Source organism: Mus musculus, chromosome 4, assembly GCF_000001635.26.
Source record: "Mus musculus strain C57BL/6J chromosome 4, GRCm38.p6 C57BL/6J".
NCBI lineage: Eukaryota > Metazoa > Chordata > Mammalia > Rodentia > Muridae > Mus > Mus musculus.
In genome coordinates, this window is record NC_000070.6 from 43,598,341 (window position 1) to 43,702,631 (window position 104,291).

A 104,291-nucleotide genomic window follows, 5' to 3' on the forward strand; every position below is an offset into this window, starting at 1 on the left:
TGTTCCTTGTTGGCTGAGTGTGAGCCCAAATCCATCCTGGATCTGATCAACACGAGTCATCATGCGCTGTACAGTAGTGAGATTAGCTAGGGCAGGCCTTGTGCACATTAGACAAGTGCTTTATCACTGACCTCCACCCCCAGCTTCACATATGCAATGTGTGGTGTTTATTCAAATGTGCTAAGAAGATAGGAAATATGCCAGATCTGATGGTACATGACCATAATCCCAGAACACAAAAGGCGGAGGCAGCATGCTCTAAATAAGGAGACTATGATCCAGCTAAGGCTACCTAGCAAGACCTTGTCTCAACCCCCAACTGAGCAAATGGATATCACGGCTCATAAAAGGCTGCATAACAATCTGTATAAATGACCCTACCTATACCAAACTACACGCATTTCCAGACACAAGAATGAGGCAAAATTATCTGGAAGAGAACACATGAAACTGAATACAGATATTAACTCTGAAGAGAGAAAATATGGGAGTGGCAGATAAAGGAAGAAGAACTGGGAGTATTTTATTAGTGTCACTGCGTGTGAGGTGGCACATGTCATTTATAGGAGAGGGTTGTATGCCACAGAGTACCATGTGGAGTTGGTTTCAGGAGTGGAACCTGGGTGGCCAGGCTTGCAGGGCAAGCAGAACAAGTGTCTTTACCTGCTGGGCATCTCTCAGGACCCTCAAGTTGTCATCTTTCCAGGCTACAAGTTGAGCCCAGTGCCAGGGAAGCACTCCACCTTTGAGCCATGTTCCCAGCCCTAAAGTATTTATGATACTGCCTTAAAGCATGAAAGAGGGTACCTAAGGAGCCAGGCACAGAACTGACGGGGAGGTTGGACAGCAGGACTTAGTGGCCTGCCAGGCTCCAGCCACTGTTGACTTTTGCCTGGATTTTTCTATCAGGGGAAAACCTGAAATGTCAGTGGGTAATTTGGTTAGGTGCCACCCCTGTGGGAGGGCTGGCTTAGTGGTGAAGATGTGCTGCTGCTGTTACGGAGTTCCCAGCACCCACGTCTGGCAGCTCGGACCATCTGGCAGCTGCTCACATCTGCCTGCAGCTCTAGCTCCTGCTCCTGCTCCTGCTCCTGCTCCTGCTCCTGCTCCTGCTCCTGCTCCTGCTCCTGCTCCTGCTCCTGCTCCTGCTCCTGCTCCTGCTCCTGCTCCTGCTCCTGCTCCTGCTCCTGCTCCTGCTCCTGCTCCTGCTCCTGCTCCTGCTCCTGCTCCTGCTCCTGCTCCAGCTCCAGCTCCAGCTCCAGCTCCAGCTCCAGCTCCAGCTCCAGCTCCAGCTCCAGCTCCAGCTCCAGCTCCAGCTCCAGGGGATCCAACACCATCTTCCAGCATCCATGGTCACCAGCACACAAATACCTGTTCCCACCCCCCCCCCCGACACACACACACACACACACACACACACACACACTCATGCATGCACATGCACGCACGCACGCGTACCAGCAAATAAAATTACTAGATGTTTTTAAAAGTACGAACTGAAGGAGGAACCCTGGGAGTCCTCATGTTCCTATGGAGGGAGAGAGCTAAGGATTTTATTCTTCTAAGAAGGTCAGTACCTAGAAGGTGGAAAATATTGCTGGGGAGGACTTCAGAGTACACAGAGTACACAGAAAGGTGGCCTGTGTGTTGTGACACAAAATGACAGGTGGGTCCACTACACCGAATCCCATCAGCTCCCCTTTCTTATCTATATGCTTTGGACCTAGGCCTTTTCTAATTTAAGCCTTTGTCTCTCCAAAGCCCCCCTGTTGTGGTGGTAACACTGTGCTGAGGTGTGAGAGCAGCGAGGGAAGGGACTCCATGGAAGAGAGCCGTGGAAGGGAGCAGGCAGGGGAGTGAGTGGGTTTAACCTTGGTTTTTCCTTTTCGGGGTCTTTTCAGTGCCAGGTGGTCAAAGTTGGCTAAGTTACAAAGAAACCCGCATCCATCCAGCTCTTCTAACAACTGCATGTCCAATGGCAAACCGCTCTTCCCTGTGTCTTATTGATTGTGCAGAGAGTCAAGTTTGTCTGTTTCCTGCCGTTAACACCTAACAGACGGTTCTCTTAGAGGGTTCAGGATCCCGTGAGATTACACAGTCAAAATGCTCTGTTTTGCCATAATGGAGAGTCTTTATTTTGGCAGCATCAGCCTTCTGATGATGTCTTATTGCCACTCATCCAAGCTTGGAGATGGCTCTTAAGAAAGTGATATGATGGCTTAGGCCAGTGGTCCCAGCGTGGTCCCTGAAGCATGGGCTATGTGGGAAGTTCCAGGAAAGCCTGAAAATCTGTGAAACTCTGTCTAAATAAGTAAGTAGATTAATAAATAAGTTTAGGTTAACTCATGAGGGGGTGTACAACTCCCCTGACGTGTTGTTTGCACTGAACAGATAATGAAAGCAACAAGCTAACCATATTCTAATTACCTGATAAACCTTTGCCAGTGGTCTCTTTGGCCAGCCACAGTTGATAACAGCAATGACTTAAAAGTAACTCTTTAACTGCTTCAGAATAATTTTTTTAAAAACTGTATCGATACACAATTTACACTTTGCCAATTGTGGGAGGCTTGAGGCAAAGTCTCACTCTGTCATCCAGGCTGGCTGGAAACCCAGTGTATGCCTTGGCTAGTCTCCAACTCAGCAGCCCTTCCATCTTAGCCCACTCTGTGCTGGGATTGCAGGGATGAGCCGCCATGCCCAGTAGCACACCTATTTTAATGTATGATGTGACAAACTGACAGATGTACATGCCTATGTGCCTGTGTAGCAATCTAGCTCCCAGCAAAGGCACAGAATAGTCCTGTTCCTCCTCTTTCTTTTTCTTTTTCCCATTAAAAACATGAATGTTTAGTTCTTATTATTGACTGTTAAATGTTCTTTTTTCATTAATTTATCTATAAATTCATTTTACATCCTGATCACAGCCCCCCTTTTCCAGACCTACCCTCACATACTCTTTGCCCCACCTCCCCCTTCACTTCTCCTCAGAGAAGGGGAAGCCCCCCATGGGTACCAACCTGCTCTGACACATCAAGTCATAGCAGAATTAAGTACATCTTCTCCCACTGAGCCCAGACCAGGCATTCTAGGCAACCAAGTCAGAGACAGCACATGCTTCAGTTGTTGGGGACCCACATAAAGCCCAAACTGCACATCTGCTACAAATAGGTAGGGGGCCTTGGTCCAGCCCCTGCATGCCCATTTGGTTGGTGGTTTAGTCTCTGTGAGCCCCTACCGACCAGTTTAGTTGATTCTATATGTTTTCTTGTGGGGTCCTTGACCCCTCCAGCTCACTCAATACTATCCCCCACTCTTCCACAAGACTCCCCGAGCTCCACCTGATGTTGGACTGTGGGTCTCTGCATCTGTTTTCGTCAGCTGCTGGGTGAAGCCTCGTAGAAGACAGTTATGCTAGGCTCCTGTCTGCAAGCATAGCAGAGTCTTATTAATAATGTCAGGAGATGTCTCTCTCTAATTGGGATAAGTCCCAAGTTGGGCCAGTCATTGGTCAGCCATTTCCTCAATCTCTGCTCAGTCTTTATCCCTGCACATCTTATAGGGAGGACAAATTTTGGATCAAAGGTTTTATGAATGGGTTGGTATCCCCTTCCCTCCACTGAACTCCCTCCTGGCTACAGGATGTGGCCCCTTAAGTCTCTGTACCCCCGGCTGATCGGAGTCTCAGCTAGGGTCACCCCATAGACTAGCAGGAGACTCCCCTGTCCTATGTCTCCTGATGCTTCTTCCACCAATTTCCATTCCCTCTCCTGCTGCCCCCCCACCTGATCCCCATCTCTCCCTACCCCTCTCCCACATAGTTCCCTCCCTCCATCCACCCTCAGTATCTATTTTATATCCCCTTCTGAGTGAAATCTCATTTATGAATTGTTGATCTTACTGCCTGAGCTGATCGCTGGTGTTCTGTTCAGGAAGTTGTCTCCTGTGCCAATGTGTTCAAGGCGGTTCCCCCCTTTCTCTTCTATTAGATCAATGTATCTGGTTTTATGTTGAGGTCTTTGATCCACTTGGACTTGAATTTGTGTAGGGTGATAAATGTTCTACATGCTGACATCCAGTTAGACCAGCACCATTTGTTGAAGATGCTTTCCTTTTTCCATTGTATAGTTTTGGCTTCTTTGTCAAAAATCAAGTATCCATAGGTGTGTGGGTTTACTCCTATGTCTTCAGACCTATGCTGCCACTGTGAATGAGACCACCTGGGGTGGAGTCTTCCATTCTATTGCTCTGTCACCTGCGTGGCACCTGACCTGCTGAGAGGCTAAACCTGTCTTCCTGAGATATTCCTGAGATAGCTGACAACCTGTGGCATTGACAACCTAATGCTAACAGTTCTGGCAGACTAAGTGCTAACAACTTGGCAACAAAGCATCAAGAAGCCTGGCGTGGCAGGAGATGGGCCTCCCCCCTTTATAAGCACAGACACTTAGTAAACATTGGGTCTTGATCAGAAATCTGTCTTGGTCTCCTTTCTTCTCTCGCTGTTTCCTCCCTTACAGCTCCAGCCTCCCGCTCAGGAACCCAGTTCGTGTGGCCGCAGGCAGCTACAGATCAACCTGTCTGTTTTTGTGCCAATACCATACAGTTCTTCTTATATTGTTCTGTAGTACAGCTTGAAATCAGGGATGGTGATACCTCTAGGAGTTCTTTTATTATACAGGATTGTTTTAGATAACTTGGGGTTTTTGTTTTGCCATATGAAGATGGGAATTGCTCTTTCAAGTTATATAAAAAATTGTTTTGGAATTTTAATGGAAATTGGATTTAATCTGTAGATGGCTTTTGGTAAGATGGCCATTTTTACTATGTTAATCCTACCGATCCATGAGCACAGGAGATTTTTCCATCTTCTGATATCTTCCTTAATTTCTTTGGCAGCCTACAGAAAGGGGAAAGATATTCACCAACCCTAGTCCAACAGAGGACTAATATCTAAAATATATAAAGAACTCAAGAAATTAGACACCAACAAACCAAATAACCCAATTAAAAATGAGTTACATATCTAAACAGAATTCTCAACCGAGGAATCTCTAATGGCTGAGAAGCACTTAAAGAAATGTTCAATGTCCTTAGTCATCAGGAAAATGCAAATAAAACAACTCAGTGATTCCATCTTACACATGTCAGAATGGCTAAGATCAAAAATGTAAGTGACAGCACATGCTAGCAAGGATGTGGAGCAAGGGGAACACTCCTCCATTGCTGCTAGGAGTGTAAACTTGTACAACCACTTTGGAAATCAATTTGGTTGGTTTCTCAAAAAATTGGGAATAGTTCTACTTCAAGACCCAGCATACCACTCCTGGGCATACACCCAAAAAATGTTCTACCACACAATAAGGGACACTTGCTCGACTATGATAATAGCAGCTTTACTCAGAATAGCCAGAAATTGTAAACAACCCAGATGTCCTTCACCTGAAGAATGGATACAGAAAACGTGGTTCATTTACACAATGGCATACTATTCATTTGTTAAAAACAAGCACATCATGAATGGAACTAGAAAATATCATCCTGAGTGAAGTAACCCAGACTCAAAAAGACATGCGTGGTATGTACTCACTTATAAGTGGATATTAACCATAAAATATAGAATAACCATGCTACAATCCACACACCCAAAGGAGCTTAAAGGTCCTAAGGAAGGATGCTTTAATCTCCCTCAGAAGAGGATATAAAATAGACATTAGAGGTGGATAGAGGGAGGGAATGATGTGGGAGAGCAGGCTGTGTGGTGGTGGTGTAAACCTTTAATTCCAGCACTCAGAAGGCAGAGAGAGGTACAGGCAGGCTGATCTCAGTTCGAGGCCAGCCTGGTCTATAGAGTGAGTCCCAAGACAGCCAGGGCTACATAGAGAAACCCTGTTTGTACACCCTCTTCAAAAGAAAGAGAATATTTTCACAGCTTGTACTCACTTTTTTTTTTTTTTTTTTTTTTTTTGAGACAGAGCCCCCACGTGGTCTAGACTGGCCCCAGAATTCACTACCCGCCTGCTCCAGCCTCCTATGTTTTGGGATTGCAGGTGTGAGCCACCTTGCCCAGCTTTTAATTTTTTAAAAAAATATTTTTAATGACATCTTTTGAAGAGCCAAAGTTTTAAAATGCTGAAGTCTAATTTATTGCTTCCTTTGACGAGTTATTAAAATTGTTTATTTTTTTCTGACCCAAACAAAGTATGACACATCTGTAGCCCTTTTAGCCCAAGAACTTTAAAAACACACTCTGCTGACTTTTCTATGTCTGATTTATGTTTATTTGGTTGCTGTGTGGGGTGGGAGGGAATCTCTTCATCGATGCTGCTGTCAGCCTCTCCTCACACCCTCCGGGCAGCCTTTTCTCAGTGGAGTCTCACCATAAAGTCTAACCTTGTGTTGTATGGCTTTTTCTGGGGCCATGGGAACAAACATTGTTCAGCCCAGAGAAGACACCAAAAACAGAACAAAGGAAGGATTCCAGATAAGGGCAGCTAGACAAACGAGTGAGTTTCCTGGGGTTTCTTGGAGTCTAGGTGAGGGGTTAGTTACAGGAGTGCAGGTGAGTCAGAGTCCCACATCATCAAAATGTCTCGTCGTCTACCGTGATGACTCACGAAAGCTGCATCCTTTTGGCTCCTAGCACAACTTGCCAGCAACTCATCCACACTGTTGAGAGTCTCCTCTCTGCAGCAATTGTCACCATAAGCTCAGGGAGGGGCCTCTGGAAGCTTAAGGTTAAGCACTTGGTAAGCCTTGAAAGTCCCAGGACTTCTGAGTCCCAGAAGGCTGCCTGCCCCTTTCCTCCAGGAGGAAGTTGCTACACCACCTCATTGCAATTCAGCAATCTCAAAATACCTTATCTGTGTAGCAACAGCGGCAGTCTGTTCACACCCAGTGAAGCAAGTCATGGCGGGAGGTATGTGTAAGGTGACAGATGATACTGTGACTGTGAGTGAACTCACCAGGGAAGTAAGCCTGGGCACAAGGATGCAGAAAGCCAAGCACAGAGGCTTTGTGGGAGAAGCCCACACACATCGGAGGAGGAGGAAGCATTCTGTAGTGACAGAGAAGTTGGGCTTGGGGTGTGGAGGTGACCAGGGGTATGAGCTACTGGAAAAGCCATGATAAGAGTCTCAGGGAGGAAGTGACTATCAGCAAGGCCAAGGTGTCACCTACATACTGTCACCTGTAAGCTAACAACTCATAGAAGTCTTCACCTAGATCAGGGGTTCTCAACAGGTGGGTGGGTTGCGATCCCTTTCACAGGAGCCATCTAAGACCACCTGAAAATAGAGATATTAACATTATGGTTTATAGATATTAACATTATAGCTTATAGCAGTAACAAAGTTACTGTTATGAGGTAGCAACAAAAATAATTCTATGGTTGGGGGTCACTGAAACATGAGAAACTGTATTAAAGGGTCACAGCATTAGGAAGGTTGAGAACCACTGGACTAGATCATTTGTAAAAAATTTACATTAGGCAAACCAATCCTAGTCAAGTATTTACTCATTCATCTATTTTATTTTACATTTTTAAACAAGGTCTAACTCTGTAGCTTGGGCTGGCTTTGAACTTGTGGATAACCCTCCAGCCTTGGCCTTCCATGTGTTGAAATTACAAGCGTGAGCTGCCTGCCACACCTGCTCCTTCCAAACATTTTTTTTTTAATCTTGAGCTAGAATTTCATTGCCTAAGCTATCCCTATCCTCAACAAGAATCTACTGATTTAGTCTCAGCAGCGGTGGGATTCCATCGAAAGCCATGCAGTTGTACAGTAAAGCACTGTGTCTGTAAATAAGTATATGGATCTGGCCTTAAAAGAATCATCAGGGTTTTGCTGTTGTTTTATGTATATCTGAGGAAACTCACAGGGGTCAAGAATTAGATCTCTGTGAGTTCGAATCCAGCCTGTCTACACAGATGGAGTTACAAAGCAGTTGTGAACTGCTCCACATGGGTGCTGGGATCTGAACTCCAGGCCTCTGGAAGAGCATGGAGCACTTTTGATCACTACAACTCTCCATCCCCCGTATCAGTTTTTCTTTACTGGCAGATTTTAGTTCACTTTCTGCTGCTATAACGGAATGCCCGAGACTATGATGTTTATAAAGAGCAAGTTGCTACAGTTTCAGAAGCTAGGAAATCGGAGGTCAAAGGGTCAAGGGTCTAGCAAGAGCCTTGCTGCATCATCTCATGACAGAATAGCAGAAAGAAAAAGAAAGGCAGGGAAATAATAGGGAAGGAGGGAGAGAGGGAGGAGTAAAGGGATGGGGGGAGAGAGGGAGAGAGAGAGAGAGAGAGAGAGAGAGAGAGAGAGAGAGAGAGAGAGAGAGAGAGAGAGAGAGAGAATGAGCAGAGAACAGAGATAAGGCACCAAGCTTATGATTTTATCAGAATCCACCCAGCAGAAATAGTCTTGGATCCCGGGATCTCATTCATTATGGAGAGAACTTTTAGTCTTATTAACTTTTATTAAAGGTCCCCTTCCCCTTCCTCTTCCCCCCTTTCTTCAGACAGGGACTCACTATATAACCTTGGCTAACTTGGAACTTACTATGTAGACTACATTGCCTTTAAACTCAGAAGTCTGCCTCCTGAGTACCAAGCTCTGTGAGTACTGGGGATGGAACTACGCAAGTTTAAGCTCAAACTTTCCTTTCCCCCCTCTCCTTCCTTCCTTCCCTCTTCCCTCTCTCCCTTCCTTCCTCCTTTCTTTTTTCTTTTCTTTCTTATATTCTTGAGACAAGGTCTCACTATATAGCCACTAAGTAGCTATCAGAGGATGATGAATTTCTGGATTTCCTTGGAGTGTGTGTGTGTGTGTGTGTGTGTGTGTGTGTGTGTGGGGTGTTTCTTGCAATAGAGTCTTTCTTTGTAGTTTAGACTGGCCTAAGGTAACCCTGTAGAGACAATCTCTTGTGCACTGTGGAGAAGATCACCTGTCAATAAAAAGCTGATGGCTAATGAGCTGAGGCAGGATTAGAAGGTGGGATATCTGGCAGGCACGGGGGGGGGGGGGGTGGGGGGGTGGGGGGGCGGGGTGGGGGGGCGGGGCAGGGGATTCTGGGAAAGAGTCAAGCATGGGAGATTTTGCTCCAGACTCAGAGGAGATCAATGAATGAAACTGAGAAGAACTAGCTGTGTGACAGACAAGGACTAGAATAAATGGGTTACATGAGTTCCAAGCTAGTCAAAGAATGACCCAAAGCTTAAATGGCTTAGGCTTTTAGTCATAAATAATTAAGCTAAGAGTTATTATTCTGGGGACAAAGAGACCTGGTAGAAAAGCCCATGGCTCCACAACCCTCCTGCCTCAGCCTCTGGAGGGTCGGATTTACAGGCAGGAGCGATCATAGATAGCCAGCTTAAAAGATGGGAATCTTGAAAATGTTTAGACACTAACAGAAAAATATTAAAACTCTTTTCTTTTCAAGTGGTACTGAAGGCAGAAACCAGAGCCTCACACATATTGGGCAAGCACCTGAAAGTTATCCTTGGGTCAAAACATGAAAATCCTTAAAAGGAAATAAATAAGTAAGTATTCCTTTTATATAGATTTTGCCCTCAAGTGCGGATGGTAGTATCTACCTAACTTTATTACAAGGAAGACCCGTTATAGTTACCATGACTAGCTTTCAAATAATGGCCTTCAATATGTGTAGTGCTCATACACTTACTTTATTTAAGTAAATAGACTTCACTTTCTGGCTCCTGGGACCTCTACTTCATCTGTGTTAGCTTAATTTAAAAGCCTAGATTTGAAGGTAAAACATTGGGTTGCTGTCTTTTTTTTTTTTTTTTTTCTTTCTTTTTGGTTTTTTGAGACAGGGTTTCTCTGTGTTGCCCTGGCTGTCCCAGATCTTGGTCTGTAGAGCAGGTTGACCTTGAACTCACAGAGTCCTGCCTTTGCCTCCGGAGTGCTGGGATTAAAGGCTTGCGCCACTATCGCCCGGCAACACTGGAGTTTTCACTTGTATTTTGACTTCTGGTGACCAGTGGATTTTTTTTTTTTTTTTTTTTGTACTTTAGTTTCTCTCCTAGTTGGTGTGTGGTTGGTAAGAGAAGTTCTCAGCTGTCACTTGGTGGGAAAGGCAGCATCTCATGGCCACGCCCCTTTCACTCGTGGGCTCCAGCAGGTGCTGGGGTCCTGACTCTCCCCGGTGGGTTTTTCTTTTTACAGCCTCAGACATCGGACCTGTTGTTTCCACATCTCTTTTCCCATCTAAACACTTTTTATTTATTTATTTATTTATTTTTGCTTAAAGCAGTTTTGTTATTAGGTGATCATCTTAAGCATTCAGGACAGCCTACATCGGTCGGCTACACAGTTCATCTTCTCTGGTGTTTGATCCAGATGTGTTTTTATGGAAATAAAAGAATTAGATTTATTCTTGCATCAGAGATAACCTAACCAATCTTAGTGTTTTGTTTGTTTTGTTTTTGGGAGAGGGTTGCTGTTTTGTTTTATTTTAAATGCTCTGACAAGATTTATTTTTAAAACTAATTTTTAAAAAAGAAATTATTTTATGTTCTTGGGTGTTTTGCCCATAGAGGTCAGAAGAGGGTATCCAATTGTCTGGAGCTGGAGTTACAGACAGGTGTGAGCTGCCATGTGGGGGCTGGGATCAGAGCCAGACCCTCTAGAAGAGCAGTATGTGCTCTTAACTGCTGAGCCATCTTTCCAGCCCTGTTGTTATTCTGAGACAAAGCCTCACTATGCAGCCAAAGCTGGCCTGGAACTCACTCTGTAGACCAGGCTGGCCTCAAACTCATAGAAATCTACCCGTTTCTGCCTCTCAAGTTCTGGGATTAAAGATGTGCACCACAACACTTGGCTGCAGTCTTGTTTTTATGATATTATATATGAAACTGTGTAAACCATGTTTAGTTATTTGGGGATATCTATTTCATATGGAGTATTTTGGTCCTAATTTTTCTTTAGATCTACTGATTTTGGATTACACTCTCTGTGATGTTTCGTTAGTATCTTTGGCCCAAATGGTTAGTCTTCATAAAAGCCCCTTTAGTTTTGATATCACCCAAACCTATAAAGAGTCTAATCTCCCTGGCAGAGCTTTTGTTTCTGAACTAGGCTCATCTTGCCCACCACAGAGTGCCACACAGTATGCCAGTCACCGACAGATGAGAGGTGGTTCCTAAAGAACCAAACATAGACGTGTCCAGTCCACTTCTCTGCCCTTAGGTTTCTGTGGGATGGAGAAGTAGATCCTGCAAAGTGCAGAGAAAGGTGGTCAGAGGTCATGCAATTGTGGGACATGCATGCATAAGCAGGTTTTAGGGCTCATGTCCAGAAAATAGGGTCTTTAGTATGCTTTAAGAATAGCATATGCGCTGGATGTGGTGGTGCAACTAGGGAGACAGAGGCAGGCAGATTTTTGAGTTCGAGGCCAGCCTGGTCTACACAGTGAGTTCCAGGACAGCCAGGGCTACACAGAGAAACCCTGTCTCAAAAAAAAAAAAAAAAAAAAAAAAAAAAAAAAAAAAAAAAAAAAAGAATAGCATATGCTCTTCTGATGTCAAACACCTGAGATGACCCAAAAAAAAAAAAAATGGCCTTCAGGTCCCTGAAAAGTCAGCTAGGTCTTACAGGTAATCACTACCATGACCCACCTATGGAGGCAGGAAGGGAAATCCTTCCTGTGAGCCCAGTGCTTGGGAGGCAGGAGCAGGAGGATGAGAAGGTCAAGGCCAGCCTGGGCTACACAGTGATTTTAAGGCCAGCTTGGGGTGTGATGTGAGACCATATCTCCAAAACAAAATGCACATTTCAGAGCCATTTTTCAGGTATTGAGAAAACTGTATTTTTTTTTTTTTAATATAGGGTCTGTTGCTGCCCTAGAGTTTCCCAAGTAGATTGTTCTGGCTGCCCATCAGCCCTTCTCAGTACTGGGATTGCAAGTGTGTGAGTTCTATATGTGGGTTCTAAGGACTGGGTTCAGGACCTCATGCTCACTCACATATAGACATATAGCATGCATGCTACTGAAAGATCCTGACAGAATGTAAAAGGTCACAGAAGCCCTGAAATTGGCAAAATAGATTTCACTGTTAGCAGAACTAGCTTCACTGATTTAGAGAAAGAGGTGCACAACGCTCTGGCCGCTCCTTGAACCCGTGTGTCTACCAATGTTCTGACCGTGCCTTGAACCCAGGTGTGTGCCCACTGCTGCACCTCACTGCCAGGTGTTTGTGATATTGGTTGCTGGGATAGAGTCGGAAAATCTCCCCAGCAACCACAGCCGGGGCCAATCTGGAGTTACTGTACCTTCACTAGACGCTTTCCTGTTTCCCTCTCATACCCACTTCTTGAGAAATCAATCATTTTAGAATAGACATTGTTTAGATCTGGAAATTCCCTACTCCCTCCTTCTCCTTCCCCCCTGAGGGCCTATAAAAACTGGGACCCCTTTCCCCTCGGGGTCGACTCCTCTATCTCTACGTGGGATATGAGTTGCCCCCAGAGCTCTGGCTTTCCCTGAATAAAGCCTCGTGTGGTTTTCATCAAGTTTGGTCTCTTGTGAGTTCTTGGGGGTCCACTATTATCCCGAGACTTGAGTGAGGGTCTCCCTTTGGAGTTCTTTCAGTACCAACTGAGCTATTTCTCCAGGCTCTCTCTCTCTCTCTCTCTCTCTCTCCAGATGAATTTTCATGTAGCCCAAGCTGGATTTGAACTCCTGATCTCCCTGCCTCCACCTCATTAGTGCTGGAATTGAAGGTATGTGCCTTAGCTCTCAGCTAAAAATGATGATTAAAAAAAAATCAGAGCCAGGTAGTGGTGGCACACACCTTTAATCCCAGCACTTTGGAGGCAGAGGCAGGTGAATTTCTGAGTTCGAAGCCAGCCTGGACTACAGAGTGAGTTCCAGGACAGCCAGGGCTACAAGGAAAAACCCTGTCTCGAAAAACCAGAAAAAAAAAAAATCAGCAATGGCACCCAATCATGGTTAGTCCAAAGCCAGCTGGGTTCCTGGATTAAAGCAAAACAAAGCCAAGCACGGTGTCTTGTGTCTGTAAGCCCTGCATCTGGGGGGTTGACTTAGATAGACTCTGAATTTGAGGTCAGCTGAACTACATGGTTAGTTAGAGGCCAACTTGGGCTATAGAGAGAGACAGTCTCAAAAACAAAAACAAAGCAAAATTTACAAAAAGGATAGTGTGGAGTAGGGTGTAGTTCAGGAGCAGAGGTGCTACACTGCTGAACTATACCCTGCTGTGCTCTAGAGTTAGAAGAAAATGTGTCACTACTGTATTCTCCTTTGCTTGTTTTAGACTCCTCATTGAGATCAGGTGTGCTAGCGGGGCCTGTAATCCTGGCTAACCAAGAAGCAGAGGCAGAAGGTCACCAGTAAGTTACAGGCCAGGCAGGGCTGCATAATGTCTTAGAAGAAGAAGAGGAGGAGGAGGAGGAGGAGGAGGAAGAGGAGGAGGAGGAAGAAGGAGAAGGAGAAGCAGGAGCAGCAGCAGCAGAAGAAAAGAGGAATGGGTGGGGGTGGAGGGGTGGAGAGGGGATGGGAAGGGATGAGGGGGCAGGATGGGGTGGAGGGGTGGGGTGGGGTGATCAGCCTTTTCAACTTGTTTTCCACTTTGGCTCTTTTTCAGACCGTATCTTCTCTGCACTGGGTAAAGTTGCACGTTTATTTAATTATGGAAGAATAAGTATAAAGACTGTCTTATCACAGACCTTAAAAGTTGCCTTTGTCATAACTAATTTCACAGGTCTTTGTGTGTCTGTTTTTGGACACACTGGCCCGTTCGAAAGAAATGCCTCTCTTCTGCCATGGTCACCATACAGGAAACGAACAGCTTTAAGCTGCTGTAAGCCAGCCCTTAGCCCTGTCAGCCCCTTTCAACAATTCTTTGGCTATTCTTGCATATTTCTTTCCCATACGAATTTTGCAGTCAGTTGTCATATTTCATGAAAGGTGTACTGGGACCTTGTGGGTGATTGATCGGCTGGTTTGGGGTGGGACTTGATATCTTTACAAAAATCAAGTTTTCTCATGCGTGAACATTGTCCCTTTGTTAATACATGTCTTTGGCTTTGCTCTGATCACATGATTCTTTTTATATGTCAACAATGTGATTTACAGCAACATTTTTTTGTGTGTGAATTTTCTATTTCCTCCTTTTGTAGTTTATTCTCAAACTAATGATGATGGTCCTATTCCAGCCTTCCACCTGTTGAGTGGGGTAGGGGTGTCGTTGTACTGGTTGTCCTAGAACTTGCTGTGTAAAGCTGTTAACTTGCCATGATCCTTCGTCCTTAGCTTCCTCGGTGCGGGGATTATAGGTATGTGCCGTCACCGCCCAGGTCATGGTTTTTTTTGTTTTGTTTTGTTTTAAGGAATGATAAGGACTGTGTGACTGCAGTTCATTCTAGGCAGACCGTTTTGGGGAAGTATTCAGAAGCTCTGAAAGTGTGTTCGTTAAGATCGCCTTTACACACTCTTGGGCAAGGCTTTCTGTGTTATCTTTTCCCCCCACAAAGTTCCTGGAGGGGTTTGAGAGTCATTGTCTGAGAAGGCTGTAAGGGCAAGGGGTTCTGGGACGATTGGTGTTGGTTGGGAGCTCTTGGGCTTGCTGATTTAGTTACTTATTCTCTCTCTCTCTCTCTCTCTCTCTCTCTCCCTCTCCCTCTCCCTCTCCCTCTCCCTCTCCCTCTCTCTCTCTCTCTCTCTCTCTGTGTGTGTTTTGCTGTTGTAAGTTTGTTTTGTTTTGTTGCTTCTTTTAAAGGCAGGGTTTTGCTGCTAAAATCAATAGTTTGAAAAACAGCTTCCCTGGGGAATCATAGAAGGATTTTAAGCAGGGAAATAGCATAATTAGGTTTTGTTTTAAAGACTGCTTCCGAGTCTATACAGGAGGGAGTCACTTAGGCAGAGCACAGGCTTCCTGTGTTGCAGTCTCTGTGGCCCCGCCACCCACACTTCCTTCTTGCCCTGGGAAGGCTTTTGCTCTGGAAGCCCTGCCTGAAGCTGTCTTTAGCTCCCTTTTTCCCATCTTACAAATCTAAGCTGTTAAGCACATTGTTTCTTTCTTCAAGTTGTTTCTCTGGTTCTCTGGCTATTTTTATCTTGTCATCTACATTAGTTTTGGTTTTGTTTGTTCACTACAGGGTCTTGCTATGTAACCTTAGCTGCCTTGGAACTCACTGTGTAGACCAGGCTAACCTGACACTTGAGATGATCCTTCTCTTGTATGTCTCAAGCACCACCAGCTTGTGTGTCTCAAGCGCCACCATTGTCTTGCATCAGACACTTAGGATTCTCTCTCTCTCTCTCTTTAACTTTTTAAATTTTTTGGATATTTTCTTTATTTACATTTCAACTGGTATCCCCTTTTCTGGATTCCCTGCCTCCCAGAAACCCCCTATTCCATACCTTCTCCCCCTGCTTCTATGAGGGTGTTCCTCCACCCACCCACCCACTCCCACCTCTCCACCCTCGCTTCCCCTACACTGGGGCATCTATCACACCTTCATAGAACCAAGGACCTCTCCTCCCACTGATGTATGACAAGGCCATCCTCTGCTCCATATGCAGCTGGAGCCATGTGTACTCCTTGGTTGATGGATGAGTCCCTGGGAGATCTGGGGGCTCTGGTTGGTTGATATTGTTGTTCTTCCTATGGAGTTACAAACCCCTTCAGCTCCTTCAGTCCTTTCTCTAACTCCTCTATTGGGGACCCCAAGCTCAGTCCAATGGTTGGCTGCAAGCATCTGCCTCTGTATTTGTAAGGTTCTGGCAGGGACTCTCAGGAGACAGCTATAACAGGCTCCTGTCAGCATGCACTTCTTGGCATCCACAATAGTGTCTGGGTTTGGTAAATATATGGGATAAATCCCCAGGTGGGACCGTCTCTGGGTGGCCTTTCCTTCAGTCTCTGCTCTATACTTTATCTCCATATTTGCTCCTGTGAGTATTTTGTTTTCCTTATAAAAAGGACTGAAGCACCCACCCTTGGGTCTTCCTTCTTCTTGAGCTTCATGTGGTGTGTGAATTGTATCTTAAGCATTTGGAGCTTTTGGGTGAGTGCATACCATGTGTGTTCTTTTGTGACTGGGTTACCCCACACAGGATGATATTTTCTAGTTCCATCCATTTGCCTAGGAATTTCATGAATTCATCATTTTAAATAGCTGAGTAGTGCTCCATTGTGTAAATGTAACACATTTTCTGTATCCATTCCTCTCCTGAAGGACATCTGGGTTCTTTCCAGCTCCTGGCTATTATAAATAAGGTTGCTATGAACATAGTGGAGCATGTGTCCTTATTACATGTTGGAACATCTTCTGGGTATATGTCTAGGAGTGGTATAGCTGGGTCCTCATGTAGTATTATGTCCAATTTTCTGAGGAACCACCAAACTGATTTCCAGAGTGATTGTACCAGCTTGCATTCCCACCAGCAAGGAGTGTTCCTCTTTCTCCACATCCTCACCAGCATCTGCTGTCACCTGAGTTTTTTATTTTAGTCATTCTGACTGGTGTGAGGTGGAATCTCAGGGTTGTTTGATTTGCATTATCCTGATGACTAAGGATGTTGAACATTTCTTTAGGTGCTTCTTGGCCATTCGATATTCCTCAGTTGAAAATAGGGTTATTTGATTCTTGGGACTCTAATTTCTTGAGTTCTTTGTATATGCTGGATATCAGCCCTCTATCAGATGTAGGAATGGTAAAGATCTTTTCTCAATCTGTTGGTTGCCCTTTTGTCCTATTGACAGTGTCTTTTGCCTTACAGAAGCTTTGCAATTTTATGAAGTCCCATTTGTCGATTCTTGATCTTAGAGGACCCTTCACAATAGTCTCAAATAATATTACTCCGCTGTGCCCACATGTTCAAGGCTCTTCCCCACTTTCGCCTCTGTAAGTTTCAGTGTATCTAGTTTTATCTGAAAGTCCTTGATCCACTTAGACTTGAGCTTTGTAAAAGCAGATAAAAATGGGTCAATTTGCATTTTTCTACATGCTGACCACCAGTTGAACCAGCATCATTTGTTTAAAAAAAATCTGTCTTTTTTCCATTGGATGGTTTTAGTTTCTTTGTCAAATATCAAGTGACCATATGTGTGTGGGTTCATTTCTTGGTCTTCAATTCTATTCCACTGATCTTCCTGCCTGTCTCTGTACCAATACCATACAGTTTTTATCATTATTGCTTTGTAATACAGCTTGAGGTCAGGGATGGCTATTCCCCCATAAGTTCTTTTATTGTTGAGACTACTTTTCAGTACTCTGGGTTTTTTCTTGTTCCAAATGAATTTGCAAATTGTTCTTTCTAACTCTATGAAGAATTGATTTGGAATTTTGATGAGGATTGCATTGAATCTGTAGACTGCTTTCAGCAAGATAGCCATTTTTACTATATTAATCCTGCCAATCCATGAGCATGGGAGATCTTTCCATTTTCTGAGATCTTCTTCCATTTCTTTCTCCAGAGACTTGAAGTTCTTATCATACAGATCTTTCACTTGCTTGGTTAGAGTCACACCAAGGTATATAATATTATTTGAGACTATTGTGAAGGGTGTTGTTTCCCTAATTTCTTTCTCAGCCTGTTTATCCTTTGAGTAGAGGAAGGCTACTGATTTGTTTGAGTTAATTTTACATCTAGCCATTTTGCTGAAGTCGTTTATCAGCTTTAAGAGTTTTCTGGTGGAATTTTTGGGGTCACTTATATATACTATCATATCTGCAAATAGTGATATTTTTACTCCTTCCTTTCCAATTTATATTCCTTTGATCTCCTTTTGTTGTCAAATTGCTCTGGCTAGGCCTTCAAGCACTATATTGAATAGATAGGGAGAGAATGGGCAGTCTTTTCTAGTCTCTGATTTTAGTGGAATTGCTTCCAGTTTCTCACCATTTAGTTTGATGTTGGCTACTAGTTTGCTATATATTGCTTTTATTATATTTAGGTATGGGCCTTGAATTCCTGATCTTTCCAAGACTTTTATCATGAATGGGTGTTGGATTTTGTCAAATGCTTTCTCAGCATCTAATGAGATGATCATGTGGTTTTTGTCTTTGAGTTTGTTTATATAGTGGATTACATTGATGGATTTCCATATATTGAACCATCCTTGCATCCCTGGAATGAAGCCTGCTTGATCATGATGGATGACCGTTTTGATGTGTTCTTGGATTTGGTTATCAAGAATTTTACTGAGTATTTTTGCATCGATATTCATAAGGGAAATTGGTCTGAAGTTCTCTTTCTTTGTTGGGTCTGTGTGTGGTTTAGGTATCAGAGTAATTGTGGCTTCATAGAACGAATTGAGTAGAGTACCTTATGTTTCTATTTTGTGGAATAGTTTGAGGAGTATTGGAATTAGGTCTTCTTTGAAGGTCTGGTAGAACTCTGCACTAAACCCATCTGGTCCTGGTTTTTTTTTTTTTTTTTTTTTGTTGGGAGACTATTAATGACTGTTTCTATTTCCTTAGGGGATATGGGACTATTTAGATCATTAATCTGATCCTGATTTAACTTTGGTATTTGGTATCTGTCTAGAAAATTGTCCACTTCATCCAGGTTTTCCAGTTTTGTTGAGTATAGGCTTTTGTAGTAGGATCTGATGATTTTTTTCCTTAGATTCTGTTTTATGTATCCCTTTCCATTTCTGATTTTGTTAATTAGGATACTGTCCCTGTGCCCTCTAGTTAGTCTGGCTAAGAGTTATCTATCTTGTTGGTTTTCTCAAAGAACCAGCTCCTGGTTTGTTTGATTCTTTGTATAGTTCTTTTTTGTTTATATTTGGTTGACTTCAGCCCTGAGTTAGATTATTTCTTGCCATCTATTCCTCTTGGGTATATTTGCTTCTTTTTGTTCTAGAGCTTTCAAGTGTGCTGTCAAGCTGTTAGTGTAAGCTATCTCCAGTTTCTTTTTGGAGGCATTTAGAGCTATGAGTTTTCCTTTTAGCACTGCTTTCATCATGTCCCATAAGTTTTGGTATGATATGTCTTCATTTTCATTAAATTCTAAAAAATCTTTAATTTCTTTCTTTATTTCTTCCTTGACCAAGTTATCATTGAGTAGAGTGTTGTTCTGCTTCCATGTGTATGTGTGTTTTCTGTTGTTTTTGTTGGAATTTATGACCAGCTTTAGTCTATGGTGATCTGATAGGGTGCATGGGAATATTTCAAACTTCTTGTATCTATTGGGACCTGTTTTGTAACCAATTATATGGTCAGTTTTGGAGAAGGTACCATGAGGTGCTGAAAAGAAGGTGTATTCTTTTGCTTTAGGATGAAATGTTCTATAAATATCTATTAGATCCATTTGGTTCATAACTTCTGCTAATTTCACTGTGTCTCTGTTTAGTTTCTGTTTCCATGATCTGTCTATTGCTGAGAGTGGGGTGAAGTCTCCCACTCTATTATGTGGGCTTCAATGTGTGCTTTGAGCTTTAGTAAAATTTCTTTTATGAGTGTGGGTGCCCTTACATTTGGAACATAGATGTTCAGAATTGAGGGTTCATCTTGGTAGATTTTTCCTTTGACCCATATGAAGTATCCTTTCTTACCCTTTTTTGATAACTTTCGGTTGAAATTTGATTTCATTCGATATTAGAATGGCTACTCCAGCTTGTTTCTTGGGACCATTTGCTTGGAAAATTGTTTTCCAACCTTTTCCTCTGAGATAGTGTCTGTCTTGGTCACTGAGGTGCTTTTCTGTATGCAGCAAAATGCTGGGTCATGTTTACTTATCCAGTCTCTTAGTCTATGTCTTTTTATTGGGGGAATTGAGTCCTTAAGAGATATTAAGGAAAAGTGATTGTAACTTCCTTTTATTTTTGTTGTTAGAGGTAGAATTATGTTTGTGTGGCTATCTTTTTTGGGGGTTGTTGAAAGATTACTTTCTTGCTTTTTCTAGGGTGTAGTTTCCCTCCTTGTGTTGGCATTTTCCATCTATTATCCTTTGTAGGGCTGGATTTGTGAAAAGATATTGTGTAAATTTGGTTTTGACATTGGAATATCTTGGTTTCTCTGTCTATGGTAATTGAGAGTTTTGCTGGGTATAATAACCTGGGCTGGCATTTATGTTCTCTTAGGGTCTGTATGATGTCTACCCAGGATCTTCTGGCTTTTATAGTCTCTGGTGTGAAGTCTGGTGTAATTCTGATAGGTCTGCCTTTATATGTTAATGGACCTTTTCCCCTTAGTTCTTTTAATATTCTTTCCTTGTTTAGTGCATTTGGTGTTTTGATTATTATGTGACAGGAGGAATTTCTTTTCTGGTCTCATCTGTTTGGAGTTCTGTAGGCTTCTTGTATGTTCATGGGCATCTCTTTCTTTAGGTTAGGGAAGTTTTCTTCTATAATTTTGTTGAAGGTATTTACTGGCTCATTGAGTTGGGAATCTTTGCTCTCTTCTATACCTGTATTCTTTAGGTTTGGTCTTCTTATTGTGTCCTGGATTTCTTGGGTGTTTTGAGTTAGAAGCTTTTTGCTTTTTGCATTTTCTTTGACTGTTGTGTCAATATTTTCTATAGTATCTTTTGCCCCTGAGATGTTCTCTTCTATCTCTTGTATTCTGTTGGTGATTTTTGCATCTATGACTCCTGATCCATTTCCTAGATTTTCTATCTCCAGGGTTGTCTCCCTTTGTGATTTCTTTATTGTTTCTATTTCCATTTTTAGATCTTGGATGGTTTTGTTCATTTCCTTTCCCTGTTTGATTGTATTTTCCTGTGGGCTTGCAAAAGGCAGTCTGTGTTCTGGTCAAGTGAGGCTTACTCCGGGGACCCAGTAGAAAACTTTACAAGGGACAGAACAGTGAGCCACATTCCCAGACACAGGTCCCTGACACCATGAGTCCTCAACTCCATAATCCTATGACTATCCATTTTGTAGACAATGTCCCAAGCTCCTGTTATCCTCCTAGACTCCACCCCCACAGTTAACTTGGCAATAGCCAGGTATGCTTCTCCCCACAATTACCTGGCAACAGCAAGGTATTCCAGCCCACTGTAAAAGGGGCTGCTTGGCCCCTCCTCTCTCTCTTAAACCTTTGCTTCTCTTGCTTCTCTAGCTCTCTTGCTTACTCTTTGCTCCTCCCTTTTCCCCTCTCTCCACATGGCCGTGGCCACCCTCTGTCTCTTTACTCTTCTCTCTCTGCTTTTCTACAATAAAGCTCTAAGGTTTAGAACAATGGAATAGGTGTCTGATCTCCTCCTGGAAGGCCTCTCAGCATTTCCAGACACCAGACTGGACCAAAGACTCTTGCCCACTTGGGAACCACCCAGCACCTTCTCCCCCTGCCCTGTTCTCCCTTCCGCAGAGCTGCCCCCAGGGTCCTTACTTTGTTCTCAGCTCTTCCACAACATACAGTGGTGTCTGGGATGTCCAAGACTTTGGCCTCTGTAAGGCCCAGAAACCCTGGACTGCTCCCTCTCCACCCCACCATGGACTGGGGTTCGGTGGCTTCCCAGCCAGACGCCCACCTAGGTGGTGTGGAGAGTCCTCTATCACAGTCATGAAAAGTGATTTTAGATCCAAATCTTGTTTTTCCTGTGTGATGGGTGTATCCAGGACTTGCTATGGTGGGAGAACTGGGTTCTGAAGATGCCAGGTAAACTTGGTTTCTGCTGCTTATGTTCTTATTCTTGCCTCCAGCCATCTGATTATCTCTAGTGCTACCTGCCATCTCTATATCTGACTGGAGCCTGTCCTTCCTGTGATCCTGATTGTGTCAGAACTCCTCAGAGTCCAGCTGTCTCTGTGATCCTGTGATTCCAGGATCCTGTGATCCTGAGATCCTGGCTTTGTCCGAGCTCCTGGGAGTCAAGCTGCCTCTGGGACCCTGAGATCCTGGTGTGACCAAGATCCTGTGAGCCTGTGATTCTGTGATCCTGAGCAAGCTAGAGCACCTGGGAATGGAACTTCCTCTGGGTGTTGTGGTACTGGCTGAGGAGTTTGTGCTTAAGGTAAACCAGTGCAGACCAGAAGGAACTCAGGCCATGGTTCAGGTTGGGTTCCTACATCCCTGGATCCCCCTGGTTCCATATACTCCCAGTGGTGTTGGAACAGATGTTGTATCTTCCTCACCCTGATCCTATGACCCTAGGTATGTTAGAGTGCCTAGGAGTGGAGCTTCCTCTGGGTGCTGTGGGACTGACTGTGGAGTTTGTGCCCAAGGTAAACTGGCACAGACTGGAAGGAAGCCAAGTCACTGGTTGGGAAGGATTCCTGTGTCCCTGGATCCCGCTGTTCCCAGTTACTCCCGGTGGTGTTGCAACAGATGTTATGTCCTCCTCACCTCAGTCCTATCTCGGAGTCTCTTAACTTGCCGTCTGGCTTTGATGTGGCCCAACCAATCACCCATTGTCACCCCTAGCCACTTTGTTTTTCATGGAATATTGCAGCACAAGCTAGAGAGAAACTTTGTCCAATTTTTCTTCAGCTCTTTTTTCCTAGACCGAGTCTTTCTGTGACTTTAGAAAATTGTAAGTGGAACAGAAGGTTGAAATAGCTTCTGTTTTCTTTGCCTCTTTCTCTATGTACTGTTTGTTAACTTAGCATGGTTCAGCGTGAGGAAACTCCTTCTGCTTGGCGGTTACCACTTCTCAGGGAAAGACTTGTGTGAGGAAAGTGGAATTTTGAATGCTGTAGAGTAGACACTATAATAGAATCTTTTGTGTGAGACTTTCTGCTGTAAGCTGCTCACCAAGGGTAAGCACAGGTGATCAGTGTGTGGACCTGAGAGAAGGTAAGGAAAGTACGGGAGAGCCATGGAGGCCCCTGGGACCTTCCTGCACACTCACAGCAGTGTTTGTCAGGATAAATGTGAAATCTGACTCACTAAGAATATAAATGCAGCAGGACACTCAGGAGGCAGCAGCAGGGGGAATCTCTGTGAGTTCCAGGCCAGCCTGGTCTACAGAGTGAGTTCCAGGACAGCCAGGGCTACACAGAGAAACCCTGTCTCAAAAACAAAAACAAAAACAGGGCTGGAGAGATGGCTTAGAGGTTAAGAACACTGACTGCTATTCCAGAGGAAGAGTTCCTAGCAACCACATGGTGGCTTACAACCATCTGTAATGGAATCGGATGCCCTCTTCTGGTGCAATTGACAGCTACATTGTACTCATATAAATAAAATAAATAATAAAAAAAGAAAGCAGAAACAAAACAAAAGTGTCAATTGTAGCTTTTGTTACCCTGCCTAAACTCTGGGAATGGGTTGCACTACCAGCCCCCACCCAGATTCCTTTGAATCCATAGATAAAAAACACTACACCCACACCCACAACCACCCCCCCCACACCCCCCCCCCACACACCCCCACACACGCTAGGTCATCTTAAAATGCTTTTGCTAACTCAATGAATAAGCGCTGCTAAACCTTTCCTGCCACCCCAGACATAAATTGGATAGAGTGGCTACTGGCCACTCAAAACTGAAAACTCACAAGGCTGGGTGGCTTATCACCTGCAGCTCTAAGTGTCCTGCCCTGTCCTCAGTTATTGGTTGCTGGTGTCTTTATTGCTGGATCAAGAACGAATTGGGAAACAGGACTTTAACATCAGAACCTCATCATTTCTGTCCAATAAAAAAATTAAAAAAAAAAACCCTCCTCTCCCAGACATAACTTGAACAAAACGCTCATGTAAATTACAAAGTATAATATACAATTAACATCCAGTCTATCTTATTCATCAATTAGATAAAGTTCTTTACCATAATTCCTAACTTAAAGGATTATGATTTTATCCCTGGATTATGTTTAGATTTTAGCCGGTAACACCATCTGAAAACCATGTCTTCCACTCTATAACTTCTCTCTCAATGTTAAATAACTTGAGTTTGATTATGAGTCTATAATGAGTCTTTAACCCTGTCAGAAATCCGAGAATGACTTAAACATTACCTGGCTATATAGGAAGTACCCAACACAGATTCTCAAACTTAAACAATTGCAGAGACAGCTGACTACTTTGACAGCCCCTGTGGGAAGCCTTGCAGAGTGGCAGTTACAGAGTGGCAGTTGCAGAGTGGCAGTTGGCCACCACACATACATAGGCAGTAAAGGTTCTTTTGCCAAGATGAGAGAGAAGTTAACCAATCAGATGTAGGCATGCAAATGAGGTGATTAGCATAACCCAAGCACAACCAATCTGGGTGTGAGTCACGCCTCTCCTAGGCCTATATAAACAGCACCAGTTCTGGGCTTGGGGTCTCTTCACCTCTGCAATCAAGCTCTCCCAATAAACGTGTGCAGAAGGATCCTGTTGCAGCATCGTTCTTCCTGGCCAGTCGGGCGCGCAAGAAGCCCCCTAATTTCTTATAACATTGGAGCATCTGTCTTCAGCCTTTTGGCCCAGCATCAACTGACAGACCTTTGCAAAGCATGATTATGAAGGATGGTTTACCCTGTATTGGCAGAGCTATCAGTTGAGTATTCCCCATAGTGTGTCCTTTGCTTGGACAGTATTTTGTCTGTAGATGAAATAGGCAATTTCTGTTTGGTGGCTACCTTGCCACAATAAGCAACCTCGCCTGGAGGTAAAGATGCTCTTTTCTTTTTTGAACCAAGAAGGGGGTGCTGTCAGAAACAGATATGTTTCTAGTCAAATGATCTAATAATAATGAAGTGATTAAATGTTAGATTCTGTGGACTTCTGATGTTTTTTGAAGACTAACTATACATATAAGGTATATCTGAACTGTTAAACCTTGGCTACTCTTAGCTATTTCTATTGAATAATAATAAAAAAAAACCCACCTTCTTATAATTAAATCAGAATCTAACATAACCATAAGTTTGCTATCTGGCCCTTAACTTGTATTGCTTAATCATCATAAGCAGTTCATAAAGCAGCTATTAGAAGGACTGGGTCTAAGCCTCATATCTTAAATGAGTTGCATCAGCACAATGTCTCTCTAAGTGTAGCAATATTAATCTCCAATTTTATATCAGTATAAGAAATTCGGGCTGGTGAGATGGCTCAGTGGGTAAGAGCACCCGACTGCTCTTCTGAAAGTCAGGAGTTCAGATCCCAGCAACCACATGGTGGCTCACAACCATCCATAACAAGATCTGACTCCCTCTTCTGGAGTGTCTGAGGACAGCTACAGTGTATTTACATATAATAAATAAATAAATAAATAAATAAATAAATAAATAAAAAAAAAAGAAATTCACACCAATGAAAACCTTATCAAGATAAATTCTGTATCAATGTAAGAAATTATAACTTCAATTTTGCATCAATTATAAAAATTTCTACCAATTAAGATTATGGCTACACAATGCTTTGTTCAAGGATAAAATTTAGTAATCCATCCCACCTATTTTTTCCCTGTTCAAGATTATGATCATTTCCAAATTATCCCTCAATATTACAAATTATCTATAATTTGTAAAATAACTATAACTAGACATCCAAACCTAAGGAATTAGCCTGACAACTCTCCATAACTTCTTCCTGCTGAATAGAGGTGATGAAAAATAAAGGGGTAAAGAGGGATAGAAAAGTGAGTAAAATTGGTTAGACTTAAGAAAGCTAGCTTTAGTATCTGTTATCCAGTCTCTGTATGCTTAGAAGGCTTAGGGCTTGACTGAAGTTCTGACTAGATCCATCTGAACGATTGGATGAAGCAGGATGACCTGGAATCCGAGGCAATCCTTCAAAACTGTTTAGGGCAGCAACCGGAAGCAGGGATCCAAGCAAGTCAGTTCATCATCTCTGAGGATGAATCTTGCCAAAGCTGTAAATCCTGTAATATATGAATCTCACAACCAAAATTTTCGTACCACTAAGATTTTCACATGGATTGTGCAGGATGCACAGGTCAGTTAATGATGAAATTTTGCTCCTTATTTGAGCAGGTGAAAGACAGCTGTCTTTTATGAGTTATTTTTTATCAATAACCAATTATAATAAGTCTTCATTCATGTCATGTGAAGGGTGACACAATGACTCTTTACTTGTCCTGTTTGATTCTCTTGAATTTTTCTAGTTCTTCAGGGGGTCTCCCCTGTCATATATGATCCATATCACTCTGGAAGAGGACCAGAGACTATTCTCTGTTTTGTCAACACAAATGCAGAGACTTTCTTCCAAAATAACAAGTCTTTGGTCCAGTAACTAGAAATCACTAAACATTTAGCTTCACTTCTCTCCCAGAGGAATTTTAATATAACTACCAAACTCAAAACCACAATCATCTTGATAAATAAAACAAATCAAAGCAAATAAAGCTCTCTAAACAAATATTAACTAATGAAACATTGATTCTGCTGTGTCCTGACCTGACCTTCATGAGATCAAAGCCTAAATTGCTTAGTACCTCTGTCTACTTATTGTATGAACCTATTTCCAGGCTCTCTCTTTATATAATTCTCAAGGCCTAAATTTCTACTGTCTGAGATAGGCTAGCAACCTATCCCTGCCTTCAATCTATTTTTTTTTTTAAGATCAAATGCCTCAATATTTTATTATCTGTGTCTAGTTACTGTATAAGCCTATCTCCAGGCTCTATCTTTGTCTTACCAGACAAAGAAATCCCAGAAACCCCATGAGTAGACCATGTTCAAAGTTCCTGAGACATTGTCCTGGCAAGACTTTTTCAAATCTTCTCTAAAACATTTTTTTATTCATTCTCCCTAACTTCTCACTTCTGTGGAGCTTAATATTTGCTGCATCTACCAACTGTCTCTCTGTCTCTCATCTCATCTCTTTTTGTATCAGTACCAAACCTAGGAAGAAATCCCCATGTGGCTTGGGCAAAATCTGTATGCCCTTCTGTCTTTAAAAACCATTAAATCAAATTTTAAAAATCTATCTTTTGATTACCTTCTTGTAGGAAGCAGGCAGCTTTTACTATCTGGTTCTCTGTCTCAGAGCAGCCATCCTGTCTCTTCGCACAAAAGGGAATCCCAGTATCTCTGAGCTGAGGCTCTCCCTGTTTTCCTTTGTTCAAGTTTTCCCATGCACTGGAGCCACATGGCTCACTTAGCTCCACTTGCTGAGAAACCAATTCTCCCCTCTTCTTAGACTTTTATCACTCTGTGTGTGTGTGTGTGTGTGTGTGTGTGTGTGTGTAATCCATCTGAGAATTCCTAATTTAATAGTGGATTCTTGTCCCACGTTGGGCGCCATATATTGCATGTGGCTTTTGCTACCTGGCCTAAGCTCCAGGAAGGGGCCCACACTACCAGCCCCCACACAGATTCCCTTGAATCCACAGATAAAATGCACTCCCATGCCAGTTAATCTTAAAATGCTTTTGCTAACTCAGTGACTGAGCACTGCTTAACCTCCTCTGTCACCCTGACATCATCAGAGTGGTAATTGCCACTCAAAACCGAAAACTCTCATGGCTGGTTGGCTTTATCTCCTGCAGCTACTCCCAGCTTCTTCTTTCCTGCTCTCCTGATTCTCCCTGTGTTCTCCCTAGCAACTCTAAATGTTTCACCCTGTCCTCAGTTATTTGTCGCTGATGTCTTTATTGGTGGATCAAGAACCAATTGGGAAACAGCATCTTAGCATCAGAACCAACCTCTACAAAAAACAAACAAGCAAAAAGAATATAAATGTATGGTTACTGGTCTACAATTGTTTAAAATAACAATAATGATAATAATAATAATAATAATATGTGTGTATAGGCTCATGAATGTATAAATGTTATTACAATTTAAGGCAGAATCTGGCAAACATTTAATTTGAATATGCACACTCTAGAAAACTGAAAACACTGCCCCATTTGCTAGGTGCCCATCTACAGCACTTTAACAATGGTGAAACTTCTCAGGAGCTCTTTATTGTTGAAAAATAGCTATGCTCATAACTTTAACTTCTGAGTTTGAGTTGTTGGCTCAAGTTTTTTGTTTTTTTGTTTTTTTTTTTTTAATCTTCATATTTTGAGACTATTGCAACATCCATTACCTTTATTACTGCTGATGATCTACCTGACAAAAGCAGTTTAAAGAATTAAGTGTAGTGGGACATGCCTGTAATCCCAGCATTTGGGAGGCAGAGACCTGTGGATCTCTGCAAGTTCAAGGCCAACCTGTCTATATAGAGTGTGCTGGGACAGTCAGAGCTACACAGCGAGAGGCTGTCTCAACAAACAAACTAACAAACAACAAAAACTTTTAAGAAAGGATGGGTTTAATTTTGACCCACAGTTTAAGGGTGCAGTCCATTGTGGTGGGAAGGAATGGATCAGCCACACAAGGTAGTGGTCACAGTTTGCTTGCTCTTTTATTCAGTCCAGTGTAGAGGGTGGTTATGACGCTTTGATCAGCAATCTGTGTTTGAAAACTGACGGTCCTGTTCTACAGTGGGTCCTTGATCAATCAATAAGGATGCTAGCAGCCAATGAGCTGGGAGGAACAGACAGGACGTCCAGTTTTCCCATAGGCAGGCTAGCAGACACTAGAGAAAAAGATTTACCATGCTTCAGAGGGCGAAAGAGCCACCAGCTGTGTGAGATCTAGGGTGGAGTGGCCATTGGCCGCTTCCCTGATTGGACCTGGGGTAGCAGTCAAGCGATTAGAAATGAACTGAGCTGAGGGCAGATCTAGGGTACTGAGCTAGGACTAAAGGTAACTGAGCTAGGACTAAAGTTCAGGGCAGATTTAGGGTGCTGAGCTGGGAGTGAAAAGAAGGGTGTGATAGCTGAGGAAGGCTTAGAAGAGCTAAAGCATGCCAAAAGTAAGCTAGTGTGTGTGTGTGTGTGTGTGTGTGTGTGTGTGTGTGTGTGTTTAATCTGCGGATCCCAGGAACCTGGGTGGGGCTGGTAGCTCAGTCTGCCTGGAGTTTATAGCAGGGTAGCAGGAACTACATGCTGGATCCCACTTACTGAATGGTGTTATCTGACATTTAGGCTGGGTTTTCCCTCCTCAGTTAAACCTCTCTGGAAATCCCTCACATGCACTTCTTGGGTGTCCAAGTCTAGTAAAGTTGACAGCATAGATTAAGCACCACGGGGATTAGGGTGAGTGTGACTCTCGCTTGGTCTGCCTGGGCTTTGAGGCTTCTTTGACTGAGGGTGACTGGGGTTAGGATTTTTGTTTTGTTTTGTTTATTTTTTATTTTTTTTTATTTTTGCTTAGGAACATGGCTGCTTGGAACCCATAACTACTTCTAGCATCTAGCCAGACTGATGTTCTGAACTGATAGGATGGACTATCTGTGGAATAGTGGGAAACCATGGCAACAACAGGGGGGGACCCTTAGATCAGTTGAATCTGAGATTTCCCAGGTTTTGCATGCTTTGTAGCATGGCTACTACACACAGCCCAGATCTTACTGTCTACAGCAATAGCAGAAGCTTGGGTACTTTGAATATACAGATAACCAAAATTGTCATTTATGACTCTTTTTAAACATTCATGGTATTCTTCTCTCACATATTCCATCCTGACTGCAGTCTTCCCTTCCTCCCAACCTCCCCTCTTTCCCAGACCCACTCCTATTTCCCTTCAGATAACAACCAAACACAGCATAACAGTTTACAATAAGCCTAGGCACAAATCCCCATATCACAGCTGGATGAGGCAATCTTATAGGAAGAAAAGGGTCCCAAAAGCAGGCAAAAATGTCAGAGACAGCTCTACAACCATTTTGTGTGTGTGTGTGTGTGTGTGTGTGTGTGTGTTTGACCCAGGGCAGACCCATACAGGCTCCCTGATTGCTGATTCAGTCTCTGTGAGCCTCTACGAACCCTGGTTAGTTGATTCTGTGGATTTTCTTATGGTGTTTTTGACCCCTCTTGGCTCCTACAATCCTTCCTCCCCCTCCCTCTTCCACGGAATTCCCCAAGCTCTGCCTAATGTCTGCTGTGGGTCTTTGCATCTGCTTCCAGATGAATCTAGATGAAGCCTCTCTGGTGATGATTATGCTAGGCTCCAGTCTTCAACTGTAGCAGAGTATTGTTGACTTCTTTTTTAAAACTGGTAGGTCTTGTTTGGTTCTATCCCTGGTCTCTGGGCTATCCAGTTTCTGGTTCCTGACACTCCAGGCAGTGCCAGGGGTGGACCCCTCTCATGTTATGGGTCTCAAGTTTGACCAGTCATTGGTTGGCCACTTACACAAGTTATATGCCACCTTTACCCTAGCACACCTCGCAGACAGGACAAATTGCAGGTAGAAGGTTTTGTGGCTGGGTTGGAGTCCCAATGCCTTCACTGGAAGTCTTGCCTGGATACAAGAGATGGCCCATGTAGGTTCCATATCCCTTATTACTAGGAGTCTTGGCTAAGGTCACTCTTGTAGATGCCTTCGATGCCAGGCTAGCTCAGGCAGTAAAGCATGAGACTCTCAGTCATGATATGTTTAACCTTCCTTTCAAAATTACAGAAAAAACCTTTCACCGGATATTAAAAACCTTGTTAAGCTGGGCCTGGGAGACGGCTCAGTTCATAAGAACTTGCTGTACCCGAGTTTCAATTCAAGAACCCAGGCAAAAGCTGGTTATAGTGTGCAGTGTGTGCCTCTAATCCTCGCACTGAGAAGGTGGAAGCAGGATCACTTTGGATTGCTTGTCAGCTAGTGTGGCCGAATTGGTGAGCACCATATTTAGTCAGAGAGTCTATCTCAAAAATAATAAGGTGAAGAATGGTAGAGGAAAACACTGGGTGTGGACTGTTTTTTGGTTTTGGTTTTGGTTTTTTTTTTTTTTTTTTTGTACACATACATACATTGCACATACCTGTGGAAAACAAACCACATGTGTACACGATAAATAAATAAATAAATAAATAAATATCATTTAATTTTGCTGACTGGCCTCTTCTGTCTAGACACACCGCTAATTGGAAGGAAGAAAGCACACTGGATGGTGCTTGAAAGTTTAATCCTTAAGATAACGCCTAGTTCTAAACACCGAGAATAATGGACACAGCTGCACCTGTGCTTCCCGGGTAACTGTGGTGCCTGTCTCTCACTGGAATCCACAGGCGTCCCTGAAAGACTTGGCTGGGCCTTGGTGGCCGAGACACTGTGAGTCCATGAATCAGCAGAATTTCTACCAAGAGGCTCCTCACCTTAGGAATCAGGGAACCCGGTTTCCAGTTTCTGTTCCACCACTGAAAAGCCATTTCGGATTAGAGGGTCGGGGGTGGGGGCTGGGGGGTGGGGATCGCGACTGTGTGACCTGTCTCTTGGCGGCTGCTTTCGATTTCGATTATTTCTGGGCAGGTGGACTGGAACCATTCTACCTCTGCGCTCTGTGAGTTGGCAATGTTATGTTATTTTTGCCCTGCTCTGCTCTTCTCGCGAGAACAGTGATTTGGTTGACTGGTGTGGAGCTGGAGAACAGCATGTGGTGAGTGCCTGCCGCATCCTGGAGACTGAGGCGAGGAGCACTGGGAGTGGGAGAGCAGCATGAGCCATGCCCCCAGTACCTGTTTCTAAACAAGTAACTATAAACAAACGAATAAATAAATAAATAAAATAATATACATAAATAAGTAAATATAAATAAATAGAATAATATATAATATACATAAATAAGTAAATATTTATAAATAAGAGAGGAACCATTTTTTTTGAGACATTTGCTATTTAGCTCAGGCAGTCTCTGAACTCACTATGTAGCCCAGGCTACTCAAATTCACGGTCGTTCTACCTCAGTCTCCCAGTCCCAAGATGACAGGCCTGAGAGTCGTGTCTTTTTCATATTGTCCATCCCCTTTGTGACTGCTCTTCCTTTTATTGCCCAGACAGAGCATAATTCCTTTTCACCAACAGGATTGACAGCCTGGAGCAAGAATTCATTTCCCTCGGTGTTCTTTAAAGGGGGGAGGGGTACCCATAAGCTTCTATTTGGATAGAGCATCCAGCAGGGCCACTTGTCAATGTGGCTTTCTTATGACCTCTGTGTTCACTCCAGGGACCAGGGTTTTTAGCTGTGTGCCCCTCTAAGGCAAGAGCTGAAACAATTAGCTTCTTTCGTGTTCCAGCCTACAGCAGCCAGAACTCATGGCTCTGAATAAAAAGACTCGGTCCTTAATTTCTCCTCAAGCCACTAGGGGTCGCCTTCATCTCAGAGAAAGATTGTCCTCAGCCTGCAAGCTCTCAGTCTCTGCTGGGGAGCCTTTGGCTTCTTGGCACTGTGATTTCTGGAGAAGTGGCTTCAAGTGGGAGAGAAACTGGCTGTCGGCATGGAGGAGAATGTGTTTATGTGCATGTCCTTTTTGATAATTTGAGAACTCCCCAAGGTGCCATAGCTGTTCCCTTTGCAATGATGTCATCTCTCACAAGCTGTTCTTCCAGATGGGGTCAGCACTCCAGATAAGGGGTACCTGGATGAACTTTCTAGCCTGGAATTTTAGGAGTGAGGTGGATCCCTAGGTGGGGGTACAATGAACTTTAATTGCTGAGGCCTGTTAGGCTTAGTCAGTCCATAAGCTCCCACCAAGTGTGGCTCAGGAAGACAAAAGGACAAGGCCCTGGGAACAGATGGCTGATGGATCCAATAGGCATAAGAGCAGAACGACCGTGGAGACAGAAACAGAGTGGAGAGTTGAGTCCCCAGGAAGAGGAGGACTCGTGGACTCCATAAAGATCCGAGAAGAATGGAGTCCTTTGGTGCCATGAGGGTCTGACTTCCTCCTGCCTGAGGAAAAGCACTCTGGCGTTGAGGAGATGGGTAGAGTTTTCCCTACCCAGGAATAAATGGATACCCAGTGATTGGGGATTTCTGACAGTTTCCTGGAGACTGGAGCATCTGCGGAAATCTGATTGAGTGAATGGACTCTAAGAAAAGTGGGGTGTCAAGGGAAGAAGGCAGGCATGAGTGAGATGGGAGCAGTCCTGTGCACAAGGGGCTTGGGGGAAGCAGAGGAAGGCCCTTACAGTATGGGGACGCCCATGAACCTCGCTGGCCTAGAGGCCCGGGGTGCTGAGCCCCTGGGGCGCTCACCGGGTGGTTTGGGGACTGGGAGGTCCCTGGGCGCCAGGCAGGGGTGGGGGTGGCAGCAGCAGCCGGAGGGTGGGGCCGGGCGGGGAGGGGAGGGGGAGGGGCGGGGTCGGGCGGCCTGCCGGGGAAGTCACACTCGGCCGCCGCCGCGGGCGCAGCGAGCGGAGACGCGCCGGGCCGAGGCGACCTGACCTGGACGAGCGAGCGGCGCGCGCGGGGGCCCAGGCGGGGGGCGGGAGGCAGCGGCGGGCAGCGCAGGCCGCCGGGCCCGGGAGAAGCGGAGCGGAGAGGAGCGGGGGACACGGGCGGGGCCGCCGCAGCTCCGGATGGGACCAGCGCCCGGGCCCGTTAGTCCAGGCAGGAGCTTCGGGAGAAGCCGTCACTGGGAGAGTCACCCCTGCCTTTCCCTCCCCTCTGGCCCAGGCCTCGCTTCGCTCCCTGCCTGCCCATGTCCCAGTCCTTCCGCGGCGGGCGCCCTCCCACCTCAGCCCGGGGCTCTGGCTTCTCGCAGCTCTTTGCTCTCCCGGCCCGATCAGCTGTGAGGTGTCCCCGGGCCGTTTCTTTGTGCCAGCCTCCCCCAAGTCCCTACCCCATCCCAGGCTCAGATTCCTCCCTTCTCGGCTTGGAATTGTCAGGCTACTTCACCTCTCACTGTCCTCATCCCGGTCGCAGGCCCCCTTGGTCTCTTCTTCCTTCTGCCACCCTATCCTTAGTCCCTGGACCTGGCTGTGGGCTGGTAGCCCACTCCTTCCCGACCCAGGTTTCCCCCCATCCTCTTCTTGCGTGGTCCCCAGCACTTTCTGTATCCGGGCCGACTAAGCTTGCCCCCACTTCTCTTCCTGGCCCTCTTCCCCAGGCTCCAGGCTGGGTGGCGCTTGTGCCTGCCCAGTAGGCCAGAGCGGCCCCTGGTTCGGGGGACCGTGGGTCAGCTGCTCTATCCCCATGGCACTGCCATCCCTGCTGCTGGTGGTGGCAGCCCTGGCAGGTGGGGTGCGTCCTCCGGGGGCACGGAACCTGACGCTGGCGGTGGTGCTGCCAGAACACAACCTGAGCTATGCCTGGGCCTGGCCACGGGTGGGTCCTGCTGTGGCACTGGCTGTGGAGGCACTGGGCCGGGCACTGCCCGTGGACCTGCGGTTTGTCAGCTCCGAACTAGACGGCGCCTGCTCTGAGTACCTGGCACCACTGCGCGCTGTGGACCTCAAGCTGTACCATGACCCCGACCTTCTGTTGGGCCCCGGTTGTGTGTACCCCGCTGCCTCTGTGGCTCGCTTTGCCTCACACTGGCGCCTTCCCCTCCTGACTGCGGGGGCAGTGGCCTCTGGCTTTGCAGCTAAGAATGAGCATTATCGTACCCTGGTTCGCACTGGCCCCTCTGCGCCCAAGCTGGGTGAGTTTGTAGTGACATTGCACGGGCACTTCAATTGGACAGCTCGGGCTGCTTTGCTGTATCTGGATGCTCGCACAGATGACCGGCCCCACTACTTCACCATCGAGGGCGTCTTTGAGGCCCTGCAGGGCAGCAACCTCAGTGTGCAGCACCAGGTGTATGCCCGAGAGCCAGGTGGCCCTGAGCAAGCCACCCACTTCATCAGAGCCAACGGGCGCAGTAAGTGTGGCCCGGGCTGTTTTAGAAACAGGGGAGGTGGGCCGCTATGTCCCTGGAGCAGTGCAACACAGAGAAATAGGCAGAGATAGGAAGGGGAGAGTTCTATGTGATGGTTGGGATGGAGGAACTTTTGAGGACAGAGCTCCTGAGAGAACCTGGCATCAGTCAGAGGTCAGCAAGGCTGAGCCTGGGGCTGGGGTTTGAGTAGTGGATGTGGGTGATGTCTGATCTGAAATGTGCACCTGTCTGTGAGCAGAGACCCCTTAGATTGGAACACAAAGCCTCTTGGTAGCATAGAGATGACTCTATGGGTTCAGGTTTGATTGGGAAAGCAGGTAAGGCTCACACAAAAATTGTGAGCACAAGTGCTTGTGAGCCTAGGGAGAGGTAGGCAGGAGGGGACGTGGGGGCTGTGAAGTCTAGCAAACACAGCTTTGGGGGAAGGAGGGGCTTGGGTCATCACGCCAGTCTCTGGGGTCTGGAGTTGGGCTCTGACTTGGACCAGATGGTCCATGTGGCCCCAGGGCACTTGCGACATGAGCTCTAAGGGGAGGGATGGGAACATCTGTTGGGTGGTCGATGGGTAGGGCACTCTCTTGTAATGGGATGACTCAGAGAGGAGGGGGGACCTGGATGCTGTCTCAGGGTGCCCTTCTGTCCTGTGCACTCCCAGTTGTGTATATCTGCGGCCCCCTGGAAATGCTGCATGAGATCCTGCTTCAGGCCCAGAGGGAGAACCTGACCAATGGGGACTATGTCTTCTTTTACCTTGATGTCTTTGGGGAGAGTCTCCGAGCAGGCCCCACCCGTGCAACAGGCCGGCCATGGCAGGACAATCGAACCCAGGAACAGGCCCAGGCCCTCAGAGAGGCCTTTCAGGTACCTTTGGAACCCAAACTAAAGATGGGAAGACTCACTTGGTTGGAGGATCTGTTTCTCCCAAGACCCTCCTGAAGGCTCTGGAATAGGGCAGGTGTGGTGTGCTATGGAAGGGAAATGGTCAGAAATGTTCTGTGTCTGGTCTCACTCTTCCTTCCTGAGATTTGTGACTGTTACCTAGTGTGCTTGCCAAGACTGACCTTGGCCGCTACCAGAGATCTTAGGATGCTTTCCTAAGTGCCAGCAGTGAGCTGGAAGGCAGGAAGGGAAAGACCTGAGCCTTGTCCTGGGAAGGGCTGTCATCCTTATTGGAGAGGCAAGGTGAAACTATAATATAGTGTGTGAGGAAAGGAGACAGTTTTGTGCATGAAACAGGTCCCAAGAGACAGCGGTTCTGGAGAGGAATGGTGGATATAGGCTTTTGTAAAGGAAATGAATCTGTTGTAATTTTCATGGCACACGCCAGACCCACAGAGTGGTGAAACAGGGATCCAGAAGACTGTTCAGGGGACAGACAGTTTGCATGGTTGGCCTGGTAAGAAAGCTTGGTCCATGTTTTGAGACAGGGTCTCAGACTGGCCTTGAACAAGTACTGGGATTATAGATATGGGCTTTAAAAAGGGTTCACTTAAGGCCCATCTGGGAGACAAAGATGGACTTTAAGTGTTAAGGACTGGGATTTGAGTTTAGAGCTAGTGTCCTTGACTTTTTTTTTGTATGATAATACATGTATAGCGTAACTCAGGCTGCGTTAGAAGAGGCGGCCAACTCGTAGTTCAGCAAAGGGTGAGGTGATATGGCTTGAACTAAAGTGATAGATTAGGAAGAATGGGAGGAAATTAATCTATGAAAGAACTTGGAGAAGAAAGTCAGTGTTACTGTGCACGTCCTGCCTGTGGCCCAAGCTTTCAGTGACCTGTTCCCTGAAGAAGAAAATCCCAACTCTATATCAAGACATTTAAGACTTGGTAGTTAGCTCTCTGCCTGTAGCTTCAGCAGTACTTGCTGATGCCCTCAAGCTGAGCAGTCCAGCTCACTCACCCCTTGTAGCTCAGGCCTCCTTCCCTCCTGCCGGTGTGCACCTTTTGGTCCTTCAGCGTGCACCTTTTGGGCCTTTTGTGTGCATTTTCTTTTCTCTTCTTCCCTCATTTTAAACCTCCCTCTTGAGATCAGACCTTTGACTCTCCGCCTGGTTTCCACACCAGTCTCCACTGACCTGTGTATGTAAGTGTTTCCTATTTGTTTATCCGTGGCCCTCAAAAAGTATTTGAGGTGGCTTTTGGAATGAGGTAAGATCCTTCCCACTCCAAGATTCTTTGGTTCTAAGGAGAGTCTACACGGCCTGGACCTGGGTGGCCATTCTTCTCCAGTGAGTAAGGTTTTATGTGGCTGAGATTATATATTAGGTTGTGAATGGTGAGCGTGTCTGACTGTGAATGACGTATCTGTTTGCATGCCTGCCTACTAGTCTGTGACTGTCATACTTGGACATGGGGCAGTGATGGGGCAGGTTTTGTTTATGTTGTAACCTTTTCCTGAAACAACCAGCTCACCTGTGTCTATATAATGATTCTGTGTTCTGTAAGATCCCCAAGTCCCAGGCTGAGCTGGGTCCCTTACTCTGGTGCTTAACTCTGCTTACCAGAGAGCACATTATTCAGTTCATATTTGAGTCGCTCAGAGGCCAACTGTTCATATTTACTGAAAGCCTGTTATGGCCTCATCACCTTACTCGGTATGGATATGGACAGAGCACACTAGAAATAGTCTCCGTCTTTTTGGAGTTTACAGATAGTAGGCGAGACAGACAAGAAACAAGCGTACTCATTGCTGATAAGGGTCTCCAGAAGAAGAAAAACAGCTAAGTGGCATGGGAAGCAATGGGTGCTGAAGCTTGGCTAGTTCAGGCAAGGCATGTCTGCACCTTCCCTGGGACATAGGGCTCCATAGCTCTCTGGGTAGGAATTGTTTTGTTTTTTTCTCTACGTTCTGGAATTCAACCTAGGATCCTGTGCATGCCAGGCAGGTGCCCACCACTATGCTACATCCCCATTCCTGGGTTGTCATCTTTATGCAGAAGAAAAAAAAATCTCTTCCTTGTATGAGAGTCACCAGCAGGCAAGAGACCTCAGCACTTAGAATCGGGGAGAGAATGATCTAGTCAGCTAGTAGCTATACCAGTCAGTTAATTCTCGGTTCCTCCCCTCACTCAGATAGGAAAAAAGATGTTGTTGTTACAACTTAAGAGAAACAGGCAGTGAAGGATAAGCTGGAGGGAGGCTTTTGGTTGGTGGGAGTGAGGCATCGTTAGGAAAAACTTTTCTCCTCTGTTGCCAGGGCTGCTAGAGGGGAGGGCAGCATGGAGTTCCGAAGTCAGCACTGGCTAAGAACAAAAGAGCAGTGAGCCCTTCCTCCAGAGATGCTGGTCCCCTTAGGTCTCACACGAGGCCAACCCAAGGCAAGGAGGCCAGAGATGCCTAGAACCTTTGTAAAAAGAGGCTGTAACATCAAGTTAGGGTGCAGGCTGGCACTGGGTACCAACGACTGAGGGGGAGGGAAAGAGCTGCCATTGTAAGTGCATTGACAGGATTCTCCTTTCTTGTTCAGTTGTCGAGGAACAACACAGACAGTGTTCACCGTCGTATTCCTTGTGTCTCACATGTGGTAGATGTTTAACGTATATGCATTGAGTCAAATTAAAAGGAGCGTATGGGGGAGGGGGATAGACCTAGGAATGGTTTTAGAGAGCAGACCTTCCAGGCACCATAACCCAAGGTAAGCCCCTAGGACAGGGAAGAAATGTCAATACAGTGGATCGTCTTAGGAAAGCAGCCAGGCTGGGAGGTTTTGGGGTTTCAGTGAGCAACTGAGAAGTCAGGTTTGATATCCTGAGCCACTGGTGCTCACACTGGGAAACACTTGCCACGGGAATGGAGGAAAGGAGCTGTGTGTGCGCGTGTGCGTGCGTGCGTGTGTGTGTGTGTGTGTGTGTATGTGTGTGTGTGTGTGTGTTTGGGACACTTCTCTGTAATCTCAGCATTTGGGAGACTAAGGTAGGACGGTTGCTGAGAATTGGAGGCCAGCCTGGGCTACCTGGTAAGATCCCATCTCGAAAGAAACAGTAACAAGCCAGCAAATAGAAAGGAAGAAAGCACTAAGCTGAGGGCCCTGGAAGGCAGGCTGTGACTCTTCATGATTTCTTGGGGCCCTGGCTGGCGTCACCTTCTGTTATGCTCAGAGCAGGTCTCAAGGTGGGTGGCGCCCTCCTGGCCTGCCCCCCATTGAACCCCTTAGTTTTGGCAGTGTTGCTTGTTTGGTTTTCCACTTGGGGCCACTATGAGCTGGGACTCGTTAGCTACCTTTGCCTTCCTTTTAGTCTCTGAGTAAGCACAGAACTGTTCCGAGTTGTTTTTGTTTTGGGGTTGGCTTTTTTCTTTTTTCCTTTTTTTTTTTTTTTTTTAGTAGCTAGTTAGTAACCACAGCAAAACATTCTGGAATAGCCATTTCTTAAGCATGGCCGTGGGATCCCGGGGCTCCAGAAATTCTTTTAGGGGACTGTGAAGTGAAAGCTACTTAAAAATAATGTCAGGATGTTACTTGCCTTTGTCAAGGCTCTCCTATGATTGACAGTTGGATTTTCTAGAGGCTACAGTGCAGGGTGATGTCACCTCTCTGACAGCCATGGCAAACATGCTTGTGCATTTTTGCGTTTTCATAATTTATCAGGCTCAGAGTTTTTTTTTGGGGGGGGGGGTTTCGAGACAGGGTTTCTCTGTGTAGCCCTGGCTGTCCTGGAACTCATTCTGTAGACCAGGCTGACCTTGAACTCAGAAATCCGCCTGCCTCTGCCTCCCAAGTGCTGGGATTAAAGGCATGCGCCACCACTGCCCGGCTATCAGGCTCAGTTTTAATTTTAACTTCTAATTTGGAAACTATTGGTAGATATAAAATTTCTTTGGTGTTTTCAATAAGTTTTAAGAGGAGAAAAGGCTTATGCACAGTAAGCTTGTAATCACAGCACTTAGGGTCTGAAGCAGGAGGATTGGGAGTTTGAGGCTAACAACAAAACAAGAAGAAAAGGAAGAACAAAACAAGAGCTGGAGCGATGGCTCAGCGGTTAAGGGCATTCACTGCTCAGGCTGAGGACCCAAGTTCAATTCCCAGCACCCACATCAGGTGGCTTACAACCTCCTGTCACTCCAGCTCCAGGGGCATACAATGCCGAGGGCATGTACACACACACACACACACACACACACACACACCCTTGAAAAGGGATTCAGAGATTATGACAATTTTTGTTTTTAAGATAGGGCCTGTTGTATAGCCCAGTTTGGCTTTGAACTCTCTATTCCTCTGCCTTAGCCTCCAGAATGCTGGAACTGTAGGCATGTGTCACCATCCATGGTTTAAAAAAAAAAATGATTACTGCCAGCATAGGAGTAAATCTTCAACCTGGAGAGTTTTAGTGTCTAGAAAGTGTTCACGCCTACTATCAGCCTTTGTTGAAGTATAAATTGTGCTACTCCGATGTGTTTTCCAGCTCTCTGTGTGACTATGTGACCTGCCAACAGTACAGGTGCTAGGGAATGAACCCTCTTAGTCTGACCCTGAGGGCCACTTCCTGTCTTCCCCATCCCCTCCACAGCCTCCCTTTGCCTTTTCTCCCTTTCCTTCTCTTTCTCCTGCCTGAGTGTGAATATTAAAAGTATACAATCAAGCATGCAAGTCTCCCAGTAAGAAAACTCCAGTCTAATAACAACTGCATGTTAGAAACTGATTTCTCTCTCTTTTTTTTAATATTTAACTTTTGGGGTTATTTATTTATTTATTTTCGAGACCAGTTTCTCTGTCTAGCCCTGGCTGTCCTGGAACTCACTTTGTAGACCAGGCTGGCCTCAAACTCAGAAATCCACCTGCCTCTGCCTCCCAAGTGCTGGGATTAAAGGCGTGCGCCACCACTGCCTGGCAGAAACTGATTTCTTATCTGGAACAAATTGACACCTGTAGATCACGTGTGATATATTGAGTATGTCTGTGTAGTTCACATGTGCTTTCTGTGATGAAAATAAACAAGACTGGTAGAAATGGCCAGAATTTTGTTCGGATTTTGTTGTTATTTTGTGAGATGACGGCTCGCTATGTAGTCCTGATTAGTCTGGAACTCACTATGTAGACCAGGCTGGTCTTGATCTTATAGCATTCCTTCTGCCCAGCCTCCTGAGTGCTTGGATTACAGATGTGAGCCACCATACCCAGCTCGAAGTGGCTAGATTTTAATCTATCACTTTACATATAGTCACATTTCACACAGTATATTGAACTGACCTCTTACACTGGGTTACAAGACTAGTTTCCTGTGTGAGCAATCGTGTTTAGTTGTGTGGTCCAAGGCTGGGCAGCCCCACAGCGACAGAAGGGTATGTGAGACTCAGAGGACCTAGGTAGGCAGTTTAATGAGGAACAGAGACATGTTGATTCATGTCAGTAAAATGCACGCATGGCCGAGACCACGTGTGTTATTTGTTTGTCTGTGCAGTGTGTGTGGGCATGTGACTCACATGACACACATCTGCCTCTTAGTGAGCACACTGTCCATAGTAGATGTTTCCTGTGTGCACAGTAAATTAAATTCATGGTTTTCGCAGATGGAATTGCTGTCTTAAAGTGTTTCTCACAGGGTTTGAAATCTAATGCACTGAGAGAAGTCACTATGAACAGGTGACCCACTATGAAAAGTCAATTTTTAATGGATAACACTATCAGCATTTAATGCTGCTGGGACAACTATAGCCCTGGTTGGGATGGAACTCACAGATCTGGCCACCTCTGCCTCAATGGCACGTGTCACCATTACCTGGCCAAACAGTGGTGGTTGTTCTTGGTGGTGGCAGGTACTCAGAAAGTGTGGGACAGAGGAGCGCCCATAAGAGTGATGGCCTAGCAGAAGGCCTGATGGTGGAAGGGAGGCAGAGAGGTCCATGGGCTGAGTTTATAGATGGAGTTGATTTCGTCCTACAGACACCTTTCCAGAACCAGCCCTATCTGTCTTTCATAGAGGGGTGCCACTGCCCCTAATTTTCATACTCATCCCAGAGTTTAGTACACTCCAGCCTTCAGACACCCCTCCCCTGTGCATGCGTTGTACCACGTGTGTGTGTGTGTTCGTGCATGTGTGTGTGTGCGTGTGTGTGTGTGTGTGTGCGTGTGTGTGTGTGTGCGTGCGTGTGTGTGTGTGTGTGCATGTGTGTGTGCATGTGCGTGTGCGTGTGCGTGTGTGTGTGTGTGTGTGTGTGTGTGTGTGCGCGCATGTGTGTGCGTGTGTGTGTGCATGTGTGTGTGTTTACCCACTTTTCCTATGGTGGTCCTTCCCCTCCTGCTCACCCCGAGTCCTGTTTCCATGGTGCAGACTGTATTGGTGATCACATACCGAGAACCCCCAAATCCTGAGTATCAGGAGTTTCAGAATCGCCTGCTGATCAGAGCCCGGGAAGACTTTGGTGTGGAGCTGGCCCCATCCCTGGTGAGTAGATCTCTGAGGGTCAGAACAGGCTACGAGGAAGGGACTTCTCACAGAGTCCTTGATCATGGAGCAAGCCCCATTTCAGGCTGTGACTTCCATCCAGGCTACTACCCTTTGACCCCGGGACCGGGGGTGGGGGAGGGGATGGCATGATAGGGGTGGGGGGAGGGAGGAAGTAAGCCAAGAAAGTGGGGAGGCGTGGGGACACGCAGGGGTGGGAGAGTGAACCAGGAAGGGGACCTCAGGGGACATTTGGAGAGTGTTGCTGCTTGCTGTCTCCAGATGAACCTTATTGCTGGCTGCTTCTATGATGGGATCCTGCTCTATGCCCAAGTCCTGAATGAGACTATACAGGAAGGGGGTACCAGGGAAGATGGACTTCGAATTGTGGAGAAGATGCAGGGACGAAGATACCATGGTAATGAAGGGTGGGGGAGTGGAGGCCTGGGGGCTGACGCCAGGCTCAGGAGTGCAGTGGGCAGAAGACAGCTACTCCAGGCACTGCAAGGGAAGAGTCACTGGGGGTCAGGAACAGTCAGAGTGGACACACGTCACTGTGGGCAGAGACTCTGAGACAGTGAGATGGGGGGGGGGTACGGGGGACGACAGAAGGAGAGTGGCCAGGGTTAGATCTCAAAAGTGAGGGACACTCTTTTTTATCTTAGGTGTAACTGGACTGGTTGTCATGGACAAGAACAATGACCGCGAGACTGATTTCGTCCTGTGGGCCATGGGAGACTTGGATTCTGGGGACTTTCAGGTGATGGGGGAGAGGACAGGGAGGAGGGATTGGTCCTAAGATCCAGAGGGGACAGAATCCTTTGCTCTGGGGGGCAGGAGCTTACTCCCTGCTGGGCCTTCATCACGGTGGGGGCGCAGGGAGAAGGCTGCGCATGCGCACGTGGCAGGCCTGTGGGCCCAGCGTTCTGCTTCCTCACAGCCCGCAGCCCATTACTCTGGAGCAGAGAAGCAGATTTGGTGGACAGGCCGGCCAATTCCCTGGGTGAAGGGGGCCCCACCTTTGGACAATCCCCCCTGTGCCTTTGACTTGGACGACCCATCCTGTGATAAAAGTGGGTGTGTGCAGGGACTGGGAGCAGTCCCCCCTTTACCCTGCCCCTGCGCTCTGCCCCTACCTCACTGACACCCATTCCCACTCCTGGCTATGCCTTCTCTCTGTCTGCAGCTCTCTCTCTTTCCGTCAAGAACGCTCTGCACCTCCTGCGCCTGTGTCTCTCTGCCCTCAGCCACTCCAGTCTTTCTCAGGGCCTCTCTTCTCTCTTCCTCTCCTTCAGCTCCACTTTCCACTCTGGCAATCGTGGCCCTGGGCACGGGAGTCACCTTCATCATGTTTGGTGTTTCCAGTTTCCTAATTTTCCGGTGAGTTCTGGGTTTTCCTATCCTCATGGCGCCTCTTGCTGCATGGCCTCTGGCTGAGGCAGGGGTCCCTGTCGTGTGGCTGGCAAGTCTCCTAACCCGGTGTGGGTTTCTTGGACTGGCAGCTTTCTCTCTGGCCTTTGAATTTGGTCCCCCTTCATCCTAGGTATTTATCTTGCTTTTGTTTGTAACCTGGGTAGACTAGTTGTTGGTTTGGTTATTGTTGCTGTTGTTTTTTGTTTGTTTGTTTGTTTGTTTGTTTTGTGACAAAGTCTTGCTAAGTAGCCCAGACTGGCCTTGAACTCAAGAGTCTACTCCCTCACACTCCTGAGTATTGGGTTTACAGATGTGTGTCATGGAGCCTTATTTGAATACTGTTTTTGTGTTTGTGATAAGGTTTCGTTGTAGAGCTCTGGCCTGTCTGGAACCCACTATGTAGACTAGGCTGCCCTTTAACTTCTCAGGGTTTTGCCTACCTCTGCCTTTCAAGTGCTGGAATTAAAGACCTCCTCCACCATGCCTTATCTCTGAATAAGGATTTTTTAAAAAAGAAGTAGTTTTTATTTATATATCTCCTGTATGTCTGTGTAAATGTATACCACCACACACATGTGTAGGTGCCTATAGAGGCTAGAAGAGGCCATCGGATCCTCTGGAGCCTGAGTTACAGGTGGTTGTGAGCAGCGCAGGATGGGTGCTTGGAATTGAACTTGGGTCTTCTGGAAGAGCAGCAGGTGCTCCTAACCACTTAGGCTCATCTCCAGCCCTGGAGTACTGACTTTGGGTAGAGTTTGGGTCAAAGGTGAATTTCTATACACTGCTTGCCACCCCCCCCCCCCTCCTCACCTCATTCCCACTGAAGTGCAAACAAATTCTCACAGTTCTGGATAGGTGGGAGATCTGAGATCAAGTCTGCAACAGCTTCTGTGTCTGGTGAGGGTGCACGTTCTGATTTGTGGAAAGTAATGTTTCACTGTGTCTTCACAGAGTGGAAGACTGGCTGTCCTGACTTAGCTATAGGCTGGGGATGGAGCAGCACCCTGGTAGAGTATTTGCCTAGCATGTTCAAGGCCATAGATTTAATCTCTAGCCTGGAAGAGGGGAATGAAGAGAGAGGAGAGAGGAGGGAAGAAGGGGAGAGAGAGAGAGCGAGCAAGAGAGAGAGAGAGAGAACTAGAGTTGTGTGGTGGTATATATCTACAATCCCAACATTTGGAAGGCTGAAGCAGGAAGACCATCATTAGTTTAAGGCCTACCTGTGCTCTGTCTCAAAACCAAATGAAACCAAACCAACCAAACCAAACCACTTTGCCTGTGACACTGAGTGTTCATGTCCCAGTCCGGTGGCAGTTGCAGCTTCCTGGAAGCTTAGTGGGTGGCAGGACAGGGCTTGTCCGTCGGCTGAGATGTGCAGTCCTTACAGGAAGCTGATGCTGGAGAAGGAGCTGGCTAGCATGCTATGGCGCATTCGCTGGGAAGAACTGCAGTTTGGCAACTCGGATCGCTATCACAAGGGTGCAGGCAGTCGCCTGACGCTGTCGCTGGTGAGCCCTTGGCCCTCCGTCTTCCTCTGACTTCCTGTTCTCTCTTACCCTGGACCTTTCCCCCCCGCACACTGGCCTGTAATGATAGACCCTTGCACCACCACCACCACCATCTAATGTTCCTTTCATCCTTCCGCCTCCATGTTGCCCTTGGCCCCAGCGGGGATCCAGTTACGGCTCGCTCATGACAGCCCATGGGAAATACCAGATCTTTGCCAACACCGGTCACTTCAAGGTGAAGAGTCATCTGCTTGTTCTGGTTCCCGACCATTTCATTGTGTCTCATCCCCATCTGCCACCTCTGCCCCTGAACCTCTGCCCCCTCACAGTCCCCGCTGTCTTCCCAGCGAGGTTCTTGGGAGCTCTCAGTTCTCTAGCATCTCAGATACCCCTGAGGCTCAGGGTCTTTGTCTGTTTCCACCCCACCTTAGGGAAATGTTGTTGCCATCAAACACGTGAATAAGAAGCGCATCGAGCTGACCCGGCAAGTTCTGTTTGAACTCAAACACGTACGTACTTGGGTATGAGTGGGAGGTGAGGGTGGACAGGGAAGAGGAAATGAGGGGACCATGGTTCCCTGGCTAACGGGATAAGGGGCTTATTTATCACTGATTCCCAGTTGCAGGTGTATGTAAGAGAAATGTCATTGCTCACAGTGGTATTTCTGTATTTCCGTATTTATTTATTTAGAGACATAGTCTCTCTGTGTAACAGCTCTGGCTATCCTGGAACTTACTATGTAGACCAGGCTGGCCCTGAACTCACAGAGATCCTACTGCTTCTGCCTCCCCAGTGCTGGGGTTAAAGGTGTGCGCCACCATGTTTGGCCTCTGTATTTAAGCTTTAGGGCTGCCCATTCTCTTGTTTTGTTTGTTTGTTTGTTTGTTTGTTTTGTTTTGTTTTGGTAGATGAGAGATGTCCAGTTCAACCATCTTACTCGCTTCATCGGAGCCTGCATAGACCCTCCCAACATCTGCATTGTCACCGAGTATTGTCCTCGTGGGAGCTTACAAGTGAGGGACAGGGGTAGGAGACTGTGGTAGGGTGGGGGTGGAGGTTCCAAAGTCACCTTGTGTCAAAGGGTAGCCCGTGAGACTGGGGACAGACCCTGATCTCTAACGTGTCACTGTCAGGATATTCTAGAAAATGACAGCATCAATTTGGACTGGATGTTTCGCTACTCGCTCATCAATGACCTTGTGAAGGTAAGTCTTCCCCGCCATGTAAAATGTCTCAGTCCCTCAATCTTCGCTGCAGTTTCTCTCCTGGATCTCTAACAGCCAAGCTCTTTCCCAGCCCTCTCCTCCCGTGACTGGGTGATGCAGCGGTCCTATGTCCCGAGAGGTTCTTGTCCTCCTGTCCCAGATATCTTTAATGTTTCTCTAGTGTCTCTTTACCTCAAAGGGTTCCCCTGTAGTAGAATCCTATAGCTGGGCATGCCATCATATGGGAGGTTGAGGCAGGGGGCTGCTCTGACTTGGAGCTTGACCAAGGCTTCAGAGTGAGTTTCAGGCTAGTGTGGACTACATAACAAGATCCTATCCAGAAAAAGAAGACAATTAAACCAAACCGAACAGTGACGAGGCATCCCTTAGCTGGGTGTGGGTAGTGCACATGTGTAATCCCAGAACTCGCTGAGACAGGAGGATTGGGTGTTCGAGAACAGCCTGAGCATCAGTAAGAATCTGTCTCAAAACAAACAAATGAAGACGTCGAATGAGGTCTCCGTGCACTCGTCTCCTGTAATTTCATGCTTTAACCAATATTCCCCATGCCTGTAACTAACTGCGGAAGAGGTCTCTAGTCTTTAACATTTCTAAATTTAACTGCTTGTTTCTGGAGACTGGGTCTCTCTGTGTTGCCTTGGCTGACCTGGAAGTATCTCTCTGTGGACCAGGCTGACCTTGAACTCAAGAGATCTACCTGCCCCGGCTCCTCTGTACTGGGATTAATGGCAGGGGACAACACTTGTAGCTTTGATTTCTTTTAGAGACAGGGTTTCATGTTGCCTAGACAGGCCTCAAACTTACTATGTAGCCAGAAATTGCTTTGAACTCCTGACTTTCCCATCTCTACTTCCCCAATGCTAACATTGTAGGTGTGCACCACCATCGTACCTGGTCAGAGACTGAAACGTATTTGTATGTTAACCTAAGAGAGAGGAAGGAAACTTGCACTAAATCTGTTTCCATTCTAACGGCCAACCATTTTAAAATGACTCAGAGGCCTGCAGATGGCTGAAGCACACTGATGAATCTTGTATGGCTTAGACAGTGTTCAGAAGCAGGTCTCATCAGCCTACTCATGAGACCGCCTGACTGTGCCTGACACTGGCTCTGATTTTCTGCTAAGTTTTCAGAAAGTTTTTTTTAAAATTAATTTATGCATATGAAAGTTTGCCATCAAGTGAGAGAGGAAACTATTAGGGAAAGCCAATGTAGTTTTGGACAGGAGATGTGGGGATAAACATGAAACCCAGGGGTAAATTCACCAGCTTAGGCATTCCTTCCTAAAGGCCTCGAGCTGCTCAAAGCAATAAAGAGGAGGAACTCGAAGGCCTTGGACCTGTTCAAGGCCAGAGCTTAGCGGTTACACCCTTGTGATTCTGGTCCACAGCAGAGCCTTCTAGCCTCTGTCTGACCACCTGCACCGACTAGGGAGGGCTTCCAGAGTTTCTCTTTGGGGAAACACTGCCTTGCCCTCCCAAGACCGGCCTTTTCATCTCCTGGGGGCAGTGTTCTGACATCTCTGCCTCTAGGAAGCCATGCTTCCACGATGACTTGACTGTTGTTGCCCACCTCTGTCTATTTTTTTCAAACTTTGTCTTCACTACTGTGTGGTCTAGCATTCCTCTAATAGACCCCATTCTGCTCCCACCATGACCTGGATCCTATGCACAGCCATACACAAGAGTTACAAGTGGCTGGCTTTCTATGGAGCACCTAGAGCCTAGCCATGTCTTAAGTCGTGTCCTCCTAAACAGTAGCTAGGAGTGTGAAGTCGGTTCAGGTGCCGAGCTGGTTCTGGCTGCTCCCTTCACTGCTCAGCAAGCCGCCATTCTCAGGGAAACTACCGATGGCTCGCCTCATCCCTCTTCATAAGTATCTCCGCCTATCCCTTGTGCCTTGTAGTTCGATGCTGTTTACATGGGAAGTGATGGCTTTCCCATTCTGCCTGCTTCCTCCAGTCGAGGCTCTACAGGAGACATCATCTCAATTCAGCTTGTTTTTTCGGTCTTAAGATCCTTTAATCTCTAATGATTTGGGGTTGGTGGTCTGAATATCTTTATGAAGTTAGCTGGATCATGCCATGGACTGAGGTTGCCTAAGCCAGATACAATCCAGACACTTACTCTGTATCCTGCAGGGTATGGCCTTTCTCCACAACAGCATTATTTCATCTCATGGAAGCCTCAAGTCCTCCAACTGTGTGGTGGATAGTCGATTTGTGCTCAAAATAACAGATTACGGTCTGGCTAGTTTCCGATCAACTGCTGAACCGGACGACAGCCATGCCCTCTATGCCAGTGAGACTGCTCCCTGCACCCCCCTCCCCCCAAGCCATCCCCTCCCCCACACCTCCTCCCTCTGCCGCCTACCTTTTATGTCACCCTTCAAGCCTTGGTCGTTTCTTCCCGGGGAGGGGGTAAGAGGGAGACCAGTAGTAGCAACATGGGGCTGAGCCCAGGTGGCATCCAAGATGCTGTTTGGGGAACCTAGCCAGCCTGTTCACTCTTTGCAGAGAAGCTGTGGACTGCCCCAGAACTGCTTAGCGGGAACCCCTTGCCAACCACAGGCATGCAGAAAGCAGATGTCTACAGCTTTGCCATCATTCTACAGGAAATAGCACTTCGAAGTGGTCCTTTCTACTTGGAAGGCCTGGACCTCAGTCCCAAGGGTGAGCGAGTCCGTTGCTACACAGTCGCTTCTGCTAGGGAAACCTGAGTCTTCATCCAAACTTCCTGTCACCCTTAGAGATTGTCCAGAAGGTGCGGAATGGTCAGAGGCCGTATTTCCGGCCAAGCATTGACCGGACACAACTGAATGAAGAGTTAGTTTTGCTGATGGAGAGATGCTGGGCCCAGGACCCAACAGAACGTCCAGACTTTGGGCAAATCAAGGGCTTCATTCGCCGGTTTAACAAGTGAGAGGTCACCCAGGCTCAGAGGCTCCCGGGGGACAGAAACATTATCATTCTCAGTGGATGCGGCTGGTGTGCCTCAGGGGTGGGTTAGATAGGAAGCCTTGTCATTCTTGAGCACCTTGGAGCAGGTGTGATAGCCTGGCCTCCCTGCAGGGAAGGTGGTACCAGCATATTGGACAACCTCTTGCTGCGCATGGAACAGTATGCTAATAACCTGGAAAAGCTGGTGGAGGAACGCACACAGGCCTATCTAGAGGAGAAACGCAAAGCGGAGGCCCTGCTGTACCAAATTCTACCCCAGTAAGACCTTTGTCCCCCTTCTCCGAGAATTTCCTCACATTCTAGCTCATCCATCTTCTGAGAATTTGTTTGCCACCCTGGGAACCCTGGGTGACGTCTTGCCACAGTAAGCCCTCCTGGCTACAGGCAGAATGCTCTCACTTGGTCTCCATATGGGCTGTGCTGTCATCTTTCAGTTTCCAGTCCCTCCTTCTTGGGGCACTGTTCTTTCTCACCTTTGTCTGACCAAGTATATGCAGAACGATTTCAACTGGAACCACTTATCCCCACGGGAGTCCCCTCGCAGTGCCGGCCACTTTTGCACCCGGATGTGCACTGAGCTAGGTGACATCGTCTCAGCTGCTTTCCTTTTCTTCCACCAAAGCCAACTTCCATTCTAAGGCTTGGCTGTGCCACATACCCCACCCTCTCCCTCCTTCTCTCTCAGAGCGGGGCTGAGGGGACACTCTTGCTTCCTAGTTCTGTAGCAGAGCAGTTAAAGCGGGGAGAGACGGTTCAGGCGGAGGCCTTCGACAGCGTCACCATCTACTTCAGTGACATCGTGGGCTTCACAGCGCTGTCAGCTGAGAGCACCCCCATGCAGGTGAGAGCCGTGAGGGGAGCGGGCATGGGAGTGCTGGGAGAGCCTCGATGGACTAGTTTGCTCTAGAGCTCTTTTGTCTTTCAGCTTGAGAATTTTTTAGGAACTTGGGCACTAATTTCAGAGCCTCTGCTTTCCCGTCCTGTTAGGTGGTGACACTTCTTAATGACCTTTATACCTGCTTTGATGCCATTATCGACAACTTTGATGTCTACAAGGTGAGAGCTGGAGCTGACCTCCTTCTAAGACCCATTTCAAACCCAGTTTCCTGAACCCCACAGACCTTATCCACTCCACAGTCAGCGCTCCCTAAGTTTCTCCAGCGTCCTAGTGTTCTAATGGGTGTGAGTCTAGCAGGCGTGGACACTGGCACAACACCCGTGGCTCCCAGGCTTCCTGATCACGAGCTTTAGTCCCTTCCTCTCTGGGGTATTAGTGATACAGACGCCTGGTCTCTCCTTCCAGAACAGTCCGAGGATGCGGGCACAGCCTGACTATGGATGGGGTGGGGGAAATACATGTTACAAAGCTCTTTGTTAAAGTCATTGTCGGGTTATAAAGTCATTTGGTTAAGGGGCTAACTTGCCCTTGGGCGTAAATGTGCTGCATTTGCATATGGATTTTATAGCTAATTATGTGGCCTTAGGCAGGGTCAGGATTTCTCTGAGCTTTGGTTGTTGCAGCAATAGTTTAGTTATCATGCAAACTGATGGGCCAGCAAGAGGGCTTGGTGGGTAAGGGCGGCAAGCCTGGTGTCTTAGGCTCAGTGCCTGGAATCCCTATGATGGAAGGAGAGAAGTGATACCCACAGGTGTCCTCTGACTTCCACATTCATGTGCGTGTGGGCGTGCACGCACAAATAAATGTGAGACCTATTTTTTTTTAGATGTTCCTAACATGTAGTGTGGTTGTGGCAGGTAACAATATTGGGCATGGTGAGACCTGCCTGTCATCCCAGTATTTAGGAGCTGGGACAGACGGATCACGAGTTTAAGATTAGTCTTGGCTATACAACGGGACCCTACCTAAACATAAAAGAGGACCTTTTAAAGCTTACTTTACCCTTTCTGATGTTTCTCTAACAAAATTCCCATAAACCCTTTACTTAAATCCATCAATTATTTTTATTTCCTCCTACTTATTTTATACGTCTCCTTCCCTCTCTGGAACGTTTGGGAATCAAGCCTCCAGCTTTTCTCACGCTGCTCTGTTCTAATGCTGACTACATCCCTGGCCTTATTATTTTTTTTAAAATTCATATAAAAATTCATATATTCTGGAAAATTTGAGAGTAAGTTTTAGATAAAGTACCCCTTTATCCCTAAATTCTAAGTGTGGGCTCCCTCCAGACTTCACTGTGAGCCACAGGTTGGTACAGCCACCAGCGTCGGGAGCTGCTTCTTCCCTGACAGCCAGGCCATCTGGTCCATGCTACGGAGCATACGCTACTCTCTTTGTGCTTCTGGGTTCTTTGGACTGGGACTGGGATCCTGTCCACTTGTTCAGCAAATGCCACTGAGGACTCCCCAGGGGCTGGGGTCGCGAGGAAGAGTCAAGTATTCCCCTGTCTGGCCTCCTCTTACTCCCAGATTCTCAGGGCCATGGCATGTAGTCCCTCGTCTCTCTGGTCAGTCATGGTCTCCCAAGCTGTCAGGATGACCCCTGCTGTCCAGCTAACCTCCTTTCTCGCTCTCCCCGAGACAGCTGGAGATGACCTCTTAAAACTAGTTTTATTATTTTACTTATGTGTGTGTACCTATCTGAGTATGTGCCACATGGGTGCAGTTGCTGTGGAGGCCACAAGAGGGTGCCATATCCCCTAGAACTGGAGTTACAGGGAGTTTGAGCTGCTACATGGATGCTGGGAACTGAACTCAGGTCCTCTGGAGGAACAGTCAGTGTTCTAATGACTGAGACTACAGGTGACCTTCTAATCTCCCCTTTAAATCAGGTGGAAACCATTGGGGATGCCTACATGGTGGTATCTGGCCTTCCAGGCCGAAACGGTCAGCGCCATGCACCAGAAATTGCTCGAATGGCCCTAGCATTGCTAGATGCTGTCTCTTCCTTCCGCATCCGCCATCGACCCCATGACCAGCTGAGGTTACGCATAGGTGTCCATACTGGTAAGGCTGATTCTCACCTGGCCCTAGTGTCTACTTTTCCAGATCTTTCCCAACCAGTTTGTTTTTACAGGGCCAGTCTGTGCTGGGGTGGTTGGCCTGAAGATGCCCCGGTACTGTCTTTTTGGAGACACAGTAAACACTGCTTCTCGAATGGAGTCGAATGGCCAAGGTGAGGACAACAGCTTTTAACTCCAAACTTGACCTGTCTTACTCTTTTCTTTTCGGAGTTCTTCCATATCTCTCTGTTGGATGGTCCTGAAGTGCCCCATTCTTGGTCTTATGTTGATTCTTATAATTACGCTCTGGCAGGACTGGTGACAATTCTTCTCTTGTCTTTTCTTGAATTTTTCTTTCTCCCTCTGCCCCTGGTCTACATCACCCTAGCTCTAAAGATCCATGTCTCCTCGACCACCAAGGACGCCCTGGATGAGCTGGGATGCTTCCAGCTCGAGCTCCGTGGGGATGTGGAGATGAAGGTGATGGCAGGCTGTGGGGGAGTGGATCATGGGAGGATGATGGTGGGGGGAGAGAGGGAGACAAAGACACTAACACACAAGAGTCTGAACTGTGCTCATCCCCCTGCCTCCAGGGAAAAGGAAAAATGCGAACTTACTGGCTCTTGGGAGAGCAAAAGGGACCTCCCGGACTCCTGTAAAGCCCAGGCCGGCCATCTTCTGCTGCTGGTACTTGGATGGGCAATGGTCACTGTGTTTCCACACAGCAAAAACAGACGTAGCCATATCAGATGGAAAACATGCATAGACACAAACCCCCTGCCTTATGTGGAAATCATAGCCCCCTGCCGCTCAGCCTTGTACATAGACCTATCCCTCCCTGCCCTGGTCCTCTTCCTGCCTCCTGTAAATATCTGTATCTAGACCAGAATATTTTGTCCAAGTATAAAACAACAACAACAAAAAATCATGGTGTCATTGTCTGGGGTCCAGGCCATCCCAAGAGAAGAATACTGGTTGTGGACACAGTTACTCACAGAATCAATGAATTAGCAGCTTGAGGATGAGAGTGCTTTATGTAAAACCCCTCATCGGGGACAGAGAATCAACTCCATCCAATCTACCTCTGTAGTATAAACAGAAACTGATTTCAAATCCCACGTCTGCTTCTCTCCTCGATTCTTAGATTGGAGTTGTTTTCGTCCTTCCACACCCCTGCCCTCCTCCCTGACAGGCAAGGGAAGATATTACCCCCACTTGGTGGGGGCCGCTCTCAAGCTCGTAAGGCAAGGGCTGCCCCAGCGACAAGGGCACGGGCGTCGAGAAGCTGCAGTTCTTCCGGAATGGTGTGTCCAGTGTCCTGATGTCACTGACACCCTGGGGGAGTACCAGGATACAGATGCCACCCTTACCCAAGCCAGAACATAAGAGCCTCTCCCACACCCCAGTACCTAGTCGCCCACACACACCGGTAGCCGTGCTGCCCGCTGAATCCAGAAGGTTTCAGGCTGCTCCTGGCGGTAATCATGAGGCTGTGAGGGAAGAGGTACTGAACTCCTGGCCTTTGGCACTCTCTAAACTTCCAGGATTGCTGCTCTCCCACTCCTAGGCAGAGCAGAGCTGTGCAAGAAGGGCAGGCTGGGTTCTCACCTTTGTTGAGGCAGGAGGCGCTGCTCGTACCAGCTCCACTCTGTAGTCATGGTGTGTTACCGACTCGGTCTCAAAGAGCTTCCTTGCAGGTTCCTGCTCTGCCTGCACCTCTTTACTATGTAGCCATGTGAGAGGTCAAGACCATCCCCCTGGTTTCTCTCCTCCCCTCCCCCCTTCCCAGGCTCTCACCAGATCTGGTGTCGCAGGAGCATCTCCAGCATGGCTTCACGCTTCCCTGGGAGAGGACAGAAGAGAAATCTAGTCAGGAACTAGCGTCAGAAATGAGTTGAGCAAAGAAGGGGAATCTTGGGGTTTGCCCTTATAGCCACCAAACAATCCACAATCCCACCAGGAAGTCCGGTCTCCCTTTTCTGTCTCCTGGGCTCTTTCTGGTCCCCCATCTCTCATGCTTCACACCTCGAAGTGGCTGACAGATGTGTCTTGGGAGCTGGTATGAGTCTCTCTGGGTGGTGCTAGAAGACATGGGTGACTGGGGCTGCGTGGTCAGCAGACCCTGGTGTCCGTGTCGGAAGAAGTAACTCTCAGAGCCATCTTGCAATGGAGGGATTTGATCCAGCTGGTTGGTGGCTCTCTGTGGACCCCACGTTAAGTAACTATGAGTTGCCTCCTCATACTGACCCTCATCATAAACTGTTGGCTTCCCCAGGTATCTGGGGTAGGCCCTTAGGAAGAGAGGGCAGACCTCTTCATACCTCTTCCTCCCAGTTGTAGAGGAGGCACTGGCCACGTGGCCGTGCTTTACAGAGAGTTTCCTCAGATTCAGCCTCTGGAGGTTCACATGGCTCACATGGCTCACATGGCCCGAGTGCTCCAGGTTCTGGAGGTTTATATGGCCCTCTCACTCCAGGTTCTGAGACTTGCAGAGGTTCCCAGGAGCGTTGTGGCTTCCAGTGTAAGTGCTGACACCATGCATTATAATCAGGGGCCAGGTCAACTGGGATGCATCTGTACCCTTGAGGAATGCAGGTGCTGAACTTAGGACCCTGTCCAGGGTCAGCAGGACCAGGTCCAGAGGCAAGAGCAGGTCCCGAGGCAGAAGAATCAGGTCCAGAGGCAGAATCAGGTCCAGAGACAAGACTAGGTACAGAGGCAGGAGCAGGCCCAGAGGTGGGCCCGGAGCCCTGGCTAGGCTCAGAGCTCTGGCCAAGACCACAAGTGCCAGAGCCAGAGCCATGCACAGAGCTATGACAAGGATAAGAAGAGGTAGGATCAGCCCTGGAGCTGAGGTCTGCCATATTACAGGGATCCTGAGGAATACAAGAAACATAGAAGGGCTGAAAGCCAAACCCATGGCCTCTATGATGGGCTGGAGGGCAGGGTGCCCCGTAAAGACTGTCAGAAGAGGGCTCTGTCAGCACAGAGTACTGCGCCGGAGCCTCGGCAGGGGCAGTAGACCTAGGACTACTACTCGAAGAAGGAACAGGTTCTGAAGGGGTATCTAGTCTTTCGGAGCTGGGCTGTACATCACAAGATCTGGAAGACACGAACACATCAAGGTTGTCAAAACTGCTGCAAAGTTAGTCCGTTGACCTCCCTTGTTCTCCATGGCTCTTACCGCGACAAAGACCCCTCTGTAGACTCGGTGGTCTCCATTTTCGGACTCCACCTCCCGGGTTGCCATAGAGACGGCAAACAACTCCAGGAGACTGCGCACAACCGGAGCTGGGCGGACCCGAGGGTGGCGGGTAGCAGAGATAAACAAACGCTCTCCAGGGGCGGAAGTCTTAGACTTGGTGCTCTCCAATAGCCCCGGCTCCAATCGGCCTCACTTGGGCTTTTAAGGTTCCACTAATCTGAACTCTTGCCTTCATGCCCAACTTGATTGATTAGTTCTAAGGTGACTATGGGGAAGCATTGGAGAAAAGCCCAGGAGGGCATCAGTATGAACTCCTGTTTGGTTCATCCCCTAAGTTAAAAGAGCAGTTTTTTGTTTGTTTGTTTTTTAAAGTTTAAGGATAAAAATATATGAAATAGGGTCTGAGAATGCAGCTCATTGGTATAAGTACCCAAGGTCCTGGATTCGATCCTTATCACAAAGAGAGAGAGATGCAGATTACAGCAAAATGCAAAGGAATATGGTACAATAGACATGTCTCTGTCTAGTCATCCAGACAACTTTCTACTATTTTTTTTTCTAGTAGTTTGTCCTAGAGTGGACCATTAGACACTAGCAGATCTGCACCACATACTCCTTTAACCACTGACTGGGTCTTAGGATCAATTTTCTTTCACTTATTTTGGTATAAATTTGTTACATATTTAAGACAGGGATACAAAATTGAGGGAGAATAAGTTTATTAACACCACAAGGTTCCTTTTCCCATTCTCCGTCCAAGCATCCAGGCCTGTGGTCCTTGGCCAGCTGGCAGGTTTAGCCAGGTGGCCACTGCAGCTGTCGGCCTCCAAGTACGTGAATGTGCAGGTGATACACAGACTGTGCGCCCATCTTGCCATCATTAACCACTGAAACAGAGCTTGAGGTTAGGGGATCAGGGTCACGGGGGAGGTCAAAACAAGAAAAGACCACATCAAGTAATAGGGATTCATGGACAAAAGCCACTCACCAAGTCGATACCCATCTTTCAGACCCTGGGCCTGTGCTATCTTCTTGGCCACAAGGAGTAAGTGTCCTAGAAGCTAAAGGGAGAGGGCAGAGGCAGAGGTGGCTCTCCCCATAGGAGCCAAACCTCTAGTTTAATCCAGGGCTCCTCCCAGACAAGCCCCCACCCAACCCCCCACCCCCACCCCCGGACCCTGTTCTCCTCACCTGCTGGTCGTCCTCTTCAGCCTGGCTAATTCGAGGAATGGGCTTCCTAGGAATGACCAGAAAGTGCACAGGAGCCTGAGGAGCTACGTCACGGAACACAAGGCACTGGGAGCAATGACAGGTGAGAGACTGGTGTTACTTCATCAGGCGCCATTGCACCCATGACATTCACAAGAGGATTGGGCCCCACCTGCTGATCTTCATATAGAATGTCAGCTGGGAGACTCCGGTCCAAAATCCGGGAGAAGATGGTTGGCGATGCTCCTCCAGGAGCTGCTTTCTGGGCCTTGGCCACTTCACTCCCGTCGGACACCCCTGCGTTTCCTCGGACCTGAGGGTGGGGCGGGTGACCCCAAGGGAGAGAGTAATTTCCCCAAACACTTAGTTGAGGTTGGAAGATGCTGGGCTCTGAGTGTTACTAACACCATTCTTCTAAGAACCTATTAGTGCTTTTCACTCCAAGGAAAAATTCCTGACTTTCAGAGCCTGAAGAGTAGGCCAGGTGATGGTGGACCTGGTTACAGAACACGCAGTGATTCCTATGCGGGACTTAGGAGTGCAACTGATTCCTGTAACAGTGCCTGAGAAATCTAGCACTACCCAGGTAAGAAGACCCAGAAGGGCAGTTTCAAGAGTGAGGTTTTCCCCTGGGTGTGGAGTCGTACATTTGTAATTCCAGCACCTAGGTCAGGGAGGCAGGAGGATTGGCTACGTTTAGAGACTCTTGGCTGGTGTGGGATACATAAGACTCTGTTCCCCAAAGCAAGACAACATTGAGGCCTCAGTTCCAACGCTACCCTTGCATACATCAGATGAATGCCCCTGACAACTTCAAAGCATGAATGAAACTCTTTACTGTTTTTAACGTATTTCTACTACACGTTTTCTGATCTTTAAGCCTTGTTACTTGATTTAATGTATTTGTCCTGACACTGGCTGATTTCTCATTTGGGTGTCAAATCTTATTGTGCAGCTTTCCTGTTAGTGTTTCTATGCAGGCCAAGCTGGCGCAGTCCTGGTAATTCTGCTGCCACAGTCTCCCACATTGCTGGGATTATAGGAATGCGCCACCATGCTTGGCTTCTACACTGGACTTTCGGTTCCAGTCATGTGAATCAGCGGAGTTACGGAAGAGTTCAGCTAAGTGAACTAGGCTGTACCTGAGGGGATAATAGGTAGGGATATCCCAGTTTCCCACCGGTTCAGAGAGGGCTGGAGCCAGTGTGTGACACTGAAGCAAAACAGTGGGGTCAATGAAATCGCTGCTGCGTGTGGTGGTGTGTGAAAGATGAAGGAGCAAAACTGGTGCACATTATAGGGTCAGAGGTCCGAGGAAGACAGCCGGCTAGCTCCCAGAAGGGAGCACTCACTTCTTGCAAGGGGCACGGTTGAGGTAAGCCGAGAGCTGGCTCCCGGACAGCAGCACACGCTCCATCTCAACCGAGACGCCCCCCGGCTGTTCCCAGAAGCGGTCGCAGGCAGATCGCTTCTCTCCGGGACTGGAGTCAGACCTGCCCGCCCGCAGAGTCCCGGAATTTGACCCTTGGTCGAGGCAGTGGCTCCGCGGGGATGAGTGCTGCGCGTGCCGGGCCCGGAACGCGCCAGTGCCTGCAAGACCCCTCGTCCCTCTGGCTGCTTCTCACCTGCGCCCCCCGGGCCCCCGCGGCAGCCAGGGTTCTGCGCGCAGCGCGCAAGCCCACGGCCAGCAGCACAGCAGCAGCCATCTTCCTGAGAGTGTCGCCTGCAGGCGCAGCCCCATTGGCCGTGGCCTGCTGGGGGGCGGGTCCCGTCGTACATCTCATTGGCTGCCTCTGCGAACGCAGGGCCAATTTTTGTTTGGTAGCGTGAAAACTCTTTTTCCATTGGGTCCCTACGCAGTTTCACTCTGAGATACATTCCCATTCCATTGGAAGGACTAAACCTGGGGGTGGGATATTCTCCTAATGGACTCAGGTTCGCCACCTTGACCAAGCGCTCGTTCTCGGCCTGTCCCTTTTAGCTCTGGCCCCTCTTGAGGGGTAAGGGGGGTGAAGAGGGCGGGGCCTCGCCACCTGCTGTACAAAAGGCTAAAAGTAGCGCAGACCCATCTCCGCATTGGTCAGGAGGGCGGGGTTCTGAGGACATTCGGTGTTTATTGGCTCCCGAAGAACATGGGCGGGACTCAAGGTGAATTGGGACCTTTTTTTTTTTTTTTTTTTTTTTTAAAATCTGTAGGGTAGGCACCCAGTCTTTTCTTAACAATTTCAGCCTTTGGACCACTGCAAAGATTTAAAACATATCGTATGAAAATATCTTTTTAAAATCGAGATCAATTTCTTCCTGTTCTTGCTCCCACTTACATCAGTTTTCAGGGCATTTTTTTTTCCTTAAACGAGTGAGGATGTATGTTATACTATGCGTTATTCTTTTCTCCACTTCATAAATGGTGGGTGGTATCGTTACCTCTGTGCCCAGCATTTTCAGTGAGGCAGGTCTGATTGTATACACTTTTTTTAAATACAAAAATTGTGTGTGTGTGTGTGTGTATACGCCTGTGGGTTATGTGCATATGGATGCTATAAGGCGTAGGATGTCCTGGCGCTGGAGTTACAGGCTGTTGAGAGCCACCTGATGTATGTGCTGGTAGCTGAATTCCAGTGCTCTCCAAGTTCAGTATATGTCCTTAGCTGCTTAGCCATCTCTCCAGCCCTTAAAGATTTATTTGTTTACATGTGGGTGTATGTGCAAGCCCATGTGGGTGTCTGTAGAGGCCAGAAGAGGGTGCCAAAGATGCCTCCTTAAAGCTGGAGTTACATACACATAGTGTGAGCCTCCTGATGTGAACCAAGTTTAAGTCCTCTACAAGTATAGCAAGCACTGAACCATCTCGCCAGTTCTGCTTCATGTTTTGAAATAAGAAACACAGTATTTCCCTTGAGCAGCAGAGGCAGGAGGATCACTCATGATTTCCAGGCCAGTGTGGTCTACACAGCAAGACTCTGTCTCAAAAAAACACTAGTATCCCCTCACTCCCACCCCTCTAAATACTCACCACCTGGAGAGTTCTGGTCTGGCACAATAAGGTAAGTTACTATTATATCTTTAGAGGCTGTTATGTGTTTGCACATGTCCTGATATATAAATGCTCAACAGTTGAGTATTTGGTGTTTTGCTGTTCTGCAGCTTTTTATGGTAGTAATAAATGTCATGCTCCTTGTTATGTTTTTCAGATTACGGTAGTTTATACACTGCAATGGCCACACACTGTGTCCCCAGTGACCTGATCACAGTAACTCTATTAACAGAATTAGTTTTATATGATTATCACAGCACATACCACCAATGCCGAGACACTCTGGAGTCAGGACAGTCAATCTCTCTTACATAACTATATTATTAGACCTCCCTCCCTGAGGGTTAATATGTCACCATATGATGTTTGCCCTGGGGTCCTAGCGATCTAGGCTGTATCCCTTTCTTTACAAATGGCCTTTCTAAATATGAGGAAATGGAAGGCCACCTTGACCTTGAGCTCTAGATGTGAGACTTGAAAGCTGCCCCCGAGAAGGGCAGGAGATAAGTGGGGCTGGGATGAGAAGAGGGTGGAGATCTGATGGGGGCTAAGCTCCAGAGCTGGGTATTTCTTTGGGTTTTGACACAGCAGGCCACATAGGCTATTTGTTTTGTAGATCCAGCAAAGAGGGAACCTAGCATCACAAGGCCCACCAGTGTCAGACTGTCCTGTGGCCATAAAATCACCTACGGAGTTCTGACACTCCCTGATATCCACAAACCTGACCCTGGCATGGACTCCTTATTCCAAACACTGACACCGGCCACCACCTGCAGCTGCTCTCTGCAACCTGCCTGCTCCTCCGGCCCCGTGCTGCCTGCTCCGCGGGCCCCAGTGCTGCTCCGTGGGCCCTGTGCTGCAGTGCACGCCATACACCTGCTCCTGGACCTCAAATAAGATTCCTTATCACTTTGATGACTCCCATCACCCGGCAGTTGTTCCCTGGCATTGCTTTTCTCCACTTGAGACATCTTCTCCCTTCACTTTTTCAGTCCCATGTCTTTTGCCTTCTTTTCCTCACTATCACGACAGCATCCCATGTGCACCCACTAATTTAAACTTCCCCTTTCATCTCTAAGCAGATTCTCACTTCCAACCCCACAAATCCTACATGCTGCACTTGTCCCGTTTCCTCCAATTCCTTCCACCATCCTCCCCCACTGCTCACTTTTCTTGTCCAGTCTCCCACTGTCCACTAACTCACTAATTCTCTTTCCCAGGAAGTGCAGATGTCATCAGAAGGGAACTTCTAGGAGTCCCTGCTCCCTGCATCTCACACTTCCTTCTGTGTTTTAAGAAATGAAGTGTCTCTTCATCAGAGCCTTAACCTCATCCTCTTTCTTCCACACCTGAGATCGTGTCTCACCAAGCACCTCTCCCCTCTTCTGCACCCTTCAGGATCCTTTTGTATATGGCCTTTCCCCCTGATCCTTCCTAAGTTGTTACCTTGATCTACAGCCTACTTTGGGGGTTGTCTGATTTCTTTCCTTTACGTCTTACCCAACCTCCTGAAGGGACTCTTTCAAATTCATGAATATTTGGAGTTTCCCTCCCCATGGCAGTGTAAAACCACTGCCCAAAGTCTCCAACGATCTCCTAATTTCAATGTCTTTGTCTAATGGAATTCCAGGTACAACACAAACCACTGCCTAGTCTATTTTTCACTCTCCTCTTGGCTCTTTTGAAGCCAGTCTCCTGGTGTCAAGACCAGGAGCTTGAAAGTAGCCATAAGAAAGGAAGATGGCTGGAGTCAGCCTTTGTTGGGCTCGGTGCTGTCTCTCGCCAGTAGTTAGAGCTGAGTGTATACTGAGTCTTGACGCTACCTGTTCAATAGAGAGCCAGGTCAGATTCTATTGGTTTCCACTTTATTGCTGATCTTGCCCAGGCTCAGTAAGTCCTGTGCCAGTTCTTGATGTTGTTTGCTCCTGGAGGAGGGAAGAGCAGAGGTGAAAGGGTCAGGTGTGGGGGTCATTTGGGCCAGGGAATGCAAGGGATCTAGGGTGAGAACTGGGGTAGCCAGAGACACCCTGAATCTGGAGGGCCTCAAGGTAGAGTTGGTGAGGATGACATCTTGAAGGCAGGCATCTCTGCAAAAGGCACACAGTCTACTCCTGGGGGTGGAAGGCAGTGCAGGCATGGGATGTAGGCATGGGATTCGGGATAGGCTGGGGATGTAAGACCCAGAGAAGATGTGGGAGAGTGTGGGAGTGCCTTTCTGCCTGGCCTTCTGCTTACAGATGCTGGCATCTATCCCATGTTGTTCCCTCACCATAAGGTCTCTTTCCTTTTCGCCTGGTATCCCCAGTCTCAAAGAACGTCTCATGTTCTTCCCAGCGCCGGTCGCAGGCCACACAGAGGAAATTAGACTCAAAAGAGGGGCAGAAACAGCCTAGGGTAAAAGAGCACCCAAAAGGAATATAAGGGATTATAGGACCTCACCTTTTCCTTACCACACGCCTATCTTCACCCCATACCCCTTCTCCCCTCCCAAACACCCCTTTGTACTAGAGTTACCACGGTGCCTGCAGGGATGAGCGCCGGTGGCTGCATGTTCTTCGTGAGTGTGTTTACAGCGACATTGGGCCCTCCAGGCCTTGGGGTCAAAGGTGGCCCGTTTCTTGAGCCAGAACTCACCCACCTCCTCTGGGCGTGACGGGATAAAACAAAACATGAGGCACCTGCACTGGCTCACACTGCAGGGCACTGACAGATCTTGGAGAATGGAGATGGTCGAGCATTAGAAACCAGCACCCGGCAAGACCCCACCTTTCTATGCAGATCTCTCCCGGATTCACATTCATCTGTCTCTCCCTTCGAGAGACCAGAATACAGCAGCCCCTCCATATTTGACAAGAGTCTGGTAACTTCTTTCCTACCTGAGATGATCTGGTGTTCTCTCAACAAATGTCCACAAAAGCACTTGGACTCATCTCCTATCCGGAAACAGTCCCATAAATAATGCGGGCAGCGCCAGCCAATGTAGATACCTACATATGGAGTAATAGGGAAGACTGAAAAAGGAAAAGAAACCCTAAACTCCCTACAAGTAAGTGTTCAGATGGCTCCCCTGGAGTAGGGGGTGGGGAACTCACCTCCTTACCCTGCTACCCTGCTCACCTCTGGCTCTTAGACTTTTTAAAAATAATTTTCTTATCACAAAGAATCATTGGTTCCCTTCCCATCCTGGGATCCACTCTTTGCCAGCCTATGAGAGATAACTGAAGGCGGTCTTCAGTTTTGGAACAGGGAGATTATAGAAAATATTGAAGGTGAACACGAGGCCCCTGTGACTGTAGGGTTTCTTACCTCCTTTCCTCTCCATGCCAGAGTCCAACCTTTCTGAAGTGTCAACGGTGAGCAAGAGATAAGCTAACTGGCCAAGAGGATAGTAGGTGATAGGAATTGGTTCATGAGGGGAACTGCCAGTGAAGGACCCTGGAGAAAGGCTGGAAGTTGGCCAGATCTGGTGTGAATGGGAGGGAGAATGTCTGCTCCCTCACTGGCCAGGTTGACACCCCTGCAATGCCCCTGTGTTCTAGTGTATTGTAACTAATGCCCTCAACGATTCTGAGAAGGGTGGCTGAGGGCTCTCCAGGGATCAGGAGAAAGGGGCCTGTCAGAAGTCATGACCCGAAGATCAAAATAATATAAGTTGTGAGGAATGGAAAGGGCATCAGGAAAGAAAAAGGAAGCTAGTGTCCCTGAATGTGGGCACCAACAGGCAGTTACAAGACTCCGGTTTTAGCTGTGGGGGCTGAAAGAATTCAGCTTTGTGGCAAGTCCTATCACAAGCCAAGGACAGGGCTAGGCAGAGGTGACAGGAAAGCTGGACAGCCTCCTGCTTCTTCATGAGAGCAGAAACTTTCCTAATTTCTAGTCCAGACTCTAGCCTGAGTCCCCAAGGAGGAGCCGTAGCTATAGGATCACGACTGTTGAAAGTCTCAATGGAAGCGGCACCTCTTCTAAAAGTTGTCCCCAGCTTCCCCACAAGGGTGGGATCTATATTTTCATCTATAGCTCTAATCCTGCCTTGAAGGAAATACCAGAGAGTATAGACCTCCTGACTGACTGACTGACTGACCAAATTCCTACTGTGGCATAATCCACAATCCTGTGCCTCAGCCCAGGCGCTCTTCTCTTACCCATACGCTCTAAGGTTCTAAAACCTGCTTAGGTATGTCTTTTGGCTCAGCTGCTTCTGGATTGATGCAGTCTGTCTGCAGTGCCAGGACCCTGCCGTACCCGGAATGTTTGACAGAGAGCACAGAGAGCAAGGTCACAATGGGCAGGACAGAACCAGGGCTCCACTAGAGGAATTCTGAACTTGTGGCAAAAGCTAACCTAGTGGCTGAGAGGGTGATGGACACACATGAGCCCGAGTCGGCCGGGAAGCTCAAGGCTTGGCTGGCCTAAGCATGAATGTGGGAATTAGTATCTAGCATTCAGATGAAGAGTATGAGGAGAGGCTAAGGAGAATCCCTCAGATCCCGTCCTGTCCCGTCCCGTTCAGTCCTATTCTATTCTATACCCTTTAAGTGGGGGAAGCTGGGATCTGGCTCTGGATTCCATTCTCTGGTTCCAGACTCTCCCGGTTAGAAGTGGACTAGGCAGGCAGAGGAGGCAATCCTGAGTGTCATTCTGACTGTGCAACGGTGTAGCCTTGCTTGCATGTCGGCTTTTGATTTCTAGAAGGCTTTCATGGTACATACAGCTGTCTTTACACAAAGGGTGCTTCCACCCTAGCCCTCTCCGGGTCTTCGGAGCCTCAGGGCCATCCTCACCAGCATGTTCCATTAAACACATACCCAGCTTTCACCTCAAACCCTCTCCAGCTTGTGCCCTCAGTTTCCCCAGGTTGGTGTGTGCCCCGCACCTGCTGTTCCAGGCACTCAGTTTCGCTCAGTCACTTAAGCCAAGTGACACTCCAGGTAGTTAACCTTTTTCAACTCACTCTACACACCCAGCGATCCAGTCATCAGCTTTACCTTGTTAGTGTCTCATGAGTCTCCCTCTCTCCCTGTCCCTGCCTTCACCCAGCAATGTCCTTGATTATCACTGGTCTTACTGTGTCCAACCTCGCCATATTCCGTGTATTCTACTGCCAGAGTAGTCATTTAAAAGCACAAATATGCATGTTGTTATCCTTTTTAAAATATTTTGGTGATGCTTGGGTGCCCTTAGGATGTGGCACACAGATGCCTGCGCAGTTCTGTATTTCCAGAGCTGAGCTAGGGTTCCCACCAACATTCTTGCAACAGGCAAAACACTACAGTCTTCTAAGACTTCTTGTCCGGTCAAGTCCTTCTATTTTACTTAAATTTTTATTTTGATAGGCTCTTTTTGTTATGCCATTCAGGCTGGGCCTGGAACTCACCATATAGACAGTGATAACCTCAAAGGTGTGATCCTCCTGCCTCAGCCTACCAAGTGCTGGGATTATAGCTGTGTGTCAGCACACTTGGCTTGTCTGTCTCCCCTCTCCTCTGAGATATTAACTCTGACACTCTTTCTTTCGAATGCTGATTAGTCTAGTACCAGAAGTGGGTGCCTCTTTCCTCTGTCCCTGCAGTACCCTGAGCATAACAATTTGTTAGCCTAGATTATAATTGCCATTCTACTTATTGGCATTGATTATTAGAGTGCCAATTATCTGAGAGATCCTTGTTTTGCTAATTTTTTTGGAGACAGGGTCTCACTGTGCAATTTGAGGGACAGTTTTATCCTTGAGGCCTTTCTTGTGCCACTGCTTGCACAACTAAAACTCAGTGCTTGGATACAGTCGATGCATAATAACTGTGGAAGGAGCTTAGGAAGAGCTCACATTTCACATTTCTATGCACATCACATACATTCTTAGGGAGTCTCTGATCAAGATCTTCATCAGGATACAGACCTCAGGTGACTTAGGGTGGGATTAAGTGCACGAACCATGTGTTTAAGCAGGAAAACCGACATTTTAAACTAAGAAGAAATAGAGAGATCTTAAATAGTAAGGAGTGGACAGGAGGCTCTAAAAGGAGAACTGGACAGAACCTGAATTTGGAAAAACAAAAAACAAAAACAAAAGTAACAGTAATAGCTGTTAACTAAAGAGAGATTTCACTATCAGTAGAAATCCAGAAACAAGTGAGACTTTAAAAATAATAGAGATGGGGGGACGCAACGGAGGCAGGTTGGAGCCGCTGCCGTCGCCATGACCCGCGGTAACCAGCGAGAGCTCGCCCGCCAGAAGAACATGAAGAAGCAGAGCGACTCGGTTAAGGGAAAGCGCCGAGATGATGGGCTTTCTGCTGCCGCCCGCAAGCAGAGGGACTCGGAGATCATGCAGCAGAAGCAGAAAAAGGCAAACGAGAAGAAGGAGGAACCCAAGTAGCCTTGTGGCTTCGTGTCCAACCCTCTTGCCCTCCGCCTGTGTGCCTGGAGCCAGTCCCACCATGCTCGAGTTTCTTCCTGTAGTGCTCACAGGTCCCAGCACCGATGGCATTCCCTTTGCCCTGAGTCTGCAGCGGGTTCCTTTTGTGCTTCCTTCCCCTCAGGTAGCCTCTCTCCCTCTGGGCCACTCCTGGGGGTGAGGGGGTTACCCCTTCCCAGTGTTTTTTATTCCTGTGGGGCACACCCCAAAGTATTAAAAGTAGCTTTGTAATTCAAAAAAAAAAAAAAAATAATAGAGATGAAGGGGAGAGGATCCATGCCTGGAGGTGTGGCAGAATAGATCACATAATGGAGGACAAGGATAAAGGAGGATAAGGATATAAATTACATAACAGAGGACAAGGATATAGATTTTCTAGTTGTCTTTGTTTCTTAGTCTTGTTGACATATTTCCACCATAACCATGAGCGGAAGTAGAAGGCTCAAGCAAATATCATACCATCTATTGCATTTATCTAGGAAGTCCAGAATCTCAGAGGATCAGAGTGGCTCTCTTACTAAGATTAATAATCCTGATAGATTGTGAAACCCAGTGTAGACATGCTTACACATAGTGTGCCCTGTGTTTACACAGTGCATCTGCACACCCATTACAGAGACACTGCTTCCACTCACAGGACTATATCAGGAGTTCTCCATGGACTGGGGATATAGCTCAGTGGGCAGTGTGCTTGTCTAGCATACCCAAAGCCCCAGCACCATGTCAAGTCAGCTGTGGTGGCACACACATGTAACCCCTGCACTCCAGAGGTAGGAGTAGGAGGATCAGAAGTTTAAGGTTATCCTTAAAGGTCATCGTTGTCTATATAGAAAATTGGAATGGAAAGGACCCCTCAGTGGTTTCAGGCACTCTGATGATCATGAATTTGGCATGGAGAAATGACAGTCTTTAGTGGAATAAAGGGACCAAAATCTTTTGACATATTCATATGGGGACAAGGCTCTTAGAAACTGTCCAAGGTCCTGGGACCTTCGGGTTGCTCGGATATAGATTATCAGGGTGCTGTATCTGGGGCTGCCCCCCGCCCCCGATTCTTCTGTTGGTAACAACTTCAGTTGCTTTAGTACATCTGTCTATTGCTACTTGGACCTCATATGAAATCTTCAGTTTTTTTTTCAGGATAGCCCACCTGCTCCCCTTCCAGATTCCAGGCAGGTGGCATGGCCATTCCTATATTGAAGAGGCAGGTTCCCAAATCTGTTGGATTGGAAGCTGTCTGTGGGCCTGTTACAGACCTCTGGAAGGCCACCTGGGCTCACCTGTCTGGATGGCCTTCAGGGTTGAATCCTTCTCCCACTGGAAAAGATTGTTCACCTGATCATCAAATTGCTCTCTGTGCACTGCCTTAGCCATTTCCACCAGTTCTGCCCGCTTAGCAGGGACCACTGGGCGGCTTGTAACACCTGGGAAGGGAGGGGCTGAGTAACCAGAGGGGAGAGAAAAGGCCTTAAGACTAAGAGGACTCACATGCAAAAGAGTAACCCAGTCCCCCACTTCTGGGTAAATCAAGGGTAGTGCAAAAGCCACAGGGACAGGGGAAAGGTAGGGACAGTTACCACCAGCTCTTTTCTCCTTCTTCTTCTTTGCACGAAGCCCAGGCTTGGCTGCAGGGATCTTACTAGTACCCACTGCCAGCTCATCTTCCCCTGCTTCCCCCTCCTTTGTAGATTCGTCCTCCTTGGCCTGGGTTGGTGATTCTGAAAAGGAGTGCTTTGGAAAGTGCTCAGATTCAGGGACCTGGGTCTGTGGGACTTTATCAGAGGTAAGCTCATGGGACGACTCAGGGATACTGGCTGTTGGTGAGACCTCAAGAGGTTCTTTTTGGACTTCGGAGACGGGACTCTCATACTTGGGGATATTGGCTGTTGACGAGACCTCAAGAGGTTCTTTTTGGACTTCAGAGATGGGACTCCCATACTCTGGGATATTGGCTGTTGGTGAGACCTCAAGAGATTCCTTTTGGACTTCAGAGATGGGACTCCCATACTCTGGGATATTGGCTGTTGGTGAGAGCTGAAGAGGTTCTTCTTTGACTTTAGAGATAGGACTGTCATAGCCAAACTCCTCCAAAGGAATCTCAGCGATGGCTTTTTCTAGAGAGGTCACAGATTGAGGAGACAGTTGGGGTGGTAGGGAAAGAAGCCCAGAAGAACTGGACTTTACAGGAGGAGTTCCAGAGACAGAAGAATCCTGGAGGCCCTCAGCGCCCTTGGTGTCGGGATTCAGGGAGGCAGGTGTTTCAAGATGGATTTCTGGAGGCTGGAAATGTTTCTGTGAGCTGGAGGGCTGTAAGGGAGTTTCATGGGTAGTGGCCTCGTACAAGTCTTCAGCGTTGGTGTCCTCTAAAGAAGGCTGTTCCTTTGCATCCTGAGTGTCCTGAGGGCCTTCTGTGGTCTTATTTGCTTCCATCTAGTGGCAGAATAAGGTACAGGCTCCATTAGGCTGAGGCTGGAGGGTCTATAAGTCGGGGCAGAGCCCCAGGGTTCACAGATGGTACAGATAAGGAAAAAAAAATTAGTACTGCACCTAAGACATTACAAGTAAGAAAGAAGTCTGAATTTCAGGGTGCAGTGCCAGGAGGGTCTCTCATGTATACTCCCCCTCCCCACAGTACTATTGTAGGGTGGCAAGGAGCTAGAATTTAAAGATGAAGCAACAGAAGAAGCAGTCAGAATCTCATCAGTAGATGGTAGCAGAGGACCATGGCCCAGGAGGGAGCCCCAACACAGCTACTTTGCCAGTCCAAGTGCAGGGTGTGGGGCATGTCTTAAGATCCTGGAATTGTAGCTCTGGAGTGCCCGAGTGGGGTTGGCTTCGAAGAGCCCAGGAGAATGCCACAGAACACACAGCTGTTGTCCAGGGATACCAGCCTCCTTCCTTAATCTCATTTATGTGCAAGGCTTCAACTACTTCCAGCTACATGCTGTGTCCACTTGTGCTCCCCTCTTTTTCTTTTGAAGGCCTTGTAGCCCAGGCTCTTTCTGAACGCCTTATAGGACTCCTGCCTCGGCCTTGTGAGGATGACATTATAAAGGTGCATCACCGTGCCTGGCTACCTCTGGCTTCTAAATCTGCATCTCTAACTCAGATCTCGTTATTCCCTTGTGCTTTAGGTGCGCATGCCTGGTCTTTCCCAGGGAAGTCCCACTCCCTTCAAACCTGGAAATACATGTCTTACCCTAGTCTTCTGTAGTGCCATCTGCAACTAGCACCACTCTTAATCTTCCAAACACGCCCCAATTGTATCTCTTTCTCACTGCTCCCTTCAATTTGTTCATGTCCTCATTATCTTCTGCCTGGCGGTACAGTACCATTGGCTCTCCACTACCACCTCTGCATATCCACCCACTCAACCTTACACTTAGGACATATTTTATAAACATCCCAAACTAACACTTTACTCAGGCACCATGTATGCATCTGGGACCAGATGAGCTTGAGAGGCAATGCAGCACACAGGAGCAGAATGGATGGCTTGTCTCCAGGATGCTGTGAAGAGGGAGGGTGCTAGATTCACCCTAGAAAGATCCAGGAGGGAAGCTCTTTCCTCCTCCAGCAAGACCTTTTGAACACACACAACCTTCTGAACCAGCCTAATGGATGACATCCAAGTTTCTTGGCCCTGACTGGCAAGGTCTGTTGTCACCACCTCAGACCCTTTCAGGTGCTAAGGAATGAACTGGAGGCTTTTATATGCTGGCAAGTGCTCTATCATGGAGCTACACCCAAAAACCCTTGGTATTTTGAGACAGGGTCTCACTATAGGCCTGGCTGGCCTAGAATTTGGACCAAGCTGGCTTTAAACTGGCAATAATTCTCCTGCCTCTACTTCCCAGGTACTGAAATTACAGGCCAGTGCCACCACTCGGGCTTCCAACACAGACCCTGTCATCTGTACAAGTCTATCATCATTTGTAAGAGCTACTTAAGGATTCACGTGTTTCTCTGATCTGTAGTGTGTCCCGTGTCTCAGAGACAGTATTAGCTACCTTGAGATATTGCATCTTAAGCTCATTAGAGCGATCTCTCAGCAGAAGACCTGGGTTTAATTCTCAACATGGCTGCTCACGACCGCCCGTAATTCTAGTCCCAAGGGCTCTGACCCTCTCTTCCAGCCTCCACAGACACTGTACTCATGTGGTGTACAAATATACACGCAGGCAAACACACCCATACACATAAAATAAAATTAAAGGTTTGTTTTTTAAAAAAGTAATTACTTTCCCTGGGGTCTTTCTACAGGGCAAACTAGCAAAGGGGCAGAGGGAGGATGACGAGAAAGTGGGTGAGAACGCGGACAAAAAGTAGAGGACGAGCGGGGAAGGACAGATGGTATTAGGAAAAGTGGCAGGGTAAAGGGCTGGGGTGGAGGGCTGTTTGAAAAACTACCTACCTCTCTGCTTGGGCTTGGTGATCCCAAGTCCTTAGGTCAGGATCTTTACCTGGGTTGGAGGGGGAAGTATTGATTCTGACCTACGGAATGGTTTTGCTGTTGATGAGCCAGGCTGTAGGTGCTAACTGAGAGGCCTTGTTAAGTTTGTTTGGGAAGGCGTAGGCACCTGCAGACCTTAGCAAAGGGACTCTGGCCCCAGTTGATAAAGGCAGTAAAGGGAAGGAAGAAGAGAGGTCCAGGGCCAATGAAGGATGCGCTCTAGAACCCAGGACAGGCTTCGATCCCCAGGGCAACAGAAATGCCAAGTAGTCTCCAGGGCAACAGAAGTCTTCTCGTCATCTCCGGGCGTGGGTGAGGTTTCCTGAGAGGGCTGCTTTGGATCTAGTTGGGATCAGAGTTGAGTGAGTCTCTCTGTAGGCTGTGCAGACCTAGGAATGGGAGGAACACGGCCCGAGAGGAGCCTGGTTTTGTGAATTTCTGGAAGGTTTCTGTACAGTATGTGAGCCGCGTTCACTGGGAGATGTGGACCTGAGAGGTGACCCAGGGCCGGGCGGTGAGGCTTGAGACAGAGGCTCTAAGGTAGGCAGCGCAGCAGGCTTCAGTTAGAGGCCAATAGAATTGGGTAGGGGCGGGCTTTGCTGAGAGCGGCCAATCGCATGGGGCGCGGGGCGGAGCGTCAGGCGAGCGTCACGCCGCGGCCGCCGCGGGGCCTGGTTAACGCCGGTTCAGCGCAGCCCGGAGTCGCCCAGGCCTGAACTCCTCCCCAGGTCCCGGCCCCGGCCCCGGCCCCGGCCCCAGCCCCGAGCCCGCGAGGACGCCAGAGGCCACCCCCCGGGGGTGGGGAGCGGAGCCGCGGGTCAGCTCTACGAGCGTCCCGTGCTGGCCTGGCCGGCCCCGCCCCCGCCCCGGGCCATGGCCCAGCCCTTGTCCCGGCCCCTCATCCTATCCCAATTTCAGCCTTGGCCTCCGGCCACGCCCTCGCCCCGCTTCCCAAACCTGTCCAGGCCCCGGCCGGTGTCCCAGCGAATGTCCAGGTCCAGGTCCCCGCTTCAACCCCGGTCCCTGCCCCCAGCCTGGCCGCTATCTCCGCCTCGGCCCTTGTTCCACCCCTTGTCACAATTCCCAGCCCAGCATCTGACCCTGTCCCATTCCCCGCGTTTGCTTAAGCCCCTGGCCCAGCCACAGCCCTTGCTTCAATCTCCATCACACCCACTCCTTCCATCACACCTTCTGCCCTTGTTTGAGCCCCGGTGCTCAGTTCAGCGCCACCCAAAAAAAGCCCAGTCTTTGCCCCCATCTCTATGTTTGCCCAAGTCTCTTCCACTGGGTCCCCGCCTCTCTCATACTCTACCCCTCTCCCAGCCTCGACTCAGGTCTGGGCTCCAGCTGCCACCAGCCCTATTGCTGCTGTTGCTGTTTTCTGTCCTTGGTCCAGGGGCTGGTGAGTGGAGAAGCGGAAAGGATTGAGACCGGATGGGGTTCCAGGGAGGGATAGCTTGGAAAGAGTCGGGAGAGGTGGGACTTGGTGAGCTCGGTCACTGGGGGAAGAAATGTGTGTGTGTTGGAGGGGAAGAGCAAGAAGGGGGCTTACACAAGAGATGGATTTGCAGCCTTTAAGAGTGGTGAGGCAGGGACTCTCAGGTAGTTCAGCAGGTTGCTAATAGTCCTCAAGAGATGGAGATCTCCTTTCCCGGTGTCCATCCTGACTCCTTGAGTCTGGCTTACCCTGGGAAGTCTTGGGGACTTTGCTCCTTTTGTTTCCAAAGTTTTATGGAGAGGACATAGTAAAAGCTTTTATTGTAACCTGAGATATGGAGACACTGTAGCCTAAAACTTTGAGATAACAAACACGCATTAAAAGAAAAAAGGGCTGAAAAGCAGTTTTGAAGACAATATGTTGCATTATATAGATGGACATGGGTTATTTACTCTTTCTTCTTGTGCTGGGTCTTTCCCTAAGCAATCATAGCTGGGCTAAGGATAGTTTTTGATACGTTTAAAGCATGACTGAACCTCAGCACAATTCTGCAGATGAGGAAACTGAGGCTCAGGCAGGGAGCAGTTCAAAGTTGTGTTCTACATAGATGGCAATAGTGGAGCTAGAAAAAAAGGTTTCCTAATTCCCGTGACATAGTGGTTGTCTCCCTCCCCTCTTCCTCTGACTACAATACCCGATTGAAGTATTCCTCCATTGACCCAAGGCATAATCTCTTTCATAAACTGTTTCTCACTTGTATCTAGTTCAGGAAGCCCCTTGGCTGGTTAGTAGAGCCGCCCAGCCTCTTAATGGTCAGAATGAGAGAAGCAGAGAGGGGCCTAGCTTAAGGGGCAGAGGTGGTCCCATCAGGAAATGGCTAGTGTTCAAGGTCTTAGCCCCAAGCCACCTTTGCTGAGTGGCTCTGTATCGAGAGATTGTCCCAACTGTCTTTGGCAATAACAGCTAGCTGCAGCTGTGGGTGGCAGGGGTTTTCAATGATCTCAGTGGGTCTGCTCAGTGTACAGCCTGAGATCAGTGCCATCTGAGGGTCGTAGGCCTGCAGAGACGTGTGGGGACTGTGTACTTGTGTGTATAACAGGGACCTGGGAATGGTGCATGTGTGCCATGCATTCACTCTTGCATGTTGGTGAGCTGCATTTGATCTGAATATACGTGAGCTGATAATGTCTTTGGAGTGCATATATTATTGTGTGAGGGGGAGGGGATGCTATATGGCCTACACACTTCTCAGCTTGGCACGCTCCTCTTAGGAACATATCACCAAAATGCTACTTTTAGAAGCAGGTAATTCCTAGGCTTGAAGGAAGCATTAGAGGTGTGTGTGTGTGTGTGTGTGTGTGTGTGTGTGTGTGTGAATGAATGTTCACATCCATGTGTGTGTTTACTTAGGCTAGGGGCTACTTTATTCCCTGGAGACTATCTCTCATTGAACCTGAAGCTCCTATTACGCACCTGTCTTTATTGCACATGCACCGGCATGTATGGTCATGCTAGGCTTCCTCCTCCTCCCTCTTCTTCCTCTTTCTTCTCTTCCTCTTCTCCCTCTTCCTCCTTCTTTCCCTCCTCCTCCTCCTTCAAATGTGGGCATTGGGATTTCAACTCAGGTTTTCATACCTAGATAGCAAATATTCATACCCACTGATTGTCTCCCTAGACCTTGAGATCTTATTCATCATCCACCCAGTCTCCTGGGAGGAAGGACCCAGGATGGGGGGGGGGTAGACATTCGTTGTTGACTACAGTGCAGGATCGACACTTTCCGAAGCAGCTGGCAATTAGCTTTTGGTTTTGATGAGGAGAGTTTGCACACACACACACACGATTTAGGTGAAACACCTTCACGTTATTGTAGAAGGGACATCAGGACAAGCTCATTTAGACTTGGGTAGACATGCTTTCTGGGACATGGTTCTGGTAGGCCCTGTTAAAATTCCAAATCAAAGCATGAGATGGATAGGGCAGTTTTCCAAGGAGCCGCCCTGCCTCCAACTCCTATGTTACCCCCAAAGCTCCAGGCTTCTATCTACTCCTTTTCCAACAAGTACATCCTGGGACACCCCAACTCCACCCCCATATTCTCTGGCTGTGTTGAGGTTGGCTTAGGCAGGTCCATTCTCCAGGCCAAGCAAGCTCTTTGTGCCTGTCTGGTGCTAGTTTTAGGAGGATCCCTTCCCTATGCCCAGCAGAGGGCGCTCCAGAGCTCTTATTTCCTATAACAATAGTATTCAAGGCTAATCAGTGTTGAGCCTCTGGCTCCCAGTAGTGAGAGGCAGGATTCCTAGGACACTGTCTTCTTCTCAGTCCACTGCACATCACTTGCCTTGAATACCTCCCACTTTTGTCTGAGTGCAATTCCGAGCCACTCTTTGCTCCTGGGCAGTGCTCAGCTTTCAGGGTGGCACTTTTTTTTGTTGTTGAAATTGATCATCTGGTTGGAACAGCAGTCTAGTCCTTTGGTGCTGTGATAACCTTTGAGCCATTCTGGCCAGTGGCTTCCACTCGTTTATGTCCTCGCCTCTTGAGTGTACCTCTTTAGGTTGTCCCAGGTTAGTGGGGCCAATCTTCTCTCTTTTGGCAGCCACCTTTTTCCTGATGCCCCATCTCTGTTACTTTAAATACCTCGTTTTGGGGGTCAGATTAGGTAAGCCTTATGGGTGTTTCCTATGTAGCTGAGGACCCTCCCTCCAGCCTCTACTCTGTCTTAAAGACGCTTGAATGTCCCCAGGTTTTTACCTGTTCAGGGACATATTCCTGGGCTTCTTTGGAATTGTTCTGAAGAAGAGAGGGGAAGTGGGGGGGGGGGAGGAGAGGAAGAGAAAAGAGAAAAAGAGAGAAAGAGAAAGAGAATGAGCGAGCACGTGTGTGGGGACAGTTTGTCTGTGTTTGGAGCCACCACTCCTATCATCTGCTATGGATTACCACCTCTATGTGCTTGTCCGGCTAGGGCCTTTCCTGCCCACCCTGGCTCTGCTCCTGACAACAGTGATCGGGGAATCAGCACTTCAGCTAGAGATAACCACTCCTCACCCCCAGCCTGGTCTACTCCACATAGTCCCAAGGGATTTAGCATGCCACTGGGTCACCGAATGACTGCCTTCCAGGACTTCCCTCTGGGACAACCTCCCTGGCTACTCGTTTTGACCCTAGAGAGTCTGATCATTCTTCTTTCTTGGGCACTGCCATGGTGGCCTGCCAGCCCCTGTTCTTGACTCTGCCACCCAAGCAGCTCCCTTGCAACCTCACCACACCCCCCCCCTCTTCTGCCCTGAGCTACACAGACGGCTCTTGTGAAGCCTCTGAGAGTTTCTACTGCTCCTAACCACGGGGGTAGAAAAGGGCAGGAGACAAACAAGTTACACAGTTCTGAGCTGACTCCAAGCCCCACAGGTGGAGTTCTAGCTTGCTTAGCGGCTTAGGAGCCTGTGCCAACACACACACACACACACACACACACACACACATACACGCACACACACACCTACATGCACACATGCACATGTGTACACACACGCACGTACACACACACTTGCACACTCTGTTTTGCTAGGCTTGGTGGGTGGAGATCAGTTCCTTCTGGGTGAGCAAGCTGCTGTGAAGTCAGATGAAGGCTCCAAGGTTTAAATCAGCAGGGTTTTGTTTTTTGCAATATGAATTTCTAAGAACGAGGCTTTTGTGAGGAATAAGCCAGATGACAAGAGGGCAGCACAGGCTCTTGGCTGGCAGAAAGTGCTGTTGACCTGGTCCTGTTGGTGAGAAGGTGACCATGCCTGCTCCCTAATGGAGATGTGTCCCCTCCCCCTACCCCCAGGAGGCCTGTTCCTGACTGATTACTCCACCTGCTCGCCCCGCAAGCTCAGCCCCTTTCGCTCCTTTGCCAGTACGGAGCTCTTCCACTTCCACGTTCCTGAGGACACGTTCCTGGCTGTTTGGAACCTCATCATCTTCAAGGAGCAGGGAGGAACCTTTGGGGACCACTGCCCAGACCAAAGCGTGACTGTGTGAGTGTTTGAGTTACCTTTCTGTAACCCCAATTTCTAACCCTAGTCATTTTCCAAATCGAGTTATGACTTTTGGGGGTCTAAACATGCCTCTTGACCCTGAACTTGACCCTTATCCAGGTTGAAGTATGACTGGAGGTCATGACCTCTGTCACCTGAGCACTCATAACTACTGTGAATGTCTCAGCCGACCTGTTGCTCTTATGGACTTGACCCTTGACCTGGAACCATTTTGTGATGCATGTTAGTACAGGGAACCTGTTTGTTTCACAAGCTCTTTCTGTAGCCCCCGTTTCCCATTCCTGCTCACTGTCTGCTTTCCTCTCTTCCTACCTCTTGCCCCCCAGGTATTTCCGCTCTGGAGCACCTCCCGTCATCAATCCGCTGCACACACACTTCCCAGCAGACACGGCTGTGCCTGGGGTTTTCTCACTGACCCTCAGCTGGACACTGCCCAACAGAACCTCAGGCATCTTCAACGTTAGCAGCCCCTTACCTGGGGACTGGTTCTTGGCTGCCCACCTTCCCCAAGCCCATGGCCACATCTCTGTCAAGGTGGGTTGATGCTGCCTGGGTCAAGAAGAGTCCTGTCTTCCCCTCTATCCCTGCTGTGCGCTCACTGGCATCCTAGCCCTGTTACAAAATGAACAATAGCACCATTCAGCTGTGGTGGGCTACTGATTTTGGCCAGCGGGTTATCTGATGGATGCTCTATAGTAGGCATCTGGGACATAGTGATTCCAAGAAACTAGAGCGAAATTACAGATACTGGAATGAGGCCCTGGAACTGGGCAGTTTGTCCCTTCCTTTTGGAGGGCATTAAGGTTAATGAGGGTGGTCACAACTATCTGGGCCTGTGGAATCTGCTATACAAACCCAGCACTGGTTTTATTTTGTATTTTGATTGATAATAGCCCTGGAACTTCTCTCAGGCCACACCCTCCTCTCGAGCCCATGCATCCTGGTTTCAGGGCTCTCCCCCTCGCCCTTTGAGAAGCTTTCCTAATAGGAGAGGCTTTGAGTAGCTGACCAGCACTGACTTTAACACAGCAGAGATTGTCAGTCTGAAGGGCAGGTCCAAAGGGCAGGTTTGGAGTGAAAGAAAACCGCACAGTGTTTTCCCGCCACTCTCATGTGTTAGAGACGCTGAGATCCTCCTTGTACTAAGGAAATACAGAGGTTTCCTACTGCTGCCCATTGCAGTGGAGGGGCAGTGTGATGAGCTGGCCATGTTAATCTGGTAGCCATGGTGTGGGGCTGGGATAGAGTGAAGGTCAGAGCATGAGCAGGAATTGATAGAGAGTTCCAGGACAGGAGCAGAGTGAGGAAGCCAGTGCTGTGTGGGATTGAGAGGGGCAGAGATTCCTAACCAGGGGATTATTGGCTCCAAATTGGTAAAATGTCTACAGCAGTCAGGCTGAGGTTTGTGAAGGCCGGGGGCCTGGAAGCCCTCTGGATGAGAACATTTTGGGAGCTCACCTAGAAAAGCCTCTGGGCTCTCGATTCATGTCAGGAAAAAAGGGAGGCATTCCCCTAGGAGGAATGCCTTCATTGATCTTTGGCCAAATCTCAAAGGCCTGCCCCTTAACCCAGCCAGGATCTTGTAAGGACTGACGGAAGAATCCCCTAGCCCCTGTTCAGGTTATCTACCTTTCCAAGCAAGCAGGAAGTACCCGGATCATAGGCCTGGGTGGGGACTACTCAGCTGAGGCCTAGGAAGGAGGAGTGGTCATGGTTGTCGGGCATAACAATACAGAGCAAAGTGTACAAGCACCCAGACCTAGTGCATGATTCAAAGTGTCCAGAGCCCTGGGTGGTAAGAAAACGACCAGGCCTGGCCTGTATGCTCCTATCTAGAGGGAGCAAGCCATGCTAGGGAAGCTTAGATGGCTGCTGCCACACTGTGCTGAGACCAGAGAGAAAGCGCACAGTTGCGTCTTTCTCACTGGATGGACAAGGATCTTGGGATGGTATCTCTAAAATGTTGACTGCCTTCTAGAATCTTAGATGGGCCTCTGCGGATTGTTAAGCTCTCCAGGTCCTGGCTAGTTTTCCAGACTTAAACCGAAGGGTTTGTTACCTAGAACATTGTTTTGGATTCCCAGCTTATATCCTCTTTGTATCATGGTTTTTCAGACTTACTGTAAGGCATAGCAAATACAGGAAGTGGTATGGGCTTAGGGATAGCCCTGGGTAGGGGCAGGAAGAATTCTAGTGAGAAGAAGGCAGTACTGTTTCTGGAGTCCTCCTGGACTTGGGGATGAGTGTAGATCTCTCTTTAACCCTTTGGCCTCCAGCTGCTTTGCACTAGGCCTTGAGTTTGGTGCTGGGAATACTGGGGTAAATATGAGATGGTAAGATGTGGAGAATGCTTTAAAAACACAAAGAGAGGTGGCTAACTCGGTTTGGCAATATGGTGGAGATGGTGTTCAGAGACTGTTAGGCAGCGAGGTCTGATGGGAAGGAGACAGGGTATTTCAGAGGTGGGAGTAGCGTGGGCCAGCGTTCAGGAGTCATACTGAAGGAGGTCAGTGCAAGCTCGGTGAAGAAGGTGGAAGGGTGGGCAGAAGCCAGACCAAAGAGGACCTGGAAGTATAAACTGTACCCTGAGAGTGGCAGGGAGCCCGAGAAGGCTGTCCTTCTTTAGTCCTGACCCTCTCCTGAATCATGTGTTCCCAGCACCCAGCACCCAGCACAGCTAGTGCTCAGCAGTTTTGTGGCCTTTTTTTCCACCTCAGGACTCCTCTTCTCCTTGCCCCTTCTTCTTCTCTTCTTAAGGCTCCCATTCACCATTCTGAGGTGCTGGCTTTGGGGTTGTGGAACCAGCTAGCAACTAATGGGTTAAAATGAGAAAGTTCTCCCAAATAGCATGGCATAGGTCTTGAAGACCTTCTCCTTCCAGTCTAAGATCTGGGTGCAAACAAGGTAAAGTCATGAAAATGACACGCTGGACAGCACAGATGTGGACGGTTTAGAGGCGGCGCACTGAGGAGGACCAAGCCTCTCAGCAGCTCAGCCTCCTCTCAGCAGCTCAGCCGCAGCAGGTAACATCTGCCAACGGCCTCCCGCTTCTCTCCCATCTAAGTCATCTTATTTATATTTCAAATAGGTGACATATGTATCTGGTACAGCCTTTGAAAGGCACAAAAGACCCACAGTGAAAAGTAAGTCTGTATTCCCACTTGTTAGTTTTGCGTTTCTCTCCCTGTAGGTAACAGCACCCAGATTTCCACTCCTTGCATATATTATTCTTTCCTTCTTGATCGTCTGCCTCTTGGCAGTTATGACTCTTGTTCTCCTGCTCCCCCTGACCACTGTCCACTCCTCTGGCTTTTTTCTGACATCTCTGCTTGATCTATGTGTGCAGTTGTGACTAGATGCTTGGCCCCAGGAAAACTCCTTTCTGAATTTTCATTCTCTTATTTGGTGTCTATGGCACAGTTGTTTTAAATGTCTTATGAGTCTATGCCTCAGGAGAGTGGGCAGCTGGTCCTATATTCTTCGAATCTCAAACTTTCTCTCAGCTTTCTTGATACATTCGATTGCTTGTCTAAGAAGTCTCAAGCTTAACACTTACAAAGCAGAACAAAGCCCCAAACTCTTGTTTCTACCTATTTCCAGTCTAGGCCTCTGCTTCCTGGTTATTTCTTCCCAGTAAGTACAGTTGCTCCCCACCAATTGCTCTGGCCTAAGTGCGTCGTTCCTGACTCTTCCTCTGCTCTCATGTCCCCACGACCAGTTCCTCAGCACTGCCTGCCAGTCTGAAGGGGCATCTCCAGTTCTCCATGGAGCACATCCTCTCTAGAGACCCCTAACCACCACAGTAACCTCCTAAACAGTCGCTCTGCTTCCTCTGCCCCTGCAGTGTGCCCTGTCCCCATTCCCTTCCACATTGATTGGTGTTGACTGACTCAGGACAGGAGAGCTGTGCTGGGCACAGGGGAAGCCACCTGTCTATGGGCATCTTCAGTCTGTAAGCCTATCTTGGTGTTTCTACTGTGGTAAAAGAACGCCATGACCAAATGCAGTGCTGGGAGGAATGGGTTTCTTTCAGCTTACAATTCTGAGGTCACACTCCATTGCTGAGGGACGTGAGGGTGGGAGCTCAAACAAACCAGGAACTTGAAGGCAGGATATAATGCAGAGGCTACGGAGGGGTGCTGCTAACTGGCTTGCTGTTCATGTCTTGCTCAGCCTCCTTTCTTATAGACCCCAAGACCACCAGCCCAGGGGTGGCCCCACCTACAAGTGAGTTCAACCCTCCTACATTAATCACCAATCTAGTAGGGCATTTTATCAATTAAGGTTTCTCTCTTCTAAAATGACTCTACCTTGTATCATGTTGACATAAAACTAGCCAGTACAAAGCCCCCTCCGGGCCTGGAATTTCTTAAAGAAGCTTAGCCCAATTGGGCATGGTGACTCTTAGCTGTAATCCCATACCAGAGAGACGGAGGCAGGAGGACTGGCATGAATTGTAACCAGCCTGGACCACAAGGTGAATTCAAGGCTAGGCTAGACTACAGAATAATACCCTGTCTTTCTGTCCCACGAAGCATGAGGAGTTCTCCATAACCCAGAGCCCAGCTACCAGGCCTTCTGCTTTCTTGGTCTCTGCGTCATGCTGAGGAAGTCTGGATGTTGATGGAACACAGCAGAGCAACATATGTCCTGCTATTTCCTGAAACTAGCAGTAACAAATGGAAGCAGTGTTTCTTTCCCCAGACTGTGAGGCAGGGACATGGGGCATCCTGAGCGCGAGGTTGTTGCAGATCCCTGCGCTGGGATCTTGCTGGAGTATTTCTGATCCATAGGGTTTTACATCATAAGTGAAGGACCTCTGCTCTGGGTGTCAGAGATGAAAACTTCTGTACAGTTGGGTCGCTTTAGGGAATTGTCTTTTGGCACCCATCTTTTAGCTTGACAGCTGACTGGGTTTCTACACCTCAGATGTGCGGCGGGAGGCGGGGGGTATGTTGAGCACTGTGCATGCAACCATGAGATGGCACAGAAAAGTGTGCGGCTCTGGGTGCCCGAGGCTTCCTTACAGCACTGGGGACTTAGCCCGAAGTGCATGGCTTGGCTGACTTCCCCCATGACATAAAACATGGTGAAATGTCAGGGCCTGGAACTTCTTCTCAGAGCAGGCTTTGGAGGCACATCTTCATCAGAGTAGCCACTGGAATGAGTGATAGTCTCTAGTTTATTGAGCCAACAGAAGACCATTTATCTCATTTATAGAAGCCTCATTAGGAGACCCTCATGCCCTTTAACTGGTGGTGGTTAGGGCTTGTAAGATGTGGATACTGTGGAAGGCGAATGGTGGCACTAAGTGATGGGGTTGCTGGGCATATGGCCTCAGGATCGGAGAACGGGAGGGGCTTAGTAGTTTCCAAGAGAAGCCTTGGAAAGTACAGCAGCTATACTTCAGTGTCTGAGGGGACAGGCTGAGGCTGAGGGTCAGGTCAGAGGGGACAGATTGTGGCTTCATAAAGGTCAGCGCTGTCCACAGCTAGGCTGATTCATGTGTTTGGCAAACATTCATGGCAAGTTGCACACACTACATTAAGCCTGTGTGTGGAGAGCCAAGTCCTGGTCTCAAGTTCCAAATAGTCTGCAGGGTAGAGAGAGTAGTCCTCACTGGTATGATGAAGCAGAGAGCAGACAGGCGCATATCAGGAGGCGCAGCAGAAACAGTTAAAGGCTTAGACTAGGAAGGGGTGGACCAGAGACCTAGACGAAGCCTCCCAGCTCCCATAGAGCCAATGTTTAGTTGTAGAATGGGATAGTTTGCTCTTCTGGTGACATGGGGCACACCAGGGATGTCTAAGGGGAGGTGTTGGGCTGGGATCAAGCGCAGCAAAGCCCAGTTATCATTTGGGTCTGAACTTGAGTCCCTGAGCTTCATTTAGTGCTGAGACCTTGAGACCCAGATGGGACAGAGGTGATAAGAAATGACTGTGCAGAGAGCTGAGGGATGGTTCAGTGGGTGAGCACTTGCTTTGTAAGCGTGAGCATGGGATCTCCAGAACCCATACATAGCTGGACAGAGTCGCACACATCTGTAATCCCAGTGCTTGGATAGCAAGGCGGAGGTGGGGATAGGAAAATCTCCAACAGCTCATGGGTCAGCTGTCCTTCCTCATTCAACTCACAAGAGAGCTGGTGAGCAAGATGGGAGGTGGAGGCTGACATCTGGGCTCCCTCTCACATATACCTGTGGTTTATGGGCATATATTTGCACTCAAATACATGAGCACACATACAGAAAAAGCAATTAATTCTCCCCTGAAGAGCCTGCATCCATACTTGGGTATGTCTTTCTTCTGAGTGCCTCTTTTTCTCCTAACCCTTGTAGTTAAGCCTGCTGTAAAATATTTTTTTAAAATTCAGCACAATTCTTAATAAAATATCTACTTATAAAAGTTAGGAGCCTAGAGACCAGAGTAGGAGATCTGGAAGCCAGAGGCTAAAGGGGTTTCTTCAAGACCCCTCCAGTGGCTTCTGTGAGCCTTGGTTTGGTAGCACCCTCACGTCTCTCCTGTTTCTGCTGCCTCTTTCTGTTTCAGGGTCTCCAGGATGAATGTCAGTACCTGCTTCAGCCACAACTGATTGTCCGACGACTGCTGGATGTGGCTGTACTGGTTCCTGGCCGTCCCTCAGAGCAAACCCTTTCCTCCCATAATCGTTCAGCCTTGTACAAGTAAGTGAACCTGCCCTTTCCTCCTCGGATCTTACAGAGAAGCAGTCTTGCTTTCCCTCTAGCCAGAATAACCCAGAATCCCCAGGGTGGATCCAGGGATATCCCAGTCTCCTCTCCCCTAGCACAGAGACACCTGACATGCTCCTGTCCCCATGCCCTTTGACCCCATTCTTTCCCTTGCTTCCTCTTGTTTCTCTCCCCAGTGTCTCTTACCTCTCTGTCTTTTCTTGTCCCCAACCTATCCTCTGCCCAGGGTCTTTGTGCCAAGCTTCACCTACAGGGTTTCAGCCCAGCTGGTGTGTGTAGGGGGTCGAGGGGCATCTGTCTGTCCCCTGACACTGCGCCTACGTCCCAAGGCTCCACCCCTACACAACTCAAGCTCTGTGGCCTGTGGAGGTGCCTCAGTATGCCAGCTGGAGTTGGCCTTGCCCCCCTGGGGCCACTGGGTCTATGTGCGTGTGGAGACGCCATCCCGTGGTCCTGGCAGGACCATCAGCTTCCAGCTCTGTGTGCGGTTACAAGGTGGGAATCCCTTCACCTGCCTCAGCTCCCTAACCTGTGCAGTGATCTATGGCTGGGGGGATAGAGCTGTGTTCTGTGACCCTCAGCCCACCCCTGCAGTTTCCCCTCCCCAACCCAGGTACTCCATACTCCTAAGGTCCCAGCTCTTTGGAGCTTCAGGTCACGGGGCCACCTTCATAGTGTGTCTTTGCACCTGACTCAAGACAGCTGAAGGCTGTCATTATTTTTCTTGACTTAATCCCATTTTAAGTTTCCTGGGGTGGACAGGGACAGCCAGGACTTCTGGAACTGCCCTTGCACACCGTTGAAAATCATTAGTCCAGCATGTCACATTAGCCTTTATTGCAGTGTTTTCAGCACCTTGAGGAGGGACACATGACCTGAACTCCTTGTAGTATGACCTTGGGGAGGGACAGATGACCTTCACACTCCCAACTTGGCAGTTGAATAAGTGACAACTAGGAAATATCTGGGCCCTGCCTATGACCCTGGGTGCCTCCTTTTCCAGGCCCACCATATTCCAGTTTATATTCCTCCCTCCCCCACCCCCCCACTAAGGCCCGTCGGGTTCAGTTCTGGTGTCTGGTGGGGCCACAGGGCTATGCAGGCCACATGTCTCATCTTTGGTTTCCTCCATTTCACAGAGTGTCCACAACCCAGCCTGTCCCGTGCCTTGGTCCCTGGGGCTGCCATGAACATGCCCCAGTCACTAGGCACCCAGCCACTGCCTCCGGAGCCACCATCCCTGGGGACTCCTATAGAAGGGTCTGGAGCCATAGCACCCACTGAGCACTGCTGGCCAGTGCGTCCGACTCTGCGCAATGAGCTGGATACCTTCTCTGTCCACTTCTACATCTTTTTTGGTCCCAGCGTGGCCCTTCCACCTGAGCGCCCAGCTGTATTTGCCCTGAGGCTGTTGCCGGTGCTGGACAGCGGGGGCGTCCTTAGCCTGGAGCTCCAGCTCAATGCGGTATGTCCCAGAAGGGGTGCTTTCCCTGCTGGGGTGTCTAAAGGGGAGAGTTGCACGCAAGACAGGGCCCTTGTCTCCCTCAGGAAGTCTGTCCAGGTTGCTTTGTGCTTTCCTCCAGTTCTCCACACAGTCCTGGTCAGTAAGTGGTCTGAGGATTCACTGCCCTGTGATTGCTGCACCAACCAGGCCTCAGGGTGACCAGTCCTGTAGGGTGGCCTCTGGCAGGAGGCCGATCTCAGTGCTGGTTCACTTGTGTTCCTGGCGGTCCACCAGGGCTGCTTTCTGCACTCCCTCTGAGCTTTGTTTTGTCTAGAAGCTGTACCTAGCAGATCCACATGTGTCCTTGTTCTTAGTAGATTCTTTCAGAGCAGTTTTAGACTTACAGAAACAATGAGCAGGAAGTAACTGATTGGGTCTGGGAAACTAGCTAAGTGGATAAAGTACTTGCCTGTCAGGCACAAGGACCTGACTTTACATACACCTATAATCTCGGCACTGAGGAGTTGGAGTAGGGTGGTCCCTTGGGCCAGCCTGGCCTACTTGGTGAGTTCCAGGTCAAATGAGAGGCCATGTTTTAAAATCAAGGTGGATAGCATTTGGGGGATGATACTTAACATTGACCTCTGACTTCCACATGTATATATCCGTACTGTACACGTTCACACAGATACATACACACATTCACATACAAAGACAGTAGAGACTCCACATATGTCTCCCTTTCCTATACAATTTCCCTTATTACTAACAAATTACTTTAAAGCTGTGCATTGGCGGTAACCCTATCCTATTTTTTAAAAAAGATCTATTTATTTATTTAATTTATTTATTTTATATATGTGTGTGAGTACACTGTAGCTGTACAGATGGTTGTGAGCCTTCATGAGGTTGTTGAGAATTGAGATTTTACAACGTCTGCTTGCTCTGGTCAACCCTGCTCACTCTGGTCAGCCCAAAGATTTATTTATTTATTATACATAAGTACACTGTAGCTGACTTCAGGCGCACCAGAAAAGGTCGTCAGACCTCATTACAGCTGGTTGTGAGCTACCTAGTGGTTTCTGGGATTTGAATTCAGGACCTTTGGAAGAACAGTTAGTTCTTAACTGCTGAGCCATCTTGCTAGCCCAACCCTACCCTATTTTAACAACCCTTCCAATATTTCCCATCATTCTCAATAGCTGAAACCTCCTCAGTGTCTTGGGGCCCTCATGTTTGTACTTCTCGCCATCTGACACACATTCCTCCGCTTTAACTTTGAGTGGTCATCATGTCTCCGAAATTGATTATCTGAGATGGTCTGACCAGTGTGGCAGGCAAGGTGTCTGTCTATCTATCTATCTATCTATCTATCTATCTATCTATCTATCTATCTATCTATCTCAATGTGGCAGGCAAGGTGTCTGTCTGTCTATCTATCTATCTATCTATCTATCTCAGTGTGGCAGGCAAGGTGCCTGCCTGCCTGTCTGTCTGTCTGTCTGTCTATCTATCTATCTATCTATCTATCTATCTATCCATCCATCCATCCCTGCAGGCCTGGAACTTGCTATATAAACCAGGCTGGCCTCAAACTTACAAAAGTCTGCCTGCTTCTGCCCCTAAACATTGGGATTAAAGGTGTATAACTGCACCCTGCTAAGTCTTGCATCCATGCATCTTGATAGCAAGTTTATCCCTGAGTTGTTGCATTCCTCTGAGCTTACCTGGGATTGTGGTGAATTGTGAACCCTGGGTCCTCTATTCTTTTTTTCCAAGTATTTATTTTTTTCCCCTGGACTACATGCCTGTATACTGCCTTTGGCTAGTCCTGTACTAACTTTAACTGAGTATACTTCTGCATATTGTCCTTCTTGGCCTTCCACTGACAGAAGTAACAAAGCAGTTGTGCGGTGCTCACTCTTGCAGTCCAGGAAGGGTGCACACACAGCATTGTTTGGTGAGAGTTTAGCTGAAGAGGGCATGTGTGATGGTGTACATACATAATCCCAGCACAGGAGGCGAGAGGATTAGAACCCTGGTTACATAGTGAATTTCAAGCCATGACAGCCTGGATTATGTGAAATGCTATCTCAGAAATTCCAAAAATAATAGTTGAGAATTTAGTTGAAGTCTTCCTCTGCCTAGATGCTGCTTCGCTGGAGACTTAACAAATTGAGGTGTGCTCACAAATGTGGAACCTCTCCCGAGATTCCTTCTTTAGTTATTTTTGTATCATGATTTACAAATTTCTCATATGCAGTTATTTTTATCCTGATTTAATGTATCAGGATACACTAAATGCCTCAGATCCTTCCCTAGTGAGATGAGCCAATGGTACCCTGTTTCCCGTTTCTTCCTCATAGACAACCCCTCACCTCCACACCTGGGGGGTATCAGCTTTTTTTAAAATCCTAACCAAATTGCTACATTTAACGTTGAATCTCTCTGGCCTCTATTCAGTTCTTGGGGTTTATGTTTTAATTTATTTTAGTCATCAGAGTGCTTTGCCTGCACATAGGTGTGTATACCATATGCATGCCTGGTGCCTGAGGAAGTGATGAGCCTCCGTGTGGGCGCTGGGAATCAAACCCGAGTCCTTCTCCAGAACAACAAGGCCAACTCTCCAACCCCAAAATGTGTTTTCTTAATAAGCCTTTACCTTGAGCCTCAGGGCTAGGTAACTGGGAACTTTAAAAATGTCCTTTATCCACGGCTAGTTTGTCCAGGTGCCCAGTTCCTCCCGTACACTAGGTAGGATGAGCCAAGGTACCTTCTCTTCCAAAGGGGAGATTCAGAGTCGGGTCTTGTTCTTTCCTTAGGCTTTGAAAGAGTCTGGCTGTGAGGATCTGATAGTTTTCATACTCCTAAGTAAGCGCCCAGCTTTCATGGGTTGATCCTGGAGAATGGGCCCACTCTCCAGGAGGAGACTCTGGCTGTCTAGCCCCAGGGAGTGGGAGAATTGGTAGCTGGGTAGTGGTGGCTCACCCATCCCAAAGGTCTGACAGCCTCATTTGCATACACTTTGCTCAGAGCTCTCTGCGCCAGGAAAATGTAACAGTATTCGGATGCCTGACTCATGAGGTGCCCTTGAGCCTGGGGGATGCTGCTGTGACCTGTTCCAAAGGTGAGGAGGGCACTGAGGACTAGGGGGCTGGGTGCCCTCACAATGGGGTGCGGGCAGTTCAGGTGTTCCCAGAGGTGGGTCCTGATTCCTTGCTGACCATACCTCCTTCTCTCTCCTGGGCTCTTCTACCTTTAGAGTCCCTGGCAGGCTTCCTTCTCTCGGTCAGTGCCACCTCCAGAGTGGCCAGGCTTCGAATCCCATTCCCACAGACGGGGACCTGGTTCCTGACCCTCCGTTCTCTGTGCGGGGTGGGACCTCGGTGAGCAATATGGGGCACAGTTGGGGCTGGGTTAGGGCTGCCCTGGCCTCAAATAATCAGGAGTGTGTATGCTTGCAGGTTTGTGCGGTGCCGCAATGCAACGGCAGAAGTGCGGCTGCGTACCTTCTTGTCCCCATGTGTGGATGACTGTGGGCCCTATGGCCAGTGCAAACTGCTGCGCACCCACAACTACCTGTACGCGGCCTGCGAGTGCAAGGCTGGTGAGCGGGCCGGGCATCAGGGTGGCCAGCAAGGGTGCCCAGAGAAAGTGGGTATGGGGACAGGGTGAGCACAGCCACAGGTCCGTTGAACCCACCCATGCCTTCTGTCCTCCTCCACCCTTTACCCTCCCCACCGGCAGGGTGGCGGGGCTGGGGTTGCACAGACAGTGCCGACGCGCTCACCTATGGATTCCAGCTGCTGTCCACACTCCTCCTCTGCCTGAGCAACCTCATGTTTTTGCCACCTGTGGTCCTGGCCATTCGGAGCCGATACGTGCTGGAAGCTGCCGTCTACACCTTCACCATGTTCTTCTCCACGGTATGCAGGGGTACCTTTGCTTCACTGTGGTTTCTACCACAGGGTGGGGAGAGGGTCTACATTTCTACCACACTCCCTGACCCCACAACTTGAGGATGTCTTCTAGAGCTGGGCTCTCCTCCCAATGGTTTATAGAAAGTGACTGGTTTTTGTTAGGCACCTTGTGGGGTGAATGGCCAAAGCTGTTTACAAGCTGACCTAAGGGTAGAGCTTCGCATCCTCCACATGCGAGGTAGAAGAGCCGTTGGCTGAACACACTGAATGGACCTCACAACTGTGGGCTTGGGCTTTCTCTGTAACCATCATGGAGTCTCTGCATGGAGGCTTCCTCACTCTCAGTGTGTGGTCTCCATTGCTCTCTCTCCAACCCCCTCACCCTTCTACCTCTCCTACCTCTCTTTTTCTCTTTTTCTCTTTTTCTTTTTCTCTTTTTCCCTCCCTTCCTCCCTCCCTCCCTCCCTCCCTTTCTTTTTTTTTTTTTTTTTTTGAGATAGAGTTTTAATCTATAGACAAGGTTAGCCCAAGCTCCCCATGTAGCCCAGGCTGGCCTTAAACTCTGAGCTGGGATTACAGGCACGTTCAGTTCCAGTGATTTCTGTCTATAGCATGTTCACTTTTATGACATAAAAGCATGCTGTCCCATTCAGTCACTTTGGCCTTCTTGATTTCCGTGGGAACTTTGGAAGGCAGAAGGGATCTTTATAGTGAGGAGTTTATCAGAAACCTGTTTTAAAGAGTCTTGAGAACTTTGTCCTTGGGCATCATGTGAAGTGGCCATGTGATATAAAATCCCAGCTCAAAGGATTTATAGGGTGTTTGTTTGTTTTGAAACAAGGTATCAGCGTATTTGTCTGGCCTGGACTCTGTGTAGACCAAGCTAGCCTCAAACTAAGAGAGATCCATCTATCTTTGCCTTCCAATGCTGAGATTACAGGTGTGCACCGTCACACTCAGTTAGGTTTATAGTTTTAAGTCTCCCTGTTTCCATTATGGAATCTTAGCAGTCCCTTCTCAGAGGTTTCCAGCTCTCTATAGGCAGAAAGGTTCACGCTACAAGCTTCTCTGATGGGAGAAGCAGGAGTGCATCTATCTCCTGTGTAACTTAGCTCCCTAATAGGTTTGTCCCAACAAGATCTGACATCTTGTCATCTCAGTGGGTTTTGTTTGTTTGTTTGGTGTTTTTTGGTAACTTGTGATACACAAGGACTACCTGTGAGCACTGCAAAACTCTTAAGTGGATTTCTATTTTCCATAAATTTTGGCAACAAGAATATCACAAAAGATCTTGTCCATATGACAACTCAGTGAACAAAAGAGCCTGACAGTCTGAGCCCAACTCCCGGGGCCTACACAGAGGAGGAGAGGATGGCTGCCTCAGCTCGTCCTCTGACCTGTCCACACGTGCTGTGGACGTGTGGACGCACACGCATCTTGGAGCTGTGTCCAGCCTTCCTTGTTGGTTGCTAACATCTTGGCTTCAGACTCTATTCCTGTTACCTCTCCTGTTCCTCAGACCATCACAATAATTCTCAGTGACTCTTGGTAAGTGGTCTTAGGACAAAATTGACTTAGGACACAGAAAAATAAGTGGACAGCTCTAAATCTCCCCACATTCTGAGTACAAATACCCTGGATTAATTGTGCCTTTATTGATTCTTGAATACCCTATTTTGAACCACTGGATAAACTATATATTTATAGTCTAAAAATGTAAAATTCTACAGTTTAGTTAATTTTTCTAGATCACCTCATGTGTAGCATGCAAAGTAAGGAAGCAGTGAGCACACAGTCAGACGAGGGACGAGGCTGGCAGAGCAGCTCTGTCTCAGTGCCCTCTCCCGACCCCACCCCACCCTGCACAGAAGCCCTAGGAGAAAGGCATAGGAGAAGGGCGGCCTCGTGACTCCCTCAGGCTCAGCATCTGGTGCCTCCACTTTACCCTTCTCTTGCTGTGCAGCGTCTTCCCTTGTCCAAGGTGAAGTAGTCACCACAAGTCCCATTTCCAGAACCTGTTGAGCTTTCTTTTCTGTGTGTTCCAAAGGCAGGTGCAAGACGCTGATTAGGCCTGAAATATAGAATCATGCTTGAAATGTAACGCTAAGCCAGAGAGTCTGTTAGATCACTCAGTGGCTCATAGTTTTTTCATCTGATTTTGAAAGAGGAGACTAGCCAAATAGCTGCCTGTAATCCTAGCACACAGGATGCTGAGACAGGAGGATTGCTGCAAGTTTGAAGTCAGCTTGAGCTACACAGTAAGTTCTAGGCCAGCCTGAACAATAGAGTCAAACACTGTCTCAGAATGGGTGAGACATTGTCGGGGGACAGATATTCAGGAAGCAGTGTCCAGTGAATTCATATTCAAGTGTTAATTCTTCATGGCTGAGGAGAGGAGGGTCATGTACCTTTGTCACATGGTATCCTAGTGTGAGAGCTGCCCTGTTCTTCATGGCCACAGAGCCACTCTTCATAACCCTCCCATGCCACTGTCCATGGCCACAGGCACTTCCTTGTTTGCTTCCTGGGCTTCCAGCCCTTGGCATTGGGGTGGGGATGGGGAGCTGTTAAAGTGGCTCTCCTGAGGTAAGCTATAAGTCTAGTTCAGAGCCTGAGGTTGCCTACGAGACCAGAGCCAGATACCATGGAGGTCTGAGATAGGATTGTTGACGAGACTCAGTAAGCATGAGGCTAAGGGTTGGGACTGGCCTAAGTTGAAATCTCAGGCCCTGGCTGGGTACTTTCCATAACATACATACCCCAGAAGCAGGGCAAGGACAATGAAGGGCCGATGTCTGAGCTGCCCAACACGTTTGGTTAGAAAGCAGACCAGACCTCGCTGCCGTATTCCTCCTAAGGAGGGGAAGAGTCAGGGCTGGAGAGATGGCTCAGTGGTGAGAGCACCGGCCGCTCTTGTAGAGGACCAGGTTGTGATTCCTAGCATCCATATGGTGGCTCACAGCTAACTGTCTGCACTGCAGTTTCCGTGCAGTCTCTGCTCTCTTCTGTGCCACTCTATGTATGCAGTGCACAGACACACATATAGGCAAACACCATACACAGGAAATAAATCTAAAAAATAAAGGAAGGAAGGAAAGAAGCAGGCATTCTAGTATTGCTCACCTGTGACCTCTGACCTCTGGATCTCTGACAGAGAAGTAGCCCCATGGGGTCTTTCTTTGGTTTCATAGCCCTGGACTTGTGGTGTCAAGGCCTATTAACACCTGTTATTTCTTCTTACAGTTCTATCATGCCTGTGACCAGCCAGGCATTGTGGTTTTCTGTATCATGGACTATGATGTACTTCAGTTCTGTGATTTCCTGGGCTCCTTAATGTCCGTGTGGGTCACCGTCATAGCCATGGCTCGTCTGCAGCCTGTGATCAAGCAGGTTAGTCTAGGGTACGTCCTGGGAGACAAGCCTAGCAACCTCTCTTTAAAACCCACCCATGCTTGAGGCCTTCCCTGTGCCGCCACACTGTGGCCCAGCCCTGGCATCTCCCTGTAGGTGCTGTATCTGCTCGGGGCTATGCTGCTGTCTATGGCTCTGCAGCTTGACCGGCATGGACTCTGGAATCTGCTGGGACCCAGTCTCTTTGCCCTCGGGATCTTGGCCACAGCTTGGGTAAGAGTGGAGAGGTCTGTGAAGGGCCAAAGAGGGAGCAGGAGTAAATGTGGGGTGCTGGCTATTTGTTCCCCAGTTTAAGGTAGCCTTGCATTCTGTCATCATCACCTGCTGTCCACTGTGGCCAGTCAATTTTTGACAGGTGCCACCTAGGGCTCAGGGGCAGTCTGAACTGGCTCTGGCTTGGATTCCTGAGTCCTGCTTCTCTGCTTCCCCCAGACAGTTCGCAGCGTCCGGCGCCGGCACTGTTACCCACCGACATGGCGCCGCTGGCTTTTCTACCTGTGTCCCGGCAGCCTGATTGCTGGCAGTGCCGTTCTACTGTATGCTTTCGTGGAGACTCGGGACAACTACTTCTACATTCACAGCATTTGGCACATGCTCATTGCTGGCAGTGTGGGCTTCCTGCTGCCTCCCCGTGCCAAGACTGACCGCCGGGTCCCTTCTGGAGCCCGGGCCAGGGGCTGCGGTTACCAGCTGTGCATCAATGAACAGGAGGAGCTGGGACTTGTGGGCCCAGGAGGGACCACTGTCAGCAGCATCTGTGTCAGCTGAGAGGGGCTTTGGGCCAAGCTCTAAGGGGACATGAACCCTGCCTAGGGTTCCTCCTGGGGCTGTGGAGCCCACCTAGGTACAGGGACAAGTAGTGTTTCTTAATGACACAGTCTTTCTCAAGGATGACTGTTTTCAGGGAGCAGGAGGCTTTCCTAAGACATGGAGAATTTCTTAAGAGCCTAGAGTCCTCCTGTGCTTATGGAGTCCTTCTTAAGGATGAGCTATGCAGGACACTGCGCCCCTGAGGACCAGGGAATCCCTAGGGGTGTGGAGCTCTTCCCAGGGATAGGGAACCCTCCTACAGACATGAGATACTTCCCAAGGAGACAAAATGTCATCAGTGCAGAGGGAAAAGGGGTCGATCCTGGAGAAACAAGTCACGGGATTTTTCCAGTGGCTTAGCAGTGCTGGGCAGAAGGGCTGCAGGAGAGAGAGAGGGAGAGAGGGAGAGAGGGGGAGAGAGTGAGCCGGGACTGCTAGGCAGCTGGCGTCCTCATGTGGTACAGCGGAGCCTGCTATGTCTCCAGTGAAGTGTGTACTGAGTCTGTGCTGCCTTTTTTCCCTTGTTGGGGGTCAGGGTGTGGGAAAATGGGGCGAGAGGGACACTGAGGAAATCCTGAGAGTGACAGGGACCTTCCTGGAGACGATGCTGGAAGCTACTGTCTGGTTTCTGCCCCGTGGCTTGTACACCAGTATCCCTCTCATCTGGTCCCTGTGTTTAATTCCAAATACTCCCCAATGCCCATTTCCCAATTGCTATGGATCCTAGTCTGGAGTAGCGAAGATGGGTGTGTGCATCTGTGTGTGCGTGTGCTTGCTGTGTATATACAGAGATGAATTAGTGAGACAGACTCCCCATGACGCCTACACCCACAGAGAAGGAAGCTGAAGTGCCAGGAAATTAGAGTAACAGGTACAAATTTCAGCATCGAAGGCACCACAAGAATGGAACTATTTTAAGCTTCCATTTTTTTTTCTTGCATGCCAGAAATAATCTTGTATAAATTGAGATTTTTTTCTTTGTGTGTGTGTGAGTGAGTGTGTGTGTGTGTGTGTGTGTGTGTGTGTGTGTGTGAGAGAGAGAGAAAGAGAGAGAGAGAGAGAGAGAGAGAGAGAGAGAGAGAGAGAGAGAGAGAGAGAGAGAGAGAGGAGAGAGAGAAAGGAGGAAAGAGAGAGAGGCTCTCACTATGTATATAGTTTGTTCTGGCTCAGATCTCATGTTCCTCTGGGTCCTGGAGTTACAGACATGGGTGCCATACCTGGCAGCTGGACTTGTTCTTTCCCCATGGGGTCATAGCTGAGTTTTGAGGGTCTTGTCTTACACTGAGATACGAGAACATTCTTTCTGGTCCCCAGTATCCATACTTTATCATCTTACAAGAGTTCAGTCACCCCAGCTGGCTCCCAGTCTGCAGTCAGACAGGCTGCTAAATGCTGAGAGGCTTCGTGTTCTGTCTGCTTAGCCCCGAGTTCCTGCACCCCAGGTCTGTGCCACATGGATGTTCTTGAATGGCTACCCAGACACAGCATGAAGCCGCTTTTCTTCTGGAGTCCTGTGCTAGGTTTTACTTGATAAGGCAAAAGATGAGTTGTTTTTTCTTTTAAGCTCCGTAGATGGAGCCAGGGGCTCTGCTCCTGTCTCTTTAGCAACCTGGGACAGTGCTCGCACCTTCTCCCCTCCTCCCCACTCCCACTTGTCAGACTGGAGAAGGAGCCAGCCTCACATTTCCCCCAATTCTTCTCTCTGTGCCTTAAGTCCTTTCTACTCTCTTCACAACCCAGGCCTTTGAAGCCCAAAGCCTAGAAAATACCATTTTATTCTTTACTCTCTGTAATAAAATCTCTTCCTGAGGCACTGAGTACTGAATAAAGTAGCTGACTGATTGGCCAGGAGTGAGGGTATACAGGCTGGGTGTCTCTTCCTGTATTAAAAGTGCTATTCTTGGGCCAGGTATGGTGGTGCATGCCTTTAACCCCAGCATTCTGGGGCTAGGAGCTGGTGAGTTAATGTGAGTGAGAGCCAGCCAAGGTTACATAGACCCTCTCTTAAAGAAAAATAAAGTAAAAGAAAATAAAATGGCTGAAGAAATGGCCCAGCAATTACGAGCATGCATTGCTGTTCCAGAGGACCCGAGTTCAATTCCCTGTATCCTGTTACCAGCTAAGATGCCTGTAACCACAGCTCCAGGGGATACACTACCTCTGGGCTCCATGGGTACCTCTCCACACAAGTGGTGTACACTCACACAGACACAAACACACATACACATGATTAAAAATAATAAATTTTTTTCAGAAAGAAGAAATGCTACTCCTTCCCTTATCTGTGGCCATACTATCCTCTATGCACTTGTGCGTGTCTGATCTCAGAAGCTAAGCAGGGCTGGGGCTGGTCAGTGCTTGGATGGGAGATAAGCCATTCTCACCCAGAGGTAGGCAGAGCTGGTCATGAGGATAGTTGACCCAATAGACAGGGCTCAGGACTAACTTGACAGAAGGCAATGAAGAGGGAAGGGGATTGGGGCACTCTGTTTGGACTTGGAAGGGACTCCTGGTGAGGGGTGATCTTCAGTGAGAAAGAATTAAGTGGGTTGCCATAATGCCAAGATGTTGGGAATGTTTCTTTGTGGTCACGAGTGCCCATCTATTATTCCTGAGACACGTGTTCCCTCTGGTCCCCGGCCACTAGTTTACTTAGGACGCATGATGTATTGCCCAGCCTGTTGCACACACTGAGCCAAAGTCAGGGCATGTTTGGAAAGGGTTACAGTAATGGGAAGAGACAGAGGAAATGGACCTGTGAGGAGGGAAGTGGTCTTGGGGTCGGGGGAGGAAGGTAAGCAGCCAATGGTTTTTGGGGGGAAGAGAGGCAGTGTGCTCTTTCCCTTTTGGGAGACAGGACAGGAAAGCATCCCCTGACATACTGGAAGCATTTAAGCAGGAGGGCAGCACGCATAAGCTGGTGTTGTGATGACTGGTGTGAAGGCTGTGTTTGGGAGAGGAGAGGCAGTGGCAGAGCACCACAGTATTGAGAGAGAAATGGTGGGGCTTCTTACAGTGGAAGGAAGAGACTGGGTTAAGAGCTCCAGGAGGCAGATGTTAGAGCATTAGTGCCTGGCGGCATGTGTGGGGGGTGGGATATGGGGTGTGGGGTGTGAAAGTCTTAGCTCTCTTTGACTTGGATTTTGGCTCCAGTCCCTGAAATGGTGACACTCAGGAGTGAGGATGATGGCTACAGTTTGAGACCTTTTGAATTAGAGGTATTTGTTGGAGTACTGGAGGAGGGGGTGCGGGGGTGCGGGGGGGTCAGCAGTAAGACAGGATTAGATGTGGCCGCTGAACCAGGCCTGACTCCTTAGTTGTCTGCTGCCTCGAATCATTGGGGACATCTAAGACCCAGCAAGCCTGGCCTGTTGCACACAGCCACATCGATCACACTGCGTGGAGCATACCTGGTAACACTGGCTCGGTGTTGCCAGGGTGATGATGTGAGAACCTCCACGTGACAGTGCAACCCCACAGACTTCTCAGAAAAGTCCTGTTAAAGCCAGAGGGATGAGTCAGAGGTAATGGCATCCTGCCCCAAAGGAGCTTGCCCTCATGTTGGTGACATCCTGAATGATGGGCCCCAACAAAAGAAGATAACCTCAAAATACCAGAAATGTGTGAGGGAGATAGTGTCTAAAGTGGCCTGAAAACTTGACCTTGTGTAATTCATGAAAAGTGTGAGCCAAGACCCGAGGGTGGGTGAGGTGCAGATGGTGTGATTAGAGGTTGGCCAAGTAGGGGAGAGGCAGTCATGCTGCGGAAGCAGGCGGGGCCACTCTTCTAAGGCCCTGAGCAGTAGGATTTTAGACTTAGTGTTGTGAGAGGGAGAAGCCATGAATGGTGATGCAAGAGGCTTATTGTAGAGACCTTGGGGAGTTAACACATTAAACATGACCCCCAGAGGACACTAAATTGCATCAACATTGCATTAAGGAATGCAAACGAAAGCACTTTGTTTTGATTTAAAATTTTTCTAATTTTTTGAGAAAGGGTCTCACTGTGTAGCCCTGGCTAGCCTGAAACTATATAGACCAGGCTGACCCCAAACCCATGGAAATCCACCCGCCTCTTCTCCTGAGTGCTGAGATTAAAGGACTGCACCACCATGCTTTGCTTGCTTGGAGTGATTTGGCCAACAGAGTAAAAATTTGAAACCTTCAGTGTCTTCCTGTGTCTTGTCTGTAGTCTGTGGTTGCTGGCCTATCTATAGTCTGACTATTGTGTATGTGTGTCCTTGTTTCTTATCTGTTCTGAGTCTGAATGTGTGCCTGTCCCTGTGTCTATCTCAAACACTGGCTTTGAAGTGTATTTATAGACCAGCACAAACAATATGGCATAGGTCACAAATGAGGAGTTCTTACCAGAATCTTAAACAGAGTTTTAAAAAGGAAGTAACTTTATTGCTCCCAACTGACCCAGGATAGTAAAGGAAACCACATAGAGGTTATCAACCTATAACCACATAGAGGTTATCAACCTAGATCCACATGTTGCTTTCAACATTTATGTCAGGCATGTATTTTAAAGTTGCTTCCAATTGGTTAGCTGTTTTTAGCAAGTGATTGCCACAACATGCATGGACAGACACATAAGATTAAAGCTATGTATTAACTTAGGTTGAAAAGCTGATTGCATGGGGAATCCAACACCTAGTAAGACTAGTTACATTGATCTCTTAAAAGCCAAGTTAAACAAGCTGAGCACACAGTAGGACAGCAGGCTAAGTGCACAGTCTTAAATAATTTCAAGGGATATTATTTACTATGAGGTCTGTCAAAAGTTCAGTCTTTAGGGGGGACTCTTGGTATTTTCCTAAGACTGTATCAGTACAAGATTAGCCTTACACAATCATGGGAGCGGTTAGATCCCTGCACCCTGGAACCTCTGCATTTGGCACTGGGCCGGAAGCTTTTCCAGGCCTGCTGGTCTGGCAGTCAAGCCACGGTTGTGAGGGAAGAATCCGAGTTGAAGAAACAAAAAGAAAACCGTGTCCAGCTCTCTCCCAGCTAAACTTCACACGTGGCCTGCAGGAGAAGTGGGCTTTTGAAACGTAGCTGCACGTGGACAAGCCTGAGGACAGCTCAGGGGTGGGGTGGGGTGGGGTGGGGGTGGGGTGGAGGGATCCAGCTAGAACTGGATTGGCTGCTCACAAGGTTGTGACTGAGTGCCCCTGCAGGGCTGGGTGTTGCTCACGTTGGCTTCCCAGATTCAGTGCATGTTTCTCATGGGCAACTCCTAACCAGAGGGAAACTCTTGGAAGCACACTTGTAGCCTAGTTTGGCTGTCCTGGTACTGTCCTGCCATTGGCAATTAAGCTAAGTTTGTTGGGATCTTGGACCCTGCGTGAGTCTGTGAAGGAGAGATCAGGGCAGAGGAACCCAAGTCTCGGGCTGACTCGCCAGCTTTTGTTGATCATTAAGCTTTTCAAAAATCTCCAGTCCTCTCCTTTCTCCCAGAAATGTGCCAGCCTGAGCTTCCTCTCCCACTTCTGTTAGTTGTGGCCCTGGGTTGGTCACTGAGACCCAAGAGTGGCAGTGGCCGTGGCACTTCTAGGTAGAGGCTGTGAGAGTCCTTGTAGGCCTGTTTTATGTCTCTTTTCCCTGGCCATCCTGATCGGCAGTGTTCTGGATGGTAGCAGTGTTATCCTGAGTCCCAGAAGGGTGATATAGAGCGGAACCCCAGCAAAGGTCCAATAAACCCGAAGCACCAGTCAGTGAGAGACAGACCTTAGTGGTTTTTAAGCCACTGAAAAATTGAAGTCATTACCACAATAGAACTTCGCCTCTGCTGACAGAGATAGAGGTTAAGAGTTAAAAGTGGGACATTTTCCTGGTGAGTAGACCTCCCCATAACAAGGCTGTGACAGCAGCTTTCACCTCTGAGTTCCTCAGACTGTAGATGAAGGCATTCAGTGAGGGCGCCACGATCGCATAGAGCAACGTGATAATCTTACCCACGCTGGGGTCTTGGTCTTTGGGCTTGAGGTACATGAAGGTGATGGTTCCATAGAAAATCACCACCACCGTGAGGTGGGCAGAGCAGGTGGAGAAGGCCTTGCTCCGGCCTGCAGCAGAGGGCACCCTAAGGATAGCAGCCAGGATGAAAATGTAAGAGAGGCATATGAGCAGGAGCGGGGTCATTGTCAGGACAGCTGTGGCCACCGTTAATATCAGCGCGTTGAGGGAAATGTCCCCACAGGCCAGTTTCAGCACTGCCAAGATCTCACAGAAGAAATGGTTGATGATGTAATGACCACAGAAGGGGAGATGCCAGACCAGGATGGAATGCAGGAGCGAGTTGGCAAAGCCAGTCCCCCAGCTTATTCCTGCCATCTGGATGCATAGCGGCCCATTCACGAGCTCCGGGTAGCGGAGGGGCTGACAGATGGCCACGTACCGGTCGTATGCCATCACAGCCAGAAGCAGGCACTCCGTTGTACCTAGGGCCAGGGTCAGGTACATCTGCAGGGCACAGCTGGGGAAGGAGATGGTCCTTTGGACATCCAGGAAGTTGAGAAGCATCATAGGTGTGAAGGAAGAGGTACCGCAGATGTCTATGAGAGAGAGGTTGCTGATGAAGAAGTACATGGGGCTGTGCAGGTGGGTGTCCAACACAATCAGCCCCACAAGGAAGGAGTTCCCTAGCAGAGTCATACAGTAGATACCCAGACAGAGCACAAACAGAGCGATCTCGAGGCCGTGGTGGTCCTGAAGTCCCAGCAGGACATACTCTATCACCTCTGTGTGGTTTGTCCCAGCCATCTCATGTCTTCTTTTGCCACCGGGACCACACAGCTCTGGCTGGATGGAAAATGAGCAAGATGGGTGTGGGACCTGCAGCGGGTCAGCCCCTCTCTCTGGAATTTGGTTCCACCATCTGTGTAACAAGAGTAGGACGTTAGGTCTAACGCTTGCCCTCTCAGCCTGCAGTTCTACCGACACAGCCAGGAGAGAACGCAGCACATTTTGGTCCCCTAAACTGTTCACTGTTCTGCACAGTGGTGCTCTGCAGGAGACTCATGTTTGATGGCCAAGTCTCCATCCTCCTGCGTGCTAGTATCACAGGTGTGTGTCGTCACAACCCAGCTTGTCAAGTGTCCTTGACTGTTCAAAGGCATAGTTTTTCTGCTTCATTCATCCACTGGGTATTTACTGAGTACCTGCTCTGTGCTAGGTATTGTTTCAGAGGCTGGGGCTCCAAAAGAAAGATTAAAAAGTGAGGGAAAGATTCATACTGTCAAAGTTCTTGGCAGAGGCAGGAGGCGCTCTGGAAGTCAGGTGTTTGGTGGGTGCTACCACCCAGGACAGGATGTTTTCGCTCCCTGGGGATGTGTAAATCTGATTGCTGGTCATCTCTCTTTAAGCAGTTGCAGGACAGGCTCTTGATTTTAAAAGCAAGATACAAGAGCATGCATGCTCAGGAGAGCTGGTGGTCACGGGATTTAGCCTGGTTCTGAGAGCCTGAGTGCCTGTGCTAAGTCCTGTGGACACAGCAGAGGCAGCTGTGACTTCTGCTTCCCTGAAGTTTAAAATCACCCAGCCTCTTGCTCTCGGTGTCTTTGGACACAATGCTTGGACCTCTCTTAGGGTTTTGGTCCCTTGAGAGTCTCTCAAGTCAAATCTGAACTCTGAAGAGACTAGTTAACTTAGTCATCATTGGGTGGGTGGCTCAGTCCAACTCCTGGCAGCTGTAAGTCGGGTGGAAGGCATAAACCAACCTCTCTCCACTTTTCTTCATTACTCTCACAAAGACCAAGGGATGGAAGAGTCATTTGAGGCTCTCGTGAACACTCTACTCTCCTACCACAGCCATTCTACACACCGGCTTCAGTCTCCGTAGAGTACTTTCATTGTTAGATAAAGTCCCCATAATCCAGGCTCATTCCTCTTCCTGTGAGAGATCCTTGGGCTGGACCGGCATTTCTCACCCACTCCCTGAGGCTTGGTTTGCACATCTTCCCTGTGTGCTGCCTCATATGGCTCCCACCACCCTGATAGCAGGATGCTCATTTGGTTGTTAGCAGACGTATTTTCACTGTATTGTGTTATTCTCTCTCTCTCTCTCTCTCTCTCTCTCTCTCTCTCTCTCTCTCTCTCTCCCTCTCTCTCTTTCTCTCTCTCTCTCCTATTGAATAATGAGTTATCGAAGTGAAAAGAACCCATCCAATTTGTTACCGTGACCTTCCTGTGTCCAGTTCCCAAGAAGACCAATAATTGACATTCCAACTGAACCATGTGTTGAGATGGCTGCTATCACTCTGCCCCTGTATTGATCTCTGATATGAAGGCTCCTCCTCCACCACCAGAAATATGTAGCTATCGAGATTGCTGGAAGAGGCTTTTGGGGAGTGGCAGTGTCCTGTCTCCGGAATTTTTGCTTTTTCTGGGAGGCCCACATTAACAGCATTGTGGGCTTCACCACAGCTTCAGGGTCTGCTCATGACACATTAGGGCAATGAGAACTAATCCATTTTAAGTGGATAAGTGGAGAAAATACTGGTTGCCAGGCAACCAGCAGCTTTAACTCACAACTTAGGCACATGATGGGCCATGTATCAGTCAGGATGTGCTGGGTTATGCTGCAATAACACACAACCTCATAATTTTAGGTGTCTTAGCATGACAGGTGTGTCTTTCTTAGTACTCACATACTATGGATTCTGGAGGGTTCTTTTTAGAGACTGGCTAAGAGGAGCCTCTGCCACTTGGGATATCACCAGTTATTGTGGGGGGAGAACATTTTGGAACAGCTCTACCATCATTTAAATGCTCATACCCGGAAGTGCTACACTGTATGTACATCTGCCTGCAAACTGCTGGGCCTGTGTAGACCCAACACGAGTTCAGAAGAGGAAGAGCCAGTGAGATTACTGCATATCAGCACTGCATTTGGGCACCTTGGCATCTCACGGCACACTCAGATCCATTCTAAACCAGGCATGGTGGTACATACCTATAAAGCCACAAGGGAGACAGTGGCATGAGAGTTGTAGGTTTGAAGTCAGTGTGGTCTACATGAAGAGTATCAGGTCAGATTTTTTTTTTTCACAAGTGATTCTAGCATCTGTCTAGATGACACTATTATGTTCCCAGAAAAACGCCATATTCAAAGAGCTATGAGACATTGACTGTCTCCCTGAACCACATCTCTGCCCTCTTCCTATTGTCTGACACCTCGTAGGGGCAGAAGCAAAGCAGGGCTGAGCCCTGGAGTGGAAAGGAAGAGACCGGGGCTTGGTTTCTGGCTTTTTGTTCTCATTCTGCTGTGTGACCTTGGCCAAGTTATTCCAACTCAAAAAAATAGAGCCATTCAATTAGGTGATCTCTGGTCCTCTGTGACCTCTCATACATCCCATCATGTTGTTCCAGAAACTTCTAACCCTGAGGCCTGGCAGACTAGTGTTAGTTTGCAAGGTAATTATGACATAAGTTTCATTGCTGGTGAATCTAATGTTAATCACAAAATTCTTAAAAATGCAGAATTCAGACATTATTTTTATAGAACGGAAGGGACATGATAAATAGAAAGGACTCTTTCTTTTAAATGCCTGGATTTCTACATCACCACTTCCACCAGCACCATGTGACAGGGTAGTAAGAGAGGCCTCAGAGCCAGGCTGACCAGGGCCCACACACAGCTTTGCTGATTGCTGGCATTGGACAGAGAATGTGAAGGTTGGGCCTTGTTGTAGCCTTGCCCCGTGTATGCCACTGGCTCGGGGCCAGAGTGGTCCTCTACTGGGCCTGGATGCCTGCACAGGAGAATTAATTGTCTCCTTTCATAATTGCTGTGTGGTGGCCATGGGTCAGTCAGTCCATCCATCCATCCATCTATCCATCCATTCATCCATCCATCCATCCATCCATCCATCCATCCTCCCTCTTGCCCTAACAGGCTTTTTTTTTTTTTTTTTTGTATGTTCATTTGTTTGAGACAGAGCCATTGACTAGCCTGGAATTTGCTATACAGACCAGGCTGGACTCAAATTTATAGTGATCCTCCTGCCCCTGCCTTCCAAGTGCTGGGACAACAAGTGTCACCACCATGCTTAGTTTGCTAACAGCTTTTGAATCTTCATTTCTGTACCTAGCATAGGTAAATGGCAGTGTTTCCTTGGAAATGGTGATATTTTAGGAAGGCAGTGCACACACTCGTGATTGTGTGTGAGTGTGCCCACATGCGTGAGCAATGAAGATTTTAATACAGAGTCTGGCTCATGGTAAATATTCAGCCAATGTAGATATTATTATTGTCATGTAATAAGTACCTTAGCTTTTAAATATTTTGAAATAAAAGTCACTGAGAATAACATGCCAGATGAATGCTCCTTACCACAGACTTGCTGACCCATAAGAATATGTAGGGATCTGGAGCCATGCTAGCTGATCTGATGATTGCGGAGCTGGTGAGGTAGTCCCGAGCTCATAACTAGGAGGTTCAGTGTGTTAAGGTGGGTCAGGCTAAAGGGCCCCAAGGATCAGTGTCCAGGTCCCCTGTCACACAGCCTGCCTTCTCCCTTTCCAGGGACCACATAGTCCCTGCCCAATTTAAAGTTCAACTCTACAAACTCACAAACTTTCAGGTTTGCGAGCTGAGGGACTTGGGCTCCTGGGACGCTCCAGATTCCATGTCCTGTCCCAGGAGGTTCCTGCTGATATGAGGTGGACGGAGAATGTGAAGGGTGCGTCTTGTTGTAGCCTTGCCTGTGTATGCCTCGGGCTCTGGGGCAGGCGTGGTCCTTTATTAGGCCTGGACGCCTGCACAAGAGAATGAGTTGTCTCCTTTCATAATTACTGTGTGGCCTTGGTTCCGTTCACCCAACTTTGAGGAAGCCTACTTACTGGGTGGAGTATGAGACTCCCCCACCCCCCAAGCTGTATGAAAGGGTACATTAGAAGCAGATCTCAACTCAGACATGTGGATTTTTTTTTAAAAGGCTTTCTCTTTCCTCCTCCCTTCCTGACCTTCTACAATAAAGATACTATTTACAATTTGGATAAATATAATACAAAATACAACTATAAACAAGACAGTAGAATTTATAATGTTTCAGACTATGCCATAAGATATCTTCTGGAATTTTATCAGGGATACAACTTGGTTTCTCTCTGCCTCTGAGATGGCTGAGCCCTGCTTGATGCCTACAGGGACACCTGGACCCAAGAAGTCTGAGACTAGACCAGTGTCTCCTCAGCCCACCCTCCAACCCCCAAGTTTGCATCATGCACCACAGTGGATGGTAGCGGCAGCATCTCTATCCATTCAACAACAGCCAAAGAAGTCCCCCGAAGTCCACGGCCCTCCCTCTTCCTCACCCTCACTTCTGCAACCCCAAACAGCACAGGTGAATCACAAATATTACCCCATACCGCTCCCTCTCACGCATGCCAAAATTCCCAACTCTTTCTGTTCCTCACTCCCTCTCTCTCTGCTCATGTGGCTGACTGAGGCTGTAGCATCAACTTCCTTACCACCCCACCTCCACCCCCAGAGCCCTTCTACTCTGGAGCAATGAGACCTCCCACTTAAAAAGAATACAATCATTTCTTAGGTCCAATGGCATATTTATTTAGAAATATTGAACAATATTGCAAGCACCAAGAAAACAATACTTATCTGTAACCCCATTGCCCAGAGAGGAAGCAACTGCTAATTAGCATCTCATCAGAGTTTTCCAGATTTTTCTACAGACTTAATCAAATATCCATGAGACAAATAATTAAAAAATAAGATTAGGGAGGCACTGAATGCAATGTTTTGTGGTCTGTTTTTTTCCTCCACTCCTGTTTATTACATTGTGATAATTTCCTATCATTCAGTATTTCCCAAGAAATGTTTTCCAGTGGCTGTATTACATTACACCATTGAACTCCACCTGGATTTATTTAAACATTCTTTATCAATTGGAAATCATGATTGGCATATTTTTGTACTGTGGATTAATGTGTTTTGAACTGTATTCTTTTGTTGTTGTTTTGTTTTGTTTTTTGAGACAGAGTTTCTTTGTGTAACCCTAGCTGACTGTCCTGGAACTCACTCTGTAGACCAGGCTGGTCTCAAACTCAGAAATCTGCCTGCTTCTGTCTCCCAAGTGCTGGGATTAAAGGCGTGCGCCACCACTGCCAGGCTTGTACTGTATTCTTATATCCCAATCTTTAGCTGCATCCTTACGGTTTTTTTGTTTTGTTTTGTTTTGTTTTGTTTTGTTTTGTTTTTGAGAA

The 104,291-nt window shown here is 47.9% G+C and overlaps 6 protein-coding genes, 1 long non-coding RNA gene and 2 pseudogenes across 22 annotated transcripts; 3 read left to right on the forward strand and 6 right to left on the reverse strand.

Annotated features, from left to right (window-relative positions):
* Positions 1-4,869: 4,869 nt before the first annotated feature.
* Positions 4,870-24,031, reverse strand: Gm42279. Of its 2 annotated transcripts, none has more exons than XR_881221.1 (3): positions 23,898-24,031; positions 7,221-7,286; positions 4,870-4,900 (listed from the first exon to the last, which is right to left on the reverse strand). It is a non-coding gene; the product is annotated as a predicted gene, 42279 (long non-coding RNA). The 2 variants fall into 2 exon arrangements; XR_881222.1 differs by lacking the exon at positions 4,870-4,900 and adding an exon at positions 6,309-6,731.
* Positions 24,032-30,674: 6,643 nt separating this feature from the next.
* On the forward strand, positions 30,675-53,097 carry Npr2 (natriuretic peptide receptor 2). Of its 3 annotated transcripts, none has more exons than XR_390318.4 (22): positions 30,675-34,511; positions 35,185-35,390; positions 41,800-41,913; positions 42,196-42,331; positions 42,579-42,673; positions 42,854-42,986; positions 43,209-43,293; positions 44,714-44,834; positions 44,995-45,069; positions 45,266-45,343; positions 45,743-45,860; positions 45,968-46,039; positions 48,201-48,360; positions 48,576-48,731; positions 48,809-48,977; positions 49,131-49,277; positions 49,737-49,860; positions 50,007-50,075; positions 51,809-51,983; positions 52,054-52,152; positions 52,368-52,459; positions 52,573-52,904. XR_390318.4 is itself a non-coding variant. In NM_173788.4 (22 exons), exons 1-22 carry the CDS (start codon positions 33,845-33,847, stop codon positions 52,636-52,638), a joined length of 3,144 nt encoding a protein of 1,047 aa, NP_776149.1. In that variant the 5' UTR covers positions 33,595-33,844; the 3' UTR covers positions 52,639-53,097. The 3 variants fall into 3 exon arrangements, 2 of the variants coding, with proteins under 2 accessions (NP_776149.1, NP_001342395.1); NM_173788.4 differs by having other exon boundaries at positions 33,595-34,511; positions 45,743-45,847; positions 52,573-53,097; NM_001355466.1 differs by lacking the exon at positions 44,995-45,069 and having other exon boundaries at positions 33,595-34,511; positions 45,743-45,847; positions 52,573-53,097.
* On the reverse strand, positions 52,990-55,254 carry Spag8 (sperm associated antigen 8). 2 transcript variants are annotated; one of them, NM_001290462.2, is made up of 7 exons: positions 55,164-55,254; positions 54,301-55,081; positions 54,005-54,179; positions 53,777-53,822; positions 53,588-53,702; positions 53,407-53,469; positions 52,990-53,314 (listed from the first exon to the last, which is right to left on the reverse strand). In NM_001290462.2, exons 1-7 carry the CDS (start codon positions 55,199-55,201, stop codon positions 53,120-53,122), a joined length of 1,413 nt encoding a protein of 470 aa, NP_001277391.1. In that variant the 5' UTR covers positions 55,202-55,254; the 3' UTR covers positions 52,990-53,119. The 2 variants fall into 2 exon arrangements, with proteins under 2 accessions (NP_001277391.1, NP_001007464.1); NM_001007463.2 differs by lacking the exon at positions 52,990-53,314 and having other exon boundaries at positions 53,336-53,469.
* A 632-nt stretch (positions 55,255-55,886) lies between these two features.
* On the reverse strand, positions 55,887-58,105 carry Hint2 (histidine triad nucleotide binding protein 2). The gene is made up of 5 exons (NM_026871.1): positions 58,019-58,105; positions 56,566-56,706; positions 56,376-56,480; positions 56,173-56,245; positions 55,887-56,071 (listed from the first exon to the last, which is right to left on the reverse strand). The coding sequence occupies exons 1-5, from the start codon at positions 58,097-58,099 to the stop codon at positions 55,980-55,982; spliced, it is 492 nt and encodes a 163-aa protein (NP_081147.1). The 5' UTR covers positions 58,100-58,105; the 3' UTR covers positions 55,887-55,979.
* On the reverse strand, positions 58,555-65,603 carry Gm4748 (predicted gene 4748; annotated as a pseudogene).
* On the reverse strand, positions 61,282-70,519 carry Fam221b (family with sequence similarity 221, member B). The gene is made up of 7 exons (NM_175517.3): positions 70,254-70,519; positions 67,417-68,269; positions 67,120-67,263; positions 62,304-62,414; positions 61,942-62,139; positions 61,697-61,816; positions 61,282-61,352 (listed from the first exon to the last, which is right to left on the reverse strand). Exons 2-7 carry the CDS (start codon positions 68,267-68,269, stop codon positions 61,315-61,317), a joined length of 1,464 nt encoding a protein of 487 aa, NP_780726.1. The 5' UTR covers positions 70,254-70,519; the 3' UTR covers positions 61,282-61,314.
* Positions 65,580-66,073, forward strand: Gm12481 (predicted gene 12481; annotated as a pseudogene).
* Positions 70,520-70,630: 111 nt separating the features above from the next.
* Tmem8b (transmembrane protein 8B) lies at positions 70,631-94,328 on the forward strand. Of its 12 annotated transcripts, XM_011250030.3 has the most exons (14): positions 70,921-71,020; positions 71,616-71,694; positions 75,560-75,749; positions 76,097-76,304; positions 82,319-82,452; positions 82,706-82,974; positions 83,619-83,944; positions 86,957-87,050; positions 87,186-87,309; positions 87,388-87,530; positions 87,671-87,849; positions 91,087-91,233; positions 91,351-91,467; positions 91,687-94,328. In XM_011250030.3, the coding sequence occupies exons 7-14, from the start codon at positions 83,666-83,668 to the stop codon at positions 92,020-92,022; spliced, it is 1,419 nt and encodes a 472-aa protein (XP_011248332.1). In that variant the 5' UTR covers positions 70,921-71,020; positions 71,616-71,694; positions 75,560-75,749; positions 76,097-76,304; positions 82,319-82,452; positions 82,706-82,974; positions 83,619-83,665; the 3' UTR covers positions 92,023-94,328. The 12 variants fall into 12 exon arrangements, 11 of the variants coding, with proteins under 11 accessions (NP_001078977.1, NP_001355771.1, NP_001342647.1 ...); NM_001085508.2 differs by lacking the exons at positions 70,921-71,020; positions 71,616-71,694 and adding an exon at positions 70,631-70,832; NM_001368842.1 differs by lacking the exons at positions 70,921-71,020; positions 71,616-71,694 and adding an exon at positions 70,631-70,832 and having other exon boundaries at positions 91,691-94,325.
* A 2,331-nt stretch (positions 94,329-96,659) lies between these two features.
* Olfr70 (olfactory receptor 70) lies at positions 96,660-102,467 on the reverse strand. The gene is made up of 2 exons (NM_019485.2): positions 102,403-102,467; positions 96,660-98,946 (listed from the first exon to the last, which is right to left on the reverse strand). Exon 2 carries the CDS (start codon positions 98,829-98,831, stop codon positions 97,881-97,883), a length of 951 nt encoding a protein of 316 aa, NP_062358.2. The 5' UTR covers positions 98,832-98,946; positions 102,403-102,467; the 3' UTR covers positions 96,660-97,880.
* Positions 102,468-104,291: the final 1,824 nt, after the last annotated feature.

Bases quoted from the DNA above. Each gene is read 5' to 3' on its own strand.
- Npr2 (NM_173788.4), top strand. From the start codon at position 33,845: ATGGCACTGCCATCCCTGCTGCTGGTGGTGGCAGCCCTGGCAGGTGGG. The intron at 42,987-43,208 runs GTGGGTGTGTGC...CCTCTCCTTCAG, and splicing joins CGACCCATCCTGTGATAAAA to CTCCACTTTCCACTCTGGCA. The intron at 49,278-49,736 runs GTAAGACCTTTG...CTTGCTTCCTAG, and splicing joins CTGTACCAAATTCTACCCCA to TTCTGTAGCAGAGCAGTTAA.
- Spag8 (NM_001290462.2), bottom strand. From the start codon at position 55,201: ATGGAGACCACCGAGTCTACAGAGGGGTCTTTGTCGCG. The intron at 54,180-54,300 runs GTATGAAGAGGT...TGGGGTCCACAG, and splicing joins TCTACAACTGGGAGGAAGAG to AGAGCCACCAACCAGCTGGA. The intron at 53,315-53,406 runs GTGTGTGTGGGC...GTACTCCCCCAG, and splicing joins AGCGGGCAGCACGGCTACCG to GGTGTCAGTGACATCAGGAC.
- Hint2 (NM_026871.1), bottom strand. From the start codon at position 58,099: ATGGCTGCTGCTGTGCTGCTGGCCGTGGGCTTGCGCGCTGCGCGCAGA. The intron at 56,707-58,018 runs GTGAGAAGCAGC...CCCCACCCTCAG, and splicing joins CGGGGGCCCGGGGGGCGCAG to GTCCGAGGAAACGCAGGGGT. The intron at 56,246-56,375 runs GTGAGGAGAACA...CTCTCCCTTTAG, and splicing joins CTGAAGAGGACGACCAGCAG to CTTCTAGGACACTTACTCCT.
- Fam221b (NM_175517.3), bottom strand. From the start codon at position 68,269: ATGGAAGCAAATAAGACCACAGAAGGCCCTCAGGACACTCAGGATGCA. The intron at 67,264-67,416 runs GTAACTGTCCCT...CTCCCTTCCCAG, and splicing joins GAAGGAGAAAAGAGCTGGTG to GTGTTACAAGCCGCCCAGTG. The intron at 61,353-61,696 runs GTGAGGGAACAA...TCCCTCCTCCAG, and splicing joins AAAAGGAAAGAGACCTTATG to GAGCAAACAACATCAAGAAC.
- Tmem8b (NM_001368840.1), top strand. From the start codon at position 71,166: ATGGCCCAGCCCTTGTCCCGGCCCCTCATCCTATCCCAATTTCAGCCT. The intron at 71,695-75,559 runs GTGAGTGGAGAA...CCCTACCCCCAG, and splicing joins TGTCCTTGGTCCAGGGGCTG to GAGGCCTGTTCCTGACTGAT. The intron at 83,945-86,956 runs GTATGTCCCAGA...CACTTTGCTCAG, and splicing joins TGGAGCTCCAGCTCAATGCG to AGCTCTCTGCGCCAGGAAAA.
- Olfr70 (NM_019485.2), bottom strand. From the start codon at position 98,831: ATGGCTGGGACAAACCACACAGAGGTGATAGAGTATGTCCTGCTGGGA.